Genomic DNA, 121896 nt, shown 5'->3' with positions numbered 1-121896 from the left:
ATTCAGTTTCTCTGTCAAACAGAAACTCTAGGTATATATTTTCCCATATCATAAAGGTCAACCAAGATTTTACATAGGATAACAGGATGCAGCTTGCCCACAAAAAGTTAGTCCAGTTATACTTAATGTATCCACTGGATTAAAATATGACAACCTGAACATTTTTTTAATTTATGGAAGGCAGCTCATCAAAACCTTCTAAACCAATTAGAGAGAACTATGTTTTCCAAGAACACACGTGCCTGAAGAGGGAGCACATTCTAGGAGATATGTGATCCTGTGCTAGAGGTGCAAATTCCCTAATGGCTACTCTATCAGATTTATTCAGACACCAGCTAAAATAAAGTCTTCAAATGCTGATCAACTCTAAATCTATAAAAATTGAAGCAAGCCAGGAAAAACTCCACACTGTCAGAAAAGCAAGTGCCAGACTATAAACCTCATGAGGAAAATCTAGAAGACTGAAGTTCCTGGGAGTTTTATTATTGCACAAGTGGAGCAGAGATTTCTCCCTAACTGTTCCCCAAGCCCAGGGGTAGTCAGTCTGTACTTTCTCTAGTGTGTAAGGGATGGAAGAAATCAGAAGAGAGCACATAATAAATCAACTGACAGTCTCTAAAAAATAGCTGTCCTGTCTCCTTAATATGAGTGAGAGTAATGTTCTGAGGGCAGGAAGAATTCAGCTTCAGGCTGAAAACATTCCCCTATTGGGGTTCAGAAAGTGATCACTCTGTAGTTTAATCAATCTCAGGCCTCTCTTTGAGGGAAATAATGTGTTGCCTGCAACAGTACATGTAATAATGTTTGCTGAAATATAAACTGTGGCTGTATACCTCAAAATGGAAGGTCAGAAGTCAACTGAGGATCTGGCCACAGAAGTTCAGCAATAGAGATCAAAAAGCAATATATCAAATCCAACAGTTTTCCTCAAGGAACAGGTTGCAGAAATTTCTCAACCCATCTCCTTTCACAGTAAGTGCACTCACCCTGTGCACCACAAACTGCCAGATTACACAAAGATGAAGTTTCCTAATTTCTCCTTGTCCTGGCCTTGAGTATTTAAATATTTATACAGGGAGTTTGCTCTTATCCACAAACACAGCTCCCCTGAAACTCTGCAATGCTTTTCCAGTCCATCTACCACAGTGAAGAATCACATGACACACCACTTAGTCCTCCCCCAGCCCTTGATAGATATTTCCTAAAGCCAACATTTGGGATTAGGGAATGTGTTGTAATCAATTCTTAAAGTTATAGCACCACTGGATTTTTATTAACTTGCACAAGAACAACAACAACAAAAATCCAACAAAAAATGGGCCCTCATAATCAGTCAGCCTTGTTATATCCTGAAAGCTGCTTTAACAAGCAGGGACTAATATAGTGTAATTGGTACTCCACAATTTAATTGTTCTGTTCTTAAATCTAATATTGCAGCTGTGGGTTAAGTTTACACCACAGCTTTCAAGAGAACATGAAAGTGTGGTACATCTGTGCAACAGAAAGCTAAACATCTCTCATCTGATGTGTTTACAATGACATTTGATAGCGTGGAATTGTTTGGAGCTCATTCTTAAAGCTGCAGAACTGCTTTTCAATGCTGGGGAAAACCAAAAAAAAAAAAAAAGAGGAAAAAGCCTCCAATCTCCTTCCAGCAACTCAGCCCACACAAGCCTGATGCCTGTGGCTGCTGGCATTGCAGGGAAGCTGCTGGCTGGAACAATTCCTTCAGGTAGCCTTGAGCATTTGTCACTCAGGCAGTGGACAAGGGGACAAGGGCATCTTCCTCTTCAGAAGATACAATAATTATTTTAAAAACAAACGACTCAAAAAAAAAAAAACTCAAACCTGGAGAGAACAACTCCTGACATGCATAAAACAGACAAAAATATTTCAAGAAATGTTATTTCATGGATGACTGTAGCATGTATAGAAATGGTGGAGTTTTCTGTTTAGCAGGTGGCAGAACTGCTTATGGTATCCTGAACTTCACATTCTGCATAACTAACAGCTTCAGCATTATGTACTTGTTAGTCAATTTATGAGGCCCATAAGTAGTTCAAGAAACTCAGGAATGAGCCCATAAATGTCATCTGCAGTTTGTGAACTGCAAGTATCTGACTGTTTTGATCAAGGTTTTTATGGGAAAGTTAAATGTTTATTAAATTTATTTACTACTGCCCCACAAAAAGGGAGCAAGCCTGCTGAAGAACTTAGGTAGTGATAAGATGTGATAGGTTGTAGGTCAAACGAGTTTGGCAGAAAAGCATTTCTGTTTATGTTTAAGCCCAAATTTTTGTACGATTCAAAGTTTACAGTGCATTTAGGTGACTGAGAAAAGGTCTGTGGAGAGGAGGAATTTTCCCTTTCCCATAACCTGCTGTCAGAAATACATGATCTCATCAGGCTACTTTTCTTGTTCTCAGCATTACCCTTTTTCTAACACTTTCTGTCCTTGGAGAAATGCATGATAGTGCAACTTAGTCAAAGAAGTCACTTTCTGCTCATTCCTTTGTAGCAGTCCACACCGGCGTCTCGATTTATGCTCTTTAACAGATCAGTTTCACTGATGAAGCTCAGCTATATTACACTGGAATCTATTAACTTTTTAAACTTTATTATTTCAGTCACAATTAAGACTATCTGAAGCCTCTTCATAAAAAAGGGCCATATCAAAAGCTCTATGTTAGCATCTGGATCAATGGATGCATTCATTCTGCATCAAAAATACCTTAAGAAGGACAGATCTCCTGGGGAGGCAAATCTGTATCAATATTTCAGTCTCTTGAATACAGAAGTTTGATACAACATGATGCAACACCTGAGCTTCCCCTCCTTTCAATTAACTGAGAAATAAAAATTGTCCTTAGAAGGGAAGAAATGCATTTGTTTAGTTTTCAGGTTTTCCACCCTTTCATAGCATCATAGTGTTCTTTTAATGGGTGGAAAACTTAATCTTCAAGTTCAAGCCTAGATTCTTCATACAGTTCAGGATGAGATGACTTGGAATACCGGGAATATTTCAGATGTAGAAAATCACCCAATTCATCCAGAGCGTTCAAAACCTGTAAGACCATGAGACTTTGTCAATTCTATTGGAAAACAAATGAACTTCTACTAACTTTACTTTACTGCAGAACCAGAAGATTATAAAAAAAAATCAATTAAAGGACAAATTGGTAAATTTTGCATCCAGTCTACAACAGTGAACATCAGTGCAGTTGTAGATGTACAACAGCAACTACAATTAAGGAATTTACTCCTTCAGTAGGTCGTGGTTTATTAATAAGTACATTAATTGAGCACAGATGAAAAAAAAAAAACTTTTTCCAAAAGCACAGAGAGGTAACAACCAAGATAAAAAGTTATCTTTGCATGTGCAACAGAAATGTGTGAGGCTATACTTCAGTATTCCTCTGCAGCTCCTGAAGACTGGAGTTGCCAATGTATTTTCTTAGGTAGTACTCAGCTCACAGTGCTGAGCAGAGTCAGCATAAATAGTCTGAATAGCTTAAGATCATTTTAGTGAATGCCATTATTTTATATATCAAAGGGATAAATAGTCTGAATAGCTTAAGATCATTTTAGTGAATGCCATTATTTTATATATCAAAGGGATAAATATTTGTTCATTAATACTGTGATGCAATTTGCTGAGCTGTGTCCCCAGCTCTCAGTGGATTCAAAAAGTAGCTGAGGAACTCTGTACCATAGGGAAGCAGCTCAGTGTTTTGCAGCATCTGACCCCCATTCAAGAGCAGCCAACTTTTTGGCATCAAAGAAGGAAACAGCAACTTTGATTTTAAGCCTGTTTCTGTTAAGCCACTAAAACAAGCTCATAAACAAAAAGTAATTTAGAACAAAAAGAAGTAATTTAGTAATGGTTTATGCAGAAAGATAGCTTCCAGGTCATTAAGGAAGTTATTCTTGGGAGCTTGCCCTTCCATGGATCTTTTCTCTTTAGTTCCAGGCTGAGATACAAAAGGGAAATGTTTTCATTGTGCTTGTTACCTGTTGTTACCCTGGGTTTAGGCATAGCCACAAAGTGTTTTGTCCTAAAAGCTTTCTTTCTGCAAGCAATTAAACCCAGGGCATTTCCATTCCCCCATGCTGTAAGAGTGCCACAAGTACTGTGGCAAAAGCACAGCATGTTCAGTGATGCCTGGGGAGTGTCAGACCTTCCCTGGGAGCAGCAAGGTGCAGGTAGCAGGAAGTGAATGCACCATGATAGCCCAAAAATGAGGTGGGCTTGACATTTGGGGGTGGGGAGAAAGGAAGAAAATCAAAGCAGCAACCTCAAGAGATAAATCTTCAGATCAACTGCATTGCCTGCTACCAGTTACATAAGCCAAAATCCTCACAATCAAACAGCAAAATTTGGTAAGGACCAACACAAGAGCATAGCTATGCTCTGTTCTATAAAATGCTACCTTGGTATTTTACCTTGTTAATAACTACTGAACCTTTAAAAGCAGCAGGAATTTTACACTGCACACATGCAAAGCAGGTTTTTGGTGTTGTTTTAAAGCTACCTACACTGCTATGGGAGCTGCTCAGCAGGGCAGGGCTCCAGCCCCCACATCCACGTGTATCTCAGGATGCAAAAGGAGATTCAGGAGCTCTCTGCAGGCCCCAGTGTTTGTCTGCATGGACCAGTGGCACATTTAACTCAAATGCCTTTCCATGTTCAAGGATTTTTCACTTTGACCATCAACACTCATGCAAAGAGAGGAAAAGCAAAGCCTGAAATTTATTGTTAAGCCTCTTTGTTTCATGCCTCTAAGTTGGCTCATTCTGAGAATGAAAGTATCTCAAGCCGGGCCAAAAACACCTTCGGCAAAAAAAGGAAATGAAAAATTTCAAAGAGTTTATTTTAAACATATTTCCACATTGGAACAGAGGTTTATGATGGAAGTCTCAACACACTCTTAATGGTATTTCTGATATCATAGAAAGATACAGAACTGAGACTTTCCAGACAGCACCAATTAAACTTGATTAGGTTCAAACAGTTCCAAAACTGTTTGCAATTTCCACCTGTACCCCCAAGGCTGTCCCGTATACTTCTGCAGTTCAAGAAACACATGGAAATATGGAATGGAACTATGGGTATGGAAAACTTGATTTTCAATTATTTCCATATAGTTTCAGGTTTCCTACTTTGATAGTTTTGACATAGCATTTAACTTTTGTCTTGCTGTGCTTTTCATGTAGGTTTTTATTAGTGATGACAGATTTGATCACTATTAGAAATAGAAGAACATAAGAAGTTAACTGTCTCATAATTTATTTCAGAAAATAAAATGTATAAGGCTCAAATGCCTTTAAAGATCAAGTGCCAAGGCCACAAAAACAAATGTAAAAATGAATTATTGAGATTCAAAGTAACAGAGGCACATCTCCTCCCAGCCTCCTTTGCACCTGAAGCTGATTTGGGCAGGACATGTGCTGCACTCACCGTGTCCAACATCTCCCGTGTATGTGCAGCTGACACGCAAAAGCGAGCCCTGGATTCTGTGATGGGAGTAGCTGGAAACCCAACCACCACCACCCCGATGTTTTTCTCTAACATGCGTCTTGCAAAAGCCCTAAGGAGACAAAAAGTAGAAGGAGAAAAATCAAAAATAAATGATCCCAAATAAACTGAACACAGACAGAAAACATTCACATATAGGTAAAATCCTGTTCTCAGTTGATTGACTATTCCCACTGATTGCCATAAAAGCCAGAAATTTACCAGCAGGACTGAGATTCTTTGCTGCTTAGCAGCTCATGAAGCCAAGTGGGTGTCAAATACTAGAAATGTGATGGCACAGAGGGCTCTGCAGGTAGACATGATTCATTTAAGGCAATGAAAGTCTGAGTACAAATCAAACCATGTGGGCATTCACAGTCCCTAAGGATGGAAGAGGCTGGGCTTGTGGAAGGTATAAATTCTTGGTTCCTGAACACTAATAGGAATAAACCAATCTGTGTGATGGTTTATTTCCTCTCAGAATTGATCTGCTAGTTAGGAAGGCTTGTGTGGCATGTATGAGACCCAAAGCCCACAGCCACACTAAGCTACCTGCAAACACTCCCTACAGCTCAACACTTCCATTTTGTTACTACTGACTTCTGGTCTCTGTGTCCAAGTCAGTGCACAAATGCTGCTTGAGATGAACTGAATGGTGAAACATGCAAGGACCATTCAAAGGGAATGGGGAAAAAAAGCACCCTTCTAAACCAGTTCATACATCAAAGGCAATGTGTCTCCTTTAATAATTAAAAATTCAAACAAAAAAAATCAAATTCAAAATGTTATCAAAAGTGTTGTTACAGATCATGTTAAAAAAGGGAAAGAGAGAAATTTTAAAATTCTGACATCTGGAACAACTCAAAATTAAACCTAGGGGCAAAAAGAAGACAGAACTAAATGATGAATTCAAACTGCAATGTGTGTTTCTCCTGGGAAGCACCTACCACAGAGAATATCATCTTCTGCAGTGTGTACCAAATAACCCACAAACTTCAATAGTGCTTGTTTTGCCAGCAAGGTTTTTTCAGTACTTACCCTATCTTACCAGGCATATAAAGGAGCAAGGGAACAACAGGAGAATCATCATTGCCATAAATGATGAAGCCCATTTCATGCAGTTTTCGTCTGAAGTACCTTGTGTTCTTCTCCAGCTGACGCACTCTTTGGAGCCCTGAAATGAGCCAGTCAGGAGAAAAGTCAGTGCAAAGATCATAACTGGAGTCTAGTCACAGGCAAGAATCAGGGCTGGGGGTAACAGCTTTGCTGAAATGTAAATGTTGCTATTTGATTGAGAAGAAAACTATGGAATGAACTAAATGCAGCTACATTGATTATTATGGCATTGTAGGATGGATGGCTGATACTCCTGTACTTGTGAGGTGCCTTCCCATGGACAGAAACAGTCCCTGTCTGGGGATAGACATGAGGACAATTCCCTGGACTTTGTTGTGCTAATAAAGCCTGCTAGATGACACACACCTACAGAGAAGTACTGCAGACAGGACATGGAAATTGAGTATGTTCTTGCTCAACATAACTGACTATTATCTCTGCATTGTCCCTGGATCCACAGATGGGACCCCAGCAAAACTGGCTGGAGAGTTGAAAACAATTATTTTTAATAAAAGAAAAAGACAAAAAACAGCAGAGAAAAATGTGCTTGAAAAGACATTTCAGCCACTTCTTTTGCAGCACCACAAAGGAGGTGGTTTCTGACAAGTGCAATTGCTTCCCAACCCATCGCATACAGAGGCAAGAAACACACTCTACATTACTGGAGTAGGAGCTATAATATGTCCTTTCACCATTCCACCTGCATTATCTCTGATCAGTGAGCAGATCTATGTGCTGCTTTTGCACTGCTGTGAGGTGCTGACAGGCAAGGTGCCACCTCCTCCATACCCACATGCCTGCCCAGTGCCAGCTCAAGCAGCCAAATCGAGTCAGGTCTGCAACTGCCTGACCTTGCCACAAAAAAAACCTGCCAAGCCACCCTTAAGCAAATGGAGTCTCCAAGTCTAATCACTTCAGTAGCTTGTATCTGCCCAGCAGAGGTGGTGAGAATGTGTGGTAAGACTGGGATCTAGCAGGACACAGTTACACTCTTGACTTTAATTTTCCTGCTGTTCATCAGCCCATACTTTCAATATCACTTACATTATGTCACCAGACATGAACACTGAAACCTCCAGTGCAACTCATTTCCTCTTTTCCCTTTGCTTTTCCCTTTGCCTTTGCCCAGATATTACGTTTTCACTCTCCATTTATGTTTTCATTTTACTTTACATTTTGTTGGCTTCGTTCTTCATTTACCCCTTTCTGCTGTCACTATTCTCTGACTGGATGCCAGCTTCCTAATTCCCCATCTTGCTCTGTGTAATCCCAGTGGCCAGTAAGGCATTTGTAGCAGCTACATGCTACCTTTGGCAGATTTGTCCTCAGACCACGTTCTGCCCCCAACATCTGCTCTGCCTTTTCTTCCTTTTCCCTCTTTCCTGAAGTGGGGATCAGCACACTTACATGAACCTCTTCTACATTAATATTTCTGAACATGTGTAGGTTTGAACAAGATCTACTACTTCATTTGTTCTGTATCCTCCAGAGTCAAGGTTCTGCCAGTGTTCTGGCTGGGAAATTTATAGGGAAACTGGGACTTGCTTCACAGTGTTCAGTGTTTTGCTTGAACAAATTAAGAGATCTCATAAAAACAGTGCATTTGTAACTTTATGCACAAAACTGCCCACGCAGACAACCTGTTACTTACAGTCTCAGTCATTCAGTTTAAAGCACTCAGTGGAAGAGATCTGCTGGGTTAGAAAAGGCCACAAATAGTTTAACTATCTCTCTAATGCTGCTAAAGCAAAAACAGCTGTGCCAGAGCAAGGAAAACAAATGGAACACAAAAGCATCCTACTACAAAGCTTTCCAGTCACTAATAAAAACAATAGTCTGTGGTATTTCCAAAAATATTTTTGGTGTAGTAGATCTCAAAGAAACAGGAGGAAGTATTGAGGAGGAGGAGAAGGGAAGGGGAGATGATGGTAAGGACAGGGAGTTAGAGAACTACAGAATAATGTGGTTGAAGTCTAAAGAGAGAATTTTCCCCTTGTTAGAAATTGTAAAGATGTTATTAGCACCTCCCCAATGTCCAAGCTAGGAGGAGGAGGGTGGGGGAGTAACCTGAACTCGGCGCTCAAAGCCACTGCTGTTTCTTGCTATCTTAGCAGCCCCTGAGCGAGTTTCCAAACTCTCAGTTGGAAAGCATTTGAAACTACTAGATTTTCAATTAGGGAAAGCTTTTCATAAATGCAGATGTTCTTGGCGAGTGCAGTTTAAGCCTTGCTGCCTTCTCCTTTCTATTCATGTGTTTACCACAGAGCTGGAAACACAGTGTGAGCCACGCAGGATTCCAGGCTGTGCTGTTCACTATTTATCAAACCAGATGCGCAGGACCCAGAGCTGAACGGTTTTGTCTCCACTTATTTTTGGTGCTGGAAATTTAGACTCCAGCTAAGGAAACTTTAGAGCTGAAAGAGGAGGTTCAGGCAATCCCCCAAAAGTCAAACCCCTCCTCCTTTTCTAATCTTCTTTCCTGATTCTACATCCTCGAACAGTTTGCCATGTGAGATCCCCCATTTCAAGGCTCCCTGTGGAGCTCATTTCAAGCCAGCCAGTGCTGATGAAAAAGAGCCACTTGGATGTTTTAGCAATATCCCAGAATACTAATTTCATTTGCAGGGATGCATTAAAGAGCCAAATAAAAGATCAGAGCACTCACATATATCTGGAGGGAAAAAAAGCACATTAGGAGACGATTGCTACACACTCTGTATTTGTGGGTGGGTGGCTGGGAGGAACCTATTTCTTTACCAAATGTCAACACTTTCCTTTCTCATGTTAAGTTTTGTGGTCAAAGACCACAGACACACATCATATATGCAGACTTCTTATATGCTGTCCCAATAAGAGCAATAAAACCATTAAAATTTGTTGCTGTATTTCAACACTCTTTTTTCATTCTTTTATGGGACCTTCCAACATCAGATAAGGAGGCAGATCTGAGCAAAATGTTTATTTTTGTCTCACTGGCCTGATTTTCCCCCAACACTGCAGATTAAGAGTGATGAATTCAGTTTAGAATCAGGTCTTAATCCAAATTCACTGTGGGACGTTTAACTAAAAGTACCACATTTAGGAAGCATTTTCTTTAATTCCTGAGGCTGGGATCTTGTATCCTTTAATATTTATTGAGTGAAAATCTACTGAGAAGACCCTTGAGCTAAAAGAACATGCCTGCATCTATGTAAGTGTAAGAATTTACCTCTAAATGACTAATTAGAGGATCAGGTCCCTAGACAGTAGATATGTGTTACAGAATTCTTACTTTGCAAAATCCTTGAGGATTTACAGTCTATGCAAAGAGCTTATAGCACAGCATGCAGCACATCCAGAGAGTTATATTCCATGAAATATGTGAACCAAAACACAGCATATGTTTGGAAAAAAACCAGCCTGGACAAGGAATACCAACACTCCTCTATTTAAAACTAAGCACATTAATGCTCCAGAGTATTCAGCTAAGGCTGAGAACAACTTTATTAAGTGCTCTATATCTTCTTATTGGCTAAATTAAGAAAGGACAGAAGGAGAGAAAAGTGAACGACTCCCAGATTTCACAAGTTATCTTCACACAGCTGGGAACACAGGTGGTTTATGGGGATTTTTCTGAAATAAAGGATTAATTGCCTGGAAGGTACAAGAAAAGCAGATTTACTGCATCAGCAATCCACCTTCTACTGGCAAATTTAGAGTTTTCATTTGGTTGCACCACTTTAAAAATATTTGGTTTACTGCAAAGTTCTAAGGTGTCGGCAGTTCTGGGAAAAATGCTGATTATATTTTTATATGACATGGATCATTGCATACTGCTGGCTTTAGCTGCTTAATTTATGCAGGCTTTTAGAAAGCTTTATAGCTCAAAATTAATACAAAAAGAAGGCAAGAGAGAGAAATAAATAATAAAATGCAGTTGCTCATCATTTCTTTGAAGCAACAAACTCTTTAAGAGAGCCACTTGGAGTAACAGTCTGGGCAGAAGTTTTGTCACACATTTTCAGGGCACCTGAGGAAGGCATTCTGACTACATATCTGAGGGCCTGATCTTGGGCTGGCTTTACCTGGCACAGCTTCATGAACTTCAATAGAACTCTGCTGTTCATGCCAGCTGAGGACCTTATCCTGGCAGCAAAAGAGGCAGTAAAACTATCAGCTCTCTAAAACAAAACTTTGTTTTCCTCTTCCAGAGATGTCTGCTTTTGCCTCCTGCAAAATACTCATGAGCAGAGAAGCTGCCTGTGTCCAATTCCTGCACAAACATTCTACCTTTGAACTCTTCCTGTCTGCTCCTACCCTTGGGAGCTGTGACTCAGTCTATTGAAAAGAGGAATAAGCAACCTGGAGCCTTTCATATCAAGATCTCAGGTGTAGGAGGTGAAGGAGAGATATTTTTCCTGAACCCATGCCAGCAAAGCTAACTCCACACCATACTGGTTTTTGGCAGGAGGTGGACTTTCCAAGACACAAATCCACCTGCTTTAATCTTCTCCAGCTGTTGTTTCATAGGGTCTTTCTAGATAATTAGCTACACAATTGAGCTTGTACATCCTAGTGTCAGTGTTCCATGGATGGAGCACTCAACTCCCTGCCTTCCTCTACTAACAACTAGATAGGAAAAAGCAATCTTCCATAGGCTGAAAGAAACCTGGAGAACAATAGCTCCTGCCCACTAAACTATTGCAAATTGACAGGTTCCCTTTTTTTCTTCTGGGTCCATTGTAAGGGTAACACACATGTACCTCCATGTGCATTAAATCACAAATAGGATGCATTAAATGCATTAATCACAAATAGAATGCTATAAAACCAGGGTGCCTAAAGGAAATATGCTCTCAGATAAAACAATCTTCATAAAAAATAACTTTGCTACAAACCGGGGAGAAGTGAAGACATTTACTTCTACAATCTAATGCTAACTAGAAATCTAGTAATTTCAACTTAATCCAGCTGCTAAATAATCCCTTAAGGACTTATTTTAACTGTGAACTGCTGTAAAACACTTTTCAGAGAAGATTAAGGGAAGAAAAATAGCAATTTCAATTGAAGCAGAAAGGAAAAAACTGTAAAGATTCGGTCATTTGTACTTTATTTCTCAAATGAGTCAGATCTGCCTACCCAGCACCTTATCTATATTCAAATATAGAGTGCAGGAACAACCTTGGCTGAGCCCTATTTCCTCCCAGCATAGGTGATCAATCACAGAGGGGTCCATCCTGCCACTGATGCTTATGTCAGGATACAGGGAACATCTATCCATGGGCAGGGTCTACTAGAGGATAACAACACTGGTTTAACTTTTTATATAAAGTATATTTGAATATGAAAAAAGTGGCTGCAAATGAGGTAGAATTTGATTAATCCTCAGAGATGTTGCAAATCACTGCAAACACTCTTAGTCCAAAGCCCCTGCTTGTTCAGATCCACTGACCCTCCATGGATACATCTGATGTCCCGTGGCAGGTGGATCCCATGGCAGTGTCTGCACTAGAACAGCATGTCTCCCTCATTTTTGAGCAAAGATGTCAGAATTTAGCTCTGTTTCATCATCCACTGTGATGTTCACCTTAGACAAACAATAATTGTGGCAGCCTATTATCATCACTAATATCTTCAGTGTTGTTGTGACTGGGAGCCCCAGTCATGGAGCTAATGCTGTGCAAGCAGGGAATAAATGTGCTTAAGGCCTTGAAATGTAACCACATCCTTACTGGGAATATTAACTTTAAATGAAGCCAGGGCTCAAGCATTCTGCTTGCTAAGGACCTAAGAGAAGCAATCCCCTCCGAATGAAGCAGCAAAATGAGAATTTGAAAAAGACAGGCTTTATTTAGCATGACTGATTCTGCAAGCTGTTTTGAGCAGGTCCAAGGGGTCCATTGCTAAGTCACTTGCAGATTTAAAGCTTACAGCAATAGTTTCATGCTCAGTCCAGTCTGGCACAGATTTATTTTGCTGCAAAATGGATTGTTCCTCTTGGCTCCAGCTGCTCAAGTCCTGACACTGGGACTCATGGACTCTGCCATATGGCAGATTGGCTCTGGGAACCAGTTTGGGTGTGGGCTAACCAATTTGTGGGAGGGCTGGTTATTTCTCAGCTACATCAGTGCTCTGATTCAGTCCATTGCATGGCTGAACTCTCACACTGGCACAGGGAGCAGGGGCATGAGAAAGGGGATAGGCAGGGGGAGGAGAAACTGAGGACAAGACTGCACTTTCTTACACCAGTGTTGGTTTATGTCAGGTTATAGTGATGTGGAACTAAGGCTTCTGAATTTACAGAGGATCCCGACAGAGCAAAACTAATGTTTTCTAAAAACTGTTGAGGACAGATAGCAAAGGAAGATGGAAACTGATTTTAAAGAGCTGGTCCTCCAGTTATACAAAAAATCTGAGGCTGATGGAAATATCTTGAAAAGGAACATTTTTTTTTTTAATGCCATACCAAAACAGAAAGCAGCATTCTGCCATTTCTCACAGTCTGAACGAGCTCAAATGCAAGAACTTAAGAGTTTGCTAAAAACACAAATGAAAACAAGTAGTTCCAAAAAGATTAACCAATCAGCACAAATGGCAAAGTAAATGAACATTTTAAAGAAACTCATTCTAAACAACTTCAGGAATTCTCTTTTAAGAAAACATCTTTTACTGGTAGATTCCAGAGGACAAGCTTTTAAATGTTTCAGCATCCCATAAAAACATAAAAAATGCCCACTTCTATTGGTGAATTATTGTTTGCCATGCATTTAACACAAAAAATGTTTCCTTTACAAATGCTGCAATTTGCTTTTTACACCAGTATAATCTATTATTAGCCATCAAAAAAATTGCTTTGGATTTCCCAGCAGTTTTCCCAACTCCGTCTGCCTGGTGGTTCTATTTTATACCTATCAAATTTAAGTGTAAAAATATGCTTTCAGTATTCCCATGCAGAAAGTGGGGAGGAAGAAAAGGTCTGAGGTCACAGCTGGAGGGGCTGTGTTGCATGCTAGTAAGTGTACTAGCAAATTTGTGCAGGGTCCAAACACTCTGAGTCAACTCCAGTGTCATCATGGGATAAAACCACTAAGGCAGCTGCTGAGTTTCCTGAGGTATCTCCAGTGGTGTAATGAGAAAGCCACGAGGAAAACACATAAAGAATGTCTATATTATGAATTATAAAGAGTAAATGCCATGGGAACTTCTGCTTCCCATATTTCCTAATAAATGAGCAGAGACACATTTGAGATAAAAAGGCCACAAAGACTTAAGGGGGATAACATGATTTTGGTTCTTTTTTCTTTTAATAGACTACATGAGCTGAACTGCAGAACTTGCTGCCTTATGACATTACAAGAGGAAATACAGCTGCCAGAATTCATACACTTTTGAACAACTCTATTATAGGAACTATGAAAGTGTCTATGCTGTTATGGTACTAAGAACAAATGTGCTTTGTTCTACAAGACATCGATTTTCAGAGTTCTGTCAAACATAGCACTGAGAAAAAGAAGACTTTTACTCCACTAAAAATTTGATTTCACATTTGCATATTTTGTAGTCAGTTTCTGATTCTTTGGATATAGTTGCTCAAGGAATACTAGTAATATTGACCTCAACCTGTTCCTCCTTCCTGGGCAGGAACAATGCTGTGTATCAGTTTTGAGAGAGCTACTACCTTCTCCTAAATGAGCATTTCTCACCCTTCATTTTCTCAAGCCACCACAGAAAACATGGCAAAATAAATGAAACTCTAATAGCTGGCTGTGGGCACTGTAATATCCTCCTAGTGACATTATCATGACACTGAAGTCCCACAACTCTCACAAATATTGATGTGGGATAGACCCACATATTTCCACCTTTCAGTGTGGAACAGACACCAGCTGTGGGTAATTTCCAGCTGAAGAGTTCAGGTTTCACAGAATTACTCTGAAGGTGCTAACTTGTTCCTTCCTTGTGATGAAGCAGTACTCCCTGCAATACACATCTATTCATACCCTGCAGTCATGCATCCCCTATACTGATCCTGTCCTGGAAATGCCTATCTTGATTCATTTTCCAAACAACCATATTCTTACTAACTGAAAATAAAAGAGGAAAATATGGAATCAATTGGATACACAAGCAGTACCTGCACTTCTGGCCTCTGGCATTACCTACTATATAATTGCATCTGTGCTACTCTTTTCTAAATCAGCTGCTTAACAAATTAGTGGAGAATAACCAGCAAGAAATTCAAGGGATTGTAATAGTCTTATATCTGAGAAAATAAAGGAGACTAAAAAAATTGGATTTTTCTGAGTGGCAACTTAAATGACCAAGTCAGTCTTCCTTCTCTCAGTTGTCTCTTAATCTGCCAAGGAGTCACAAAGTTCAGATGTAAGAACATGCTGGGTTAACACATTTTTTGTCCCCTTATTTCATCCCCTTTGCAACAAGCACCCTCTAATTCACATGGAACTTTTTAGCAAACTCTAATTTCATTATTTTCTAACACATTCCCAGTGATTTTTGCAAGGCTCACCCCCTAGAGAAATAACCTCTGGAAGATAAGCCTTGGTGGACATCTCCTTACAAAGATTCCCCAAATTGTCGGGTGGGAAGAGAATGCTATTTGAAATAAATTGCAAAATAATCTCCTTCTATGGACCAGAGAGGCTTCCAGAGAACACATGGTCAACACTGCCCTGCAGCAACTTCAGTTTACTTGAAATTTCTCTGCTCCACAGCTCACTCTCACAAGAAGGACTCGCATGCAGGATTCACCACCTTCCATGACAGTGGACCAAAAGAACTCTGCCAAGGTCGTTGTCCTTGGAATTAGAAATATCTAAGGAGATACAGTGCTTTCTCCTTCTGTTCCTTGCTCCTTTCTAAGCCACCACCTTCCTCTCTCCAATGCCAAAGCAATGCACTGTATGTAGTGTGGTCCAGCACAGCATTTTTTCCCCCATATTTTGGCTTGTGGGGTTTTTTTTGTATTCCACAAGACAGCCTAATGAGGGGAAGCCCACATGAAAGAGAACACAAAAGACTAAAATAATGAGTCTGGCTCAGAAGACAAGAAACGTTTTTACACATCACAGCCAGCTTGTTAGCCTTTGTGCAATGGTCTAAGTTGTGATATATGATTTATTCATTTGTTTTTCTACTCATTTGCATTTCATATAACAAGACAAAAAAATTGACAGAACACTTATTTATTTCATAACAGATTTGCAGAAGACTCAATAAGCTCTTATTTCATGCAGAAATCCAAACACTGTCTCATTAAACAACACTGCTTGTTGAAGAGAAAATGCTTCAAACTCTTAGACCTAAGACAGACACGCACATCTTAAAATAATCCATCTTGAACCCAGCTCTCCTCTTATCCTGCACTGAACTGCAGGCAGGATCACGCTAGCCGAGGAGCATTCTTAACAGGCTTTGAAGGCCGGGAAATGCTCTGCATGTTTCGTGTTCTTCACGGAGCATCTGCGAGCGCCTGAGTCAGCGAGAGCCGGGCAGGCTCAGTGTCAGACCGCCCTCTCACGGCAACGCCAGCGCAGGAGCCGCGCCCGCTGCCGCAGCCCCAGGCTACGAGAGAGATGTCAGAGACTGTCTCTTATCCCCAGCATCTGAAGGCATCAGCACATACAACAGGGACCTTCCAAATTTCAAGTTGGAAGCAGTTTTTTATGCTCCAGTTTCTCTGCCACAATGACAAAAGCATCGCTTTATCATCGCGCTGGAGTTTTGCTGCCTTTTGGCCTTGCACTCAGCAGAATCTGGCACTGGGATTGGATTCTCCATCCCTCCTTCTGTACTCTGGGTCTTGTAAATTCTGGCCTCATTAACAGCCTTGTATCTGTCATGGCTCGAAACAGCCCTCTAGGGAACAGCAGCATCTTACCTGCTCTCAGCTACCCTTTATCTCTTCCATTCCCACCTTATCCCGGTCATATCTATCAGGGAGGACTAAATACAGAATTAATTCTGTAAGAGAAAATAGCACTGCTGGACCAGTATAAAAGAGATTACAATTCAGAGCAGAATCTGTACCTTCAGCTACATGCTAAAGAATACCATGATTCTCAGGCACTCCTGGAAGAAAACTACACAAATTCAATCACTTTTTCTCCATGTTGGGATTTAAGTCCTGGAATACTGAACACATATCAGCACTGCTTTGAAACAGTAACAGATAGGTATGTCACAGCTGTTTTGTTGCTTGTTGTATAGAAAACACCTTAGACAGAAGATGAAACATCACACAGAGGATAAAGCATGTCACACAGAGGATTGGACAATAGCTGCATCTGTAACTTCAAGACATTAATAGAAATACACCAAATTTTTCATCAGGACACCAAGCAGTCAATTCTTTTGGGGCAAAATGTAGTACAAAAGCAGGCTTAGAAAACCATAATTGATGCCTGAGTGAAGTAGGAATTGATTATAATCATCTTCTCATACTAATATTTAACATACAGTACCTGTTCTGAAATGCTGCACCATGCTTGAGTTGCTTGCCATTTTGAAGGTTTACACTTACAAAGAAGCTAAACTGACAGCACCTAGGCCATAAGTGAAGTCATATCCTTATGAAACCCACTACAAAGTCAGAAAATATACTCCAAGGGAAATCTATGTATTTCAATTTGTTGCTACAAAGAGAATGGGCTGGCAACTACACAGCCAGAACTCCAAAATATTTCCATCCCTGCTGCATGTGGATGAGTACAGAAAAAACCTCAGTACTTAGGAGTATGATGATTTGGGTATTAATTTTACAATAAGAAGGATTTCTTTTGCACTGCTATTGCAATACTTCTTTGCTGCTGGATGATGTTTTGCTTGTGCATGTACCCAGAGAGACACTCTGGTAGCAGCTGAAATGAGGGAGGGAGGGAGGGAGGAAGGAAGGAAGTGGCGGAAGGAAGAAGAAAGTGGCAGAAGGAAGAAGAAAGTGGCGGAAGGAAGGAAATGGTGGAAGGAAGGAAGGAAGTGGCGGAAGGAAGGAAGGAAGTGGCGGAAGTGGCGGAAGGAAGTGGTGGAAGGAAGTGGCAGAAGTGAGGAAGGAAGTGGCGGAAGTGGCGGAAGTGGCGGAAGTGGCGGAAGGAAGGAAGGAAGGAAGGAAGGAAGGAAGGAAGGAAGGAAGGAAGGAAGGAAGGAAGGAAGGAAGTGGCGGAAGGAAGTGGCGGAAGGAAGGAAGGAAGGAAGGAAGCTTACCTTGTGTTGTCCCGTCCAGTCCCATGAGACATCTCATTGCCCTGATGATTTGCTCTGCTACGGGGGGACACATGGATGTGGCGTACACAGCACTATGAGAATGAGTTCGTAAAAAGTCCACAAGGTCCTTACACAAGCAAAACAAAGCATGAATGAGCTTTGAGCTGGCCAAACAGCAGATCTCCCTCTTAACTACTGCAGGAGTGGGAATGTGCAAAAAGAACAGGACGTTTCACCAGCTACTGGATTGCATTCTTGACTGCCACTGTTAATACATGGCCTGAAGAAACATCAGGCAGGTCCAAAGGCTTTACCATGTAAGTGGTATTACAATTACAGCTGAAACAAAAGTCTGGAATATAATAATGTTTACTTCTGTGCTCAGACTTATTATAAAGGAGCCAAAATAATTTCAAGACCAATGAACAGCCACACTTACAATAATGCTGCTCAGTTCCCCTCTGGTAATGAAACAAAGGCTACATGACATCAGTAAAGGTCCTCTGCTACATGACGTAGCCCAGGAAATGCAACCTCACTGAGATCTGTCTTTGTCTATAGGCACATAAATTTTCAATCAAAATCAGTGTGGCAGGTCATGTCAGAGTTGGTATAATTGCTTTAACATTTCCTAAGAACACAACTTGTCCTCTTAGAAAAACCATTGATATGCTGTAGGCATGTCTAAAACACCAGTAACTCTCCTGAATTCAGGCAGCCAGTAGGAACTCAGATCTTACTAAGGTGATCATTGTTATAACAACTCACATCTCGTAGTGCAAAATATCAGAGTAACAGTTACCACACTAAAAGTTGAGTGCACCTTAGTGAGAAAGGGATGAGGCCTGCTTGAAAATTGACTTTGATTAAAAAATATAATCAGAAAAGAAAATCCAGTGAGAGTAACACAAATCACTACCAAAATACTGTATGAGTCTACACAGTAGCTCCAGTGTTACCTAACCTTACACAGGTTGTGCTTGGCCATATTGCAGTTGTATTCCTAAGGGTTTGGTTAAAAGCTAAGAAGGCTTCTGGGCTCCAGCTGATGCAGAATAAACAGCACCATTCTGAGTTTTTGGCTACAGAAAGGAACATAAGTGGGTGAATGGGTGACCAGCCTTCCAAGGCTGCTAAGCCTGAGGCAGCGCTTAGTGATACATATGGGTGTGAAAAGAGTGACCTGTTTTCACCCCAAAAAAACCTCCCAAGGATTAGAGGATAAATTACATAGGACTACTTTTCACAGATCTAATCTTTCTATACTTTCTAGCTATATTACCCACATCATTTTTAGTAAGAAATAAATGTACAAATTCAGGAAGCCAAGGAAACAAAGAAAATTGATTTTTGATATATTATGACTTGGTTTTAAGATCTCCAGGGGCAACCCCAAAAAAGACAGTAAGAAATACACAGTTTATACTTTCTTATAGCCCTTTTATTCTACTGTAGGGCTACCCTTATTAATGTTATCCTGACAACAACCATATGGGCTGAATAAACAGGCTTCCCACTCATTCAGCAGACTGCTTAAAAAATACATTCAGCTGGGTATGAAAAGAGAAAATAATCAGCAGCCATTTGATCTCTCTGTCGAGCAACAAAACCAATGACATTTCACAATGGTGCTGATTATGCTTTCTCTTCTACAACCCCAGTTAAAGCAAACTCAGCTCTGCTTTTTGTTGACATCTGTTGTTGGCAAGAGATTGTTTTGTTAATGTATGCGGAGCAAATGAGGACACAGAATTTACTATTGCAAAAGGCCCCCAGTAACCTATTTCTCCATTTTCCTAAAAAATGCAACTATGTCAATCCACAACTCTTTAGGAATTTTATTATCAGTGGATGAAACTGTGGTTTTAATCTCTCAATATTGCTTCACATACTGTTTACAAATGTGAAACAAAGTAATGAGCAATCCGCATGCAAATTAATGTAGGGAAGTATATTAGCCAACCACAACATGTCCAAACATTTCCAAGACAAACAACAATCATCAGAGTGGCACAGAATAATCCAACTCAAGGAAATTACATAATATGAACATGAGACAAAAATAAGAAAGTCTGACTGTTTGATGTGCATTTGGGATCCAAACAAAAATGATGCTAACTTTAGAACAGCGCTCGTGTTAAGCAGTCTGTTCAAAAAGATACTGAAAAATATCATACATCATACAAAAGCAGCTCCCACACCCTTGATGTGAAATTGTTTATGATTTCCTCTTACCTTTTTGCCAGCTATGTATCCTCCAGCTGCGCCAAAGCTCTTTGTGAACGTTCCCATTAATACGTCAACATCATTGGGGCTCATCCCGAAATATTCCACAACTCCTCGGCCCGTTGCTCCCACTGCACCAATGCTGTGAGCTTCGTCCAAGTAGAGGTAAGCTTTGTATTTGTTCTTCAGGGAGACTATCTCTGGCAGGCGCACGATGGACCCTTCCATGCTGCTCATGGAGAGAATCGGGGTGAACAACAAACCCTCCACTGACAGAAAATATAGCCATTGATTGCCTTAGTCCACCAAAGTTCTCCTGGAATCTCAATTTTTACTTACAAGCCAAAAAAAAAAGAAAAACAACTCTCAACCCATTCCCACTTGCAGATGGGTACAAAAGAGTTAAACAGTTTTAGAATTCAAACATTGAAAACCAGTCAAAAAGTTTTTGGATGTTTGTAAGTTGTCAACATGTCAGAGGAGAGAAGGAAAGGTGTAAAGCAAGGCGGAGATACTTACCCTAAGCGGCACACTACAGTTCATTTCTACAAAACAAATATTATAAAGAACAGCTATAAGTCAGTCTGGTTCTTGCTTACTTCATTGTCAGCTACTGTGGCAATATTTGGGCATAACAGCTCTGGAGAAATTCATCTGATGCAGAGGAGTTGGGTCCAACATACACTGGAGATGGGCCATGTGAAACCCACAGCTAATGCCATAAACTCTAAGCATTTCCAGTCTTCACAGAATCAGGGATTAAAACAGGCAGCTGAAATCCAGTCTTGCCAATTTTTGCTTTGATATGAACTTTTTAGGAAATGTAGCCTGCTACCTAGTAATCAAAAGTAAAAAAAAGTCTCCATTCCTTTTCTCTTTACTTTCTTACAGCCATGCAGAAAACCAAAATATTTGGAACTGGCACAGGTTGCCCAGAGAAGCTGTGGATGCCCCATGCCTGGCAGTGTTCTAGGCCAGGTTGGATAAGGCTCTGAGCAACCTGGTTTAGTGGAAGATGTCCCAGTCCATGATGTTAGGGTTTGGAACAAGATGAGCTTTCAGGTCCCTTCCAACCCAGACCATTCCACGATTCTGTGATTAATGGTATACTGAGATTTATAGAAATGGGAAGAGATGATCTTTTGTACTCTTGGTGGTCATGTCAGTAAATGGGAAAGCACAGAGGAGGTGTCCAGAAAAATGAAAGCTCAGGGAGATAAATAAGAAATGCTCTCTGATCCCATAAAGATGACATATGCAGAGCATTGCTGTAAAGACTTGTGTCTTGAAAACCTTTGTGAGATGACCACAGCTATGCTTTGATATGCTCAGATGCACTCAGTATTCATTTCATAATGAGTTAATCGTGTTCTCTTCCACTAGCTCCAGTAAGCAGGTCTTTAAAGGCTAAAACCACAAATTCAGTGTGTTGTGGGCCAGGAAAATCAGGGCTCTGTGGCTAAGGCCCACAGCTAAGGTGTATTCACTTGCAACAAGTTTCAGATGACCAGAAACATGGACTTTGGTCCCAAATAGCAAGTACAAAAGAGAAGTGCAATCAATAGTGTCTTGGAAATTTTTGGATCCTGAACCAATGGCTTTCACAGGCTGCTTTGTTGCCACTTTACTTGTTCTGTGCAGCTGGAAGTTTGGCACCACAAAAGGAGCACGATGTGTTTGTAGCATTTGGGAAATTTCTCACAATTTTAGTCCTTCTTCATCCTTTGGTCTCCTGAGTAAACTTGGAAACTGGTTTTGCAGGAGACCTGCCCAAAGACAAGTCTCCATTAGTGTAACAGCATGGGGGAGTAGCCATGGACAAGGGTTGCCTGTGCTGTTCACACTGGGAGGTTCAGAGAGCCTGGCTGTGTGTGCCTGGAGGCATATTTTTGGCTGTTGCTGACTGCTGGCAAATCATGTCCTTCTGTCTTGCCCAGCCATCAAAGAGGCAGCTGTAGGACTGTGTGTTGGCACCACAGTCCCTTGCAGCAAAGAAGAGTGGGATTGTACTGCAAGCTCCTGAGGACTGGGCTTTCTCACTTTTCCCAAATGGCACTTGGCAGCTGGGGGAGAAGCAATTTAAACCACCACAGCTATTTTCCTAGTGAATACAAGGGCAGGGCCCACAGTCCTCACATAGCCCAGAGTCAAACATTAGTCAGCTAAAATGACACTGAGGCACTGGATGGGCTTGGACGTGCACCATCGGACGTGCTGGGCTTGGCAGCTTTCAGCTCTGTCTGGTGGGTCTGCAGGGAGAGAGAGCCAAGGAGCACCTCTGCAAACTGCAATCCCACCTTCCACCTTCCTGCATGCTTGGGCACAACAGACAGGCACAGAAGGACAATAATTGTTTTTCCACATTTATGTGGACATCATTAGGCTTGGTGGCTAATGGAGATTCAGGCAGGAGAGACAGCATTTAACTTCAAAAAGAGTAAAAAAGAGTAAATTAAAAATGCTGGGTATTTGTGTAATGGAAGGAAAGTTGTTCTGAATCCCAGAATACATGAAGCTGGTACATGGCTGATGCAAGATTTAGTAATTTAGAAGATTTAATGAAAACTTTTCTTTCTCATATGAGTAGGAGATTTCTCTTGGAACTCTAAGCTGCTTAGCAAAACAAGGCACTTGTATTCAGTTTCAGTTTTGATCTGCTGCTCTTGAAAGATGCTGGCTGACATAAATGCAATAGTTGACAGAGGTCCTAATGTGGCCTTGAAGCATCCATGGAACAGATAAAGTGCTGCTGGAGTCATGTACGCGTTCTGTGCAGCCATTGCAACAGGTCTCAGCCATCCTGACAACAGATATGAGAACTGTTTTGCTGCCAGCTCTGGTCTTGGTCTCTCTTTTGATCCTGAGTGATGGTTAGTGATATGCACACCACTCTAGAATTGCTTCAAGATAAAGCTCACTTCCCATAACCCCGTGAGTAGCCCTAATGGAAAGTCTACTGAATCCTCCAGTAAATGTTTATGTCAAGTGAGCTTAAACCAAAGAGCCAGAAGTGAACTGTACTGGTTCTGTCTCACTCTGGCTGGGCCTCTTAGCTTTGTGTACAAATGTATTGATCTGTTTCCAGATCTGCTCAAGCACACAGGGCATATAAAAAAACCCCAGATGCAAATGAACTAAAGCTGGCTCTACCCAGGCCAGGTGTTCTCATTACATGGTATGACATCCTGTCTTGTAGCACAAATTCCTAGCTTGGTGGCAGGGATGGAAAGCTTCTAGATTTCAGCTGACCCTCATCTCCCTTGTGTGGTGGACAGGCAGAAAAACTCATTTTGAATGTAATTCCAGATGTGAGGAGAAAAGCCTAAAGTTTTAGAACACTCCAGTTTGGAACTTGATTCAATCCCCACTGAAGCACTGATGTTCTTCCTGATGCAGCTGTTGAATTGTGGATCCAGGTGCTTTGAGAGACAGGAGGTGTGTGCTTGTAATGGTCACTTCACCTGGAATACAGACTCACCCTTGACACAATATTGATAGGGTTTTTTACCCAGTTAATCTTGAAACTTTTTGGGAAAAGGGGTTTCTACATTCTACTATGGTACCACATCCTTTTTTTTTCTTTTTTTTTTCCTGTCAGGAAAACCAATTTACAAATATTCCACCTCTTATCTACTTTATCTCTAAAAATGCCCTTGAGCACCACTGTCTTTTCAACATTTGAAGAGTTTATCTGTTCCCCTTTCAGGCTAGTTTGTAATTGGGAAAATCCCTCCTTTCTTGGCCTGCTACTCAAAAGACATATACATCCCAATTTAACAGTTACTTTAGGTACTGTTTTCTTACATAAGCTTTGTACATTCATACAACAATCTCTGTTTTGTAGTTTAGAGTAATAATTTTAAGGAAATCTTTCAACTCTGCCCTCAAATACAACTCCATTTCAACACTGAAATTATAGAAATTTTAACCTTTAATGCTGGTCCTTGGCCAAAGACATTAAATGTTACCTCATTTTTTTCTGGAAGTCCAGTGACCTAATCCCAGGAAATAAAAAGAAACCCTGCTAAATTTCTTACACTATTGGCTTTGAATCCCAAGGAACTTCTAATGCACATGAAAAGGCACTGGACAATATCTAAGTGATCAGAGCTATTTTCTTAGCTGGAAGGGAAAATACACAAATTACATTAAAAGTAAGGAAAAAACAAATGAAAACCAATCTGTTTCTATCAATTTCTGATGCTCCATAAGTTCTGCCCTGAGCTTTGGCCTATCTGACTCCTAAGCAAATATGCCTGGAAGAGAGCAGAAAGCTACCACAAACCATGTAAGAACACAGTAACTGATTAATCCTGAACTGGAAATGGTAGAAGCCAAGGAAAACATTAGCTGGAATTCAAATAATAAAAATATTATTTAGCAAGTCAGTTTAACTTGTGCCCTGGTTACTGCCAAAACTTGTTCATGCTTTTTGGAGTCAAGATTGATGACTAGATGGTCTCCCTCAGTTTGGAACACAAACTGAATATATTTGCTCCTAGGCTGGTCCAAGTTAAAAACCAGCTTTCACTAAGAGTTATATTTATTTTTGATGATTTTTTTTCTTTTTAAGATAATAGAGACATTAAAAAGCAAACAAAAATATACCTAATGCTATTTATTTGACATGTAGCTTGAGTGCTTCCCAAGTCAAGGGGCCAATTCTGCCTTCAGTTGTAACCAAGCAAAATCTGTGGTTTATGGTTCCAAACACAAGTCTGATTTCCAGAAATGCTCATGTTGGCTAACAATGACCCTTTTCAAATTTTGCCAGCTGGTAAGTGTAAACACTTTAAGATACTCCTAATGGAAACAGAAGGCAAATTTCTTTCCATACCATAAACTTCATGCTAAGACTATGGTGTCCCATATAACAGTATTTTTTTTAAAGAAGGAAAGCTTAGTGTTTTCTTTTGCATCTCTGGAAAAAGCATTTCTGTAAAAATTTGCCAGGCCAAACTTGCAAATCAAGATATTTTAACTTGGAGAATGGCTCTGACCAAGTTATTTAAATTCTATATTTGCTGTCCCTGAAGCATAACTTCAGGAAAAAAAATAAAAAGTGGTATTAACTATTGTAAGAAGAATACATTAACTGCACTCTAACTCCTCTTAAACCCTCTTGATGAATGCTAATTTGACATCTGGCAAATCTTCAAGAAAACTATCATTAGCCAATATGGGGCTGGAAAATTTTAGACTTTCAAAAACCCGGGCCAAGAAAGGAAAGAACATACACATGAAAAGAGTAAGAACATTTCTACTCTGTCCTTCTCCAGCTTTTTTTTTTTTTTTAATTTTTGCATATGAAATGTTCTTAGCTACCAGCTGGCTGAGAGTGCCTGGGCTGTGAGCCTGCTCCTGGCAGTGCCCTGGGGCCTGGGCTGGCAGCGGTGGCAGGGACACAGCTCGGTGGCACATGGTGGCATTCGCCCTCAAGCCACAGCAGATTTCCTTTACAACCAAACCACACTCTCCAATTTCTGATCTGCTTAGACTGTGAAAGCAACTAACTAACTAACTAACTAACTAACTAACTAACTAACTAACTAACTAACTAACTAACTAACTAACTAACTAAGTAACTAACTAACTAACTAACTAACTAACCAACCAACCAACCAACCAACCAACCCACCCAGCTACTGCTAGGGACAGTTTCCAACGAGAGACTATCAGAGACCTGAGCTTTGTTTTCTCAGGACCTTATGCCTTTCAGAAGCACAGACACTCAGGGCATGAGTGGTCTTAACATTATTTGGCCTTTATGGAGCTGATGGAACTTAATGGTTCCTTTAAGTAGGTATTCTGAGGTTTAAGGTGCTTTTATTTTGCATTTCAACAGAAGGTTTTTGAATTCTGGCAAATGAAAGCTCATTTGAGAATGAACTGTAAAGCTACAGGAAAAGAAAACTCTACACCAAACATAAATCTGGAAATACAGTTATAAGTTAGAATACTTAAATAGCTGACAGTGGGTTTGTTCCACTTCTTGGACTGATCCATGCCTCTGTGTTACCAGTCTACCTTCTCATTCCCTAGTGGTCAATATTCAGGACAAAGGATTTAAAAGTGAACAAAGCTCAGCAGCTGGAGCCTTTTCTGCCAGCCATGTGACCCAGGGAACATTTGTCAGTAAAATGTTGGTGGTCCACTTAATTTCTGAGTGATCAAAGCCCTTAAATCCAAGCTTTCTTTTAGTAGTGCCAAGCAATGTTTATTTGTAGTTTTGCTGTGTTTATTCTGGTTGAAAGGACACGTTCAGCCTGCTTTGGATCAGCTGATCTGCTGATCCTGTTTCACCTCTGAGTGACAGGTGTTTAGATAAGGAGTGATTTGGTCTCTTTGCAGATGGAAAATGTTAGGCAAAAAGAAAGCACTGACAACTGTGAAGTTGTGATGACATGAGATCCTAGAAGATTTCTTACCAAAAAAAAAGCTAATTGGCTAAGCTGTGCCAGCAGTAAAATGGCATAAGTGACTGCCCATCTAGACTGGCTGTATTTCAGCAACACAGGATATAATCCCCACATAGAAAGTTTTAATGTCCCTTTTATAAACCCTGTCATGTCCTGTGAATGATTTGCTCTGGTTTCCTTCTCTCTGGGGCAGGTATTGCTACTCCCCAAACCACCCTTGTCCTGCTCCCCCATCTCCTGTCATCACTGCAGTAGCCTTGCCTACATCCCTGCAAACCCTCTTTCTGTTCACATCCCTGCTTCTTCAGCCTTTCCCTTCTCCAACTCCTGTCCAGGAGCGGCTCCTCCTCCATGAGCTCCCTGGTTGCCTTCCCAGCAACCTTCTCCAGACTGGAGCAGTGGCCAGGATGAAGCCCAGGATGAAGAGCCTGGCTGGTGCCACTGCTTCACTGCTCAACTCCAGTGACTGTTTGCCCTTGCACCACACCGTGTAGCTATTTGACTTAGGTGCTCTATAATTACATTGTATTATTGAAGCTGCTATTGTCAGATGCATTCTCAAAGGCACTTCTCTCATTTGAATTCCTCCAGGGACTAGGGCAATATTAAATATCACATTCTTTGAAAGCCAGTCTTTCAATTTTCCTGGTAAAGTGTGAGTCTATTAGATCCAGCACTAGTTACTAACAAGGTGCTGATATCACTTAATTAAGTTTAGCTTAAGATTTCAACAAGTGGGCAAGAACTGGGCATGCAGAGCTTAATCAATTCTGTGTAGTTGTCTTTTGATCTGCCCATGTGTAACAAACAACTCTTACTCAGAAGAACTCCTCATCAACTATAGTTTCACAAACTTTATCACATCTGTTCACAACATGCATCACTTTACCTGTCTTGCTCTCAGTACATCTCCCACCCAACTGTGATTTTCTAAATCAACATTCAGAACAATGTAGAGGATCTAGTTGGAGCTACAGGATACAAGGTTCAGGCTGTCATCATGGAAATCAACATATTCATGAGATCACAGAAAGTTAGTGCAACTTCCACTCTCATTAAGATTTCCCTCAGATACCTAGAGTCAGAGTTTACCCCACTCAATTCATCATTTTGTCCTCAGAAATGATAGAATCCTCATCTTTCTACAACACAAGCATACCTGTAAATGCCCTCCACCAGGATGATAATTTTTCTCCATGCTCTGTGGGTGCGAGGCTGTCCATATATTATTGCATCTCTCAGCAGCTTCTCGAGGCTCTGCATATCTTTATTTAAAAACAAGAAAAAGGAGGAAGGAAAAATGTTAAGAGATTTTTGTCAAGAACTTTTAATTTTCTCTTGGCTGCTATTTTTCCTATTCAGAAAAAGACAACATTAAAAAAAAAAAAAACAAAGTGTCCTAAAGATAAACTTCTTTTATTTGTAGGCAAGACCCAACAATTCCTTTCATTGGTGTGAATGCAATTTAGTGACAAGAAGAGCTGTAAAAGGCTTCCAGTAATGCACCTGATCTGGGAAACTTCTAGAAATACTCAGCACACATTTGTATTTAAAGGCAAAAGGGAATTACTTTGCTTCAGTACTGAGGCTGCCAGCAGTTCTGTGTAGGGGCTGCTGATACTCATAATTTATCAAGGCTTCAGTTGTGAGTTTTGGTTGCTTTCCAACCACAAGCTCACAAACAACAAGCATTTCTTCAGCAAAGGTTTTGACAAGGCTGCATGAAGCACATAAGGATGGCAGCAAGAGAGGTCTTGTCCTCCTCAAGAAGGAAATCAAGTGGAAGGTTCCTGATGAGAGAGGAAGAGGCAGGTGGATACAAGTACATGGTATGGATACACTAATCTGGTGCCTAAATGCTTGGCACTGGCAGGACTTCAATATAAGGAGGCCTGGAACAAGATTATGATCCTTAGCTGCTTCCTTAAGGGCTGGGTGTGGTCATCAAAAACTATCTTGAAGGAAAACCATTGAAATTTTGAAAAAGATGGAAGAAGCAAGAAAAAATACCACAGAAATCAGGGTCAGGCCAAATGTGACTCTCAATGCACCAGCATTCTGGTGTCTCCAATGAATGGACACTCTTCAAAATGAATTATTCAGGTGCTTTTCAGGAATCTGAATTGGCATTTCAAAATGTTTTCCAAGAACATCCTGTGGAGTCTCATAATACCCAAATAACACTACAGATCAGCTCAAACTGCGGGCTGAGAAAATCAATGGCATTTTTCCACAATACAGCCCCATTTGCTTCAGCAGCACATCTTAACACAGTTGGTACAACCTTCCACAATAGCACAAAGTTAATGTGTAAAATGAATTGTCCTGAGGGAAAAAAAAATACACCTTAGAAATATTAATACTGACCCTTAGTTTGGTTTCTGCCCTAGGGCAATGGAACCATCTGCACATGAATTGCCCATTGTGAGTAACCTGTGCCCTGAGAGATGGCCAGGAAATGACCTGAACCCTTCCACATCCTGATGCCTCACCTCTTCCCAGGAACATTCAGTGATGTTGGTGGAAGGTAAAGTTCTCAGTAACCAAGCTGCCACTCTGCACCTGACCTAGCAAATCCCTGCTGTACTCTACAAAGCACAAAATAGGCATGGACAATATCAGTTGCCCCTTGTTTCAGTGGTGCAATGGCCTGCACACCTCAGTGAGCTCTGAGATGGAGAATGCTGCTAGGAATAATGCAATGCAGACAGCACACTTTCCACTAGATGGCAATCAAGGAAATGAAAGTTCTTTGGTGCTTTATATGGGGAAGTTAAAACCAAGCTGAGAATTTGTAGCTGCTCACGTTCTCTTTTGTTTCAAGTAGATAATATTTAGAACTCCTCCTAAAGGGCTCCTTCAGGATGGCAGAGAGCTCAGAGTAAAATTTGGACATCCCCTTTTCTCCACCAAATTATTCTCTACTGATGTCAGTGTCTCTAAATCCTTTTGGGACCTTTGAACCCCTTTTCTGAATCACACAGGGTTTTTCAATTCAGTGTTCTATGTGTCAGTCCAGATCTGCTCTTGACTTCAGAAAAGTCATTCTGCCTCTGAGCAGTCATTCTGCCTCTGAGCAGTCATTCTGCCTGCTTCAAGTAGGGCTTGAAGATTTAGTTGTTTCAGCACATGCACATGAAAAAAAAAAAAAAAAAAAGGGAGAGGAAATGAAGTGAACTGTATATAATTCTGTTTTAAAAAAGACATGGCTGTGAATAAGTCCTCTGTCCACACTACCACGGAACATGAGACCTCAGACTGGGGAGAACCTCTTCAAGGGATGAGGTTCCCTGATTTTACACATAATGTAGTCCTGCTGGAGTACAGGCTAAAAACATGTCTGTTTGCAGGATCAGGGCTATCTCACATTCTTTCTGACATCTCATTTTGAAAAACATGCATGAGTGACCCTTTCTGAAGCCTGTAATAGTCAACACATAATTTTTTCATGTGCAAATTAATTTTACTGATCTATTAACTGCCTCATTTGGAAAGGGGAAATAGGCAGAAAGAAAAAAATGTTTAGTATTGCCCACAAAAGGCTGCTCCTGTTCTTCAAGGTGAAAATAGCGCTCTATGTGCTTGTGCTTAAGCTTTTCAGAAAGTGGGATATACTGAATGCCAGGAGAAATGACAGCACAGCCCCAGATGACATTCAGATATCAAATTATTTACTCATTAAATATAGTTAGACTGAGAGACATGAGGATATTAAGATGATGAGCTGCACGAGTCCATCCTGAATAACCAGTTATAGAGAAAATAACAGTCCTTCCTTGTTTGACCATCACCAGCCCAGCGTTTTCAGCAGCAATGGCCAACAACTGCTCACCAGCCCTGGAGGTGGTGCTAAGAATTTGACTTGATTAATCAGTCAAAGCACAACCAAATGTATCCCTGTTTCACTTTCCACCTTCTCCTTACAGCATATTCCCCAGATATGGAGGATAAAGTTTCCTAAGAGGGGACTGTGCATCTATCAGTGGGCTGGTGGACCTTGCATAATCCTTGTTTGGGATCTCTCACAGTTAATCCAAGAGTAATACCAGGAACACAAACTGCCAGTGGGCTGGAGCAAGTCTGAACCTGAGCAGGCAGAGTGTCATGCTGCCTGCAGTGCAGGTGGGACAGCAGGCTTCTGGAGGCCCTCATCCTTACACTGCAATGCTGGGGATGTCATCACCATTCCCCTGTGTGGGCTGGAAACCTGCTGTGTGATGTCAGCTGAATCCTGTTTAATTAAAATAAACAGGCTGCTGCTACTCTTGTCACATTCTTCTTTTTGCTTTGTGCTTGTAACTCTGATTTTCACTTTCTCCCCTTTTGCACTCTCATGCAAGGTGGCACAGACCCCGTGGCTACACACAGATATCTTTGTTTGGAACGTGGGAGTGGTGATCACTGCAGCCACAGCAACAGCCTGAGACTCCCCTCCCTGCCCCTCAATAAATACCAATCTCTCTGAAGGTAAAGGGCAATGGCTCAAGAAAGCTCCTTGTGCACACTTGGCGAGTCAGATGTGGCTTTCTCAAGGCAGAGAGGGTGAATGCAGACACAGCGTGCAGGGAGCAGGACAGACCAGTCTCCTTGCCCTGGCAGCGTCTGTGTGTGTCACAGGGAATTACACCCAACTGGATTAGGCTGCAGTCCACCTATCTGGGCAACAATCTTGTCTCTGATAGTGGCCAGAGGCTTCAAGGAGCACAAAACCTTCGTGGGTAATGTGCCTTTCATCCTGCCCTGTAATAGCTGTAACGCTGCCCTCCCTTCTGAAATTCAAGGGCTACCCACACACTTTGAAAAAAAAATTAAAAATTAAGGAACTGTCTTGTACTAAGCCACCACAAACTCTTGGAGTTTTGCAACCAAAGAGATCTCTTTGTAATTTTTACCTGCTTATTAATCTCTTTTATTTCCCCCCTATTTTATTTGCTTGCTTAATTAGTTGCACTTAGTTTTCCACTTTTTTTTTTCCCTTTTATTTCTTTCTTTTTAGCTAGAGAATATATTTGCTCTGAAAGGTGAAGGCCTTTGGCCACCTAGAAGTTCCTTCACTATTAACTACACCTCCTCCAGGCAGCTGTGCATTCTCAAGGTGTCCTCATGGCACTTGTATCTAACTGCAAAACAGTAACTTGACTGAGTAGGCTGAGAAATGCCAGAGTTTGGATTAACATAAATTCACAATTGCTGTCCAAGATGGAAACTGAGTTTTGTATGGAAACCTGGACAGCTCATACCTGCATCACACACTTGTTGTCAACCACTTGATCTGTGAGAAACTAAAAAATCCCCTACTACTTTCCCAACATTGAAAAGGTGCATAAGGAGGAGTCATTTCAGATGCAGATTCAAGCACCAGATTACAGGCTGGATTTTCACCTAACCAAAGCATAACCTGGGTTATGATTTGCAATTTCCTGCCTTCCTCATAGGATCACTTGTTCTGACTGCTCAGTGAATGCAATCCCTTGCAATCCCTTGCAATGAAGAGAACTGTAAATATTTTTTCCCCCATGGCCTGAGTTCTGTGCCTTGTCACAACATTCCCACTGACTTTTCAGGCAATTGCAAATCCAAACCTGAAAACAGGACTGCAGTTGAGTTGCTTGATGCTACATGGGAAAAATGTAGTAGAATTAGAAAGAATAAACAAATCCTAAGCCTTGCATGGTGCCTTCTTTTACAGGCTGCTAAGAACAGAACTCACTTGGATATAATCAGTCCATAACACCCTCACCTGTTCACTGAAGGAACACCTGATACCAGTGTAAGACCCAGAATTGCTGAGAGAGAGCCACTTAGATAAAATCACAGGCTGATTAATGGGTAAATATTTGGTTTTGCTTTTCAGGTTTTATTGGAAGGGTCAAGGATTTTGGCTAATACTTAACTAGATAAAGGTCAGAGGTCCTGAAAAAGGACTTTTAAATGTATGGTGTTAGGAAAAGATTGTCTTAGAAATTAAAAAGAAGAAAAAAAAAAGGGCCAAAAACCTATGGTCAATCTCTCCCAGAGGCAGAAAGTAAAAACATCTGAGTTTAGCCCCACTTAACTGAGGGACCCCCAAGCCTGTCACTTGGGGAAGGTGGGAGAGACTCCCTGGAGACCAAGGCTGGTGAGGGTAACATCAGACACCTTCTAGCAAAAAAACTGACCAGGGCCAGGCCACTACTGCCCCAGAGGTGAAGAGATGTTTTAGCATCCCACCTTCTCCTACTGCACACTGCAGGGGAGTCAAAAGGCAGGTGCTTTATGGGCAGATCAGAATGATTTTAGTCCACTAGAACACCACTGCATACATTTAGGGCTGCTTAGACTCTATAATAAAATTGAAAAAAAAAATTAAAATCCCCTAGACCTGTGATTCAGAGCAGGGGCTGCAGGGAGCTGAACTTTGCTGCTTGCACCCACAAAACCTCACAAATGCCTGAGACAGAAAAACTCCCTTAAGGCCAAAACCCATGTGCCAATACTGCTATGCCCTCAGCAGGGTGAAGACTGGAGTGAGCTGATGAGAGCCCACAGGAAGGGAAGGCCCTGTTCAGTGGATTTGAGTTATGGGGCTAAGATGGGATATTCTCTTACATTTCTCTCCCACAGATGATCTGAAGGTGTGTGTGCCTGTGCATTTCTTTCAGCCCAGGCCTGTAAATTCCTGTCTGTTTACAAGGAAGGGATTGTTCACTGTCAGGATGCAGGAAACATTCTTATGTCCAAATAAAAACAGACTTATAGGTCCACAGCACTTTTTTTTTTTTTTTTCTATTATTCACTTTAGGGCTTGAAAACCTTCTCATACATCCATGCAATGTTTTTGTCAAAAAGGAAAGATATCCAGATGCCTTTTATTGCACCTAGGAAAAGCACAGATGTCTAAGGATTTTGTCTGTTCTAGCAAAGCTATACAGAATTTTATGGAAAGTGAAATATCTAAGAGAGCTACCCACTTATTGAAATAGAACCTCATTAACTTTTGTAAGAATAAGAACTACATTATACATATTAAGGTAATGAGATTCTTTCTTGTCTATTAATAATAAAATAATAATATTTGCTTTTGAAAGATGACAAATCAATCCTCTATTACAGATTTCATGCTTTGAAATAAAGTAATAGTTTTGCAAAATTAGCTACAGCACAGCCTTTGAAAGATGAAGGTACTTCATAGCAAGCTTAAAATGGTAGATTTTACTCTCTTTTCTGTGAAATATTTTGATCATAGAACAAAGTTTTGTATCATTTTTCTTTAGACAGAGGGTTCTTCCATAACAGAGCAGGGAAAGTAAAGAAGAGAGAGATTTATGCTCTTGTTAGAACCTGATGGTGAAATCAATGCTTATTAAAGATCTTAAAGCAGTAGCTTGAAGTGCAAAGTTTTCTATTCCTGCACAGGGCCAATCCAGCAGAAGGAACCTTGCACTCACACCAAGCAGTGTGACATGGAGCATGGCTCAATTCTCCTCTTCCTAAGCATGACAACAACAGCACAAGCACAGTCTGACAATTTGGGCATGCCTGTATATGTCACATACCCACACATGAGCAAGAATGACTCTGGGAGAATAAGCAACACAGCTCTGCTCTAACAAAACAAAATCTGTCTAACTGAAAAAAACCCTCCCAACCCAAGCTGGAATTTTTGGTTACTTAATTAATACAGTTTTGGTCCTTAATTTTTTGCTGTACTGACTTATGTTACATACTCCCTGACAGACCCAGAGGGCACAAGGCTGTCTGCTCCATTTTGGGTGAAAGCTTGCATCCTACAAAGGCAGCAGCCCTGCTGGGTTATGCTTTCCACTGTTAACTCCCCCAAAACACATCTTATTTCCCCCAAGGCAAAAGGCACTTACATACATCTCTGCATCTGTGATTTTAATTGTTAGTGATGTGTAACTGATGGTATGATTAAGGAAATATTAAAAGACACAACTTCCTAACCACAGCCAAGAGACTCAGAGTGGGCTGAGAGAATGCATGGGCACATGAAGCTCTCTCTAAATGCAGCTTAGGCTCAAGATTACAAAATTGTGACAACAAAAGCTGTCACTCAATTCCAAACAGTACTTGCAAAAGTTCCCAAAGTTTCATTTTGGAAGTAAGCTAAGGTGATGTCCCAGCAATGGCATATAAAGCTGGTTTTTGGCAAATAGGATCTTTAATCTTGAAAGCAATGAGTTTTTCCAAAGCAACTTGGATGGGCTTCCATTGAGGTATGCCAAGATCCTTTAATGGAACTGTTGCATTTTCCAGTGCTAGATTAGTGCTGTTTGGGTAGCTCACTATTACTTTTAGGCTCACCCATTATTCAGGAGAGCATCAGCTTTAATTTACTGTCAGTGCAACAGAAGCTGATTAGGTATGAGGTTCTGGGGAGGGGAATGAGATATTGAGGAATGGTTAGAGACTGAATTCCTTAAAGTGAGCTTGACAGCTCCAGGTGATATCTTCACAGCTGAGAGTAACCTACTCCTCAGACTGAAATGTTTTCTGAAATGATGTGGGAAGTGACAGAAGCCAGCTGGACTGCACACAGCACAGGTGGGTGGAGAGGCTGAGAGCGTTTGGATTTGGGTAGTAAGAGGTCAACCTTCAGGATGTGATGCAACCTGATTGAATGGGATAAGGCTTTGAACAACCAAGGAAAAGTTGAGAAAAGACTGGTGTGGCAACCATGCTTAGCATATCCAGGTTTGTGGAAGTGGACCAAGTTGGGGTATGCTACAGTTATTCTATGAATAATTAATTCTGTAAAAATACTCCTGTTCAGATGGTCTTTAATCCTTGAATGATCTTCAGAAATTGCTTCTTGCCCAAATTATGAATTGATATTAATTATAACAACATCTTATAGTATAATTATAGTGTGCTTTTCATTCCAACTCATCCTTAGGCCTTTACAGCATATGCATAATTCATTTTTGCTTCCCTTAAGCAACACTTAGTAAAGACAAGGGATGGTATTAGTCATTAAGAAAGGTAATCAGACCACTCTTCTGATTTCTCACCACTACACTAGCTTCTTTCTTGCAATCACTGCCTGCTGGCAGCAGTGAGGTTGGAAAAGGGAACTGTATTGAGGAATAAGGGAAAAAAACAAGCTCTTGTCAGCAAAGGCAGTCCCAATGTCTCTGACAGTAACCACAGCAGCACTAACTAAATAAAAGTTAGAGAGCATGAGTATTTTAGAAGATAACTATACAACTGCAAAGTTAATGTGTGATTTCTATACAAATATATTCTATTTCAAAGAATATTTGGGATTATGCTCTTGATATAACCATCTGCATCTTTGCTATTAGATCCCTGGGAATTCAGAGTTACTGCTTCAGAGGAATGCCATGTCAAGGTAATTCTGGTTTCACCGAACCTGCTGGAAACAGGCATGTTTTTGCAAGTGTGTTTCTACTGTTTGGGCTACAGTGACAATAACAATAAAACTTTTGTGGCAGCACACAGTCATTCAGCAAGTCAAAAAGACACAATAGCAATTAATTAACTAGTAATTTTTCTCATCAGAAACCACTCATAATATCAAACAATTGATCATCCTCTCTGGACAAAAGCATCATCTGGCAACTGACAGCAAAGTAAGCATTAAAAGAAATCATTCTTGCCTTTGAGGTGTGAGTAACTCTGTTTCTAAAGTTTTCCAACTTCAATACTCACTGTTATGCTTGAAGATTCTAATAGTGGCACCTGAAAGCCTCGCACCGAGAACGAGAGAAGTGTGGTTCAACTCATCACTTAAAATGAGGCAGCCCTGTGGAGAAGGAGTACAGTGAGCATCTGCATGAACTGGGAGGCTGCAAACTTGTGTGCACGTGTGTGCCAGCATACACATCTGTCTGTGATAGAGCATTGCACCAATTAAACTGTAAGGATTAAACATTCAATGAATTTTCTGCCACTTTCCTGCCAGGGTGTGATATAGGTTTTCTTTGAGTTAGGTCTTAGAAGCTCTTGGAGATCTACATCACACCCAAGATAGCTCAGCCACCTCAGATGGCAGCAAATCAGCAGGACGGCTTCTGTGGTAGTGTTGGAAACAGAAAAGTTTTAATAAAAGGCAAAATAACAAAGCTCTTTACAGAGAAAAACTGAGCCAGGTGCAAGAAGTTCTTTCTCTTGGTAAAACATCTCACAAAAGCCATTAGTTTCTTTGTTCTCTTCTAGTAAATTGCTTTGGTGGGACTTTTTGGCTCCTGTCCAATTGGCTATCCTTAAGTTTGAGATAAAAACCCCAGCGTCTTATGAGGTGTCTTTTTACCTAATTGAGGAGAGAAACTTCTGAGATTTTTCCTTTTTTAAGAGACAAAAAACAGTTTTATCACTCTGTCAACAGGAGACACATTCCTACAGGGGTGCACTGCAAAGGCAGGCTGAAATAGTGGGATCAGATTCTCAGGCATTCCCAGGTGATGCACAGGGGTCCAATATTTCCTGTAACTGGAAAGCAGCAAATAACCCTATTAAAGACTGAGTGCTTTATAGTAAAATCAGACAATGTTGCTTCCTCTATCACCTGTTCACAGCCCATTTTGAGTTGTAAGGAAAAGGCAGCCACCACCCCACATGTAAAGGCTCAAGGGCAGGAGTGTAAGGAGGAGTGATAGTGAGGCTGGCCTGACATCAGCCCTTTGGACTGCAGAAATGAGATGAGGAGAGACTGCTACCTTGTCAGTCCCACCTTCATTAAGATGTGAGTGAAGTTTAGAAACCAGAGTCTTTCTCTGGTAAATGCATATAGAGTTGACCTGTAGTATACTTTTTATTATTAACTCATCTGAAAACTCCTTTTGTTTTTAGAATTGAAAATAGAAATGTGGGAGAAGTAAATTTGCCTATTATATTAACAAGGGGCAGGACTCACAGTTGAAATTCAAGCTTGAACCCTTGTTTAGCTCTGCTTTCTATTGAACATGTTTTGCTGTGTTTCATTACACATAATTAAGCAAAAACTTATTCTGGAATCATAGATTAGGCCTAGGTTGAGATACTCACAAAATCTCCATAGAGACTGGTTTGAAGAACTAACAGTAAGTATAGAGGCAGCTTGACAAGGAAATGTAGCTGCTAGACTTAATCATAGAGGAAAACATAGGAGTAAATCTCTCAAACATAGGGTAGTTGATTAATATTTGTAATATATATAATAATACATACAGAATTTCCAAATATATATATATACATATATATATATATACACCTATTTATTTATTAAAAATACATACATTAATATCTTTATTTGTGCCACTTATATCTATCCCACCTCTGACAGAGGCTTGAATCTCTACATGAAGCCAGGTAAGGGAGGGAAAATTATTACACAGCTAAGACAAGTGCATATCTCACACTGTACATCTCCAATTTCATAAATTTACCTTCATTAATTCTCTTTATCTGTTCCCCTTGAAACTGCTGGACAAGTTCTCCAGCACTGCTGCAGACTGAAGTTCCTGTTCTGGATGACTGAAGCAACTCTCCCTGCCTAGCACTTGTATTTTAGAGATCTTGCAATAGCTGCAATCATCTTCAACAGAGAGTGAAGTGACTTCACCTCTCTGCTGGCGTTTCAGAAGTCTTGGTCGTACACCACAAACTGAATTTATTCTACCTCCACCAAGAGGGAGGTCATTCTTTGTGCTTACATGGCACACTTCCAGATGCTCCACACCTGGACAAGCCAAGGAGGAGTTACCCATTTTCCAGCTATCAGCACAGTGCAATTGTTTGTAATGTCCACAGCTACCAGTGACAGGATGATGGAAATCTTTGAGTTATCTACTCCAAACTGAAGAGGAGGTCCCTTCAGCACCAAGAACCCAACTTTTGTAACATGATCACAGCTTTAGACTTGCATTTGCTGCCAGCTTTCTTTGCAGGGCTGGATGGAGCTCTGTTCAGCAGGAATGCTAAGCACTGTGCTTTTCTTTTTCACAAAGTGTTGTAAAAACTATCCTAATCATCATCTTTCATCACAGGAAGCTGGGCAAAATCTCAGCAAGTAGCCTAAATACTTCATCCCACAACACCTGGACATGAAATTCAACATTTGTTTACTTTTTAAGGAGAAGCAACTTCATTAAGAGGAGCCAGAGAGCTCTATCACTGATCCTGAAGCAGATGTTAGGTATGTGTGATAGCAACACTCAGTGCTAGCACAGGTGATAAAGGAGCTTATTTAAAGTCACAAGGTCATCAGCTTTATGACTCACACATTCCTGATACCAAGCTCTGTTCCTCGATCAAGCCCTTCCACTCACTGATAGCCCAGAGTACTGCAACAGCAGTTAAAACAATTAATAAATGATTGTTCTGCATGTTCCTGAAGGGAGTACTCACCTTTCCAACAAGGGCTGGAATATTCATTGAGTTAGTTGCAAAGCCCATGCCAAACACCATAGCATCTTCCACACCAAGGAACTTGGCCACGAGATTCTCTAGTTCTACATGTTTGTCTAAGGTGCCTGCAGAAAGAAGCACAGGGAATATTAAATCTCATTGAACTGTGAAAGTTATTATGACACAAAAGATACAAAAGAACAGGCTACAAGTGTGTCATTAAGCTATGTGACATTAAGTTCTGATGAGAGTTTTCCATTTTTATCCTGTGCATGAGGGCTAATGCAAGAGGTGCAAACCAGCTGTGACTAATGCTAACAAATACAGCTGCTGTTAGGGCAGCAAAGCAGTTGCTATGGAAAAAAGCTTCCTTTTCCACAATAACTTTTGACATAGTTTATTCTGAAGACTAATTTGTTGTCTTTTTCTCTCTCCTGCAGTGAGGACAAAAATACCTTCTTTTTGTAGGAAATGTGGGACAAACATTTAGCATTCTTGAGTTCTCTCCAGATGTGAAAACAAAAATGGGTGACAACAGAATTCTTCCTTTTCTATTTTCTGTTGATATACATGTACAAAACCCTTAATTAGGATTTTATATGGATAGAAGAACAAAAGCATTCTCCATATTTTTCTGCTTTGGAAGGCAAAATCTATTCCACTCCCTATGACTGATGACAATTCTGCTCTTTCTTTCCTCTCAACAGCAAACATAAATGATAATGCAACACTAGAGACTGTTCTTTATTGCATATTAGTAATCTAATATTACTGCTTGAAGTCTCCAAACAAGTAAGGCTCTCCAACTACCCAACAAAAGCAGTATCCTTCCTGCCCAACTCACAGTGAAGGATGACAAAATACAGAAGGCAAACAAACAAAAGAGTGGTGTCAAGAGACTGAGATAAAAGATAGCTTTGAACAGTAAGGAATCATCTCAACTTGCCAGCTCTCTAGTCTTTGCTTGCCTGGCTGTGCATTGCAGGGACCAAGGCAGAAGGAACTCTTACAGGATGATCTGTGGGGAAGAAAAGAGAGTGGCCTGTGGATTCTGAAAGAGTATTTCCCCTATGAATAAGGCTGTAATCAGAGAACAGAAGAAAAAAATTAGGCAAGTGAATATGTTACCTCACTTGCACTGCACAAGCTGATGGCACAATAATATATAGTGAATTACAATGGATGGAACAAGAAAACTGTGTTCACTGTGAAGGACAAGAGGCAGATGACTGGAAGAAATGCAAAAGCTTGGCTAGAGTGTCTCAACAAGAATGATGAGTCAGGAAGATGATCTTACCTTCATCATGGAGCAGAGCTCATTTAAAAAAAAATCAAGTATAAATGTCAAGAGAACAGTATCAGCAATAGCAATAAGTCAGCTGGTTACAGTGAAGGAGTGTTTTCATTATTTTTTCTCACTAAATATCTAAAGTAAGAATGACATTCATTTGGAAAAATATCTATCAGGCAGGTAACTTTCCAACTATCAGGGAGATAAGGAGCAAAGATCGTGTGGCTTCTTGAAAAGCCTGGATTACATGGACAGTAAAGAACAGCAGTACTGCAGAGATTTTGCCAGAGCCTTCCTGGGTTGAGCTAGACCTGAGCCTACTCCTGCAGAGCTTCAAGAGTGTCTCTGCACTCCTTGTATCACACTGCATGTACCTGGGGATGGGTTGTCTCTGTGCTCTGAGAATTAGGTAATGTGACACAGAAAATGTGGCTCTGCAGAAACTCCACTACGTGTGAGCTGTGTGAAGCTCTTTGAGGACGGCTGCTTTTTGAATGTGTACATCCCAAGACACACGAGGATATGAGCTGGCTTTGCACACAGCTACTGTTTAGTACCCAGGCTCCATGAAACACAAAACAGAGTTTCAGAGCTGAGCTGCTCACTGGAAACGTGGGTAAGAATCTGTCTTAAGGTGTAAGCCCAGCAGGACTCAGCATGTATTTCTGAGGTTCTGTATTTTTTGCAAATTGGGCCCATCCAGTCTTCAACCTACAGCACCCATGGACGACTAAGAGTTCCAGCAGGATCAGCTGCCTTAGTGCTCCCTGCAGATGTTATTTTGTCACTCCAGGGTTATCAGCACACCAAAAGAAGACGAAGTCTGAAATGGAAGCTGAAAGCCAAGCACTCTGTGGTCACAGCTTGAATTAGAAGGTTTGTGAAAGCATGAGAAACAAGCAGTGTGTGCTTTGCAAGGCAGGCATTTTAAGGCATGACACAACTGTCTCTGACTCTTCCAGGGATAAGTCTGACACTGGGGTGGAGTTAAATTGCTTTTTGGGGTTGCATCACATGTTTTCTGTTTTTATAAACAGGAAAGGCCTGACTCAATACAGAGTGTTCTGCTAAAGCTCCTATTAGATGACCCACAAAAGAATAGCACATTTTGCCCCTATTTTTATTGATTTTGTCATGGTGAAGAATGACTCATTTTGATAGTGACTGATTCCTACTTATTATTTACTAATCCCAAGTGTGAATGCAGATGATACTGTACATCACTCTTGCCTACAAATCCTGGAATACAAATTGAAATTGGTTAGCAAAACAAAGTCCTGAATGACAAAGATTTGCAAAATGAGCCCTGGTTTTGAATCATGTTAATTACTGTAGCAATATTGTTGGTGGTAAGTAAGGTGTTGCAGAAGCAGTACAACACACACCAGTACTGTCACTGGGAGGTTCATGACAGCTGTATACATTGAACAGAGTTGAAAAAGCACATAATTATGCAATTATTTAATCATATCAGGAGATATTTCTACACAGGAAGTCCTTGGACACTGTACAAATGGCATCAATTCTATCACCTCTCTCCACTGGAAGAAACAAGGGGTCAGTCATGTGCTGCTGGGATGAGGTTTGTCCACTAGCACTCCCAGCTGGTCACAGCCACCACCATGACAAGCACAAACAGCGCTACCAGACAGATGCAAATTTGATCCAAAGGAACTGGCACAAGCTGAAACATCTCAGCATCTCAAGCTGCATAACAAAGGCAGTAATTACACAGCTCTTCATTAAATACAACCTTAGAGATGTCAAGTAAGGTTAGCCAGGCCCTTAAAATGTTTTGTATTGCGCTAGATTCAAGACCAGTATCATGATCTGATGAATGAAAAGTGAAATACTAGATATATCTTTTCAATCTACTGTAAATACACTTGCCCTATAAACAGACATTAGAATTTCCCCACTGACTGGCTGCAGCTTGGCTTGACCCAACAAATGAGGATACAACTAAACAATGTACACCAAATCACCAGGAGAGATTTAAGACAAAAAAAGAGAAAGGTACCTGGATCTTTAGGAGACAAAATCCTTTTGAAAGTTATCCTTCCCTGCTGAACAGCTGTAAGTAATACAATACAGCAGGAGTTACTGTGATCCAAGACAATATAGGTATTAAGATCACAGATCATATCAAAAGTGGACTTTCACAATGGGAACCACCTCCACAGATTCCCACACTTCTCACAGCAAATCCCCTCCTTTTCAAAATCTGATGACCCAGTTCCCTCCATTAACTTGCCACTGCACTCTGGTGACAGGGAACATGAAGTACACTGTGTTTTCACAGGATTTTCATACACTTACCCATGCTGTTGGGCTGAAAGTCACTGCCAGACTATTAGAGAGATAAAGATGGAAAATGGACTTCCCATGACCCATAGAGTCATGACTTAGTTTGACATTTTCAGCTTGGACAAGGTGGTTTATGCCACTGGTTAGTCTGCCCAATACAGTCTTTCAGGTTCATATTCACTAATGACAGACTGGTTGAACTGCCAGAACACTGGCAACAGTGTCCTGCAATAGAATTTTATGTTTGGAATTCTAAGACCCAAAGAAGACAGGGAAACACCTGCTCCCCTCAGGTTAAACAAAAGCTGGAAGAGTAAACTGATACAAGCAACAAGACCTTGAAAGAAAAAAGAACAGCTGGGAACCTGTGCATCCCTGACATGACTCACCAAGGTGACTGAGAACCATTACACTATGAAAATGAGGGTTTGTCAGCAGCATCCCTGGGAGGGTGGGGAGCAGAACAAAACATCTCAACTTCCTTGTCACATCTGAAACTTAAGGTCACAAACTCACTTGGGTAAGATGAACACACTGCATGGTAAGGTGCTTGTCAGAGATGAAAAAATCTGTATTACTGAAAGACACACACACTTTTACAAAAAAGCAAGATTGGAGGGGTTATTAATAGCAAGATGAAGAAACAGAAGCTGTGGAAATGATATTATTTCTTTACACCATGTTACCAGAGCAGATGGTGCAGATGGTATCACTGTCCTACAGACCCACTAGCAAAGCCTCCACTTGTAGAATGAGACTTGTTGGAAAGAGAGGGAGTGAAGCACAATGCAGTTGCCTCATTTAACACTGTCTGTGCAGAAAAGAGTCCCAATAAAAGGGGGTTTGATGAATTATTTGATAGAAAGGAAATGCTCAAGTTTTCTTAACATTGCTGCCAACTGACTGGGCTTTCATACCACAAAGATGCCTTGGGTGTCATAAATCTAATAATGTACCTGTGTAATTTAGTGATACTCAGAAAAAGAAGTAGATTAGTTTTAACAGAACTTCCAGCTGAATTTAGATCTTCTGGTTTTGTTTCCTTTTTTTTTTTTTTTGCCTTTAGAAAAACACAAAGTTAAAATTTTCAGTGTAAATCCAGCATCTTCATGCCAAAGCCTGTATGGCAGTATCTTAAGTATCTAAATATTTGCATGCAGATAACATCACATATCAGAGATACTTTAGGTATTAAACAAGTCACACAACCCTTAATTCCTACAGATGCCTTCAATTCCACCTGCCAGAAGATGGGCTATCCAGACTATTAGTCTTGCATTACAAAGCATACTTGTGCAATGGTGAAATACAAGGAACAAACCTGACCCAATGATTAGAAATTGATTGTAAGCTGGATTAGTTATTTATGAGAGGGTAGGCAAAAAAAGGAAAAGGATGTTAGTGGACATAACAAAAGAGAATTTACCCTATCAGAAAATATCTAAGATTATGAAATATGCGTATATCTACACACACACACATAAATATATATACATGCAGACAAAGTCTCATTTTTGTGGCTTTATTTCTCCTTAAGATCCCACTTGGAAACTGTAAATTATGGGACATTCAGTTCTTTATCTCTTTCTCCAAACTGAAAAATGAAACATTTATTCATGTTTGTAGGGTATTATGTTTAAAATGAGCCTTGGCCCTAATTAAAGCTTTGAAGTAGTATAAAAGAAAGAATGGCCAAATAAGTATTTTTATCTTCTTGAAATGCTGCTAGAAATTCACATTAGGTCTTAAAACCCAGTGGAAGGAGGTGAATGAGTTTGAGCTACTTCTGTAAATTAAAAGTTGGCACGGATTTTCAGATCTGCTGTTTAGAAATGAGATCACAATCAGGCATAAAAAAATCTTCAAACAAAGAAAAAGTCCTAAAACTGAGTGCAAGTCAGGGGCTAAAGGGTAATCTCCTAACATGCCCTCCAGAGTGAATCACCCTGCAAGTGTTCTGTGCAGGCTCCATCTTGTTTATTGGTCCTAGGCATAATCACAGGAGAAGCATTTCAAAAGGCAGGAATCCTGCCTGGCTGCTTAAGCAGCACTAATCACACGTTTGCTGCGGTTACTCACATTTGTCATCTCCATGAGGAACACTGGGGAGTTAGATAAACAGAGAATTATTAGAATTGGCTGTCCATGTGACAGTCCTGTCACCAGCCTGGCCCTAGGAGAGCACAGAGCATGATAATCTGCCTTATCTTAAAAAAAAAGTGTAACTTTGCTGATTTTCTTATCATCTGCAAGCAGCAAGCAGGAAACTAATTTTCATGTTTCTCAATAATTCTCAGTCACACTGCTTAGAAAAGGCTGACTATAAACACTGAACAACAGGATGGGCTCAGAGAAAAGGCTTTTGAATCTGCCTTTAATAGTAGCCAACTCCCACTCCAGCCACTAAAAAAAAAGGATTTTACGTTCAAGTTGTCATTCTTTCATATTTTTTACTATATGGAGGGAACACTTGCAATTTCATATTTATTTAGGTTCCTATGTGCTGGCAGTTTTATTAAGCTAAAAAATAACACTTTTTAGAGAGAAAAATTAAAATTCATATAACAGTAGAGATATTTTTGTGGGCCAGTTTATATGGAGTGCCCTAACATTCCCAACAGTCCAGTTAGTTGAACAGTTGGTGTCCAGTTACTTATGGAATCATAGAATGAATCACAGAATAGTTTGTGCTGGAAGGAACCTTAAAGATCATCTCATTCCAATGCCTTGGACAGAGACACGGACGCCTTTCACTAGATCAGGTTGTTCCAAGCCCCACCCAGCCTGTCCTTGAACACTTCTAGTAATGGGCATCCACTGGACAACCTGTTCCAGAACCTCACCACCCCCACAGGGAAGAATCTCTTCCTGAAATCTAATCTGACCCCGCCCTCTCTCAGTTTGAAGCCATTCCCTCTTATCCTGCCACTCCACATCCTTGTAAAAAATCCCTCTCAAGATCTTTGTAGCCACCTTGAGGTACTGGATGGCTACTTAAATCCTTCAACATTCAAGAGTAATTTTCTCAGACCCAACATTTATTCCTAAAAACCAAAACTTCCTACTTCTTTTTATGTCCCAGTTGGTTTCCTGACGTAAAATGAACAAGGCAAAGAAATAAAAAAAATTACCTTTTCCTGAACCTACAGGAGAGATGCTACTGACAAAAGCTGTTTTAATTTAAATAACACCCATGATCAATTTTCTCAGGAATAGTAGGTGCAGATCTCTCTGTATCCTCTCTTGGCATCTCTCAGAGCTCATAAGGACATTGTGAATCAGGTACAGTTTGGGTATTTCTAGTAACTATCAGTGAGTGCTCCTCTGCAGACATGGCCACTGGCCCTTAGAACACAAGGGAGTGTGAAGGTCTGGCATCTGCAATATGTCTATATTATAGATAGATATTATAATATTGGCTTTTTGCAAATATTAAAATGGATTCTATATGTGTGATGTTAAAGTAACTTTGTTATAAAGATATAGTTTTTATTTCTGTTGTGCTTAGACATAGTAGTGAAATTGTGTTAAAAATGTAAAAATGCTTGTGGTAAAGCCTGCTTGGATGGGATAGCATCCAGTGAACACAGGATGAGGACCCTGCTGTTGATATGCCAACCATCAGCATCTGCTGTCTGAAGATAATGTGGACCAAGGCCCAAAGGGGAAGTGAAAAGAAGGAGCCAGAATCACACCCAAGAGACACACATGCTCTAGAAAGGCAGACCCAAGGAGGGGCCATGTAAAATAGTTCCCACAGTATGTAAACTAATTTATGGATATGCATAAGGATCTATGAATATGCAACAGGCTGATGTAAGGGAAAAGACATTTAAGGGGTGTCCCCAAAGGTGACAGTGTGCTCTTGGCTGAGTGCCAAGATGCACCTGGCTGTAATAACTTGGCTCCATGGTCCTTGTTGCCTGTTGTCCTTTATTAAACTTCTTTATTTTCACAGGAGAATGAACATGTTTTTCACAGCAGCAATGAGCTCCTTGGGTCTGGCAGCCTCCAGCATTTAGGTGAAAACCTTCTACCAGCTTCATACAATGCCCTGTACATCTGGTAGTGGGAAAGGACAGTGAACCCTGACCACTCTTCTATATCACACATTATGTTGAAAATTTCTAAAATTTCTCCCCTTAGGTTCTTTTTTTGAGACAGATGACAGGCATTTGTGACAGCTGGAGACAGCAAGCTCAGTAGCTCCTCACCCAGAAGCTGTCTGAGACCTTTGATGATCCCTGTGGCTCTTCTCTTACACTTTCCAGTTTTGCTAAATATTTTTGACCAGACCTGCACAGAGTACTCAAGACAACAACAAACAGCAGCTCGATGCAGTAGTGTACTGAGGCTCTATGGTTGGCTTTCTGTGTACTTGCTAGTAATTTCTAGTGTTTTGCTTTCTGATTGTGGAACAGCAAGTTAATTCTTCCATGGATGTACCACTCATAACTTCAAAATCTTGCTCCTGAGGGCTAATAGCTAGCTTGGTCTTAAAAAAAAAGAAAGTATTTTTATTTCACATTGAAAGTCCCATAAAACCCTCAGAAACGTGTCTGAAATGACACCATTATAATAAGAAAGTAACTTATTATTATTATAATTGAGAAGAGCATGGATTTAAAAATGGATTGAAAAGCCTTAAATCTTTTTATGGGGGATAAGTCTAGGAGGGTCTGCCAGTGTTTTCATCAGTTTTAACCCTGTTCTAAGAGGAAACTACCTGCAACAGCATTCTCATGTGATAGCATTGTATGCCCTCTCCACAGCCTCCATAGTTTTAAGAGGAGAAGTGTAGGCAGAAGACCATAAAGGACAGTTTTACCATCATGTATTCTTTCAAACATCACTCACATTACTTCCATTTGTGTCCTCTTTGTTTTACCCTCTATCTGAAATCCTCTGAAAGTAGTGGAATGGTTTCTCAGAAAGAGAGCTACCACTGCTTAGAGAGAGATCTTGGTAAAACTCAGACATGCCAGACACTTAAATGCACACAAGCAGAACAGTACTTCCAAAGTGAATTAGCTTGAAAATATAAATACATTCAAGTGCTCTTTTGGATTAGAACCCTACAGGCAATTTACAGCCTTGGCTCTTGCAGCTCACTGCACTTCTACTTCAAAACACTTCAGCTCCACACACAATAACAACAGAAGTTTTGAAATGTGATTTGCCCAGAAACAAACTCATCCTGTTCCTTTTATCTAAGATGAAGATGAGAAATGATAATTTATAAAAGTAAGATGTTTCACTCAGACCCTTCCCTGTCTCTCTCTTTGATATATCTAACTCAGAATTTTTCTGTTCTACTGTGATGAGAATGGAGCACAAGAACATAAAGGAACAAGGAAAGAGGGTATCCACTATGGCTAAGAGGCTGTTTTCCTTAGGTTGTTAATACAGATCTTGGTGGCAGACAGGTTCCAAAGAGCCAGCACCTGCAAAGGAGGCACTGCTCAGCCCTGCCCTGTGGAGCCACCTCTCTCCATGGAGCACACAAACACAGCCCCTCTGTTACCTGCCCAGGATAAACTGCTGTGACTGCTCAGTTACACAGCTAAGCCAAGCCTAAACACCCTGCCTTCCTTTGTCCAAGCTGCTCTCCAAAATCCACTTCCAAAAGACTGAGACTCACGAGGCTTTTAGGATGCTCTTTATCTGCAGCCCATTCTTGCATTGTGAACAGTCTTGATGCAGTTCATGCACTGTTGTGAAGGCAATTAGAATGAATCTAAACCCTTGCTCAATCAGTCAAGACAATTTTGAGTACAGTGGAGGAGTTCAGATGAAGAGAATATCCTAGAAATCTCTATACATCAGCTCTCAGATAGATGGGATGAAGTTACTTAGATTTTTAGTATTTGAACACAGAATCATCTTTTAATAAGTTGAGTTGGTGGTTTTTTTGGTTTTTTTTTTTTTCTTTTTGTTTTGTTTTGGTTTTTGTTTGTTTTTAAGAATAAATCTTCCAGTAAAAAACTTCAGCAAAAGCTACAGAATAAAGAACACCAGCCATAATCTCAGATGTCCTGAAAACAACTCAAAATGTTCTTAGACAAAATGGAATCTGGGAGAAAAAGAGAGAAAGCTTCCTTCAATACCTCAAAGGACTAGCAATGGTAATCACTTTCAAGCATGCAATTCAGGTTAAATAATAATATATTGCAGTCACCAGATGGGTCACCTACAAAAGGAAAGTAGGGTCAATCTGTAAACCCTCTCTGAGTGGTATCACTGACATAATTATTATTGGCAAGTCAAACCACAATGACAAGATAAGAAGCAGATCACAAAGTTTGCATTACTTTTTCTTCTGAAATAGAGACTTTAAATAAAAAAACTAAATTAAATACAGTATTTTTTCCTGTAAGATTTATAGAAGAATATAGTTTACATTGAAGATAAAAATGTGATTTTTTTTTTTTTTTTAGGTTGCTGGGTTAGAAAAAAGAAATTTTTTATAGACTTCTCCATTCTGGGAAGCCTTTCTTTTTTTTTTTTTTTAATGTAAGATGATTGTACCATAAGGAATGCAAGGCTTTGTGTTGAAGGTAACACTGCATGCAGCCTACAAACCAACAAAGCAGACAATCAGATAAAACCAAAAATACCAGATGGAGCCTTCCTGAATTTATTTGCTAATGGCAAACTAGAAATTTCTGGTTTGTGCCAGTAGTATCTCATAAAACATTCCAATACATTCTTAGAAAATGGGAATAAAAATGTAATGCAAAAGATCATTTTACTATACATCAATCTGAAACCTCTGTGTGTGGTAACTGATATAAATCTGTGATGCAGTTAAATTTGCCCCAGAAAAATTGTTGAAATCTCAATGTGTGTGTGTTTCCATCATTAAAAATCCCAGGCCAGTAGATGACACATTTGGTTTAGCTTTGCCAAAAATCAGTGTTAGTTTTCCTTTTGAAAAAAACCCTCATGTGAGAACAAGTAAAATGCAGCATTTCTTTTAATTGTGAAACAGGCAATTGCTGATGTGATTAAAATTCTCTGTATCCAATTTTTCTAAGATATCTGTGAGAAGAAGAGTATAGTTACAGGACCTTTGGTGGCCATCTCTCTGTTTACTCACCCATCTCTTGCCTGGTACTGCAGACTCCTGTCCCATATTTTTCTAACTCTATGGTCACAGTTTTCAAAGCATTAACATCTGTTTCTGCAAAGCCGAGGTAGTTATAAGAACCCATATTGATTACATTCTTGATAGTCCTCCCTGTAAACCTGTAATAAAAGCAAATTTTGAACAACAGTGCAATTTTCCTTCCAATCCCAAATGAAAAGAAAAAAAATCCCAAAATTTTCCCACCAAATTTTGCTGCAGTGTCCAATTCCTACTTGCAAATTTACAATCCTCATACTCTAACAGCTCAAATTTTTTTCTAGCTTTCCTCTTTTCCTAACTAAGCACTTCTTCATGGTCAGTGCCTTCTAGAAGTCACACTGTAGATGGCAATATACTGGTGTGGGATCACTGGCTGCTTTTATGGAGTTAAATAAACAAACAAACCTACGACTTTATTTAAGAAACAACTTCCAGACATTAATTTTTCAAGCAAATTGTCAAGTGCTTCCATTAAGTCACCAGTGTTCTCATACACCCACAGAACTTAAACTTGATGAAAATAGGGGAAACACATATATGATACATTCTCAATAAGCTCAAATATAGCCAACCTACACATGTGCTGTGAATTCCCATAGCTGTGTAATTCAGCTGCAATACACCAAAACCTTCAAGCTGCAATCTGCTTAAAACCCACTGCCAAAGACTCACGGTGAAGGCAAGAAGCCACATTCATGCAGAGCAAAAAATTATGATATAAAACCTAACCAAGGGATAAAACAAATTTTGTTGTAATATTCAGAGTCAAGGTCTGTTATAAATGGTGTGTGAGTAGTCTTCTGCTAACACAGCCAAACCCATCTGCAACTGAGTTGGAAATCTATACTGCATTTCCAAACAAATACTCAGAAGAAAAGGGTCAGATTGTCAGCACGGTGCTGACTGCTGAAAGAAACATGCTGGTGGATATTAGACAAGGATCTGGACACAACTTTCTGTGCTTTGCAGAGGTGTCAGGAGTATGCTCATGAGGCTGAGAGCAGCAGAGTGTAAGAAGACTCACCTAAATGTCCAGTTGTAATCATCTGTAACACGTTCCATGAGGTCAAACTGTGGCCCAGGGACGCTGCAAATGGGACGGTTCCAGTTGTCCCGTATTCTCAAATAGAGGTTCCTGGTGTAAAAGTTCTCAAAATCTTGATAAAGTGGCACAAAATCCTGGTTTGAAAACATGCACAGGGTTATGTTGCTGTGAAAATATCTCCTTCTGTACCCAAGTCATTCCTATTAACAAGGGAAAACTGATTCATCAATAAACAGAGAGCCACAGCAGCCACATGGTGCCGTGTCATTTACAACTCCAAAGAGCAATACTGTATACTTACTATAATCCTTTTAAAACACAATGTTGTATTTCTTAGAGGGTAGAGTATTTCATTTCTGTTCAAAGATTGGGGGATTTTTGGCTTTTTTTTGGTCAGGTTCGTTTTTTTTTTAAATGGTAAACAAGTTGGTCTAACTCTCCCTATATATCCTGAAAGTTGGAAATGGAAAAAAAAAATCAACATTCTTTCACTTGAAGAAACCAATTGCTTCAAATTGAGCATTTTTCTATGTGTGGAGCAGATTGCACAAAAGTAGGATAAACAACTCACTACATTTCATGAAATGCTGGATACATTAGACAAAAGCTAGTCCAATATATATGATTTGGGCCTAGGGTGGAGATGCAAACATCCACTCAAGAAAATTTTTTTGGTTGAGAACTAATGAATATCCATAGATTTTACTTGTAAATTAAATTTAAACAAAGCTTTATATGAAACAGCAATGTATCCATGCTGGGCACTGCATACAATAAACTGATAAAGTAACATGGTGTGCAGTTAACATATGAGGGAAAATTAAATAAACATGTAATCCATAGTGAAGGACAAATAATTTAACTGGCACAAGTGGAATTAACAAATGGCCAGATCATGAAGTGAATGGAAAGTGATATTCATTAAGTTATGCATGCATCTTTGAAAATCTGAAACAGGAAACAATTTCAGGAGTTTTATTTGCAAGAGAAACAGTAAAACTCTTCATGTTTTTCCATCATTATGCCAGATATTACCATAAATGATGACTCAAACTGCACAGAGAAGGAGGAACCAAAAATTGTAAACAAAGTCAGAAGGCAGTTGATCTTGCTAAGGTGCCAATTTCACTTGGAACTATATGGGATGAAAAAATTTTGGGAGTTACAAGAATTCAATTATAATAAAATTAGAACTTCCTCACTGTGAAAGACAGCACAAGATAGCCAGATGAGACAAAGGAAAATTGGGGTTGAAAAGATTTGGAGAGATGATATATTCAACAATAAGGCATTTATGAATTTTCTTTTTCTGTGGATTGACCTAATATACTGAGATTCTGTTTTGCTGAGAGTATTATGGCACTCTTAGAATGAGGTGAACATGTCCCTGGGTAAAAATGATGATTTTACATCAATGTAGGTACATAATCATGCACATGCATACAACTCCACTGGCAGGGTGTGTCACTCCTCTCACCCCTGTGCAACGTTCTGTAAAATGAAAGTTGTCAGCCTTGTTACTCCCACAGGTTGCTGTAAATCACTTGCAACCAGAGGAAAACTCAGCTGTGGACACAGAATGACATTTTCATACATACTTTTTGTTGTTCTCTCTCCGCAGCAATGTTACGTTTTTCTAGTCCCCAGGCTCTCATAAAATCTCGCAGGTAGCCAAATATTGTTCCCACTGCAAAGCCCACGAAAGTGAAAACTGCAACATACATTGGTGCCTGTTCAAAGTGCTCAATAAATGTTTTTTTGTAGAGGGTTCCATTTGACACTCCATTCTTCTGAAAAAACAGAACAGAAATTTCTGATTAATACATTTAATCTCATCAAAGCTTGGACCTCGGGGCAAATCTTTTTCTCTAATCAGGAGAGACATTTAGACCTCACACTATATATCAGCTGAAGAAGAGGACCTTTAACACTGCAGTTGCTACTGACCACTACAAGTATCTTCCATTTTCCCTCCTCTCATGTCTGCAGATGTCTTCAACACCACTCCCTTGTCTATTTTGAAACAGATGAAACTTATGAAAGATTGGCTATGTATTGTTGTGCAATTGGACAATTATTTCAAAGGTGATTAAATGGAAATCACAATACTCTGTCTTGCAAGACAGAGCTATAAAAAGGGAAGGGCAGCATTAAAAGCTCACCTACACTATCCCTGACTGCTTCTGGAAGTCTTGTGTAAGCAACCCATTGCAGCAACTAACCTATATAAAACAAATCCTGCCTAAAACAGGGCAGCTTTACCACAATGCTCTGCAGACCTGAGAAAGAATCCAAAGCTCTTATGATCCCTGCCTTCTCTTTCTGTTCTGATTTCACAAATGCTTTTAATCATATTTTCAGTAACTTCTCCCCTAATTCTAAGGCTACTTAAGACAAAATAGTGAAGAGGAAAAGTAAAGAAAAAAACTAAGAAGACACACAGACAGCCTTGCTTCTTGGAATCAGTGATCCCATTGTGAGCAAATTCTAGAAATTTACAACAGTGTGTGGACAAAATATTTTGGCAATAAAATATATTGAGATTTCAATTTTCAAATTAAAGAAGGTGGGTTTTTCAGTTGCCAAATTCAATAGGCTCATCAGACTATTCTTTGGAAGAGTGGTAACTCCCTTATTTCTGTAAAAAATGATAGCCTTTACAGATACTGTCGAGTAACAGCCAAACTGCTAATTCAAAATTAATAAAACACAATCCAGAAAAAAACAGTGCCCTGTTAAAAAGAGCCCAAACCAACCAAACAAATACCCAAGACATATGTTTTGACATACTAAAAAATAAAACTGCCAGCATATGAAGAAATACCATTAATGCATTTCTGCCTGTGGGAAGGATGAACTAAAAATGTAGATTACCTAGTTATGTAATGTAGCAAGCTGAAATAGAATATTCATATTAAGAACAATTGCCAATTCACTATATTTGTAAGGACAGAATATTATTGGTCTTCATATTGCATTAAAATGTCTTTATCCTCACAGGATTTAGATTTCTGTTGTAACTTGCTTGTCCAATCACTGGATTCCCCAATGGTTTTGGGGGAGAAAAAGAAATTAAAAAAAGAAAAAAAAGGAAAAGCATTGTTGGGCACAAGAGAAAATAGAAAGGCTCTTAAGGAAACCCAAAAAAAGAAAAAAAATGCTGGTTGGGCTGAACAGAAACATATTTAGACTTTGGAAACACTTACTGCCCTGCAAGGGAGAAGGAATGCAGGACTGGCTCTCACCATGTGAGGGAACACCTTTGAAGAAACACACATGCACTCCTACCTCAAGCTAATTGCTCTTTTAGGGCAACCTATTTACCATGAAAAACATTTTATGAGTATGAGTTGAATACATGGTGAAGTCAAATTTCACATGAGTCACAACAGCTGTGTGCACCTAGTGATGAGATAAAGCAAGTATTTCAGAAAGGATTAAGCTCAGTCCTATTACTTTACATTTGCCATGGGCTAAGAGCATGTTTATGGTCATCAGTGGAAATTCAAGTGGCATTGTAGTTTGATCTTCTTGCATCAATTGGCATGAAGCTATGATGATGTGATAATGCACCTGAGCCCAGAGGAGAGAGTTATGATGTTTCTGTTCATTGATTTTATTAAGAAACACTTTATTGTTGTAAACCTTATTGGTGAAGGAACAGGAAAACTCCTATCAGACTTCTGCACTGTAACATCCTTCTTCCACAACAAAACTCTGCTGTTGTGGAACTCTGATTTCAGCAGGTGCCATTTGATGCAGTCAGTGTGACACAGCATTTAACCAGGTAACCATTGTCACTGTCCTTAACACAAATGGCTGGGAGGAACGAGCATAGATAGAAGTGAAGTATGAAGAATGTGCAGCCAGATGTGTCCCACATTCTCCAGGCTATGAAGGACAAAACCCAAGAGTCTTTGAACAGTTGGTACAAGGCTGGGAGAACAAATTCAAAAGACACAGTGACTCCTTGTCTACAAATAAAGTGAGAAAAACAAAGAGTATTTAAACCAGCCCTAGAGTCCCACAAATAAGTAAAGAGAGAGTCTGGAGAAACAATAATCAAAACAAGTGGATTTGCTTCTTCTGGAGAGTGGGAGAGTGGTAGTGGGGATGTTTTTGTGCAGCATTTCTGATCCAAGCATGGGATATATAAGTGACTGACTGAACATCATGCAGATGTTCAATTTCAGCCAGTCTAAATTGGCTGAATTGGTCAGTGAAGGAATAGCTGTCATTTTGCACTGATGACCTTTTCTATGTTATCATACAGTTTTATCTCAGAAGAAGGAGGTGGATTTGTAGACTGTGCTTTAGATAGCAGCTATACAGTGAAGGGAGATGTAATTCCACTGATGTAATCCAACTGAAATCAAATACAGCAGATTTCCTACAAATGCCTGAAACGATTCAGAGATCATTAGTTACACCATTACACAGCAGATGCTCTGCTGAATTATAGCTTATTACCTGTAATAACACCTGCAGGAGACAGCACATTTTCTACTCTATACCTTAAACTGTAGCAATTGGTTGGGCAAAGATTCTAAAAAACAGATATATCCTTCCAACTTTAGTAATTGGTGGCTTTGAGATTTTATGACTCTAAGACTGTCTTATCACCTTGTTACAGTCATCAGGGGATAACTATGAATGTGTTCATCATTTTTGAACCTAAAAATGTTGGGGAAATAAATTGTGACTTTTGATAATTCATTTTATCTGTAAAAATGAGTTTCTTTTTTTTATAATGAAATTACTTTGACTGCTGTGCTGTCCTATCAGTCAATTACACAACTCATAATTTTCTATGCCTAAATAAATTCTGCCTCTCCTTTTGTCTCTTCCCAACCTAGGAGAATCTTACTCTACATAATTCTAGTCCAGTCTCTGTGTCCTTACAAGGACTGAAACTCCAAAAAAGAAATTAAAAAATTCTATATTTTCATTTTCACCTTTCTCTTCACTCTGCAAAAATCAATAAAACCTTTTTGAGATGCGGAGGATGCGAATTAAATTGCACACCCCAATTGAGGGCACAGTAGGGATTTATACATCTGCAGATGATGCTTTGTCTTCTTTTCTGTTGCTTTTTAAAGCAACAGAAAAGAAGACAAAGCATGTTAACATTCTATTGCTTGTTAACATTGTATTTGCTTGTTTCATTGCTTGTTAACATTCTATTTGCCTCCTTGCCACAGTTTACAGTTTCACCTCTTATGATTACATATATCCTTCCTCAGTTGCAAAAAGACCAAATTTATAGAACACTGCTCTTTGTGCATTCTTGGGACCACTTTCCCTTCCAATTAATTTGTTTTTTATTTAGAGACCTGCAATTTTTTTCTGATCTTTTTTCAGTATGATTCACACTACCAACATGAAACTTCTGCAGTGTTTCTTGTTCAGACCTAATTTTTCAGCAACCTGAAAAATTCTGTACTGTCAACACATATTGTCATCTATTTCTCCTCACCCCTTTTTTCACACCACTGATGAAGATATGAGAGCACATGTGCAAAGAGTGACCCCTGGGGGACTCCATTCCCTGCATTTCCCTCATTAGCTTTTCAAAAATTGTTTACTTGTAACCCCTAATTTCTCTGGCAAAAAGGGCAACATAAACAGCAGCCCAGAGTTACTCAGCAACTTCATCTTTGGCTTCCATTAAAAATCTGGAGTAAATACCTCTTGTGGTATGTTAATCCACAATTTACTGGCTTTTAAAAAAATTCTGCTGGCATCTCAAATCAAAATAGTTCCTCAGTGGCCTGCCACAGAGTACATTTACCTTCCAAGCACAAATGCAGGGAACCTACTGGTGCAGCATAAAGACACTCAACACAGAAAGGCAATGGGTGAAATTCAAAGAGAATGGATTTTGTACCAAGGAGTTTTACAAGTCTAGGATTTCATCAGCTTCTTGGAAACCAAAAGTGCAATCAGGATATGCAACTTTTGTGTGTTGATCCTTTGCTTAGCTGGTTTCCAGAGAGATACTGCAGCAAGAGAATTCCTTGTAGCAAGATTTTGATGCCAAGAAAGTCCACAGGAGTGATGGCAATGCAGCAAAGTCAGCTTTAAGTACAATATCTCTTAGATTCCCACATTCCCATTAGCTGTAGTATTTCAAAACTCTCCCCTAATGAAGAACCCCTTCCAAAATGCCTTCAGTTTTTCAAATGGAGAAATCAACTCTGAAAGCAAATCTCAGAGTGCTATTAGAAAGGACATCAGTATAAAATACTGAATATAAGGGACACACTTAAATTTTCATTTTTAGTTGAGGTAGTTTGCTCTGATAACAATGTAAACTCATCTTGAAGTCTATTAAACACACTTCTGGCAACACCTTTACAAGCAATGGTTACAAAATATATTTTCTTCTTATATTAGCAAAAAAATGATAGCTATGCAATAGCATGAATAATATTTAAATATTTGTTCACACTACTGTTAAAATTAGGAGATAATTTTTCATTGCATTTAGGTCCTGCAGCCCTTGGAATTGTGCTGATTGGCATGAGCCAAATTTGCACCAAGGGAGAATGAAGAATTGAACAGCACAGAGTGCCACAGTACCAAACCTGTGTGCTGGCTGTGAGTAACTCCCCAGCAAAGAGGTAACCATGTGTGCTGGGTGAGTGGAGCTGTATCAAGGAAACTGAGCCCCCAAACCCCATGTTTTCATACAAATCTCTTTTACAGAGACAACAAGCTCCAATTAAATATTCTCCTGCTATTATGTCCATTTCCAATATAGCAGCAGTAGGTGCAGATAGGTATATCCTTGAAATAAAACTACTGGGAGAACAATGAAGTCTTTACCTTTAAATAAAAGTTCCCAGCCAGGAATAAAATCTGATCCAGACATGGATGTAACTTTATGTATGCTTCTGGATCAGATTTTATCAAGTTTTCTTATACAATCTATTAAAAAATGCAAGCTGACTGATCTCCACAATGCTTCCCATACAGATATGCATATGAAGAGAGAGGTGTTGAAAACTGTGAACCAAATGACAGCTGTGTTTGCTCAATATCTGACAGACCTACAAGATGACAGTGAAATCTTTAGCAAATTAGGACAGTGTGCTCCTACAGCAAAAAATCCAGGGGAGAATAGACATAATTGGAATGCAATATCTGATTTCTTGTAGGCAGTTTGGTTCTAAATAGATGTTTCCTCCCCAGCATTTGAAGAGCATCTGGGACAGGACCCTAAATGTAGATGATTTTAGATGTCCTAGGATGTGTGAGACAGCCACGTGGGGAAGAATTTAAATATCTACACAAATGATGACATAAATGAGTGACAGGATCTACAGAGGCCTGTAATCTTCTGGAGCACTACAGGATTCCATTTCAGCCAAGGGAAGGGCCCAATCCAGCTGAATCCCACTCAGCACTTGCCACTGGATAGTCACAACTTTAAAGGTCTGGTATGCAATTCTGTCTCCTATAGATCATTGTCACCAGACAGCTGGGTCCCAAAGAATAAAACTGTCAGGTTCTGTGCAAACTCACCATGTTGACAGTCATAATTACTACATTTTCCCAAAATCACTTAGGAATCCATTAGACACTGGAGGAATCTGGGTGATTGTGTGCAGTTCCCAGGAGAAAAAAAAGGGAAATTGAAATTATGAAAGCAGAAGTTCCCTGTAATGAATAAACTACTGACACAAATTTGGATTACTTCATAAATCTGCCCACTTAGTGGCAGTGATATCCTTTACTTCAAGAGTGATTTCTTTTCCATAAGAACACATTTCAGATCTCACAGGCTCAAGTTTCTAAACCATAAACAGCTACACAGGGAATTCATAGATTACTGAACTATAAAGACAAGACTTAAATTAAAAATAGTTGTGAAACTTACAAGTTTCTAACCTATAACTTAGAAACTAACTTATAAATGCTAAAATGAATGTGACAAATGCTTTGCAATGTGACAAAGCCACAAGAAAGTGGCTACAACACAAACTACAAGTAGCAACCAAGCCAAAAAAGCTTTGGTTGTTATCAGTGTGCCTGCAGAATCCTTGTTTAGACTGATGATTGATTTCTACTGAAGTTTACAGAAAAAATAGACACCTGGTAGTAATACAGTCAATAAAGACTAGGAGTAAAATCTCCAAGACACTCCAGAAGGTTTAGGAAATAAAGGACACCCTTAAAATAACTTAGGAAATCATGTACTCTTGAACTTGCAGAGATTTAGGATTTAACAATTCAGAAACTCTAAGAAGTTCACTTCCTGTAAACAGTATCAAATGCTGCTTGTTCTGCTGTTTGAGGTTTGTTTGAAGGCTGGGTCTTCACCACACTTTTCACAAGCATCAGGAAATGGCTTTTCATTTCTTAATAAACTGTCATCTAATTGCTGACTAAAAACTTGCAGCCTCTCTTCAAGACAGCACACTAGAGGCAAACACCACAAAGGTATGAAAAGACAGGATCTTCACCTTCCAGACTGGCCTAATCTTTTCAGCTGAACACAAATTAAACTACAGCATAATAATCTTGCAGCAATTCTTTCAGCATCAAATACATGAGTCTTGCAATGCTGATTATGACATTATTACTATGAAAACACAGATGTGAATGACAAACACATTAGAATATATAGTGAAATTCTGTTATGTAATGAGGAAAAAAATACCCCTACTGTATAATTTTCGGGGTAACACTTTACTCTGATGCTAAAATGAAACTTTTGATTGCAATATAGGAGGTTGGGAGGATGCAGAACACTTTCTCATAAATAATATTCAGGAAGAATATTCAACAGTGGCAAGGGCTCCAAACAAGAAGAAATATGAACTCAGAAAGTACATGTTTTATCTTAGTTTTGTAAGATTTTATTAAGATATTTATATTAATCTAGTGTCCTATCTATCAGAAATTATACCACTGTACATGTTACAAGCAACGTGCACTCCAGCATCAATGAATGTTTAATTTCACCTATTAAGAAACTGCCTTCTGTGTGCAATTTTTGCAAAACCTACAGAGACCATCAGCAGGTGTTTTCATCTTGCATGAATTTAGTCCAGCAGGCAGAACTGCACATTGCAGAATGGCCACAGTGCTTGTCAAAAGAAAAGCCACCTGTAACTCTTCATAGCACAGAAGCTGATGCACACAGACTCAGGACAAAACCCAGTTGCAAACCATGAAAATGCAATCTGATGAAGGGGAGAAAAATCACAGAAAACACTGTTCTGAACTTCAAGGTTCATAAATTCAATGTAAACCAGAACAGCTACTACCCAATAGCAAATAACTAAGGCACTTACATCAAACAGTACATGGGGGATAAAAAAATCTGCACAGCAAACTCTGTTCCCAATGGCTTTACATTTGTACATTTCAAGCAATAGTAAGAAACACTAGAAAGAAAAAGTAACCTGATTGTCTTATGCAGCTGTTATTCTCCTATTACTCCCAGAAACTTCAGAGTGACTCAGTGTAAATAGGAAGGCATGAGGGCAAAGATGGAGCTTAATAATTTTAAATTGTTAGAGACAAAACAATGAAGATCACTACCTAGAGAGATACTTACAGACACTAAAAGGTGTTTCCTAACCTTACAGCAATTACAGAGCAGAAAGCCAGGCTTGTGGAATCAGGGAGAAGTGGATGAAACACCTGGGTTACAGCAATCCCCATTTAGTTTGTGGTGTCAAGCTGCAGTGTTTGCTAAGATTTCCAAAGCTTAGGGTAAGTTACAGGATTCACACTGCTTAGCTGCATCAGAATATTTCCTGATCATCCTATCCTATGGCTTTGGCTTTAAAAATACACAAACAAACATGATGATGATGATGAAGGGTATCACTCCAAACGCTGCCAGTTTCTGCACACCACTGGTGATGATCTGCTAATATGGGAAGCTACTTCCAGAAGCATTTAGAAATTAATCCTATGGATATCACATACATTTTTGATATGAAACTGTTCATTGGGATGAAGACTGTAATAGTGTAAAGATTCTCAAGATGTGCTAACCAGATTGCTAGTGATTTTGCTCAGTGTGGATTCTGAGTTAATATCCACAGGATGCAATCCACCAACTGCTACATATTTCCTACACAGTGACTTTGCACCAGATGTTTTAGTGAGCTATCAGATTCCTCTTCATGAAAAAATTCCCTTGTGGAGAAAATGCTTCATCTTCTGGTGTAACTAGCATAATGTATCCTCATTGGATCCCTGACCTTTCCCCATTATATGGCACAACAGCTTCAAACAGGGCCAGGATTTTGCACAGATTTAATAATGAGTTTAACACACACTCCCTATCAGAATGGAAGTGGCCATGGATGCTGGATCATGCCAAATAAACATTCAGAAGCAGTCTCAGGCCATTCTTCATTCCTAAGATTATGGCACCAGTTTGGATAAAGACTTCTGAAAGTCACAATAACCTTGTTAAAGGAAGACAAATGTATTCACACTTCTTATCTGAAAGGTGCATATCATTAGGATAACTTGCACATTATTTTCCTGCTTCTGAGAGTTATGCACAAGTTAAACTGAAACTGTGTGCCTTCCAAGACATTCCTATGATTGCAAGGTGTACCTTATCATATTTCAAAAATGTGATGAAAGAGAAAGTCATTGCCAATCTTGTTAATGCAATCAGTTTAGCTGGATTTATGCTACCTCCTCCAAGGTAGTTAACTACTTTGAAATGATATTTAAATACAAATATATTGACATAGCACAGTTGGAGAGGAGAGAGAGATAAGAAATTCTATAGCAGAAATCCCCAACAGGGAAAGCAGAATTTCTCATGAACAGCTGAGAAAGAGGCAATCAAATTTGTGCTGCTAGTTTGACAGACAGGGGCATTAAAAACTCAGTAGGAAGATGACCATCTGTGTAGACAAGGAGCACCTCTGAGTTAGGATAAGAATTCAGCACCAAAAGAAAGCCCTAGGGTAAAAAAAGAATCAGGATAAATTCAGTTAAGGCATAGCATATAGGTTTGTAGGACAGAAGATTTCGAGGAAGGTGAAGACAATACCCAACTTTATGAACATGTCAAGAAAATTAATAGCTTGACACCTTCAAACACAATAAAAGATGTTTTAAGCAAGAAGACAAAAGCTCATTTAGCCAATCATTAGGCAACTTGGTAGCAGTGACCATGGCTAATTAAAGTCAGTTGTCCTACACCAAAGCCAGCATCACAACTGGTACATGTGATCAGATCTCTGCACCATTTAATTTAACAACATGATGAAGGCTGTCAACCCACCTATCATCAAAGTGTCCTCAGAGAACCCCAGTCTAGAGTAACCCAGATCCACCAGCTTGTTCCCTAATGTAGAAAAGTTACATAGTTTAACCAGTGACAGCCAATTACCTTTTTCTTTTTCACCTAAAAATCTACAGAAGCAGTAACATCCTGCTTGAGCTAATTTTTTGTTTGAAAACTATCAGGAAAAGGCAGTTTCAAATTATTATGGTTAGGTAGTGCTCACACCTACATCTGTGAGAAACTCACAACTGGATGTCTCCAGGTACAGCAGTTCTGCAAGAGGCTCTCTCCTCTTCCCACCAATTTCAATTTCTGCCTTGTACTACTGGAAAAGATGATCTTGGCCTATATGACTTCCTAATTGCTATTTAATTGTTCTATTAATTAACTGTTATTAAATAGACTAATTCAATCAGCTCAAAAATTTTTCATTTTACTTCAATTGCTTGAAGATCAATTAAAAAAACCTAAAAATAAATTTATGGGGTTTTTTTAAAGTGCAATATACAATGTAATGTTCTTTGTAAATTGTTCCAGTAATTATCTAAGTAATAACACTGAACATGAGACCTGATGGCTTTCAGTCATTTGAACCTTCTGCACCTATCCAGGTTTGCAGAAACACCCATAAATAAATGCTCTCCTCAGATTTTACAGCAGCCTAGATACAGACAAAAAGGGAAGTCCTCACCCCACCAGGTACTGATTTTCACCAGTGGATCAATGAGAGGTAAACACCTGGAGCCAGTGGTTCTTGGCTGAAAAGACAAGGGTTAGGAAAAAGAAGCACATGAGAAGTTCAAGAGACAAAAATCATGTGCCAGATTACTGAGGTAAAGGGGTGACTGAAGTTTTGTTGTTTCAGCAAAGGAAGACACCTTTTCAAATGCATAGCAAAAAAGTTGAAAATTACCCTTTGCATTTGAAGATTCTTAACCTTTTTATTTTTTAAGAAAACAATGGTCCACTCCCTCATGTCACCTGTCTGCAAGTACCCATCTACTAAAGCTTGTGAGCTCACAGAGCAATTTCAATCAAATCTGATTAGACCTTTATTATATCAACTCTTCTAAAAGCTTCAGGAAAATGTGATGTTGATAGCACAAAGGAATCCAAATCCCTGAACTGAAGGACAGACAGCAATAACTTGGCTCTTCAGCCATTCTTGGAGTGAATTACACAAGCACAATGGCAATAACCCATGAACCAGCATCTCCTTAGGTCTGAACAAGGTTCAGCACATTCTGCCTCTTGCCCCTCTGGAAAGAAAGAAAACAATGGTCCACTCCCTCATGTCACCTGTCTGCAAGTACCCATCTACTAAAGCTTGTGAGCTCACAGAGCAATTTCAATCAAATCTGATTAGACCTTTATTATATCAACTCTTCTAAAAGCTTCAGGAAAATGTGATGTTGATAGCACAAAGGAATCCAAATCCCTGAACTGAAGGACAGACAGCAATAACTTAATTCTTCAGCCATTCTTGGAGTGAATTACACAAGCACAATGGCAATAATCCATGAACCAGCATCTCCTTAGGTCTGAACAAGGTTCAGCACATTCTGCCTCTTGCCCCTCTGGAAAGAAAGGATGTGGTAGGCAAGCTGGGATGTTCCAGGGTGGTGGAAGATGCTGGATATGTAACAACATGAAATCACTGCTTCTGGAAAAAAATGCTTACAGGCATTTCACAAGTTTTTCCCTTACCTGCATTATTATTTCTTCCCATACTGCCATGGGTCAAATTGGAAGACAAAACAAAATTGCTGCACTTTGGAAGTAATTTCAGGAGACATTAGTGGGGTATTAACTCAAAGCTTTCATTTATACTGATCATAAAATGATAGAAATCAAGGGACTTAGGAAAAGCAGGAAATGGAACAGCAGAATCACAGATTTCAGGAGAGCATAACTGCACCCAGAAGTAGCAGGGATTGCTATAGGAAGCAACATTGAAAGTAAAAGGAGTTAGAGAAAAAACAGCCATCTCTTAAAAAACTCATGTTTAGGGCAAAAGAACAAACCATTCTAGAGCTACTAAGCAGTACTAATGCAGGTCTCAGCTGAAATGTCCATCCAACTTCAGACACTGCTTTTTGAGAAAGAACAGGTGAACCAGATGGAGAGAAGAGGGAAAAGAAGCATAAAGTCTGGTCAAGTAAGTTATGAGGAAAGAGTGAACAAATCTGAATTGTCTGGTTTAAAGAGAAGAGAAAACCCTAATGACTGGCAGCCCAGGAGTCTTCAAACATGTAAAAGATAACTGCAAAAGAAAGACAAAAATCTGTGCTCTGTTAAGCATCACCCAAAGTGATCTAAATCAGATATTAGAAATCAGTTAAATGTGAATCTAGAGCAATGGAGGTGTTTAAGATGGATATTAACCTCTAGTAGGGACATTTTATGTAAAGTCAAAGCTGATATTGTCTATCAGAGGAAAGAAGAAAGCAGTGCTGTCAGACTTAACAAATCCCCAAAACACAGTGACACATCTTACGAGGTAAGAGGCCCCAGAAGAGCCTTCCAGATATTCCAGTAGAAAACCAGCCGTGGATAAAAGTGATTTGCAGAAATGGTCTAGATAACATCTCCAAATTCTTTTAAGCCTCATGTCCTATTTTCCTACTTACCTCACATTCCTAAAGCTCACTATGACATGAAATATGGAACAGAAATGACTGAGAACTGCAAAAACAGCTGGTACATATTTTCAGAGGGTGAAATGTAAGCAGATAGAAAGAACCTCTGATTCATAGATGCTGAAGAAGGAAATGGGTGTACAAGACTTTCTGCTTAAAATTAAAATTTATCAATCAAATTTGGGAAGTACAGAGATACAGCAACAATAGTTGGCAAAGCAAAGAACACACTGATCAAGAACACACTCTCCTGAGCTACCAGATATGTTTCAAGAGCAACAGAAGATGCCTAGACACCAATGTGATTTCTTGTCAACACAATCCAAAAGGAAGGCTCATGTAAATGGAACATGGTTTTAAAGCTCAATAATATGTAAAGATTTAAAAAGAACTTGTAAAGTAATCTCTGACTTCTGAAAGAAAGAAGTTACTGCTGAAACTTATACATGAAAAGCAAGTAACAGTAAAAGTTCACACAGAAGATAAAGAAACTTTTTTCAGAAGACTTCATGTTTTAGCTCTACCCTTTCACATTTGCAAAACAAAACAAAAAAACCCCAAAATACAAACCTGAGCACAAGAGAAATGTTGTACCCTTCTATAATGACTGCTACAATGTGTTTCTGCAAAGAGGCAAATAATAAGCAATGACAAAAGGTCCCAGTTTTCTCTCTCAACTGCAGTGGAGAGAGGTCTCAGATTTGTTCCAACCACTTTAATTTGTCCAGGAACTCCCCTGAGAGATGAACTACACACTTACAGCCTACCATCCAGCAGAGGAAAATATAACTGACTCGTGAAAAATGTCCATATATGCAAAATGATCCCAGTAGCATGTTCCATGGTAGAAATCAGTTAATTAAGAATTAATAAAGTTCAGCTACAATAGGGAAAAAAACACCAACAAACTACCTGACATGACAGAAACTCCTAGCAAAATCTGTCCAAGGAGACACTCGTGTAGGGAAGTATTTAGAGATTTCAGACATAATGCTTTACAGTGAATTCTGGAACAGTGTTACTATACTCTGATAACTCCTGAGTTTGTGTTCTTTTCTAGTCCATGGGGAAAGCTGGGCACTCTTCTCATGCTCAATATGAAATTAGTAACAATTAAGAAATGTTATGTGCCCATCCTGACAGCTCCCTTATGGACAAATGGAATAACATCAGCCTGTGCAAAAAACATCAGCTGATACAAAATCAAGAATGGCAAGCAGGACATGCAGAACAACCATGATAATTCAAGAATATCCCCCTCTGAGGACCAAATTCATACTAGACAGTATTGTCTCTTTTTTCTTTCTTTTCATGGATTAAAGCAAATTTCTCAATGCTGCTGGAAGATAGTAAGTATAGTAAAATACTGTTTGCACTTCCTACACCATATTTTTTTGTCTACATTCTGCTTAGGAGGAAGACAGTGGAAGCCCTTGAACAAAACTCAGGCAGAGCTGCCCCCCAGGAGGTGATGAGGCAAATCCAGAGTCTCCCAGTGGGGAATGCAGATAAGGCAGCATGAGCTCCCAAAAAAGTGCAACTTGGTACCTGGGAAGCACAGCTGGGGGCATCAGAACAAGGCCCTAGAAAAACTCCGAAAAACAATGAATTTTGCTCCCAGAAAAACAGTTCCAGAGCCTAATCCATGAAGTGCTCTATGAGCTCTAGGTCAAGAGAGAAGTGAATGAAAGGTTTCCTCTTTTGGATGGAGGCAGTTCAGACTAAGCCCAGTGCTCAGAACAGCCATGTCCATCGAGCTGTTGTGTGAAAATGATACAGAAATGTCCAGTGAAATGCAATGGCTTCTCCAAGAAACCTTGAAAGGTACCAGCAAAAAGTCATGCCAAATTTGGAAGAGCCAGACAAAAGCATGCCAAGAAATGATATCACTTCATATCAAATATTCTAAAACATAGATTCTTATAGTACCTTTAAGTACTTTATTTAAAGGTTTGCCTTGACCAATGCATTTCTGCTTTATTCTGACAGAATCCCAGTAAGCCAAAGCATGGGGTAAAATCCAGTATCCTCTGTTATTTGTTAATGAACAAAACAGATCAGAATTTCATTTAAAAAAACTGACCAATGGAGGAGTACCCAAACTGGGATTCTATCAGCCAAGGAGTAAGGTTGGCTCTTACACCAAGAGAACTGAAAATGCAATAGACATTGCAGTGAACAGGAAGATACAGGAAGAAAAGGTAATTATGCTTAAGGTTCAGATTATCACATAGGTCTTGACTGGAATGGAATGCAAAATCTTTAAAGTATCTTCTCTCAGGTGCACCACACCATATAGATTATTTATGTTAAAAGAGAACCTCTGGGGGGAAATAAATCCATGCCAGGAAAGGAAAATATTTGACACAGGCATTCCTGCACCGTCAAGAGAGAGGATCACAGACCACAGAATTTTGAAATTATTTTCTGTGGGAGCCATTCCAAAAATCTGACCACTTAGTTTGCAAAGCCGAGTGGAATTATTTTGAAATTCCATAGATGTTCCTTTGTCTCTGTAGTGAACTTGAGTTCAGTGCTAACAACTTTTTCCTGTGTTACAAATCTCAGTAGAATAATGTGGAACTCTTGCATTCCTACACAAACCCTTACAATTCTATCCTCATTTCCTAAGATCCATCTCAGTCCCAGACATCCCTCAAATCTGCTTTTGCTATCTTATGAAGCATCATGTAGAGGACACCACATTTCCCCAGGAACACTACAATTTTGGAGCTAGAAAGAAAAATTTTAAAAAGTTAAGTATAACTTTGAATAATGTACGACCAAATGGATTAAAGCACTCTTAGAGACTCAGACAAAGTGAAGAAAAGTATTGCAAGCAGTTACAAAGGAGCTAGAATTTTCCTAATGGGAGTATGGAAGAGAGCTGTCAGTAGCAGCTAATCTGTTTTAACTAAACCTTCAGTCAACATTAAAGTATTTAATTTCTGAGTACTACACACTAAATACACATGCTGGCTGTGAAATGATTTCTGATTCTGCTGTTACCCACCTCACAGTCTTATTTCTTTGCTATTTATGAAAAATGATAAACAAAAAGAAAATCAATTCCTGTAAAAAACACCAATAACTTGTTTTTAAAATTTTAAAAGTTTTATAGCAATAAAATGGTTATAATTAGAGTAATAAAAATTTGTACAATTTGGATTAGGACAATATGAGACAATAGAAACAAAGAGTTATGGACAGTCCAAGTGCCTCTTTCTGGGCAAAATAAACCCGAAAAAGGACTCCCGTTAACAGAGGATTAACCCTTAAAAGCAACAGCCTGTTGCATATTCATACAGCTTATCCATGATTCATAAATTCTATTCAAACACAGGATTCTGTCTGGTCAGTCTTGATGGTGTCTTCAGGGCTGAGCGAGGCAGGAAGAAGTTCGTTTCTCCTGATAATGGAGCAATAAATTCTTTTTCTCTGAAAGATTTAGGTGTCCTGGGGCTGCTATCTCGGTGTGAGTACCTCATTCCTCTCTTTAAAAAAAGTATCTTACATAGCATAGTTTCTATTTTAATGTTATGTTATAACCTAAAACCATATTTAACACACTACTCAAGAAAATGAACACAGCGTAACCTTCTAAGATAACACATATAACATTCATTTTAATATTTGCGAAAAGCCAATCACAAAACACGCGTTTTCCGCAATTCCCTTCAAGACTGCAGCTGCTTGCAGATCTCCATCTTCCCCTCCCTGTGCTTCCTCGCCGTCACCCTGGCTGAGATCACCTGTCACAGACCCAACCCGTCCACCTTTCACCTCCTCTTGGCTTTCCCCCGTAGCCCGGAGCTACGCCGGCACCCCCAGCGCAGCCGGCACGCCCCTGCCCCAGTTCTCACAGCGCATTTCGCTCCCTGCGGCGGCTCCACCTCCCTGCACCGGCTCCACCTCCCTGCACCGGCTCCACCTCCCTGCACCCGAGCCCCACCTCCCTGCACCGGCTCCACCTCCCTGCACCGGCTCCAGCTCCCTGCACCCGAGCCCCACCTCCCTGCACCCGAGCCCCACCACCCTGAGAGCGCTGCTGGCTGCAGCTCGGCACAACCCAGCCAGCCGGACTCGCCGGTCCGGCCGCTGCTTTATCCGAGTCCCTCATTTCCACCCGGAGAGAGCTCTTGGTCCCTTCGCTAACGCAGATTGCGCTGAGCCCGGCTTGGAAATGAGGAGGAGCTTGTGAAAAACGCCAAGCAGTTGTTTTTAAAATTTTACAAGTTTAATAGTAATAAAATGGTTATAAAAATAGTAATATAATTAGAGTAATAAAAATTTGGGCAGTTAGGATTAGGACAATACGAGACAATAAAAAGGAAAGAGTGGATGGGTTGAAAGAGGATTCGGATGTGTCCAAAAGTCCACTTAAAGCAAAGAGTGGATGGTATGAAAAAGGCTCACGAGTTCACAAGCTGCTAAGGAGTTGACAGACAGATAGCATCACTATATAAATTTATAAAAAAGAGCTACAGACAGTCCGGGTACCTCTTTCTGGGCAAAATAAGCCCGAAAAAGGACCCACGTTAACAGAGGATTAACCCTTAAAAGCAACAGCCTGTTGCATATTCATCCACCTCATCCATGATGCATAAATTCCATTCAAACACAGGATTCTGTCTGGGCAGTGTCAGCTTCTTCCTCTGAATCCTGACGGCGTCTTCAGGGCTGAGCGAGGCAGGAAGAAGTTCGTTTCTCCTGATAATGGAGCAATAAATTCTTTTTCTCTGAAAGATTTAGGTGTCCCGGGGCTGCTATCTCGGTGTGAGTACCTCATTCCTCTCTTTTAAAAAAAGTATCTTACACAGCATAGTTTCTATTTTAACATTATGTTATAACCGAAAACTATATTTAACACACTACTCAAGAAAATTAAGACAGCATAACTTTCTAACATAACACATATAATAATAATTTTAATATTTGGGAAAATCCAATCATAAAATACACATTTTTTACAAGTTACAACAGTTCAACTGTGATTCCTTGTCCCTCATACTAACATCTGAATAATTAAATATTAATTATATAATATAAAATAAATAAATTGTGAAAGAAATTGCCCAGAAAGAGGTACCCAGACTGTCCATAACTCTTTGTTCTTATTGTCTCATATCATCCTAATCCTAATTGTCCAAATTTTTATTACTCGAATTATATTACTATTTTATAACCATTTTATTACTATAAAACTTTTAAAATTTTAATAACAAGTGATTGGTGTTTTTCACACAAATAAATACGAAATAATTTGCAAAATAATTACAAATTGCTGAAGACACGAGGGTCTCATTTCCAAGTACGTCTTTCTCAGGTGTGAAAGTGGGACCTAAACCAAAGTGTAACATGCTTATGGCATAAGCAGCTTTGTATCCAGCTGATGATCACCCTTAATATGAAACTAACCAGTATTAGGTAAATTAGAGATCAGGTAGCTTGAGAATTCTAAGGCAAAAGTGACCAGTATCCATACATAAAGACCTACTTCTGTCAGCGTTTGAGACATCCTTCCTTTTCAAAGCCTTGCATGTGTATACACTTTTTTATTCCTCCCATCTCCCCCACCCAATTGAATTCTGTTTTCAATGCACTGCTAATGTTTTTACCTCCTCAATTAAAACCCTGTTGTTAAAACACTGTTGTTTATAAGCTCTGCTAAACTTTACATGTTGAACAATATGGACTGAAAAAAGCCTCCAAAATTACAAACTCCTATTCAGTTTTGCAATGATCTGTCAGTAAATGTGAATAGACAAAGCACAGGGTATCAGCTTGTTTTAACCATGGCTAAATGAAGCTAATAAAGAAATAAGACTCCAGAATCTGCTTCAAGTTAAGAAAAATATTCCTTTATCCAATAGCATAGAAAGTAACACTGGTTTATTTGCCTCTATCACAAGGTTCAAGAAATTGTGTCAGAAGATTTATTATCAGACTTGGTAAATCTTTTTATGACCATAATCTCACAGATAAAGCTGTTTCCTATTCCAACAAAGTGTAGTTGGCAAATATCATTTGTTACAGATGATTGATGCCCATCTCTGTTACCTCTGCTGAAATACTGCATTGCAAACCCTGCATTTTCCTTCCACATTTTCCTGTGGAAAATGGTTTGGTTTTTTTTTTTTTGTCCATGCATCTAAGTGGGGATGCAGCACAGCCAGGAATGCCACACACTGTGCAGTAGTGATTAAATGTAGCCTTGAGATGTAGCCATAAATCAGGAAGATGTCCAGGGCTAGAAAAAAGAAATATAGGAATAAGCAGGAAACAGTGGAGTCTGAGAACAAATTATTGTCACTCAACCATGGTGGTTACTTATTGAGAAGTGGCAAAGTGCAGAGATGTTTTGATTAGCTTCTCCAGCAAAAAATCACTCAATAAAAAAAAACAAAACCAAACTGAAGAACCTTCAAACTATCCTCTGTCAGTCTCTTCAGGGTATATTTCAAAGGCACAAGCCTTCTTGGATATCTGGTTAAAAGCTTGAAGTCTTTCCACACTATTCAAGTAATTCTGTGTGCAGCCTTGAAAAATAAAATGTTCTCATCATGTTTGAGCTAATTTCAAGCTAGAAGTACTCAAAGCCCTCTAAGATGCCTGTCCATCAACCTCCAGCCTGAGCTCACACTGATTACCCGTCACAGAGTGAGAGGTTTGCATTTCTGTCTTTAAACTGGTGTCCTGGAACAGAGCTCCAATGAGGATGGTGCTGCTGAGCAGGTGAGATACTTGATCCACAGGAGGTGAACTGAAATCACTCAGCCCTTGTGAACAGGAGGAACACCAGCCAGACAACAACGATGGGTTTGGAACTGCCAAGCTCCAAGTCTGATTCATTTTGGATCAGACTGCTCTAAAGATGAACTGATGCCTGACTGGGTTAGAAATGAATTATGGAAAACAATAACTTTTAACATGAACTCAGGTTTCATCTGTTAGACAAACTGGTAGAACAGAAATGTCCCATGAGAAAGGACACCAAAACACACTTCATTCTGACTTAGTAGCATCAACTAGAACATGAGACAGGGCGACTGCTTTACACAATACTGATGACAAATCACTGATATTTGAAAAAGTGGCAAACTTGGATAAAAACCCCTGTGAATAAAGGTACCCTTAATAGACACTGATCTCTTGTGTACCAAGTATTTCTCAAGTAGAGAGAAAATAAAGTGTCTTTATCTCAGAAAGTTTATGGACTAAAGGAATTCCTGAGAAATGCAATGGTAAGATACACACCATGCAGAAATGAGTTGGAGCAGAAGTAAACAGAGCAGTGTGAGCTCTGGGAATAGTAAATTTGGGGGGGGTTTATGTGTGTCTCATGTTGGCTTTCATGTAAAATAAAGGAAGACGCTGACAGAAGTTTCTTTCTTATTTGGAGCATAGGTCAAATCTCCTTCCTGCTGCAGACTGCCCAGGTCACTGGAGGAATGAGTTCACACTGCAGCTGCTATGATTTCAGCAGGAAAGGTGCTGGGCCTTTCTCATGTGTCCAAAAGCCCACTTAAAGCAAAGACTGGATGATATGAAAATGGCTCATGAGTTCACAAGCTGCTAAGGAGCTGACAGACAGCATCACTATGTAAATTCTGTTTCTTTAGGAAACCAGCCAAGATTTTATAATGCTACCATGCTGAAAGCTCAAACTATGTAGATGGGGTTTTTCTTCTCATTTAACACTCCTCTCCCTGATCACATACATTTTGGACACCTACAAAGTGTTCAGTGGGGAGTAAAACCAATTATGCCTACCTGAGGTTTTAAGAATCTGCATAACTTGCCATTGATTGAAATTTTGTTTCCTATAGATGTTAACATCTATATAACAAAATCACAAGCATACAACACTGGTTCTCAGCAAGTATACACTGAAACAGTAAAAAAAGCCCAAGTCTCTGATAATGATCCAAAAAAAAAAAACAGATTGAAATCATGCTTCAATTTACTTATATAAACCCATGTGATTCTCAGCCCACATGCAAGAATTCTAAAGGTCTCTGGTTATACTGAATCACAGATATAAAAACCTCCTCATGTTACCCCTTATTTCTGCAAATTTTAAATTGTTTTCTACCTGTTGATAGGTAAAACTAATTTTTGCCTTCTGACTTGATTTAATTATGCTGTGGTGGAAGCATAAGGAAGTTAATACAAGATTTTCAAAAATGTAAATGAATGGATACTTTGGGTTGGGGGTGAGATAGAAGCCAAAAGAGCTCCATTTTTGATCTGTCATGCTTGATCACACTATAATGTCCTACTATTACTAGTAGAGTGTTTTGTTGACTTTAATACTTATATAAGTTCCAGAGATGTATCTCTGGTGAAAAACCTACTGTGATTTCTTTACAAAATGATAGAGGTGATGAGGAAGACAGGAAAATATTTCTCTCACCTCAAGAGAAATTTATTAAGAGCCAAGACACTAAGGAAGTGCAGAAAACATTTTGTTGGAAAGGGACAGGTGACCTTGTGTGCTTTGGAAGACATTGTACAGGCAGGGAGGTGGAATGATCTTGCAGACATGACTTTATGCTGAAAACTGCTGCTGTAACAACAAATCCTCTGCTAGAGGACCAAGGGGCCAGTCTGTTCAGCTCCCCATCCTTACAACAGACATATGGACAAAGGACAGCACCCCTGAAACCCTTCTTGATCATGAATATCTTTGGCTCAAGACAGTCATAGTGTGCACAGTTTTATTTCTTTACCTTTCACTGGTGAGTAAGAGATGCAAGGAGGTCAATTAATTCCTCTTCAGGGAGGTAATAAATTACACCTCTTCTTGGACAATAGGTTCAACCCAAGGTGAAACCAGATTTTATTAAAGCTGCACCTCCATTCCCAAAGCACAAGTCTCCTGTCTCTGGACACGACCTCAAAATTATTTTGCTAACTTGCTAGTGCTCATAGCAAATCCCACATTTCCCACTATGCACACCATTAATACACATCTGAAAATAGACAAATTATGGAATTGATACATTTTCTAACCCTTGAAAACAGATTTTAACAAAAAGCAATTAGACTTGGCATATATCAAGATCATACTTGTCTCAGAATGAAAAACAAAAATACTAACTTTTTTCTTTAAAAGTAGTAGATTTTGGCAAACACATATTTTTTTTGTTTTGGAATCTGTACTTCCTGTTTGGTTATGGGTAAGAAATAGATTTAAGAAGCAAAGACTTCAACCTGAAAAGACACTGTTAGAATATGTATGGAGAACCAAAAAGTAACATTAGACAAGTTTTGGCCACATGGGATTCTTCCCAGATCATCTGAAAAAGTAATTTCTTATGTGGGATAAAACTGGGTTTTACACAGAGAGAAATGAGAATCTGCTTTGTAACACCCCTTATTACTTATTTACCCACAGATGCACCAATCCAATACTTAAAGGCTTATTTCCCCAAGAGTTTTTTGTAACCTAAAGCAAGTGGAAAGAAACCAAGGATAAGGCCCACAGGGGTGGATGATTGTGATTAGAAGAGAGGAAAAGGGGTGGAAATTACATCAAAGCAGTTTGATGATGAGTTTTGTTTCATTTCTGTTCAAAATAGAACAATCAAAAGCCAAGGAGAGTCCCCCCTTCAAGATTAACACACCCTTACATCTGCTAGAACCTCCCAGACACTTTTACCACCCACATATGCAAACAGACAAGCTGTTTATATAACAGTGATGTGAAGATAATATTGCACAGGGGAGCAATTTATAAAGACCCTTTTATAAAAAAGAGATGACTTCAAGAAACTTGCAGACACACATTTTGTGCCAGAGACAAAGTAAAACATTCCCTCTGAGCATGACTGATGCCAAGAGATTGTTGGAAGTTCAAAAGCTCAAACTCAGAAACTTGCATGAATATGATCTCAAAAAGCAGAGGAAACATGATTTTTCAAAATGCTTTCTTGGACCATGAAATGCCTTCAAAAATCTTACTCACTTGAAATTGTTTTGTAGCTTGGTGTTGGGATCTGTGTAGCACCCAAAGATTTGAGGTTGGTCAGCAGGAAATGCATTTGATCAGATCACAGGGCTGGGACTGGCTGACAATGAGGTACAATGTGACAGCCATAGGTGGTCCTAAATTTATTTCTCAGGTTTTATTTCCTGACCTCCAAGGTCTCATGCAAATCACTAGTCACTGACACATGGCTGCTGGGACTGGGTGGAAACATCTGTGTCCTGCCCTCCCCAGGCAGCAGTGTGGCTGATCTTGACAGATCTCCCCCACAACAGTGTGCATAAGAACCTGGCTGCAGCTTACCTTTACCTGCAGGAAATGCAACCTGGTGATGACAGAGGAAGAAGTGTTCCTTTCAGAAGACAATCAAAGTTTTGTGGAAACACAGCAAATGGGCAGGAGATGGAAATTCTAAGCTAGATTGAGGCTTTCTCCTGCAGAACAGGCCTGGGAAGCTCAAGAACATACAAATTGGCTGCTGTGATACCAGGTGTAAGCTGACAGCTTTGGGCTGTGAGATTAGGCAGGCTGAAGTCTCAGCTAGCTACATGTGAGTCACATGGAGAGATGTGTGGCAGCTCTTCAGGCTGTATGAATCAGCAGCAGCAACAGGGAAGAAGAAACTCAAATGGAGATTCCTGGAGGAAGCAGAGTGCAGCATCACGTCAGCTGAAATGGCTACAAGTCTCAGCTCTGCATCTCAAATTTGTCTTCCCATATTTCTTTTTTAGGCGAATAAACCGTCATGTCTTGGCAGGCTGATGGAGAAGACCAAATTTTTAAGAGTGGGAAATGACAGAGCACATGCCTGTGATTGATTAAAAGAATGAAGGCAAGGATACAGCTGAATGACTTCCAAAAAAACCCTGAGATGATCAGTAGAACAGATAAGGCATTACTGTATTACATCTACCCTGGAAGTTCTAGAAATTCAAAATACTTCAGGTGGGATGAAGACACTTGGCCAGAATAGGTTAAATATTACTTTGTTCTGAAGACAGGGGTGTATATAGATGGCATCTACCCTGGAAATTCAGCTCTTCACCTCACAGTTTTATACTAAAGGTATCTCACAGAATGTTCTGGTCATCTGTCTGAATTCATGTATCCTTAAGTGCAGAACACTTCAGTTCCTCTTCAGTCTGGCACAAAACACTGCTGGTCCTGCTGCCTGCTCTTCTCCTTAACTGGTGTTTTTCTTCCATATTCCATCCCATAATTCCATATCCATCCCACAAGGACAACCCTCAGACAATAGCCTCGCAAAATTCCTGGCTGGGTTGCTTTCTCAAAGTATTTTCTGTGGAAAAATTAGCTGCCAGGAATGGCAGAAATTCTCTGGCTGAGCCACTGGTCATTGTAGGGAAATTTAATTTCCTGCTTTGCTGGTTAATGCCACAGTCCTAGCCACAACAAAAATCACTTTTCTTTAAAAGGAAAGCAAAAAAAACCAAAAATCCACGAGAGAGTTCATATGTCTACTGGCAGAAGAAACAGACCTGCATATCATGATGAATTAGGATTTTTATGGTTGTCTTGTACCCTAGAAACCAGGACTTGAAACACCACTGCACACATGCAAAGAGCAAGCTGTGAGAGAGGCAGCACCATGCTAAACGTTTTTCTGGTGAGAAGTCAGATTTTATAGAAACTGTGGGAACATAACAGAAGATTGTTGAGGAGAATTATAAACATGCTGAAGTGATCTGCAGCTGAGGTGTAGAAAAACACACATACCAGTTGTTGCTCAGCTTTGTGTGTTGGCTAAGTTCAATGTCTGTGCTTCAATGAGAGGCCTGAGATAGACTTACAGGCACTCAATCAAACATGCTTGAGATTCCTTCCCTGCTGTGGGAAAGACCAAAGCAGGGAGGTAATCCACACCTGTGACAGCCCTTGAAATACAGGTGAAAACAGCAGGTTCAGAGATCCTCTAGCAAGGACTGAGCAATACCTGAGTTCTCTGGTGCCCATGCTCATGTGGGTTTGCCTAGGTGCTGCTTTGAGGATCCCTAGTTTGACAAGGTAATAGAAATAAATTTACTATTTTCATTTCAGTCAATGTTCTGTGGTCATCCCTGGGTCCTGTATATGCCAGCTCACACAGAGACCCAAACAGACCCTAAGCAACCATTATCTTATCATTCAGCTCATTATTATTAATGAACTTGCTTCTACAATGGAACACATCCAGCCACATCCCTCACTGACATTGCAAATAGAAGATGCTTTTCACCTTTTTGGTTTCTGAAAGCCAGATGGCCACTTAAAGCTTGCAAAGGTAATTAATTCTCATGCTGAAGGGATGTAAACAGGCAGGCAATAGCACTAGCCACACCATGGCTTTCTATTACCAGTTACCTCTATTGAGCTGGCCAGACAAATATTCATAGAAGCCCGACTGAGGTTCTGCATCAATTCCATCCATTTTTGGATCACTACTGCTGACTCACCACAGAAATGCTGCCTCCTTGCACTGAAAGGTCACAGACTCACTGGGACTGGATGGTCTCTGTTTCATCTTCATCTTTAAAAGGCAGGTCAACACCAAATTCCCAGCAGGGCGCTCAGGGTTTTGCCCAGCTGAGCCCTGAAAGGCTCCATATGTCCCACTGCTATTACCCATACCTTGATTCCCCCTCTCCCTCCACACATGTGAAACCCCCTGCAGGCCAAGTATGAACCATGAACCACCACTCTCTGAGCCTGATGATCCAGCCAGTTATTACCCCCACAGCAGCCTGGCCATCGAGACCGTAATGCCCCAAGTAGCACATGAGGGTGGTGTGGCCAATGTCAGGGTAGGTGACCTCTATCACTTACCTCTCATAGAAAAACCTAGTCACCTCAGCATAGAAGACAAAGTCAGTCAAACGTTATTTATCTCTGGTACATCTATGCTTGCTGTTCCAAATCACCTTCCTCTCTATGCTCCCAGAAGCAACCTCTGCTAGAAATGACCTGCCTTTTGAAGACAGGTGGGACATTTCTCTTAAGTTATGAGGGATCTTTGACACCTGGGAGCTTCCAAAGCTGATAGTGTGTGAGATCACTGTGATATCACCTACCACACATGAGTGCTTCCCTCCTGATCTCACGCCCTTGTACGGATTGCCATTTCTCAAGAGAGCCTTGAATCAACCTTCTTTCACTGCTGGTAGTTTGACAACACAGAGGCCTGGACTTTGATTGTGAAAAGTGAGTGAAAGAAAGCACAGAGTACACCTTACCTGCATCTGTGGTCACTAAGTCACCCACCCCATTTGTTGATGGGACACATTTTCCTTGATCATTCACCTACTACTAATGCAGCAGTAAGATCTGTTCTTGCTTCACTTGACATTCCTTGCAGATGTTGACTCCAGATCTTTGGCTTACTTAATGCCACTGCTACATTCCCCCAGAATGTTTCAAAATTCCTCTTTCAAAGGCCATTCTTGTTTCTATCTCTTGTATACTGCTTATTTTTGCACTGGAGCTCAGCCATGAGTTATGTGTGTGTAGCTAAGCCAGTTTCCCAACAAATTACTCTCTTTCATGAGTAGAAGGATAAGCTGTTACTGTGCTAAGAGGAGGCTGACCTTAAAGACCTGACATGCTGAGTCTTTCAAGCCAAAGTAAATTACTATCTGTTATTTCTGTAAAGCCTTTACCTTCCAAAATTTAATTACCTGCATTTAGAGATTTCCAGGTGTTAAGAGGGTAATGACTTTAGACCAACCTTATGTATTGAGCTATGTGAAAAATCTCAGCCTTGCATGTAAAGACTCATGCAACATGCTCAAAGCATTGCTACAAGAGTCAGAGACTGTTACATGAGCCCACACAGTGGTGACACTTCGGCTGCAGAAAGATGTCCCCAGTGTTTCCTGCTTCCAATGCATTGAGCTCATCACATAGCAGGGCAGATGACAGAAACAAGGGCGTGGATCCGAGACCTGTGATTATCATCTGAGAGGGCAGGTGCAAAGCAACACATTTCTCAGGCTTGAAACCAAGGAGAAAAGGAGGCATGAGCTGAGGATGAGGAGATCGACTCTCTGGTGCAGCTGAAGCAACAGGTACAGTAATTGGCAGAGAATCTGACTGAAAACCAAATCTCAACTTTTTCCTGAGGGAAAATTGCAATTGCACTTTCCATGAACACATGCACAATGAAAAATGCCCAAAATGCTAAGCTGGTCCAAGTGAAACAGGCTGGACTCATGTGTGTGTAGCTAAGCCAGATTAGGGAACTAATGAATTAGGGAAGTAATGAAGTTCCCTTTCAACTTGTTTTTACCCAAACCAATATCAAAATATGAAGATGTTTCAGAAAAAATCCTATTATGTTGGTAGATCATTATGGCTGCACAACTGAAGCCACAAACAGCTGGAAAGGCCTGATCAGCCTTAACCCTCTCTTCTTGCTCTTCCTTTATTGATAATAACCCTTATTGCTTGACTCTGACTGTAGGAAGTAGTTTATTTCTGTTCCTACCAGACTCTTTAACGTTTATATTGAGTATGCATCTAAAATGCCCCACTTACACCAGGTTTGCAAAAACACTTGAAGTGCTGTCCACATTTGTGAAGAGAGAGCAAAGAAATTACAGGAGACCTTTACAACATACAAGAAAGTTACTGCCATGAGCACAGTTGCATGGCATATTCCTTTCATGACTCTCTTTCTAAACAATCAATGTTTTCTTTAAGATAATCATTAGGCAATAAATGACATTGGAAAGCAGAAAAGAGAGGAAAGAAACAAGGGTGCCAAGAGCATGGAAGGGACTGAGACTGGATGCTGGAATATTGAACCAAATAGCTAAGTAGAACAGCCAGGAAGAGATTCAGATGTAACAGGACAGAAGTTAAACAGCTTTTGAATTTTGGACCCTCCAAATGTTGGAGACTATCACATTTTTGGGCCATCAGATAAGTGTGGCAGATGTTACTGTGTTGGATCTCATCCCAGATTCTTTTTTGCTTTCACGAGGAGCTTGAAATCCTTGGAAAAGCCTACAGTCTTGCTGACTACACGTTTCTTCCTAGCCCTGCCATTCCCAGTGCAGAACATAAAAATAATGAGTTTACAAATAACTTTATAATGTCTTGGAGGCGAAAGCATCCAAGGAAACAATCTATCGAAGAAATGGAAATGTTGCATGTGTTTTATAAGGGGAAAAGAAAGTTTCCACTAGACAAACATATTTATTGTTTTAAAAATACAATGTCCCCTATTATTGGTACCCAATCAACAGCAATAGAATAGGAAAGAAACCATCACTAGGAAAATACCTTCTCCTGGCCAATACAGTTACATAAATAAATAGATTAGCTTTGTTGTTTGAATTGTGCTTTGGGCAAAGGCAAGTCCATACTATGCATTCTGGTAAAACATGAAATATCTGCTTCTGTTAAAAGCATGAACAAAGTGGAAGACATGGTCCACAACCCAGGTCCCAAAGTTTAGGTCTTACTACGGCCCAGCTTCCAAAGAATACCAGGATGCAGCATGGCTGTGGGGACATGGTTAAGCCTGATGCCCATTAGTACATGGAGAGTCTGTGCTATCAGCTAGAATTGAGTGAACCTAACTTAAAACAATCACAGAAGCTACCTGAACAAGCGGTCCCACCCTAAAGCACTCCAGCACTTCCCCAAAAGAAACAGCTTCTCTTCTGGTAGGATGCTTCACTGCTTCTTTATCACTCAGCTACCTCCTTTCTGTCCTTGGTGTGCCACAGATTGCTAGAAGCAAAGAGAGCCTCCCTTCTACCCCACATTTGATCATCCCTAATTACCTTTCCCAACCCATTAAACAAAATCTTTTAGAAACCCAGGGGGTTTTGTGGTATCAGAATTGCTTCTCTATTTCTATTAAGCACACACAGACACACAAAATGTTCTTACATCATTAAGATGCAAAACACATTGTTCTTGAGCAAGTGTTTTCAAAACCAATGTTTCCAAAGCCAGCATTTCCTGAAGCCAGTGCTTCCTGGGTGCTCCCTTGGAAAAAAAGGGCGTATAGATCTGATTGCTGCAAAGCCTGATGTTCCAGTCAGACAGTTGCACAGGCCTAGAAGTCATCACTGTGCCATTCACTCAGTGCAGTCTCTGCACTAGTTGCCTCTCTCAAACCACAGCATCTCTCCCTCCTCCCCTCCTTGCAAAGTAGCACAGCTTTAACCCCAAAAGTTTTGAAACTATCACAAGTCTAGAAGCAGCACCACCAGTCACATCCCCTGAATATACTAGCACTATATTTTGCTGTATAAGGTGTTAAATGGTCAATTAATTTACTGCACGGGCAGTAAAGTACATAAATGTGTGTCAGAGTGTTAGGGGAAATAGGGGCAAAGCGGCTGAAGAGCAGAAGAGGAAGAAGAAAGAATGACTGGAATTAAGAGAAACCTGGAAGCCTTGTGGAGGCTTCCTTGTGCACCAAGCTGCCATATTCCCTGCTTCTCAGATCCCAGCTTGCAAAGTGGGAAGCACAGCCCAGCGAGGAGTGGCCAGTGCGAGCACAGGGAGGAGTGTGTGCACACCTCCAGCACTGAGGCTCCTGAACAGCACAGGGAGGAAGGAACAGAATCTGTTCCTGTAAAATAGCATCAAGCATAAGCACTGAACAGGGTGAGGCAGCTGGGGCGGGGAAACAGACCAGACAGGAATGGGGAGATTCCTGCCAGGAGTGAGATTCCTGGTTCATTCAGGACTCTTGTCTGTTATTGTTTCCTTCTTTCTGTGTTTGGAGCAAGAAGAAAGGGGAAATGGTATGTAATTGTGAGCACAGTGCTCGACCCAGACTTACCAAATCTGCCTATGATAAGCCTCCTGAACTTTTTAAGCCTTCACTTCCTCACCACTTCCCTCAGCCATGGATGGCATTTACAAGTGGCTCAGTGCTACTGTCAGATGTCACACAGCAAGGTAAAACACTTTCTCCTCCAACCATGTGGTGCTTGTAAGTCTTCTCTAATCTTGAAGGTGCATCTAATAATATTTCCTTTGTTTCTCTGCCACCCTTTTCAGACCAATATTTATTTCCTTTTTTTGCTCATGCTCAGTAATATTAGCCATTACTTCTCTACCTGTTTACTCCTCTTTTTTATTAAGGAGGAAATACTAATTAATGCCCTCCTGGGATTTCAAAATCACTTATTTGCAGCAGGTTAACAGTAACTGAATGGCAAAGCTTAGTCCTTGAAATCTGTCACAAGTGGAAAGCAAAGACTTAGAACCCCATGGTGGCAAATAGCTAATGTACAAAATGATGAGGAGGTGTATGTGATATCCAAGAGGATACTGAATTAGGTTTCTGGAAGCGAATCCAAGAAAGGCCTTTTTCAGTCATTGTGCAAGATTTTTTGCTTTCCTCATCCAACACAAGCCAGTGATTGGGAAATACTCATACCAGGGGAGACACCTAAAGCCAGACAACCATTAGGCATGACACTGGGCGTGCCCTCATTAGAGTGCTAAGGCGTGTGAGAGCCCCATTTAGGGAAAGATAAAAGATAGCAGTTTATTTGTAAAACAGCAGAGCTCTCACCACAGTCCTTGTCCAAAGCTTCCTAACCTAACAGGGATGATTAGGTGAGCACACAGGCTCCACAAGCACCCTTCTCCATCCCCCCTGTCACTACCACACTGTGCTGCAAAGCCAGCCCTCTTATAGTCACTACAAGACTTTCTCCTAATGATCACATCAAGATCCAGAATTAGGACATTCCAAGACAGACAGCAAGCTCCCAGTCAGAACAGGTATCACAGAGAGACAACCTTTAAGATTTGGGCTCTTTAGGTAAAAGTATGCTTTTAGATATGTTCATTCTTCAGGATGCTACATGCCAACAGATGTACAAAACATTCATGTATGTGAGAAGTGCTGCTTCAAAGAGAACAGCCTAAGAAAATAAAAAGTAAACTCTCTTGGATTTTAAGCAGTCCAAGTCTGGATAGCAGGCATCACTAAAGCGTGGGGATCAGCTACACCATCCCTGCATAAATGTAAACATCATGAAAAGGCAGCTTTGCCTGCCTACGTATTTTTGTTGTTGTACTTGTAGAGTAACAAATCACATTTCAAAAATTACTCCACACACACTTGAAGCTGACAAAACAGCTTTCCACTAGTGATTAATACATTGCAAAGTCAAGTCCACTGCCAGTTCAGCTTTAGAAGGAAGTTACTACTTGTGTTTGTTGTGTTTGATATGAACTAGACAGTAAGTCAGTCCATGGGATCAACAGCATTTGCATGAGCATTCCCAACTCTCTCTGCAGTTTAGGAGAGACAAAAGCAGCATTAGGTCCCACGATTACAAATTTACACACAAGCCTTATCCATACAAGCTGTTCAATGGACTCTAAGATGACCATAAAAATAGCTTAATAAGTAATTTTGCAACTACCTATTTATTGCAACTACCTATTTGTTTTCAATATTGAGGCAATTAGGGTAAACAATTAAACCTTACCTTCGTTCCTTTAATGATTCCATTTTTCTTAGATATTCCACTTTTTAAGAGGTTATTCTGTTTCTGATGATGATGATGATGTAGATGTCCATTGCACACAGCACTGGGATTAGCCATCTGTTTAAATTAGTCAGATTCTCAGTTCTTAAGGGTGTCTCGGGTCTTTCTACTGTAAAAAAGACAGTGGGATGAGAAGATAAAGTTCTTGGTTAAGGCCTGAAAGGTATCCAACTGGTCTGTCAGGATTTTCCAGGATGAGAGGAGGAACTATCTTTTGCAATCTCTTCAAAACATAAAACTTTCTTTCATACAGCTTCAGCCCCAGCAAGCTAGAATGTGAAATACATGGCAGGAGGTGTGCTGTTAAAATCTCTGAAAATTACTGCTCCTTGCTGGCTCTTGCATGAACACGGCTCCTGTGAGTCAACAAGGCTGCTGCAGCTATCAAGAAGTGGGTGGATTCAGAGGCGGAGACACTTAAAGACACATTACCTCTTAAATACCTCCATGGGAGAAACTTTGTGTCTTTTCTCCGAGTTACACTCGGTGTAGCGTGAGGTCACTCCATACAAACTGGCAAAAAGTTTTGAAAATTTGAACAGTGTACTCTGTAAAATGACATGGTTCATCTTGTTAAGAGTATATTAGCTGAAAACAAGTAGTATTGCCCTGAGTAAAGCAGAGAAACATGTCAAAACATTTCTTTTAATCTCTTCTTATATGAGTAGCATGACAGACACAGCATTATACCTGCAAAGAAATGGAAAGCATTTTAGTAATAAAATGAAAATTTATCTAGAGCTAGATACTACAGACATGTGCACAGGTATTCACTAGAGTGAACTGTCCCTTTAAACTCAGTTTGGCCAGTAGTAGGATAAATGACATGCTATTACAATGAATGGGAAATGGATTTTTATATAGCTGATTAATTTCGTTTTAAAACAAGTCAGGCTTTAATCACACATGAAGCTACTAAGGATGACTAACATACATCTTTTCTTTTATAAAAAAGGGTTTTTAATTGTGAAAATGGTCTTTGCTGACTCAAATTCTCATGCTTCAGATTTTAGTGACAAAAAAATAAGAGTAGAAATATCTCTGGCAGCATTTAATAGAATCTCTTCCTCCCAAAATAATTCAAATTAGTGTGGAGACAGATTAAAGGAAAGCTCTATTATAATATCAATTTCGAAACACAGTTAGGAGGAAACGCTGGGAGAATAAAAATACTTGAAGTTCCTTAATTAGAAAAAATTGCTGTGGCATCCTGGCAATGAAATGTAAGTTATATACAGAAAGAGCAGCCTAGAACTTGAGTATGTGGAATGCAGGAGATGAAATGTTAAACAAACCACTGTGAAAATACACAGGGAAATACACTGTATTGGTTTTGAAAACTTATCTTAGACACATATTAAATTGTTAAAATATATTTTCTTCTTTGAAGTAATTTGCAAAGTCAGATATTGTCAGTGTACTAGATAACTTTTGGGTCCTGCTTAAGAGTGATCTAAACTTAAATTAGTAAGACTGTAGTATTTTGAGGGAAGAAAATAACCCCTTAACTGATTAAAATGACTCAGAAGCAGTAAAACACCAAAATGTTTTGCCTCACAGTTTTACAAGATTCACTATCAGGAATGAGATTTTTTAAAGTTTTATCTTTTTGGTGCTTTTCCTAAGCAAGAACACCTCATTTCTGTATGAATCAGTTTTGTTTAGGTTTCATTAAGGCATCTGTAAGTATAGCTCACTGACAAATTAATTGTGAATATAATAATGTCAAATAGAGTGACAAAATAAATTGTTGGTCTTAAGTGGCTAAGAGTTGATATTTTCAAAGAAAAAAGGAGACTGAGATGAGGATAAGCCTGCAGGAAGAATGGTTGGTAACATGTCCTGCACACCTATCCCCTATGGGCTGCTGATAAATGGAACAAGGTAATGCAAGGCATTCTCTCTGGCAAGCCTCTCCCACCAAGGAGCTTTCTTCATTTGGGAATTGTGTCCTTGATTGCCACAGCAAATCAAACTCCTGTAAAACATGCCATCTGCTCAGTCAGTCACTGATCATCTTCCCCCTGGTGTGATAAAGACAAGGACACTCACCAGAGCAGGGCTGTTCCCCTCAGCAGCTCCCTGTGTCCCAGCCAGCACCTCTGCCAGGTGCTTTTCCCAACTGGCTCTGCACCTTTCAAGGCACAAAGCAATAAAATTAACATATTATATCTGTCTTTTTTTCCTCCCCAATTAAGTTCATGAGGGAAGTGGAATCTCCAGTTAAATCAACAGTTCAGATAATGCAAATTCTGTTGCTAGTCCCAGGCTCTAAGTCTAGACTTGTTATCTGTTTCAAGACCCATGAAATACCAGTGTCCTTGCACGAATAAAATAGCAAAATGAACGTGTTATGGCAATTTTTGTTTTCAATGTCTATATTATTTAAGATAACAAACAAATAGAACTTTAAAAAATACCACATTTAAATATGAGTTTAAATGAGCAATTTAAAAAATAAACTCAGAGAAGAGCTGCCCTGTTAACCATGACCTAAAAGCCAGGGTTCACAAAACAAGTACCACTAGAAGCTGACTAAAATTCCTGCCCTGATCCTATTCAGAGCAAAAGATTCATAGAAGGGATGAGTCTGACCAAATACACAAAAATTATCTGTAAACAGAATGTGGTACTTCTCCTGAAAAAAAAAAAAAACCCAAAAAAAACCAACAACAACACACGGCCATGAAACCTGCTCAAGCTCCCCCAAAACCTAAACAAACAAACAAAAAACTCCAGAAAAACCCAACCCAAACCAAAACATAAGCAGAAAAAAAGCCAAAAAACCAACCAAACAAAAAACCTGAATCAAACCAGGAAAAAAAAAAAACCAAAACCCAAAAATCATTGTGTCCTTCAGAACTCTATCTTACTCAAAGCCATCTCATCTGTTATTCAGCCTTCTCTATACATATCTGTCATGTTACCTGTTACCTGCACCTAAATCTATTACTCAAATGTATGAGGATGTGTGCTGGACACGGGAGGAAGGACTCAGTAATTGTCTGCTTTGCAACACCAAAACCACCACTAGCAATACCTTATTTTTATCCTTCTGGGAAGTGGGAGGAAATAATCTGCTGTGCTGACTGTACAAGAACTGCATGTATTTAACTGCAGGGGACACCAATCCTACTAAGATTGTACGTGCACTTCTCTTTAGTGGCTTGGGTACTGGTCATTCTTCATACTTTGACAAGAAGATGGTGAATTTCTAAGATTACCAGCAGACCACACACCATGTTCTACAAAGCTGCTATAAAGTTGCCAAGACATGACTACAATTGCTATAAATCTGTAGGAAAACCATCAGTGGATTCCCAGGTTCTAGGTTATGAATCCCCAGGTTCTAGGTTTTATTCCTTGCTTTGTCATCATCCTGTTAACACCATTGCATTTTTGCAAACTCGCATTGAAATCAGGAGAAAAGTCTTTTTAAATGCTCTGAGACAAGTTGCTGAGGAGTATGGTGCAAAAGTGAAGTAAAATATATGCAGTTTAATTAGCCAAGGTTTAGCAACTGAGCAGAGAGAATAGAGAGGGGTAGGGCTCTGTCCAAGTAGCCTCTCAGTGTTTGAAGAAAATCACTTTTCTGGTAAAAATTCCATTGTTACATAGGACAGGTTAAAAGGCTGAACTCTGCTGGTGCAGTCAAGAAACGGGGACAAAACATTCTATTAGATTTTGGCCCAGTCAAGACATGCAGTGTCATTGTAGTGATCACAATGTCCCCATTAAAAATAACAATACTGGATTCACAGTGTCCTCATTTATAATGGCAGTACTGCATTACCTACTAATGAAAAAAATAAATGTTGCAAGAAAGCATGAGAGCTCATCCCAGAAAAGTGTCATGTCATAAGCTGGAAGGATTTCGTGGGATTCCTGCTCATCCTGGGGTACAGTTATTTACAGCAGTGTTGTGAAATGGTCTCGCAATACAATGGCAAGACCTTGATCATTTCAGTTCATGACAGATTCCCATTTACATACTACATGAAACAATAAGGGTCTGAACAAAGACACCAGGTAGCTTTATGCTTGTTTTGAGTGAACAAACACCAATGTCAAACAAGAGCTGAAGAAACTGAATATCCAAATCTATTCCTCTGTTAAAATCCAAGATTCTAGGAGTGTTTAAATTGGCAGCAGATCATGACAGTAATGGAGTACACAGTAAAAACCATTTTTTTGTTCTCACAATCATTTCCCTTAAAACAGAAATCCATCTCATAAATTCTCTATACCATTGATGACTTATATTTGATGAATGTAGACACATGGATGTTGGAGGCAATTCCTGCCTTGGATGTGTAGAAGACTTCATGAACAAATAGGAAGACACCACAACAACAAAGCAAGAGCAAGTGCCAGCCATCAGCTGGTCAGTCACCCCCAGGGTATCTTTTGAGTCGTTCACATTTCACCAGCACCAGCTACAGACTAAATTCCCTAAATCCTTACATGGAAGAACCCCCTATCTGTGTTTGCTTCTTTACACCCTATCTAGCAATACATACATGGGATTGAGTAGGGATACGCCACTACACCTGGAAATAAAACTGCATACCAATACTGAAAGAGCCCTTCAAGTGCCCTTGCACAACTTGAAGGAGACACAGAAAGGTTTGATATTGGTCAGAGAATAATCTAGAGCAACTCAGAGCCATGGCACAGGTGGATGCACGCAACCAGTGTTGCAACAGGGCAGGGCATGGTACAGCAGGCAGGGCTCCTCTGTGTCTGGCAGGTCCACACAGCCCCTGCAGAGCCCTGGGGCTGGCACAGCTGCTTCTTGACACCTCTGCACCTCCTTGTTCTTCATGGGGCACAGTAAGATGACAAGACAATGCTTGAAAACCTTTAGCATTTAAAGATGCCGTCAGCCTGGTTTCTTAGGCAATATTACCAGAACCAGTTTTCTGACTGCATCTGGGTGTCAACAAGCTTTGAGTACTCCTAGCATCAGGAAATTGTTGGGATTTTCTGTCTGATACAAATGTCTGATTGGTATATGATACACAAATCTGGTTAGGAATCTGTACTTAACCTCAGGACTATTGTAGAACTTGTGACCTTTACCTCCTTTCAAGGATTAAGGCTTCATAAATTGCACAATTGATACAGTTTTGTCCTTATCTTCTGATACAAAAATAAAATAAATCTTACTAGAATGTCATAATCAGACAAAACCAACATAAATTCAAAAAAATCACACCAAGACAAAATGAATAACCATATAGCAACTAAGAGCCTGCTGCAAAAAATCCAGCAGCAAGCACAAGAGAGTCCAGTGTGCCTTCTGCTATATCTTCTGCAATTACAAGGCTGATGCCATTACTACACTCTTATGTGGAAATTTCTCATAAACTTGAACCTGCAATTCTGACTCCTTAAATAAAGAAGCTTAGATAGCTAGACCAGTGATGCCAATAGAACAACTCAGCCAAGCCAAAGGCTAAAAAACACTTTACAAACACTAGGTAGAGGCAAAATCTTTCCTGGGACATTTCTCTACTGACTTCTTTCAGCAGCAATGTGATCCTTAGCCTCTAGAGCCGTGCAAGGCAGATTTCAGTTTACTTTTCCAAGACCTCTGCCAGTCAGGCTGATTAATTTGCTGAGCTCTGTCATTTGCTGAGAACCAGCATAGTATTGTCATTGTTTCCACTGGACATGATAAATGGAGCAGGGGCAGCTCTGTGCCATCTGCTCCTCCTCTGTGTCATCACCACGTTGATTCAGACAAGTCATTCTCCACCACAAACATCTGAAACATTAAGACAACTGATACTTAACCAGGTAGACAAATTTCATTATTATTATTATTACTAATAAAACTGAGCAAAACAGACGTAGCTTTAACCTATGTTTAATGATGAAATGTCAGTCTCTGAACAGCAAATTATGAAGTGATTTCACACAAAAGTTAAAAGTTATTGCCTATTGTTCTTGTAATGTAATTTTTCAATGCTTCCAGAAGCATGAGATTTATGCAGGCCCAGATGAGAACTCGTAATGCTACTCAGTTGGGGGAAAAAAAAAAAAAGGTAGCATTGCAAAATACCCCATTTTTAAATCTAACAAGTGGCTCTGTTTTGCAATTCTTACTCATTCAGTGAAGCACTTCATTGAATTAGACCCAGTGAGGTCAATAGCCCTACCCATGCAAGTAGTAGTTATGCTTCAAAACCTTTTTATTAGCATTACTAAACTTAGTGACATGATACAGTAGATTGTTTGCCTTCCCTATTGCCAGTGAACAAATCATTTCAAGACATGCCACAGAATTAGATTTTTGTGTTAAATGGGACTCCATACATGGGCTCTCTGGAGACTTATTTCCTATTGCCACTGCCCTACAGTTCTGTTAGTCACCATTTCAGTTTTGCTCATCCTATTTCTTAGGGAAGTACAGGTTGAGAGAGAAAAAAACCCAAACAAAACTCCAAAACCTGTGTTTGCCAGTTATGGTAAAGGGGTGGTAGCTGTGTTGCCTTATAAAAGCTTTATATTTTTCAGTTGTCTCCTGATACTTTACTGTGGTTGACATTAGATATTTTTACCCTACACTGTCAAAAAGATGGAAGAAACCAAAATACTGTTCACTTTACCTACCTAACTATAAACATTCAAACTTTCAAAAGCTTTTTCAGATCAAGTTTTTTCTATTTTCACTTGTGGAGAATTTTTTTTTGACTACTGAAAGTTTGGTCTCCCTATGGCTTGGCACAAACAGTTGCAATTCTGTTTTAAGCAGACTTCACTACAATGCTTTCTCAATGTCATGCCTCACTGAAGTCAATGGAGCTCTGAAGAGGCTAAAAGTGTCAGATGGGAGACTGAAAGGGGGAAAAGAGAATTGAGAAATTCATTCTAGAAATTGTTGCCAAATGCAGGAAGGGCAACTGTCCAAAATTATCTCGAGAGTTTTTTAAATCCATGAGTTCTGAGAAAGGTGTTTTTTGAAGCTGGTTGAAGATTTATATTTATATTTCTCATTTTGACAACGAGATTAAATGTTATTCCTTACTTGAAGTTATTTGTATTAAAGGTTCAGTGCAGAAGTCTGAAACACCCTGCATTTGTCACAGAAGCTTTAGGAGCACACTCTGGTATTTCAGAAACACTGCCATGTTTCAGGAGCTACAACTCCAAGAGTTCAGTTCAAAGCTGGTACATATACCATGAAATAAAATCAATTGAAGGTTTCCCAGAGCAGTAGGTCCCATTCAACACAGCTTCAGTCACAAAAGATTTTCATTAAACCCCCTCAAGTTTTTTGGAGTCTTTTAACTCTCCTGCCAAGACACTAGAAAACTAAAGTTTCTTTCCTGTGATATCTGTTTGTTTTTATATTCCATGTAATCTCTAAATTTAATATTATGCACAGTAAGCTTGTCAGACCTCAGTAAAGAATTGGAATAAAATATTACTATTTTCCAGTCTCTACAGTTCTCTTTTGAAACAAATCCCTATTCAAGCAAAGCATATTTCATATCATTGGATGAGAGTTGGGCAAGTTGGGCCTTAGAGTACTTTTAAACAGGTGTAATTCCACTATCAAACCTATCATCCCTTAGCTGGGGAGACAACTGTTGCAACTATCACAGCCACATTTAGCAGCCTATTGCTTGCAGTGGATTTCAAAGCAATCTTTTCCACACAGGATAGAGGTCCTTGGCTGCTTTTTCAATGCTGCTAAAATTTCAAACCATCAAGTGATCAGCTACAGCTTGCTCTGAGAAGAGTGCATGTCCTTCAGCTCCTGCACTCACTGTGGCTAACAGACATCTGAAACTCTTACCTGGAGTAGCTCCTCTCCTCACCTGCTGTGCAAACAGCAGCTGATGTCATGGAGTTACTGCATCATTACAGTTTCTTTGCATAAGGTTTCCTTCTCTTCTTTTTATCTGCTAAAAATGGAACAGAGGTGACTCATGACTGAGACAAGCAAAAATTAAATACTCAGCAGTAAAGGCTCTGCTAGGGTTTCCACTGCCTGAACTGGTTCCCTGCTTATGCTCATCCATGGGACAGATGTATTCCTGGTACCACCTCAGCTCCTTGGACCATGCTACAACCATGGGGGAGCTGGCTGGATCCCCCACCCCAGCCTCTCCACAGTGCCAAGCACTCACCATGGCAAAAGCAGTGCTGCTGCAAGGTCTTCACCTGGTTGCTGGTCCAGAGCTTCAGCTCAACCCCTTTACCATGGGGCCTGGCTGTGATACTGCTGCCAGTCTGTGCAGGACAGATCAGCATCACCCCCAGCAGGGTGGGGGAAGGTTTAATAGACTGTTGTCATTGAAAACAGGTGTATAGAGGAAAGGAGTAGAGCAGGGTTTGAGAACTGTCAGGAGAAATTCTCCAGATTGAGGTATACTATTGTATTTCTGTGAAAGAAATGCCAGGAAAAAGCCCTTATTCCTCTCCTCCTTCCCACAGCATCTGCCATGCTTCAAACTGCAACCTTTGCCAGTCCTAGCAGCCAGTCTGGCCTGTAAGATTTCTGGTCCTGGCAATGCAGACAGCTGAGCCATGGCCCTCTGACTGCTCTCTTTGTGTAAGGCAGTGGTGGAACAGATCTGGCAGGAGCTCCTGCTCATGGGGACCAGCTTCTACAGCCCTGGGAGCCAACCAACATCAACATGTGCCTACAGGATGTGCTACTCATTGTCATGGAAGAATTTCAGAATTATGATACTGTTTTTAGCCTTTTAAAACAGTGTGACAATTACATCTTTATCACTGGATTTCTGAGGCCAGGAGACACCGACAATCATTAGATTCAAGATTAGAATAATTAAATTCAAGGTTAGGACAGTTTTACTCAGACAGTGTAGCACTCTCCTAGACCAAAGCCTGGGGCTTTATCAGTGATCTGAGTTTGACTAAAGGATCTCCCAGAAAAATTCTCTGATGTAACTAGAATTGCTCAACAGTGGGAAATGTAACACCTTTGCAACATGTTCAAAATTACTCAGGACCAGATTGTGATGTTTAAGACAAATGAACAAACATATACATACACAATACACACACACACACACATAAACATCAGTTCTGCATAAAAACAAAATCTAGAGAGGAAACCAAAAAATCCTCTAATCACTCTTGCAGTGAGTCATGGCCTTCTCTTTAAGAAGACACAAAAGCCTCTACAGGGCTTTGCTGACTTCAGGCACTCTGTCCAGATGAAGATTTATACCTGGGTCTATCTAGGCCTAGTTGATATTTGCTTATATTCTTGCTATTTAATTCACTATCTTACTGAACTTGATAAGAAACTTAGATATCAACCCTGACACCAAGCACAAGAAGTCTCAGACCAAATCCACCTTACACATGATGCTTAGGGAAATACTTTAATTAACTTCAGGAAGTAATTAAAGATAAATCCCAGATTTCATATACTATAGAACAGGAAGAAGGTCATCCACATATTTGCTCCTTCCCACATACACTTAATCAGAACTGTCAGTGGACTTCATAAGAATTCAAACCCCTGCTCACTATCATGACCTTTTGATAACACAGACCACCTTCAACTTAAGTCTTTTTAACAAAATAGTCACTCCCAGAACACCAAGGCTTTTCCTGCAGACATCCTTGCCTTCCTGCAGTTCCATACATACTTTTGATACTTCCAATCAAATCAATACAGCTGCTCACAATGTAATGTTAAGGCTGAAAATAATTGTTTATAAATTACACCAAAAGTCCTGACCCTTCTCATAACACTCCTCAGATCATGATTATTAAATGTGGTTACAGTTTGGATTCTAAGGAGTTTTCTTTCCAGGGTTGCCATGGCCCTCCTAAGACCTCATGGTGTACCTCTGTTGTTCAGCATCACTGTCAGTAAAACACAAGTTATTTTGCAATCTCCTAAAGGTATGAGACAGGTAATTATTGCTGAATGAACACCAGCAAAAAGCAAAGACTTTTGGGTTAACAGCAGCTAATGTGGCAACAAAAGTCAGGATACTGCCATGCTGAGTCTCTCTTCTGACCTCACAGCATACATGATAATGTTTGGTTTGTATTTTATTAGATACTGGTAGGTCCCAAACCATTCACCAGGGCTGGGAAGGCTTTCTAGTCAGTTCACAGCTGGTTCTCTTAACATGTATTTACTGGACTCACATTTGAGCTAGATACTGGGAGAAGATTCTCTTCCCCATACTCAGCATTCCAGCTGGCACAGTTTTATCAATAGTCTAGCAGGATCTAATGTTTTTTTCCTGTAGGTCCAGGTCCTGAAGCAATGGAACTTTGTGAGAGAGGTGCCTTTTTTTTTTTTCTTTTAAAATGACTTTTAGTAATTTTAGTAGTGCTTTTTTTTCCTTTTACACTGACTTCAGTGCTTTTTCTACTTTCCTATGGTCCTCTACAGGCACAAAGATAAAATCATGATATTTTAATGAAAGCTGAGATAATAAATAGCTGTGGGAACTAGGCTTCAAAATAAACAACCAATATAGTGAAATCCATGTTGAACCTGAAGCCTTGGTAATTCTGGATGTGCAGTATTTTGTAATTTTTATTACCCTCCGAGACCAAGTCTCAGTGTTCCAATAAAATCAAGTTAACAAACTGCATTTTTAATTTTCAACTGACCTTCTACACTTGAATTTCATTTTCAGACCTTAGTTGCAGATAAGAAGCAGTTCACATTATTATTTCTGCTGCCCAGGGAATGAATAATCATACTTCATGAATTTTTCCTATGTTTCAATATTTCTTTTGGGTCAAATCCAAAATTGTTTAGCAAGTTTTTCCCAAACACTTAAATCCACTCTAGTTGCTTTTTTTTTTCTTTTTCTTAACTTTTCAATTTGTCTCTAGAGGGCAAAGATCCCATAACTGATAGACCATTTTCATAGTGAGAGGCAGAAGTTCAAATTCATTCTCTGCCAGATTCGTAACAGAGATTCTCAGCTCCTTTCTGCAACAGGGACTTAAACCACCAAATTCACTTCTTACTTTCACTCTCTGCCCCTATAGCCAAATAAAATTTTATTCATGTTCCCTTAGGGGAAATCTTTCAGTGAAACAGATGCAGAAGGGTACAGAAATAAGGACCAGTTTGGGAAAATAAATTCAGAACTTCCTCAATCTTTTTTTTTTTTACCTCAGCACTTTCCAATTTTTAGCAGTTCATAGCACGGTGGGTTTTTTTTCTTTTTAAATAAATATATATTAAAATTACTTATAAATCCACAGAATGTGGCCTTTGAACCTTTATATTCTTTAGCTGAAGATTATTCAGATCTTTTTTTCAAAGTGCACTTCACTGTGGTCCATTAGTACTGGACTCCAATGAGCCACTGAAATAATACATTGCAAGGTGTGGGCTCTCTGCTGTAGCTGTCCTGGGGCCACTCTTAGCACCTTAAACTTCATAACCAGCAGGATTAACGTCAAACAGAGCTCAGTGAGGCACAAGAATTAACCTAAACCTGGAAGAGCACCTGGGTGTAGCTATTCCACCCTTCCAGTCCTTTGTCAACTGCTGAGTTAGACATCCAAAACATGAAGTGGTGCTTTTCCTGGCACACTGCATGGAGCCAAGACATTTGCCTAAGCATATATTTTGTGTTCATTAGCTTCTGTTCCCTAGAATCTTCCTACCCAGTAAGGTGTTCAAGATGTGAAGGGTCATTTGTGTGATCAGCAAAAACCTGCTATGCAAAATTGGAGGAATAAAGGACCTGAAAGCTGCTTGAATGAATGAACTTGTAGTGACCTCTGATGGCTGGGAATGTGTATGGAACATGGTCCTGCAATTATTTGTGCTTCCTTTAATAGCTCCAGTGCTCTAATTAAAGTAATGTTGACACAACAAGAAGGAAGAATTTTTTGAGGTGGAAATCAAATTATTTATAAGGGATTCCTGGCATTCTTTTTTGCTTTGCATCACCACTCTCTTTTGAAAGCATGGTGAATATGTATTATGAAGTGTTTGCAAAAAAAAGAAGTTATTTTCAGTGGGAAGTTGATTTTTCTGTCTCATCTGTTTGGAAATTTCCCAAGAATGTTTTCTTAAAACAATTATCCACCCTTTTTCTTCTTTATAAATGATTTCATAAGGCAAAAAACAAAAACACATAAAAAAAAAATTACTGTAACAATTTCCACAGCTGCTGAGTTCACAATACACTAGAGAAGATCCAGTTGCTAGGGCTGCTAAGCCAGGAGAAACACTTGTACTTAAATCACTGTCAGCATGGTAGAAACTACTTTGTCATTATTAGAATGGACCAGCCTGGGCCACCAGAAAGGGTAGGGGACAAGGGAGAAGCTGACTCCATTCTGACAAGATTTTTCCCTTGTGTTTGTCCTTGATGCAAAGTGAGAATTTCTAGAGCTTTACTCTGTGCCCCTCCTTTAGCAGAGCCTTATGGGCAGCAACTTTCAAGAGTGAGACCATGTGCTAGAAAGTATCTAAAATAATCAAGTATAACTTTAAGAGTATAGTCAGGAAATTCTGAGGGCAGTGGGAATTAAGAAATTTTTTTTTTTTACATTGATATACAGGTTTTTTTCCTTTGTATGGTGAAATGAAGAAGCTGAGTGGCACAGGAACAGGGTTAAAATTTCAGCTATTAATTCAGAGAAGAGAAACAATTAAATAGGAATCATGAGAAATGGAGTTTGTTTATTTAAGTGTAGGAAACCAGCAAATCTCAGGCTGCCACTCTCAGGTGGAAGGATAAATTGTGCAGAGATAGTAAATGCTGGTCCTAAGTTAATCATATCTGCTTCAGTGGAGAGCAGGTGACAGTGAAACAGGAAGCTCACAGCTGGACAAGCACTTTAAAAGTGACTAAATCTGAGCAGGTACCTCTGGGAAGGAGAACAGCAGAATGCCAGGTGAGTGAATCAAATTGAAATATGCAAGTGAGTAATAGCCAGGAAATGAAGGAACACTGCTTGCCTATGGGAGAAGATTGACTACTTCCAAGGCAGAAATTCTACTGTCAGCATTGGAACCTCCACACCAGCATATATTAGGAATTCTGCACCTAAAACAATGCATTCATTGCTCAAGATACTGTGTTTAGCTGGGGTAATTAGCACACACTAGGTTGTGGGGTTTTTTTGGTTTTTTTAAAACAAAACAAACCAACAAAAAAAGCAACAATGTCAGAATAGTTCAGTTTCACTCGGAGATATGTCAGCTTTAGGCAGATGCAGAGCATAGATCTTATAAACAGAAGTGTCTTGCTTTCACTATGCTTTACCACAGGAAAACAAAGGTGTATTATTTACCCTGAGGTAAAACAAAAGGAAGAAAAGAAAAAAAAAAAAGCTGCTTCAGCCCTAGTGACAAGCAGTCAGTTTAATTTATTGTAAGATAAGCAGAAAGGCTATGCCTGGATAGGAATACAGCACTGGCCTCACACACCTAGCCAGAGGCAAACACATCAAGTGTCACCTTCCCCTTCTGTATTTGTAGTGACAGAATCCACACCTGTTAGCTTGCTCTAACAAGCTCATCTGTCTTGAGCAACAAAGGTAAAACCTTCTTCTTATCTTGGTGTCGGGGTCAAAGGCAAAGCCTGGATAAGGTTATTGACAGAATCAAACATATTCAGAATTCCTGGGAAACCATTCCATTCTATTAAAGAAATTGGTTTGGTTTGGTTCCAAAATTTCTAAGTGTTTTTCTTTAGCTTTCATTAAACATAAAGCCCCCATCACCATGTCTGTCAAAGCTGTCTTACGTTCCCTTTGCCATCAACACAAACACAACAGATCAATTCCCACATCCCACTCCACATTGCTCTGAGAATGAAGTTATTCATGCAGGATAAATGTTGTACTTTCCTCTGGCATTAAGGATCAGTCCTTCTTCCCCAGAAGCTTCTAGAAATGAATACCCCCAGAGACCTGCAGTCAGCAATTTCAAAACCAGGTCACTTAAATTAAAAGGAAAAATCCAGATTTTATAGATTAAAATGGAGGCAAAGTCATGAAATTCATATTAAATAGAACAAAATCAGAATCAGTCTAGACCTTTTTTGTCATGATTTGCTGATAAAGCAAGAATAAAACCTTACCTAGCAGAAGTGCCAGCTTCTCCAATCCAGCACACAATCTGTCAGGCATCTCCTCTGAAATTAGGTAAACCTTTTCCTTCCATTCTTTCAGGGGCCTTGTGCTCAGGTAAGAGGACTCTATTAGCAATGTGAGGAATATTCCTATTCTAATAGTTGCATACACATAGACTGGAATGCCTTTCCAGCTGAATTGTCCATTGAGTTTGGACTCAGACCACAAAATTTACCTCCTGTACATATTGAGAACATTTCTGTGCATTAAGGGTATATTGCCACATCAGTGGGTGATCACAAGAAAGGCTGTACTCCCTTCTTGTGATTTCACTGATCTGCAAAAGGATATGTGAAGAACTTAGAGAAAAACCCCCAAAATTAATTTACACCCATTTAAAATTACATTAGAATTAACAAGGGGCCATTTATTTCACTCTAATTTTTATTGAAATTCAATCTATCTGTGCTCAGAAATGTATAGGGTGTGGTTTTCAACAGTGGCTCAATTTTTCCTAGCTTTAACTGTAACTGGCCACAGCAGGGACCATTAAAAAAAAAAAAGAGCCAGAGACCTCTAGAAAATTGTAGTTTGTGCCAGATAAGAACACTGATAAAATTTCCATTGAAAGTGCTGTGTTTTGGAGCTTAATCCTGAGTACCAGCATGTAGCTTTATTGGCTATTGACAGCAGCAATATGTGAGAGGCTCACAAAATCCCTGCCCAAACACACAGCACCACAGCACCATATCAAGAGCACTCCCCCATGTTATTGTCACTTGAAAGAGATATAACCTGCTCAATCATTACACTGTGGTAAGAGGGAGAGCCAGAATATCCACTATTTTGTCTGTGTCTAATAAAAAATCTGGAGACAGACAGCAGAGTAAAGTTACCTCTTTTTTATTGGGAATTGGACCTACCTAAATGGTCCCAGATCCTGGAATAGTTCAAAATAGTCCCAGTTCAAAATAGAAGCCTGGGAGAGTATCTCAGATGGGAAAGAAGATGTGCTGGTCAGCCCCTCAGCACAAATGGCAATGGTATGTGACTAGTCTTGTTTGTCTGTGTAAATCTGTGTCAGGAGACCTGGGACAGTCAAAGACCCAATTATTGACTGTTTCATTTAATGATCTGTATGATGACAAAGGTTTTTAATAAAAGCCAATAGCCTACAAACCATACAAATCCAAGATACCTAATTCAAACTTAACTGTAACCCCAAGTATTTAAAGATAAATTATTACCTTCACTTGTGTGCTCTTTACAATGTAGATCTGAAGGTGTCCCACAAGCCCAGGCATGAGCAAGTCTCCTGTTCTACACTGCCCCACATTTAGAGATCAGCTGTGCATTTGCTCTCCCCAGGAAGTGCATCAGTGCTGAATCCATCACCCTTGATAGCACCTGGCTACATAGTCCTGCAGCACAGAATTGCTGCTTGGGAAATAGAGGAATGTGCTTTTTGTTGACAGAGTGACAAAACTATCTTTTGTCTTTTTAAAAAGGAAAAAAGCTTAGAAGTTTTTTTTCCCATTAGGTAAAAAGGCATTTCATCGGACTTGGGGGACTTCACTTTAAACTTAAGGATAGCTAATTAAACAGGAGCTAAAAAGTCTTGCTTAAGCAATTTACTAGAAAAAGAAGAGAACAAAGAAACTAATGGCTTTTGAGAGGTGTTTTACCAGGGGCAAGAACTTCTTGCACCAGGCTCTGTTTTTCTCTGTGAAGAGTTTTGTTATTTTGCCTTTTAATAAAACTTTTCTGTTTCCAACACCACCACAGAAGCCATCCTGCTGATTTGATGCCTTCAAAGGCAGCTGAGCTATCATGGGTGTGATACAAATCTCCGAGAGCTTATGAGACCTGGCTCAAAGAGACCATATATCAAGGAAAAGATGCAGAAATGCTCTGTCCAACCAGTAAGGTGCTGATGGCAGAGCCCTGCCTGTGTCCCAGGTGTCTGCAGCACTAGCAGGACCCATTTCCACAGGCATGCATTTCCCTCTCAGCACCCTGGTGCTCAGCCCAAATTCAAGCTGTGCACAAACACCACCTGCCCTTGCAGGGAGCACTGTACTCGTTCCTGCCTGGGCTGCAGGCAGCCTGCCCTGGGACTGGCAACCAAACAGGTTTCTGCACAAGCCAACAGATGGCTGTCTTGCATTTCTTTCTATTAACAACCACATTTGCTACAGAGAAATGACTGTCACTGCTCTCTGCAATCTATTTCCTGTCAGGATTCTACACGATTTTGCAAAAAGAAGGAATAAGAAAGTCTCTAAACCATTCTACCTTGCACATGGAAAAAATTTTGACTATGACTTGAGTGCTGCACTATTTAAATATGTGACTCTTGTACTAAACATTCCTTTTTTCTTATTAGGCCTTATCAACTACAATGCCAGATTATTTTTAAAAAATTTTATTTAAAACTTTTCAGTCTATCTATATTCAGCAGAATGAAAACAATAAGTGCACATGGATATTATCATCATCCAGCACAACTAGGGAAGAATACCTGATATTACCTAGGAAATTAAAAATATGACCCAGTAGTTCTGCCTGGCCTTCAGAATCTCCAAGTCAGCACTTATTTATAAAGCCTAGGCAGACTTGGCTGAATACCACAAAAAATAGTGAATAATTTTGTCATAAGCACTGTCAGCTCTTTCAGTTATTACTTGTGGCTTATTATTAACGACTGCATATGCGTATCTGCATGACAAATGTTTTTTGCCCTGAAGATGTTTATGAATCCTAAATACTTTGCAAATAGTCAGTGAATAATTATTCATGCTCAAAAGTAATATTGCAAGTCATTACGGGCTAGATATTTTTGGTGATTTTCTCATTTTAAGATTAAATTATCTAATCATAATGTAGAAACAGAAGACTTGAGTAAGAAGACAAATCAAATGCCTGAAAAAATTACCAGATTTGTAAAGAACCAATAGCAGGGGATTTATAAAAAGCCTTTATAACAGTTCCTTTTGTGCTTAAGTGGGAAATATTAGAATTTTTGAGCAATTAACACATTCATAGAAAACCTGATCAGTTCAGGAACAGAAGAAAAAAAATTAGTTCAGCAGTTCATCAAGAATAACCTTGAACACTTCTAGTCTAAAATGGACTTAAAGATTTACAATAATTCACCATTTTCAGAATTAAATTCCCAATCTACATAGAAAAATAGTTTCAAATTAACTATTCTAGAATAAAATCAAGAATCCTGATAAAAATGTTTATGGCTCAGAAACACTTTCACACAACTAACACATCAAATCAATTATGAACTTCTGAACAGATGTTGAAAGGAATTTATAGCTCAAAGTTGCCTAGGTAATCATTCTAAACAAATATGCTTGGCAAAACACCACTGCTAAAGTCAAAAGAGAAAGGAAAAGTTAAAAGTATCAAATACATTTTCTGCTGTTCCCTACTTCCCTTAACACACTATTTCTCAGTATGCAGTTGCTAGGCTTACATACTCGGGCTTCCAGAGAAAAGAGAGCAAGGTTAAGCAGAAGGTTCTGTACAGAAAATAAAAATCTACAGTTACTTACTTTGGAGAGTTCACATGGTATCAAATCCTCATTTTGTCTTTTCCCTCAGTCTTGGGAAGGGTTCTTTTCTGACATGGTAGAAGTAAAACATGAGCATGAGCTCAGAATCAGGAAGAGCCAGATGATGACTTTGTAGAATGTCTTTGTGTGGAGTCTCACCAGAGGCCAACCTCCCAAAGTTGCCAAAGACTGTGAGGATGATGATGAGTACATTCCCATGCTGGAGAGTAAGAACAGGCAGAACACCAGGGATGTGACACTGATTACAGTCACAATACTCCTGAGGTCTTTTTGGTTCCATCCACCCTGACACTTCATCCTGCAACAACACTTGAACAGGGGAGAGTGAATAAGAAACTCACATATCTTCTGCAAATGAATACAATCTTTTGTTTACTGTGGTGTATTTTTTGAAAGCATGTACTTGCACAGCAGGTTAGTAATCTGCAGTAATCAAAGGGCAAGTATTTTTGTGCAGCATTAAAAAGAAAACAATGACCAGGGTTTTTTCTGGAAAAATATGTAGCCCACATTTATATGCCAGCAGAAGGTATTAAAGAGCAGTATATCTGTGAGGTGAACAACCACAGGTACATTGTTCCTGGCCTAGTACTTGACACAGCTAGCAGCCCAAGGCAAATTTTATTGTTTACACAGTGGGGACTCACCAAGCAAACACCAACACCACCCCTGCTAAGAACCAAGTTCTTTTCAGACTCTCAACAACTCTTAAAATCTACGGCCTCATTATCTTGCACACAATGTGCTCTTTCTTGTAGGACATTTTTTATTTAAAGAGTTTTCCATAGCCAAGATGATGGGAATTGTCCAGATAGCTGGGTTCTGCTGAAGCTGCACAATTCTTCACAGACTCTCATCTCCACGTGGGGCTGATAGAGAGATTGACAGTGTCTCCTCAGAAGCTGAGTTATCACCCACACAGAAACAACTACAGCCAGGTCTCCTCAATATACTCCAAGGTTACATTGCCATCTAGATGAAACTTAAAATCCTTAGCAGCCAAAAAAAACTTGTGGCATTAGCAGCAGAGAAAAGTATCCCCACAGAAGTAAAAGGAAAATAGTTGCAGAAGGTAGAAGTTCCGTGGTCCGCACTACAACCAGCATTCTTTAATCCCTTTTAGAAGAGATCTGATTAAAATGAAATCTAGAGATATCCCCAGCTAGAAACTGAAACACACTGCTGGAGAAGCTCATTCACTCAATCAGCATAAAGTCAGCAGTTTCTTGTCTTGCTGTAGCTGACTGTGTACTCTGCTTGTTCTAAAGTCAGTGATAAAGTACATATTGACTGCAATGGAGCAGAGCTGACCAGACTATGGCACTGCCCTTTAGGAAATATCACTCATGTGTAATAAAACAACAAAGAATTAGGACAAAGAAGGTCTATATTCATCTCATAGCTCTTTCTTAAGTTTCCTGTGTGAGTGAAAAAAAAAAAAAAAACAAAAGGTATGCCATCCGTCAGTATCAGAGTTGTCAGATCAAAACCAAGGCAAAGAAACTTTTCATTTTTTCACTTTTCTTATTAGTCTAAAAGGGGTAAAGAAGATTTATCTCCCTCTCTGACTATCCTGGCACCATATTTGTAGAAACACAGAATCATAGAATAGTTTAGGTTGGAAGGCACCTTAAAGGTCATCTAGTTCCAATCCCTTGCCATGAGCGGGGACACTTTCCACTAGGCCAGGTGGCTCAGAGCTCCATCCAGCCTGGCCTTGAACACTGAAAATCTGTTCCAGTGTCTCAACACCCTTACAGTAAAGAACTTCTTCTGTATATCTAACCTATATCTCCCCTTTCAGTTTGAACCCATCAGTCCTTATCCCCTCACTACAGCTCCTGTGGAGCCGCTCTCTGGCTGATTTGTAGTCCTCCTTCAGACACTCAAAGGCTACTCTGAGGTCTCCACACAACTTTCTCTTCTCGAGACTGTACAGCCCCAACTTTCTCAGCCTGTTCATAGCAATGAAGTGCTCTTATGTGCACAAGCCTAAGACTGCTGAAACAACCAAGCAAAGGGTTGTTTGAGCTCCTGGGAGCAGGCAGCTGTTGGACATGTTGCTCTGGGACTCACCTCATCCTGTCCATTTGCACAGACACCCTGAATCTGAACACCTATGAAGCAGAAGCAGCTGAGCTGCAGCAACAGAGGACTTTGAACAGGCTGCTGTAGTTTTCCAGTAGAGCAGTGCTGTGGCACTGATGTTTCCTTTGTTACGGGCAGGACATTGCTCATCCCTCTCTCCCCAAGTACAAATGTCTTACAAGTCAATTCTGTGGTTAATGCAAGCTGACAAAAGGAGGTTTATGTACTGCACAACAATACCACTGCCACTCACTCCAACAGAAGATACTTCAAGGGCAGCCTGCTCCTGTGTGACACAACTACTGCTTTGCCAAACAGAAGAGATGACTTGCAGTGGTAATGCTGTTTTTTGCTTTGAGTCCCTCAGCTAGACTGTTAACTTCTCTCTTGTGGCAGATGTGCAGATTAATCGCTATCTCAGCCTGCAGCAGTCCAGCTAATTTAAACACAGATGCACTGTGGAGAGTACAGAGCCTGGAGGAAGAGGGAGGGGAAAGCTTTGAAGGAAGCATAGCCTGCTAATATCTACAAAAACTGAACAAGAAATAGACAAAACTAAATTAGCGATCTATTAAAAATAAATTAATGACATCTGCAAATGAAACTAAATCTAAAATAATCACTCTAATAGCAGGGTCTCTGGTGAGTGTTAGTGCTTAATTTTTTCTTGTATTTGATGAAGGCATCTATTAATTAAAAATATTTGTACAAGGTAGAGGCTTGACAGAAATACTCTGTGCAGCTGTTCTTAAGGGAGCTGCTTCTGTTAATCAGCTCTTCTAGAAGAAAATGCCTCTAGTCTGTGCAATGAAGGCAATATTAAACTTCAATAAATCATATTTAAGACCTGTGTTTTCTAAATACTCTCTGCAGCTAGAATTGGATGAACTAGGCTGCTTTCTGCAGATCATATAATACACTTTCCTTTCCATTGTTTAGCTGGCTTGAACTGAAAAAAACGCTTCATCTTATCCTCCTCCTTTTTTATCCCCCTTTTATTGCTAACATCAGATTGAATTGTTGAACATCCAAGAACAAAAGAAGATTATCTGATATGTATGAATGCATTGTACAAATGAGGAGGACAAAGCTAAACATACATTCAATAGGAGGTATGAAAATATTATCAGACATTGAGACAGGGACAAACCAAGACTGTGTATCATTAATGAGGCTATTCAAAGTAATTTTGATGAAGTTATGATTCTATTGTCATCCAGGACAGAAAAGGAATCACTTACAATTTGAAAAAAGAATTGTTAATCATTATGCAGCTCTCTGGGGCACTACCTTTTTCAGAATTTTCTTTGTCTCTCGTCCCCCTCTTTTTCCTACTCTTTTTTTCCCCTCTTATCTTTTCACTGCTATAAAAACAGAGAGGATTAGAAGTAGTCCCTGACAACATTTCACTGTAAGGTTGTTAGTTTTGTCTTTCAGCATTTATTAGTTTGAACTCTGTATGAGGCACCTGTTGGGTGATGAGAATAAATCAGCAGAACGTCACACATGGGTTGGTATTGAACTCTTGCTCTTTAAGCCTGTTGAGAACTCACAGCTTCCACACACAGGAATAAATGCTGGAAAGAGGGCAAGCCAGGCTGTTCAACTCTATTTCACTAAGGGAATTATGTGTGAATTGTGTAGGCTCCTTGAAGAGAAGTTAGGGTTAAAGTCCTGTTGCTCATGTTGTCATAATTAACTCAGGCTAGTGAGGGCAGGAGTCTCAGGTCATGACAGCAGTTTAGCAACCCAGAGTTCAGCTCACCTAGCACAGCTTTTGTGATGCTGCATGGAGAGAAATGAGCACTGCAAAAGGGCACTTGGAGAAAGAAACATGGAAGGGGATGGATGGATGGATGGATGGAGCTTTCTGAAAGTTCTGATAAAAAGGCCTGGATGTGCAGTCCATCACATTTGCTAAGTTAAGGATGGGTGGCATAAAACCAAGTGATGAATGTGTTAAATTGCTAAAAATGGATCAGGGGACAGCCTAGGACTTGGACTTAATGACTTCTTTTGCTTATGCTACTGCTATGATAAAAAGATATGGCCAGCCAAGTGGGAACAACAGAGCCCCCTCAAGCCCCCTCACTCTTTTAATTCAGGGGACAGAGCTAAAGTCAACGCTGAAGTAAAGAACATTTATTTTAGAGAAGGGAAATAAAAGAAAATACATTTTTTTTCTAGCACACTACTTGATATACATCATGGTTTATGAGAATGTCCAGTTACCCATGCCCTGTACAAACTACAGCTGGGCTTCACAAGAAGATCTGCTTCTGAGCAAGACTGCCCATTTCTTTAACACTGCAGTATATCCATTAGACCACCTCCTGAGCAATGGAATACTAAATCAATTCCCACTTTGGGACTGGGGGGGAGGAAAGTGATGCAACCCTCCCAAATCTAAAAGCTTTTCCCATCTGGCAGTCAGCTCCACAAGCACTCACAGCCCCATCCCAAGAAGGTGTATGAAAGGAGAATTCAGGACTGAGGAGGCCATAAAGAGGAAGCAAGGGCTGTTGTGCTCCAGTCCCTCTCCTAAGTCATACTTATACATTTTGATTAAACATAGCTAAGTATCTTGGTCTTTTCTCATTTTCTCACATGCCCAGAAAAAAACATTCCTCCTTCCTTTCTTCTGTACGACCTCCATAATCTTGATATTTTTGAAAATTATATTTTTTCTATTATTAAAGATACATGCTATTGATACATTCAAAATATTTTGCATCTGTTATACCAGACCAGGCCAGTTATACCTCCTTTTCCTTTCATCAGTAAAAGATACATTCAGACATTTATCTCTTGGGTTTTTAAAATCACATTGGGTGCTTGATGAAATATTTTTTTTTCTCTTATATAATTTTTTTCACTCATCCCTGCCACTTTGAACTCCAGACAATGCCAAAGTCAAAGCACAGCCAGAACATCTTTTTATGTGCTAAGTGAAACCATTAAGGGTTGGAAGTTAAATTCATTCTTTTCAAAGCTCATGACAAAGCTTCTGCTGGTTTCAGTGAACATAACAGTTTTCCAGGTTATTTCAATACATGAAGAGACAAATGTTACAGTGCAATCTACTGTAATTTTATACAGCTTCAAGGAACATTCAAATTCCAGGTAGTTATAAAAGGCAAAACCCTCTCCATTTCTAACCCAGGAGGACAGTTTGAAATGTTGGTTAATAAGATTACTTTTTCCATAAACTCACCAATATTCCAATTCCAGTTTTACAAATGCCATATGTACTAGCATGGAAGAAATACATATTTTTCAGCTTCAAGAGATTATTCCAGTAATAATTAATTAAGAACTCCCAAACCTTTTCATTTGCCCATCATTAAGACATAGCATAAATTGGCCTATCCCCCAGGCATTTCATTCAACAATAAATTCTGATGATACCAGCACATTAAGCAGCAAAGAAAAATAGATAATGGGGAAAATATGAATCATCATTTTGTTAGTGAACTGGCACTATTAATGTTTTTTTTTAGTTCCATTGATGCTTGCCATGCTGCATACAACATGCAGTGCCAGCTCAGCAGCTCATGTAATTTGTCATTTTTCTGACAAAGTTAATGGATCTGTGTACATTTTCTCCCCAGGTGAGAATGTGACCCAACATTTAGACATGACATTGCTTTGATAAACTTACAATATAAAGAAGATGGTGACATGACAGGCAAAAGCCTCATTGGGAAGGCAGAAACAAAGACAACTGCAGTCTGTCAGCACAGGTGAAAGAAGAGGGGCTGAGGAACACAATAACAGTGATAAGTAGCAGAATTTTATTTCACTACCTAGAGAAGATCTGAGGGGTTTTGCTGGCCATTTTACAATTCTTTCACTTGACTTGTTTACTGATGGAAACGTTTGCCAAGGAACTTTGGAAAAATAATGACATACGAACAATCTGTTGCGGCATATTGTAGTGGTGGTGGTGTTTGTGCTGCTATAGTTACCAAGATTTCAGCATTTTTGTAATTTGTCTTGAAAAAACTGGAATTTGGCATGAAGTTTCTGGGTGCCTCTGTTTTCAAGTCAGATGGTTTTCATATTTTTTGTTACATTTCTTATGTGAAGAAAAGCCTCAAGATAATGCTGTGTCAAGGAAAAGGAAAAGGCATGCTCAGATAAGGAAAGAAGCAGAAGGTGGGAAAAGAATCAAATGCATTGCAAGATGAGGAGGAACAGGTGCAATCTTCTTTTCAAGGTGAGAAGAGTATTTACAGGATACTCACAGGTCTTATGTAACTGCAAAATTATTCAGGTTATGCCAAAAACGCCTTGTGATTTTTTACTTTAGTTTGATTTCTGTTCTGGCAGTAACACTGTAAGGCTGGTTTTCAGTGCCTGATAAGCTTAGAGCAGAACCTCATGTTCAAGTACTTGAAGTTCCACATGGCTCTGCTGTGGTGGGACACAGAACCACCCACCCAAAATGTGGCAGTACAAGCAAACATCTGTTAGAAAGAAGTCTAGAGAGGAACTGAAGAAGAGGGAAAGGGCAAAAAGGGAGCAAAATGGAACAAAATTGTTGATGACTAATCAAACAATAAGAGGAGAAAATACCATATAAAAGTTAGTCATGAGGGAAGCTGGGAAGTGACAAGTGTGGTCAAAATACTGGTGTACATTATTCCATTTGGGAGCCCTCCCATCACATCCTATGGCTCTGTATATACAGGTTCTTCCCAGCACAGCTGAGTGCACATGAAATACTAATTTTCTGTCAGGAGAACACTCTGCCTCCCCCTTCCCAAACTACAGCCCACACAGAAGGTCCTATGCTCCTGCCAGGCATCATCCTAAACACACAGAAAATCTCACTGACACATGTTAGATTAATAAGGCATTTAGCCAGTGTTATGGAAGTCTTCACTGCTTGAACATCATGTCTTATCACAGCTCTGCAACAATTTTCTTGACACTTTGAACTTTCCAGAGGTCTTTCTGAGGGAGAAGGAGGCTGAAAGGAGAGTATTACAGTGCTCTTAATGGGCCTATTAGCAATCACACTTGTTCTATAGACAATATATAGATAATTCTGTTTGCTTTTAGCATTTTGCCTTTCCAAGTAGTTTAGCAGGTGGATGCATAGAAAAGTTGACTATAGCAGCATCAAAAATAAGTGAAAAATTACACAGTGTATGTTTAACCAGCAGGATTGATTAGCTAAGGAAAATACAGCAAGAGGTTTGTTGTGATTAAGTGGGATTAGACATGCACATGAATCATGACATGTAAGCCATCAACATTTGTATGGAAAGATTAATCCTGTATTACATTACCTGCAGTACATACATATTCACATCCATATCTATATTTTTACAAGATATCAATGCATGTATTAGAAGCAATTATGAGCCAAAAGAACAATGGCTAGGCCAGAGCTCACTGAAGGTTGTTGAAAAAAGACAATTCACCTCTGGGAACTTTATTCCACAATGTATCTTCTAATCTACTCTTTAGGAGCTCACAGCAGCCACTGTTGTATACTGGATACCTACTTGTGGCTCTCCAGTACTATCCTGCAACACGGCTCCTGCATTCTCATGTTCTTCCCATCAGTCCCTGTCCTGCTGTCTCATACCATGAAACACAAATTACCCATAAAAATGATAATTCTCTTATTAGTTTTAAAGGTCAAATCAAATTATGTGGAAAATATGTGGTGGTGTGACATATAATTTGCATAACTGCCACAAAAACACTGCACTAAAGCTGTGTGGGAAAATAATAAATAAAATAAATCAAGCTCCACTCTGAGGAAAAGAGAGTCTGCCAGATTTGTGGGGAGAGTAAATGAGGGCTGCACCACCAACATATAAATACCTGCAACCCAAAAATCCCCACCACATTCAGGTCTGAATTTACTCACCTCTTCTCCTCATCCCTTTCCCCCAAACATACATACACACACTCTGAAAAAGGAAAAATTAGATCTTTCCCACTAATCCTGGATTTTAAACTGCTTTGTTTCTAGGTGTGGAATGTTATTTCCCAAGTCCTTCTATAGCACACTACACTTCAGTGAGGGGGACACAAAGATGACATTGCCAGTCCTACCTCATCTCCCAGACACAGCTGTACATGGGAATAATGGGCTGTGAGCAGAGTCAGTGCTGGGGCCCTTTGCAGAATTTGCTTTTCCCTTGCCCAGGCTCTCAAATCAAGCAGGTAAAGGACTTCCTTTGGCTTTTGGATGAAGGTGTTGCCAGCACTGGCCTTCTCTTCCAAGGCTTGCCATAGTTTGTGGATCCTCATGTGGAGAATTCATGTGGGAATAAGCAGGAACTTCAAATGCATGGGGAGCAAGACCTCAGATCCCAATGGATCTCACAAAATCCAAAGCAGCAGCCAATATGCCTGAACAGGGAGGAAAGGAACTCAGCTTGTAGCTTAATTAATGACTTCCTAAAAATGCTCACTCACAGAAAACAGACCCTGGATCAATATAGTCTGAATCCCTCTAAGAAAAAACCATACCCCAAACACTGCACTTCAAACAAAACCTGAGCTGTTTCAAAGCAAGCTTTGGATTTCTTCTAACACCCTGATGATGCTTGACTGCTTGAACTGGTTAACATGGTGGCTGGGCTTGGCTTATTATTTTTGAGCTATTTTACACAGGAATTAGACAACTCAAAAAACTGGCAATAAGTTTGACATCTGCCCATTTTTCTGAAATCTTAGGGTGCATCCCTCTCCTCTTCCTCCCTTGCACACCAGCCATTAAATCAGCTTTCTGCTTGGTGCACCTGGCAGCCAACACAATGATTTCTGAGATGAAGACAGCAAGTTATCCCTCTTTGTGTCAACAAAGCATAAACCCCAACTACATCCTTGGTTACTCTGACTCTGTTTATTAGTATATCTCCTTGTCTTCTTTTATCTGAATGTATCTGTACTGTGTTAACTAGAGATTCATCTATTCCCCTTCTTTTTAAAAATTAGCTATTACAAAGACAGTCTTACTCTCCTTTGATTAATTAAGGTTGATCTTACCTTACAATAATTAAGCTGACAATAGGTGTCTACACATTAGAAAAATGGAGTATGATGTTGGAAGAAAAGGTGGGTTTATTAATTACATTACATCTACATTTTTGATTTATAACTCAGTTCATTTCATATAATATATATTTATCATCTAAGTTCTTAATGGAACTTTTTAATCAGCAGAAGTAAGAGAGATCACTTATTCATTTGACATATAACAAATTAATAAAAATTCAATGAATGAGCACCAGAAACTTTGCTCTTCTGAAGTGCAAAGCTCTCTTATGAAATAGAAGAGCTGAAATTCTTTCAGCTATCAACAGGCATTCATCTAATTCACTGCATATATTAAAGGAATCCCCACAAGGTATCTATTCAAGGTCAAGTTATTTTACATTTCCATAATATTAAAAAGAGGAAAAAAAGTAATACAGTGACACACTGAAAGAGGGCATTGGGTAATTAGATATGGAACATTTGTGATCCGGGCATTCAGAAAGCTTTAAATTAATTTTAGAAGTAAGCAATACTGCTCTTTTTTTTTTTTTTTTCCCCAGATCAGATTAAGAGCAGCCTCAAAATATGGCTGAGCTGAATTATACAAGCATCAACATAAAAATCATTCAGCAAATGCCTATCAGAGACACCACAGGTGGAAAAAATTCAGGCAATACTGATCAATCACCACAAAATCCTTGCAGTTCTGAAACATTACCAGAAATTCATAGATATAACAGCTGAGTGAATTTCCTTTTTTTTCCCTATGCCTCCATAACATTATGTGTATGTTGATGTGTATTAAAAGTATTAAAGCTTAGCAAATAAACAGCCAAGTACTGCACAGTCAAACAATTAATTTTTACTTCTTCATCCCACCTTAACCCCAGGCTTTTGTTTCTCCTGCCTGTGTGCTCCATCTTGTCTCTGACAGTAGATTAGAAGGGTGAGAGCCTTGCTACTCAAGGTGGACCACCTTGTTACTCAATTCCCAGCACAGACAGGCCTGCAGATGTTGCAGCAGCAGCAATAATAATAATAATAATAATAATAATAAACCACAGTCTGAAGGGACACCTCAAGCAAGGGAAATACTTTTTGGCACAATGTAGTTGGATCTTCCCATTCTGAGACAGGGGGAGTAAGGAGGATACACCAGGATTTGAGGTTGTGACAGATGGGGGTTGTGTTTAGATCGAGATTTGATCTGGATGAGTGGAAAAGACTTTTTTATGAGAAATGTCAGATGAGAGAACACCTAGGAAACATAGAAGAGAAACCCAGGTGCTGTTATCTGACCACTGAAATGTCCCTAAACAAACATTTTGATATGAACATACAGAAGGTTATACTTAGATTTCAGGAGGAGCCTGGGTCTGTATAGCAATGGACTCTCCTGAGAAGCAGCAACCAAACACTCCAAAATGCAAATTGCCTCCTCAGCCACCCTCCCTGCTGACACTCAGTATCATCATTTGGAGGCTGTGGGTGTAACAGTGCTGTTACATGAAATGGTTTCAATGGTGCAACAGTGATTTGTCTACCTAAGGCTGGTCTTCACAGTTGCTGCTGAGACATCAGAGTCAGGCCAAGAAAACCATAATTACAGATTATTCTGACAGCCAGTCTGTCAGCAAATTATTGCCTAACCTACAGCTACTCATGGCCCATTCCCAAAATGAGTAAGGCTCGAAACAGATCATAACTAAATGTATTCCAGTGCAAGAAGAGCCAATTTCCTGACCCCTCACCCCCTGCAGAAGACACGAAGCAACATTACTTATGCTTGATCAGACTGACAGCAGGGAGGAGGAGCTTCAGGTCTGGCAAGAACAGCAGCTCATCTCATAGGTTTCAGCTGCTTGTCTAGAAGATGTCAAGTCCTGAAGTGAGCTCTGTGAGGTGTTCATCTTCTGATGGCAACATTGTTGGGTTTTTTTGGTTGTTTTTTTGGGGTGGTTTTTTTTTTTTTGTTTTTTTTTTTTTTTTTTTTTTTTTTTTTGTTGTTGTTTTTTTTTGGTGTGTGTGTGTGTACTAAACCTTGTAGTGGTTTGGGAATATCAATTTGGTTTTTTCTTTTTATTCAAAAGGGAACCAAACAAGAAGACCACAAAAACAAAGCCAGTGAATGGAATGGATCCCTGTAAAGTACATTCACAGCCATATTTCAAGAGCTGCTGTCTAGATTTTTGTAAGAGGTTTGGAAGCTTTCCCCTCAAATGAGCTCTGTGTGAACTAAGGTACAGCTGCATAGAGAATGCAGAACAAATGACATCATGCTGGTTTGGTGGGGTTACATCACATACTCACTAGGGTTAACATGGAAGACTGTTCTGAGCCTTCTGTCACTATGTTTTATAAGCAAGTTGCAGCAGGACTTCTGTCAGCAGGAGTTAAGTGTACCAATTGAGGGCAGTCTATCATCTGCACAAGAACTTGCTTCAAAATGGAGTGTCTGTTTGTTCAGTAACATTTTTTCAGCCAACTAACTTTTCTTCCTCATCAGAATTTTTTTTCCAGCAGATTTTTCCAGCCTGTTACAGAATGGATGTTATGACACAAAGAAAAAATCCAGTCTGTTCTTGTCTGTACAGAACAGAATATTGTTTTCTGGCTTAGCCTTTCAGTGATCACCAAACAGTGCAGCAAATTATTGCTGCAGGAGGTCTGAAGCAATTTATGCAATTCTTTTTTTGCAAAGACCCACTGTTATTTCTCAGCAGTCACAATAGAAAAATATATATTGAATACCTTTTTGCTCTTTAGCATTCATAGAGTTTGTGACAAACATGTTGGGAGCTGTCAAATGCACTAGCTGGATAGAGGCAAGGCTGCTGCACTCCATGTTCCCAGGTTCCATGAGCAGTGAGGCTGAGTGTCTATTCCAAATAGTTGCCCATAAAACACAGGTAGTGTCCATACCAAAGTGGTGCCCATAAAACACAGGTGTATGACCAATAGATGTGTAGGCACATGGCCAGCAATACAGCTTATAGCAGACAGAAACACCAAGCACTCACACAAACAGCAACAACTTCCTCTTGTTTTCCTCTCTGGCTGAACAGGATAAAAGTCTGTTAATGGAAAATATTAACAGATGTATCTACACATCTGTATCTAACTGGTCTCAGCCAGTCTATCCACCAACTGCCCCCAATCCTTGTTCTCCCCAGCTGCAGCACCTCAGGCCCAGCAGCCCCACTGCAGCTGCTGGCCCACAAACACTCTTCCATGCACATTAGATACCCCTCCAGTGACTGGCCACAGGCACTCAGCCTATCCAGCATCTTGCCCTGGATCCTTTAACCTCTGCTTGCTTCACAAAGAGACACTCACAGGCAAACAGATCCCACTAAGCTGTCCCCTGCTCCCAGCTTAGGGATCTTCTAGTGTCCCTAGTCGTGGGCTTCTGGGACCCTCCCAGAGCCAGCTTGCAGACTCCCTGGTCTCACAGGTATCTGACCCAGATCACAGTTGCCTTGATACCCAGCTCACAGGCCTCTCATACTGAAATCCAGTTTTACACTCACTAGCAATCAGACACAGATGCACACGTGGTTGGTCCTTTTGATGTCATTGCAGGCACATGAGCCCCTTCTGTGGTCCAACTCCACTCCCTGGCCATGTGACCCCCTTGCACACACAGATGCACTCAGAACAGAGCCCCTCACCCAGCAAGACCTGAAAAAATTGAGATTACTGAGAATACAGGACAAACTGCAGTGAGCAATAGATCAGTAACTTTTGCCCCCTTTCTATTTTTCCTTTCTGTTCCTTCCCAAAGCACCTTGATCCCTCTCCTTTCCTTTGTCTCCTCCCTTAAGTCAATGATCTCAACAGCAGATTCAAAACTAACTACCCAGTGCTCCATTTTTCCTGTAGAACAAGGCATTCCTCACAGGCAGAGTGAATTAAGAAGTTATATTGTACTGCAGAAACACAAATAGATGTAGAGCTCAGCAATACATTTGCTATGCAACCAATATAATCTACAAGTTAATATAAAAGGTTTCTGTTCTGCATTCTGATTTCACTTTTACATGCTAGTGCTTTCTGGCTGTAAGCTTGATACAGAACTACAGAGATATGTGAAATCATTATATTTCTATACTTCCTGTATGATATTTTTAAAAGAGAAACAATCATTGTGTCACACTCTGACACACAAAAGGTATAGAACACACATATTTCTGCATATATGAAAACAAAAGTTCACACAAATAGAATTGAAATGCAAAGATCTTTGGATATTTGAAGCTGACAACAAGATGCTAAAGCTGAGGTATGACCAGCATGCCAGGACTGATTGCACAGAAAATATTAATTTCAAACCCAGATCCTGTAGTTTCCATGCAGATCTCTTTTGTCCCAACCACTTTCTGATGATTTACTGTAAATGAACAACCTGGCATAAAAATGACTCACTCAAGATGGGAGATGAAACAAGACAAAGCAACAACCTGACTGCATAAATGGCCCAAGATCTTGCCATCGATGTGGTAACAAAATCAACAGGGCAGTTTGATATGGAGTCTCTATCCCTGATTAATGGGACCAGAAACTCTCTGATGACCCCTAAAGGGGATCTTGCTGTCTGCAGCACTGAGGTGAAGGAAATCTTTAGCAGCTGAAAAGCTAAGAAGGAAGGGAAAAAAACCACCCTGACACCATAGAAGGAATCCACAGCATTTTCAAAAAAGAACAGTCTGCAAAATTAAGATTACATAGGACCATGAAGAAGCTGAAAACTTTCTGCTCCTGAAAGCTAGCACAAAGAGTCAAAGCTACCCTACAACAGAAACTGAACACCTCTCAGAGTTTCTCAACAGAGCTGTATGAAAAGTGACCCACCAGCAGCTGCTCTTTGGCAGAATCAGAGAGAGATGTCAGATGCATCCTGGTGAAGGTTGGGGTGATGACCCATGTGAGTCCATCCCCTGAGAGCCAGTCCATGACACACCTTTGAGGAGGGCACACAGCTTGTGGGAAAGAGCAGCTCCAAAGCAGACAAAAGCCCCTGCAAGAAGTCACAATGAGAGGAAGAGGTAAGAGTTCAGAGCTTCTGTGGTGTGTAATAGAGTTGACACAGGAAGGTGACACAAGAAAAGACTGAAAATGAAAATAACATTTTAAATGGTCTGATCAGGCACCGTCAACAATGAAGTAAATCAGTGGAGATTCACCCTGCTTAAAAGTGCAGACATGGACCCCAAACTTGGTCCATTTTTTTATTAAAACTGCATTGTTCTGATATTTCTGCCTAGCCAGTGTCTGAGAGCACAGGTGAGACAGGGACAGCAGGTACACTAAATCCCAAAGGGGAAACTGGAAAGGTGGTAGAAAGGCAAGGTTAGGAAAGGCAGTGTACTGCAGACCAAGCTGCAAACACCTTTTTCCTCCTCATGTAAAAGGAACTTTTTCTGGGTCCAATGGAACAGCCAGCTGTTCCCCAATGTTAGACAAAGATTTACCATCTAGCACACAGAGTAGGCTCAGTATTATTCAGCCAGGCTGGGATTCAGTTCTGGCTGCAATTTGGGCATCTGTTGAGATGCTCTTTTGCATTATAACATGCCATTCAAATGCTCTACCCTTGGACAAATTGTCATTGTGATGGACTTGGCACTCAGTATAGACATCAAGAGTCATGGAAAAGCACAGAAATGACTGGGCTGTTTTTCACAACTACAGAGCACCCAGTATTCTAAGAGCTCAGGGGATTAAGTGTTAAAGTTTTGGTTCATTCTGTTGTAAAGAAAACAGATGCATATATGTATTCAGCTGAACATCTCAAAAGTTGAGATGACTTAGTGTGATTATAATTTGCACCCATATCATCTTTGGAGACAAGAGATGAATCATCTGCAAAATTAGCTGCAGATGGAGGCTCAGGTCTTGGGAGGCTTGAAAGACTCCAGGCTGCTTGGGAAGGTTTCAATTTGTATCCACAGCAAGTTCAAAATGAAAGATGAACCAAACCAGCTAATGCACATTGCAATAGACTGTGAGGATCTCTTTTGTCTGTCCCCTGGAGGAAAATTCTGGCTTAATAAAAGGCTGCTAAAAAGAAAAATAGTATTTCTTTCCATATATTTTACCCACATTGTAAAAATCTCTTTATTGTTTTCCTGTACTGCTGTTGTGTGCCTGCCATAATTGAACAGCCTAATGCAAAAAGAAATATTATACAATTTGAAAACAAACATAATGGGTATTGAAAAAAAATGCCTGGCAACAGGCAGAAGTTAAACAAACAAACAGAAAAATTTATCCTGCCGAGACACAGCATTTCTATTAGAAATGCAAAGAGATGAAATGCCTTTGTGTTTGAAAGCAAGACATTTCTACACTTCTCTACATACTTGTATATATTCAACTCTAGCTCGTTGCACACTTCTGTTACAAAAACTTTGGTGATTTTGGAGAGCATGGATATCTACCTCTGCTGTCCTGGAAAAGACAGCTTTGCAATTCAAACCTGTCACAAAGAGAAGAAGAAATGGAATAAACCAGACTGGATGTTGGGGTTTCTGCTGACCAACATTATCACTCGAACATGATCTTGCAAGAAATATTTTATTATTTTTTAGATTAATGGTTCAGGCTATACAAGGAAATGAAGCCTACATGGTGCAGTGCTTAGAAGAATAACCCATGGGTTTCAGATGTAGCAAAAACAAAGAGAAAGTACTGCAAGTGTTTGTAGATTTAGTAGTGTTGTTTTGTTTTAGACCTGTTCATATCAAACAGTATTGAGAAAGCTTTATGACTTTTTTTCTTCCCTTTTAGTTATTTAGACAGAACAACAAATTAACTGGTTTTGAAGACAGTTTGGAGGACAAGCTGATGAGGAATGAGCTGTAAATCATGCAGGGATTTAATTAAAAAAACAGATGCTGAAAAACTGAGAAAAGTGATCACTAATTGGAATTTTTAAACTATTAAAGAATGACAAAGATAAAAATGTAATTAGCATACCAACCTATATCTTCCAACAATTTTGACAGGAACAATAGCATTAAATCTGGAATTTTCCAAGCTCTACTAAGATATCTGCACCCATTGTTGTAACTCCAACCTCTGGCAAAGAATATTAGAACCTTTTATTGTCACCACATCTGTGGAGGTGACTGCCAGCTTCCTATTGTTCATGGTAAATATTTTATGTATTTCTTTCATATAATAATATAATATAAAATATATATACATATATACACACATATCTAAATATGAAATATATATATATACACATATAAATAGATAGATAGAATACACACACACGCATACTTTTATGAAATATAGACATTTTCACTCAGCACCATGCAGGCCACAGCAGATATACTTTGCTGGCTTTACAAGCATGACATCCTTCACTGATAACTTGAAATGAAAGAGATTAAATTGCATGTGAGTGTAGTATCTGTTCTAAACATGTCAGGGCTCTAGGCACTTAACTGTATGAATATTTCTCAATATTCAAATATGCCCTTTTCAAAAATTACTGGAGAATAATGCTAATTAAAAACATTTTTCTTTGGGCAGTATAACATTCTATCAATTCTTAATTGCCACACACATTTCTCACAACAGTCCACTTGACACAGCACAAGTTTTGTGAGTGAAAGAATCTCCTTATCTCCATTTTTCAGCATTTTGTTTGCTATTTTGGAGTCCTTTAGCTGATATTGTGAAATTTATTTCTGGAATGAGAGATGGCAGATAGTATGGGAATTAATTAATCAAACCCCATGGATATCTAACAACACATGCACATCTTAACTACTTCTCTAGATAAAAAGAACTTTTCCACTGGCAGAAGGAATGAAAGTTGAGGAATTCATGAAGGATTGATGGAGGGGAGATTGTTCATGAGGACTGTCTATTCAGGAAATTTTACTGGAAGCACACTGGAATTTGTGTTACTGGAGAGCTGAATCCATACTGGTGTCTATCTATCTGTCTAGATTTTAACTTTGTGCATGGATTATTTGAACAGTGAGTGATCACTGTGTCCCATGAGAAGAACTAGGAATAATGTGAAAGGAAAGACTCACTTTCAGGGTGATAGCAGTTCAATGAACAGGAGTCATTTGTAGTACTCTGGCATCCCTATTGCCCAAGCAATGACACAGCATGCATCTAATTTATTTAGACTCCCCAAAGGTAGATACCTTGTGATAGCTCTGACCCAAGAGCCTTGCTATTAATTCCAAGGATGCATGGGGAATGGACAAAGACAGGGCTGAATGGAGAGCCAAAATTAATGTGTTTCCCCTCTTCCCAGCCACCCATAGCTTGCTCACTGCTCTCCACAAAACAAGGTATTTTCTCCTTCCCTCTGCAAAATGTGGTGGAGAAAGTGTCAGGAAAGACAAGCAATACTGCAGGAAAAGCAGCAAACCCCTATAGACTATATAATCCTTTATGAAAAACTCTTTCAGAAATACTATAAAAATATCTATCTATTGGCTTCCTATCAGTCAAGAACAGTCAGCATGAACAAGCTTTAATTTGCTCTGAAGCTCGGGACAAAAAAATTACCTTTCATTTAGGGCACTAACACATAACCTATGCATAGAATATGTTTTTGCTTATGAAGTATAAATGTTAATGTGATTTCATCCCTGAGTAAATAGGATGATAGGCCTATTTCTATACATGTGCTCTTAAAAACTAGTTTGAGTGAGTTAGTTTTAGTCCATCCACTGAATAACAAAATAAACCCTAAATGAGGAGGAAAAAATACCAAGAGCTTGAATTTAGGGTTAATTCTTTCAAGCTCCATAAATCCTCAGTGTCTGTCAAGGAGTATGCAAAGCATACCTGTACCTGAGCAGCAAAGATTAAAGTATAAGATCAATAGCTGTAATCAAAATGTGTTTCTTTTTTTCCCCACTTTCTCAAATGGTAGCTGTGAAGACCTGGAAAGAACTGAGAATATGTCTGCAAAAAGCAAATAAACTCCAGAGATACAATCTCTTCAAATAGAGACCGGTTAAAGATGTTATTGTTGGGAGCAAGCACTGGAACATTTCCAGTTCTCTGCAACTTGTGGAAATAAATGAGAATAACCAAGAAGCTGATACTAGTATTCTCTGTGTACAAATACACAAGGACAATAACACAGAGTATGATCACTGCAGACACAGGGTTTTAGTGATTTAGGGCCAGAAAGCAAAGAGCTTTATTACTTATTAGTTTTATTTTGCTTCTATGCTTAACCCCAACTGCAGCAGGAGTACCATAATCTTCTGCTGGAAAGGCAGAAAATTTTTGTGCCTTTCATGGATAATTCCATCCAAGGTAGATGGAATGAGGGAGATGCAATTTATCACACAGAAAGTCACAAGTTTGCACATGCAGGTCCATAAGAGTAACACAGCAGTTCCCTGTCTACACTGCCAACCTTGGGAGTCCAACACACACCTCCAGAGAGCACCACGGCAGTGCCAGGCTGCAAGGAGCTCAGTGTGCTCCACTTGAGCAAAGCTTTCCAAGAGTGCAGTTCAGTACCTAAACAGATGACAAGATTTTGGGCTCTGATGCATGAAAAAGACCCAGTGTCTGTTGAAGTTAAGAACTTGTTAGAGAGTGCCATAAAGAGCTTGATGGAAGCAAAGAGACTAGGATGCAACAGCAAAGAGTTATATAAAGTTATATTTTGCCAAAAGGATAAGCATTAGCAGATTAATGGCCACATGATAGTCTAAGTATAGTTCTTATCTAAAAGGTTGAATGATATTTTCTGGTGAACAATACTCCCAGTATTGTTCACCAGAAAATATAGAAGTTTCTATACTTCTATATATAGAAGTTTCCAGTTTCTAATAAGGAGGAAGAAGAGTTAATTAAATAATAGCTTGAAAATGGACAGGCTGCCTGTGCCATGTCTTGAAACTTTCCGAGTTTGTAGAGTGCAATTATCTGCTTAAGAGCACAAGAATGTCTAGAGCATCTGCAATCTAACATTAAAGAAACATGCATGTTGTTTAAAAATAATGTTTTCCACACTTGCAAAGCTATGTTTTCAAGGTAAACCTATTAATTTATCCTTCATCTTGTCTAGGAAAAAAATCTGACATTAAGTAACCTGACATGCATGAAGCAGCCTGTACTTTTGTGGGTGGCAAATCTGTTCACTGACAAGCTCCTAGAAAATCTGTCACACAGCAGGCTCTGGAGGTCCCCAAAAGCAGTAGGACAATCTGTTACAGACCTGCCTGGGCCTTAGCTCTAGGTGTATAACACACATGACCATATTGCAGGGCGCTGCTCTCTCTTGGCAAGCAGGGGCCAAGCATCTTTGGCAAATGGCAAGAGAGCAGGGAAGAAAATTACAGGTTGTGAGGATCATCATCAAAATGGATTTATTGGCAAATGCCTTTTGCAAGACAAATAACTACAGAGAGGCAGGAGCTTCAGAAACACCTGTGTTCACCAGCTGACTTGCCAATGACTACAAACTGTCCATTTCCATGCCTGCAGTTCTGCATCAGAACATTCAAAGCTTATTCTTTGATATACTGAGCATTTGTTGCTCCTGTATTATTACTGATATGAGCTACAAGATATAAAGTCAAATTGTACAACTTAATTATGTAAAAGTATTTACATAATTAAGGCCTATTTTAGTGTGAAAACAAATTGGAGTATGACCAGCCTTAGTTTTTCTGTCAAAGCTCCCTTTTTTCCTGTGCCAATCCATTTTAGGTAGAAACTATGTAAAACCTACCTCTGGATAGCAGTTGATCAAATCTATAAAACTCAAGGCTAGTGATGATAAAACATAGCAGCAGTAAAATTATGCTAAATTATCAAACCCATGTATTTATGAGTCTACATGAAAACTAGGAAAGTACTCACAGTCTAAGGAAAAATCAAAAGGCATCATTACAAGAAAAAGAAAGAATCTATATGTCTGAAGGTGTCTGCAGAATTTTGATTTAGTACTGCAGGTTAATCCATCCTAAACTACTACCAAACAGTAATGACACCATTCATCATTCTTTTGACTGTAAGTAATGACAAGATCTCTAATGCTGTGTGAGGAAACAGGAATTTTTGTTCCTTTAAAAGATACAGAATTTGGATTCTCTAAATTGAAATGGAAAATGCAAAAATTATACCAAAAGTATTTAACAGGGACATTTTAAAAAGCCAGTTTAGTTCTTCAGCCATTCAGATTATTTTGATTTTTAGTTTTTACTATGTAAAATATTTGAAACAAATCTTAACCACAAAAATCCCAAATTATACCAAGTGGAACCTTCAACAATTAATCATTTACTCTTTCATTATTCCAAGCTGATACAGGAAATTTTTCTACTGCCCTCCTCCCCAAAGAGGCTTATTTCTTCATCAGGCATTTATTTAAAAATACTCTGCTAATTTCCATGCACATTGCAGAGAAAAATAGATGCTTTTTATAGATGTATTTAATTCACAGATGCTATTTTAATTGGTCTCCCATACAATTGTCTCTCACTGGGAAGGAATCTGGATGGCTCTGGGGAATTGGCAGCAACTTTCAGAGCTTTTCCAGGTCAGTGATTCAGATGTAACCAGCATCACTGGTGGCTGAGAATTAATGTGGAGAAAACTATTTGATGGTCTACATGAAATAAAGTAATTATTTCACTCCAGTAGTGGTTTGACAGATTACCAGCAAAGATAATCAGTGCTCTTATGGGTTTTTTTTTTTTTTGGAAATAGACCCAGAAAATTAGCTTCTGCAAATTATCTTTCCCATTAGGGCAGAAGGCAGCCTTCAGAGTCATAAGCATGAAGCCTCTATTATCAGTTCACCTTTTTCATTATTATTTATGAAGATTTCATGGGGTTTTTTTCCAATTCTGTCACTCTAATGCTCTGGGAACTGCTTGCCATGCTCTGTTTAAACTAAGAAGGTTAATCTCTTTAAGCTGCATCTATTGTCTCAGGGCTGGTGGAAGGGAGAGAGGAGAGAGGGAAGGAGATGCTTGTCCTGCATTACTCTGTACAGAACCTTACTGAGGGAATTTGGAGCATCTTTCTGCAGTGATGGAGAGACTGCCTTGGGCACATAACCTTTAGAAGGGTACAATTTGCTTTTGTAACCTTCTCCTTCATGTCCCTGCAAATATACTGCAAGTAT

The 121896-nt window shown here is 39.7% G+C and overlaps 1 protein-coding gene across 2 annotated transcripts; it reads right to left on the bottom strand.

The window, feature by feature from the left end:
- Nucleotides 1–1251: 1251 nt before the first annotated feature.
- SPTLC3 (serine palmitoyltransferase long chain base subunit 3) lies at nt 1252–83414 on the bottom strand. Of its 2 annotated transcripts, none has more exons than XM_059840656.1 (12): nt 82963–83414; nt 52191–52379; nt 50572–50726; nt 49518–49666; nt 38821–38945; nt 36145–36238; nt 27632–27737; nt 20063–20282; nt 17828–17954; nt 6554–6689; nt 5459–5588; nt 1252–3065 (listed from the first exon to the last, which is right to left on the bottom strand). In XM_059840656.1, the coding sequence occupies exons 1-12, from the start codon at nt 83077–83079 to the stop codon at nt 2952–2954; spliced, it is 1662 nt and encodes a 553-aa protein (XP_059696639.1). In that variant the 5' UTR covers nt 83080–83414; the 3' UTR covers nt 1252–2951. The 2 variants fall into 2 exon arrangements, with proteins under 2 accessions (XP_059696639.1, XP_059696637.1); XM_059840654.1 differs by having other exon boundaries at nt 52191–52382; nt 82963–83413.
- Between the last annotated feature and the right edge of the window lie 38482 nt (nt 83415–121896).

Source organism: Haemorhous mexicanus, chromosome 3 (genome assembly GCF_027477595.1).
Source record: "Haemorhous mexicanus isolate bHaeMex1 chromosome 3, bHaeMex1.pri, whole genome shotgun sequence".
NCBI lineage: Eukaryota > Metazoa > Chordata > Aves > Passeriformes > Fringillidae > Haemorhous > Haemorhous mexicanus.
This window is presented reverse-complemented; position numbering and strand designations above follow the sequence as displayed.

Bases quoted from the DNA above. Each gene is read 5' to 3' on its own strand.
- SPTLC3 (XM_059840654.1), bottom strand. From the start codon at position 83,079: ATGGCTAATCCCAGTGCTGTGTGCAATGGACATCTACATCATCATCAT. The intron at 49,667-50,571 runs GTGAGTCTTCTT...CTTTTATTACAG, and splicing joins GATTACAACTGGACATTTAG to GTTTACAGGGAGGACTATCA. The intron at 3,066-5,458 runs GTGAGTGCAGCA...ATGGTCTTACAG, and splicing joins CACGGGAGATGTTGGACACG to GTTTTGAACGCTCTGGATGA.